Here is a 121,896-nt window from a genome sequence, read left to right on the forward strand (position 1 = left end):
ACACCGCTTGGGAGCTTTGGTGCTGGCATAATTTGTTCACGTACCAGAATCAGACAGTAAATTCAGTGCCTGTTAGCCTGTGGATACTACTGCTGGCTTCCTGCAGACATTGGTGAGACTTGCTCCTGCTGTTTTGTTGGTAGTTAGACAACTGTTAGAGCGTATTAGTGTAGATAATTATTGTATAATTGTATTAATTCATTTCTTATTTCTGCAATTGTCATGATACAACACATATACAAGTTGGTAGATTTTTGTTTATTCAGTATAAAAAATTATACATACAAAGCATCAACGCAGTTGTCACAGTAAGTAAAACACTTCATGATTTCATCATCTTCATGTAGCCAAGGCAACATAACACTCAGACTTCTGGGCACTAAATTTCAGTACGGTCAGTTCAGCTTGAGAAGTCGGTGTTAAAGATGCATTTGTACGTGAACTGAACACCTCTGCTTTCCACAGTTCACTGCATATTGAGCAGAGTATCATGAGGCTGAAGGCTCTGCCTTTGTTTTTGGGTAATATAGATAAGCAGACTCTGTGGTTAGGTGGCTGTAGGTATTCATTTGACAACTGAGACCACGCAGTTTAACTGTGAGTCACTTTGTGCATTTGTGGCACTCATTTTAACATCCTATGTTGACTTTAAACAGCGGCACCTTTAAGGGGGGCGAAAGGGACTCAAAGTGGGTCAGAGTAAAAATATCTTCAACAATTATTCATGGGACCCCGCCTATCTCCACCATACCTCCACCCTGTGAAAAATCTGCATTGCACTGCAGTGAGCAGAGACAAAATGGAGAGGAAGAGATAAGGAATAAGGGAAGACATGGAAGAGAAAGGTTTAGGATGAAAAGGGCGAAGACTGAGTGAAGAGTGGGTACTTTGTTTACTTATTTTGGCTTGGCTTGTGATGAAATGTGGTGGCAATGTGCAATGCACAAAGAACAATGCGCGATGTTTGCCATGCAAACACTTTCCTTTGATGCTCGATGAGAAACTTTTCCAACATTTGCTCCATCATAGTCAGCAAACCTCCCACCAAACACCAAGACTGTACCCACCATTTTAAATGACTGCCAAGACTGGCTGAATTAAACATTTACCACATTGATCTACAGCTACCTCATGTACCTTTCTGTCTAGTCTGAGATGAAGCAAAGAGTTTAGATCCGGGGGGAAAGGCTTTGCAAAGCAGAAGCTTTGTGAAATCTCTCTGATTGGGCAGGTACTGTGTATGGTGTCCTGTGATTTGTGACAGCGGTGGGATTTTGGAGGCTCTGGGTTGGGTGCTTAAGGTTGAATGAGTGTGAGGCTTGGGTTTGTTTTGTTCTTTTGTGAGTGCTTATACCAAACAGCAGCATGATTGGAGCAACGAATAAAATCAAGGACTGTGATTGGTCGTGAGGAAAACTAGATTCCAGTGCAGCAGAAGGGTGTCATGGCTGCCAGGTCCCTGTAGGTCTGCACTGTAAATCCACACATTAATCAGAGTCGGCAGGGAGAGATCAAAGGAGCCTGTTCCATCTTTACTCAGAGCAGCACTTTGATGTGTATGTGTGTGTGTGCGAGAGAAAGAGAGTGTGTGTGTATGTGAGAAAGGGGGAGAGAGTCAGACAGCGAGAATGGGGCTCAAAATTAGGATATGAGAGACAGCCTGGAGAGAGAACTCTCATGTGTGGAGCCTGCTGGGTCTTGATATAAAACATATTAGGAATAATCAAGATCTGGTGTAACTTTGAATATTAACACCCACTAAAACATGTACGCTGTTTCTGCCAAATGTTCTCATTCCACTGCATCCACAGGAGTACACAAACAAGCGAGACGATCACACATAAAGATGACAGCATAAGGTTTATACTGCATGTGTTGCCGTGAGGGTGCTTGTGACCCCATGTCTGAATCCATGCATGTATGTATACACACATTTGTATATGTGCTCACACTCATTGTTCCTGTCAAACATGACAGCGAAACGCCACATTCACACCAATAGAAAATACTTTTCTGCCCCATGGTGGTCCTCTGCTGTCACTGCAATGCAAGCCTGCCTCTCAGCACACACTCACAGCAAAGTGTGTTATGCCACCATTGTATGGCAGCTGAGCCTGCAGTTGCCATGGTGACATGGAGCTGCAGAACAGGCTTTAAAAGCATCATGTATTATTAGTTGGTGTGTGTATTTCTTCCTTTCTGTGTGAATCAGAAGCTTTTAGTGCTCGGTCCTCCTGGAAAAAGGTGACGACTGTGTAGTTCTGTCAGTTGAACACTAGGGGATGTGATCACAATGGACTGAGAAGTAAAATTGTGCAATTTTTGTCTGTACAGGATACTTTTCTTACTCTAGATCAATAGTCAAAAGTTAAAATAGCTTTTTAGTTTGGTTGTTTTACTTAACGTGTGTGATGCTGAAGCTGTTCTATTGTCTGCATCTTAGCTTTTTTAAATTGAGCCATTGTTAGATGGTCGGGAATGAATACCCACTGGATAAAATTAACAACAGTAAATCTCCAAAAATTACACTAGAAAATACTAAATAGTTTTTATTGACTGATGCACAGTGTGTTGTCTATTATGTGTTTGGGGTTTGTCAACTCACAGGCTTTTCTGCCATCTGCTGGCCAAAGTATTACACTCACCACTAGGTCTGAGAGAGAAAATCATTACATGGTCCAGAGAACTGATTTTTATGGGTTGAAACTTTGAAGACGTTGAACTGGTGGTCACACGTAACATACAAAAATGTTTTATCAGAATGGCCCATTAACATTAGTATGTTTGGGATCTTGTAAGATTTTGTCTGATGTTACATTTTGGTGTCAAAGGTCAGAGGCTGCATGTTGTAAAAGGCCAACAGCTTTTTAATCTGCAGAAAATCCTCATGCTTGTTATGTTGTTTTCTATTGTACTGTTTTGTTGGATGCAGTAGGCTTCTTTTTTCTTCTTCTTTTTTTTTTTTTTACAGACTCTTAAGCCCTATTTGTTTTGTTGCATTGTGGTTTTATACCAGGATGGTTTTCGTTGAATTGCATCTTTGTTGTCACACTTTGTTGTTTTTTTCATTCAGCATTTATTGATCACTATTGGATGGATTCATTCATCTTTTTCTTGGAAATCCACATCCACAATTTTATATTGTGGCTTTCTGTTTTTCTGCAGTCTGTTTCACTGCTAGTCTGTATTCAGCACTGGTGAACACATATAAACAGACATAAATTGTTTTAAATCCATTAAAATAAATCAAAATTAATCACCATTGAAAAGACTTGGCAACCATTAGTGCTGAAATCACTAACGCACTTTTCAGGCTAGGATGTCATGTACGGTGTAAAAGGATGATGCAGCGTATAATGTATGCAGTGTATTACATGCAGAGTCAGTTTTGGTAGTGCCTGTGACTGTTGAATAATTATCAATTCATCAATGAATTATGGTTAAACTATTAAGTCAGTCCAAGCTGGGGACCAATTAGCAGCATGTGTCAGTGCTAATAAAGGTCTAGAAATCATCATTTCATTTGTGAGCTTTCAAGGCAATAGGAGGAAACATGTACAGGTGCAAATGTAATGTGAAAGAGAGAAAAGAGTAAAAAAAAAAAAACACCACACACAATAGTAATTACATTAACACAGAAGAGCAGTAGTCACAAATAGACCCTTACTGACACTGACTGGAAGACCCTTATTAAGATGATTATTTAAAGATCCTTACTAGACACATATTAAGACATAAAAATACTCTGCTTTAATTAATAATGTGTGTCTGATATCATTTTCACACAAAAATGTTCAGTTAACAAGTTAAAAAGTCAAGTTTCCAGATTACATTTGTGTAAGTTTTGTTCTGAACCATGATTGGCTTCGGGACTATTGGGATGTCACAGAGTCCTGGTTGTAGGTTCACATTTTAAACTCAGATTTAAGGTGAGGGCATAGAGAAACTTTCCTCCTTCAGTAGAGGAATGTGAAACCACACAACAATCCATACTCAACACTATAAACAGCCTCAAGAATAATCAAAGCCTCTGAAAGTCTCAACAATAACCTCACCACGTTGGTATTTGCTGGATTATAACATCTTTTAACTTCTTCCTCCACAAGGTGGCACCGTCACCTCAACAATTTCCCCAACAATATATGGTACAAGGGGGACTTAGCCTGCAGAAAGTCATATGGAAACTCCAGCTGTAGGTTGTAGTGGTTTATCACTCATGAAGCTTCATTACTGTGTAATGCTCCATGCTGGGCACAGAGTGGCAGCCTTAACCTCACTTTTAAGTTTCATACTTGGCTGGTGGAAGTCAGGACGCTTGTTCCTTAGACTCAGGGAACCTTTTACTTAGAAAGAAGAGGTCTTATCATGTTATCTGTGTGATGTGTCAGCTCGCTGTCATAACTGTGATTGGATATCTTATGCAAACCTTTACATATTCACTATGCATACTATAGGCATTTTTATTCAGTAGTGACTTCTCCATTTAACATTTTATCGTCTGTGGCATCACTATAGTTTTCTTTTCCTGTCTTTTCTTTTCTAAAGTTCATGGTGTTTTGGGACAAAAGCCTATATATAGACATATAATAATAAAATGAAGTGTGTCAATAACATATAGTTTTCATACCCTAGGGGCTATGAAAAGTATAGGTCCATGAAGCACTGAATACACCGACCAAATTGAAGCTATTTCTCTTTCACTAATCACTGTCTGGCCAATGTAAGATGCTACATTACCTGCAGAAGTGACTGAGAGTAACCTGTCTCTGAGCAATTGGTGCCAATGCTGACTCTGCTAGCATGCAAGGTGAGTGGTGGACAGGGCCACTTCCTCTACAGGCTTATTGTTTCTGGGATCTGTCCAGAGCAGGCCACCCAACTGAAACTATAGCCTTACACCCAGGGTATAAAGCATCTTTCTCTGTCATCTTCTCTGTCTAAATTCATAGATTAATTGGGAAAAAAAAATACGTACTGACTGAGAAAGAAGGAAACAGGTCGCATGTTCAAACCTCCTAACATTGTGTCCTGTTAGTATCTTTCTGCAGGTGAATGCTTTTTCCACCTCCCTGCCTGATACTGTTGCATTAATGTTTGCACTGAGCTCGTGTTGTCTATATTTCTTGAGTCCTGTGCATGCTATAGGAAAAAAAAAATAAGTATTAAATACCTCTTCTTTCAAGTTGATTTTTATGTAAACAAGTTTAAATTGGTTGTAACATAACAGTGAACAATGGGCTACAGACACGGCTGGGCTGCGCGTCAGTTTGCGTCGCAATTATCACGTTATGATGGAAATTTGGAGCAGACCTGCGCTCTTCCCGAGTTAATTAAAACGCCCCCCTGATTGGACGGGCAGATAATCCCGGCGGGCCTCGTGCTCCTACTAACTTGCGAGCAGGGCAGAGCGCGAGTCACAATCTGCCCAAGGCGAGGGAGGGCAAGAAAGACGCGCGAGAGGAAACCTACTGTACGAGGGGGGACACGAGCGCTCCGGTCTCACCGAGCACAGTTAGAGAAGTGTTGTTGAACGTGGGCTATGCGCGCAACAAGGGGGAGCGCAGTGTACAGAGGAGGTGAATGCATGTAGAGGCTCAGCTTCAGATTCACAGCCTCCTTCTTGAAGAGTCACTGCGCTGACAGAGGAAAGGAGTGAGGGAAGAGAGAGGAACTCCTAGAGACAGCAACTCTTGGAGAGAACTGCTTGAGTACAGCCTACAGTCCTCAAAACAAAAGATTGGACAGAGGGGAAAAGAAACGGAAGAGTAGACTTTTCCTGGTCAGAATCTGCTCCGGTAGAGAAAATGAATGTCAGCGAAGAGAACCTGCTCAAGTCCATCAGCAACGACGCGCTCCTCGACCTGACGCAGCGCTACGGGCAGTCAGCCTTCGGGTTCGGCGCTGGCCATGGTGCTGGAAGTCCCGGTCGGTACACGCTCGCGCCGGCCACCGACTTCCTCTCCGCGCAGACCGCGAAGTCTAACGAGAGCGGCGGGGAGCACACGAGCGACGACGAGGACGGCTTCGACTCGCTGGAGTCCCGGAAGAGGGGCTCGTCATTTGGGGATGACAAGCCCGGGGGGCCCCTCGCCAAGAAGTCCAAGGAGCAGCGGTCCCTGCGGCTCAGCATCAACGCCCGGGAGAGGAGGAGGATGCATGACCTGAACGACGCACTGGACGGCCTGCGCGCCGTTATCCCCTACGCCCACAGCCCCTCGGTGAGAAAACTCTCCAAAATAGCCACTCTCCTCCTGGCCAAGAACTATATCCTCATGCAGGCTCAGGCTCTGGAGGAGATGAGGCGGCTGGTGGCGTATCTGAACCAGGGACAGACCATAACTTCGCCAATCCCTACCGCCCTGGCTCCCTTTGGACAGGCTGCCGTCTACCCTTTCTCGGGCTCTGCTCTCGCCACCTGCGCCGAAAAGTGCACTACTTATTCCGGGACACCGTCGAGTCTCTTCAAACACTGTAACGACAAGCCTTGATTTGGTCTAATTCTCTTTCTTGAACTTTTACCTATACTGCACCCATGTCGGTCTCTCTCCCACTCTAGTTATTTTTAAATCATTCTGTGGAAAAATAAAACGATTTTAGTCGAATGCATATAATCTTAAGATATGGTTAAGTAATAATAGGCTACTGCAATGTTTCATCCGGATTTAACAAACGCTACATAGGAAACGATCTGTTTAGGCCTTCTTATAGGACGGAGTCAAAAACCCTGTCACTTGCTCTCTCGCTTGTACTTTACAGAGACTACAGGCCATGTCCAAATTATAAGTTTGGGTAAATTTAAGAAATGTTCTGTCATCAGCTCTTATTTGTAATCTATGCAACATTCAATACCAACACTAAGAAAAGTAGAAATGCCAAGAAACGCGCCCTAATCTCGATATTTAGTTTTAATACAACAATCATGAAAGGACTTCCCTCGACTGACTGTACTGATGCTATGTGGAAAAAAAAATCAAATGTGATGTTGGCTGATATATGAGATTTTCTGAAACGATGTGTTAAGAAGTTTTTTTTTCTTTTTCTCTTTTTTAAAATCTTAAGTTACTGCACATCTCACATGATTGTATTGTACAACTGTGGAAAAAAATCACTTGCTCCAAACCCGGCTAATGGTCATATACAGCCTATACACCGAAGAAGCGTTTTGGTTGTGTTGCAACATGGATTTCATATATTGTTTATATGTCTTTATAATTAAAACACATATCTATGCTTGGGCCCGGTTTGCTTCATTTCAAAAACCAGTTCACAGCTTTTAAAAATTCACATCAAGCACAAGTTTAGTAACAGAAATGACAAACGTCAGTAACAATTGCACACGACACACATAATTTCCATTATTTAAAATCATTGTTTCAGAAACATTTCTGCTGGCGTTAAAAAACAGTTGAAAACAAATCTACTTTTCAACGCAGAACGTTAATAAAAGGTTGTAATTTAGAATGGCCAAATTATGAAGATTAACAGTAAAATCTGAAAAATACTGAAAAAAAATAGTATTAAAATATAGTATTAAAAAATCAAACTCGCCTCTCACGCTGCTAAAAATGATTTCCAGTTCTCACCCTCTGAGGGGCCCTCCTAAAATGAGTTGGCAACTTTGTTTTCTTGCATGAGAAGCGTCTGACATGAAGAGATAAGTCTAAACGAGCTCAATGGGGCTGGTGAGGCCCGTTTGGCACGCAGTGGGGTCGGTGGCGCTGAGGGGAAGGACGAAAGAGCCGCCCGGGGCACCAAGGACCTGTCTCTGGGTATTTGGGTGATTGCAGGCTTCCTTGCCGGGCTCTTATACCCTGGACAGCTATTAACACGATTTCAGCCCCTGTCTCCCTGCTCGACTTAATTCAATGAACGTTACAGTGCCCGTTCATCCTTGCAGGTTGAAGAATAGATAAATGTAGAGAAGTATCTGAAAATTAATGTTTGAAGTGGTTATAATACAGTGCTGTTTACCGTCCTGAAAACAAGTAACTCTGTTTTCTTTGTCTGTGATTGTCTTTATTTGATTGACTGCAGTCACATTTACCTGGAAACTGATACTTATACCATGTACTGATACCATATTAAATTGGTCTTGGGTGCAATACTGATGTACATGATATATTTTGGCTCTTTTTGAGTTAATCTCTATTTAGATTTTCTTGAAGTAAATAAAAAATAATGTTGATGATGTTTACTGTAATTGTAGCCTGAAAATTAACACAGGATTTCTTTCTTTCTTTCTTTTTCATCTCAACCACTTCAGAAAGTGATCTTTCATAATTATTTTTTAGTGTGCTAAACTAAAAGAGATCACTTATTTTATTCCCACAGGTGTTCTTCATTTAACAACATGTCTACATTGATGTGTTATCCAGAATACAGAATAGAATACATTTGATCAGACTTTTAGATCAGGTCACTCTATTTATGCAAGTCATAGAGTGACTATGTGATCCACCCCAGTCTCTCTCTTACAATTTAGTTGCATGTCACAACAGCAGGCCACCCATGGCATCTTAAATTGGCCCTCTGATGACACGTCTTTTCTGAGGCCCCACCAAACAGTCAGGGCAGCAGGGATGAAATGTGACAAATGCTGGCGATGATGTGAGGACTCAGGCCCTGCACACCATCACTGTCCGTACGACCTAATTGCCACAAATGAGACGGTTGCCTTTTTGCATGGATGGTTGAGTGGTCACTTTACTTCCCTATAGGCCTCTAGTGTCAAGCTGCTGAGATATATGTTTTATTGTGTCACATTATTATCCTAATGGCTGTCAGTGTGCATGGTGGCAGTGTGTCATTTGGCATGTAGACTGTATCTATACATTAAGACAAGAGATTGAGATTTTACTGGTAATATTTCCTGGCCCCTTTTGCCTACCAGCAGTGGATGGGGCGTACATAAAACCACCAGTCACTTTCAACCTTATATTGTGGATCGTTGTGTAGTTTAGGGATGTGTAAGCTACGCTTCGTTTCTGTATTTTGCCTTTTCTTTGATGAACGTCTCAGGACTATTAAAGCAGTATCATTTTAAAAAAGTGGTAAAGCAAGCTTAGTGCCTTGTGTACACAGTGTATGTTACTGTGTGTTGAGTCATTTTAGTCAAACATATAGACATGCTTTACTTTAAATTTTAATGAATGTACAGTTTATGTCACTTAAAGCATTTGCATTTTACTACAATAGAAGATAGTTATAACTCAGTGTTTTCGATAAAAAAAACAGTTCTTCAGAAAAAAATATGGCTTACAGTAAAATGTGGGCTCAAACAAATACATGTATGGCTTTTACCAAAAACAATTACAACTACACAAACACATTTTGTTTCAATTCTGCATGCAACACAGCAAACATATCAATTTCTGAATATGCCTTAGGCAAGCCCCTGAAGAAAGTCTGCCATGTGTGTCAAGATGTAAAACCCAAAAACACCAAGTGAGTCTTTCTGAAAAAACTTGAGAAGGCTGCGATAATACAAAAAATCTTGAAAGTTGTCATTAAAACTAAAAATGCAGTACAATTTACAGATAAAGACAATTATACTAATTTAAAATATCTAAGAAAACTATTTCACTTGCATGTCGTTAATCTGTTGTAGCATGGCAAAAATGTGTCACAGCACACAGAATATTATAATGAAAACACACTTTAACCTGCATCTCCTCACAAAAACAGATTTTCAACCAGCTGGAGTATTACAGGTGAACATAATTTCATCTGTAATTATAATGTCAGGATATAATCACATTGTTGCAGATATTTATTAGGTTTTTTTTTGTTTTTTTTTTTACGTGTAGTTCTAAGTGTTGTTAGATAATATTAATCTGAGACTCAAATACAAGCTGAATCAGATGGGATAAAATAAATCAAATACAAGTTACTACAGACTGACAAATTACCATCTATTCTTACCTATTGTTGACAGTGTCTTTTTGCAGACAATCACACAGCACTGCAGTCAGTGCGCTACCACTCTCACGACAGCCCAGTGTGGTGCAGGGTACGGACAGACTGTGTGATGTCTGTAAACATTTGTGTTTGCTCTCAGTGGGATAGAAAGGGAGTGATTTCATTAGCATGGCTTGGAGCTTTGAGGTATGTTTGTGTGCTTTTCTCTAACCCGATGGTATAGTACTAAAACCATATGCCCTTAAGTGCGTACCTCTGCCTAATGCATCTGACAGCGCTGTTTTCTCTAATTAAGTTCTTTCTCTGTGCAAGCTCATGTGTCTGATGCACACTGTAGCACTCCATCTCTCACACACACACACAGAACTGTACACAGACTGTATTTACAACAGTGGCCTGGAAGGAAAATGAACATACTTCAGCTCTGATTATTCTTATAGTGGGGTGACCATGAAACATTAGATACATTTTTTTCATTAAAATTTCCTCACAGAAGCATAGTTGTGGCTTTAGTTGCCAAGTGACATAGAAGATTTGGTTGTTTCAGGCAGGTTTGTGAGGAGGGGGGGGGGGGACGAGGAGGTGAGATAAACGATAGAGGTAGACAAGTGGGTGCCTGCATGTGACTGTATGTGTGCATGTTGGCTCATCAGTGTGTGGGGTGGTGGAGGGAGAACACAGGACATGCATTAAGAGGTGCTGGTGCCTCAGTGTTTTTGTGCCGGCGGTGGCACTGTAAGGATGGCCCCCACCCACCCATCACCCATGGACCCCGAAACTTCTTTGCTCCACTATGACATCACACTCTGTCGTCCCTCCCAGCCCCGCCTTGTCGGAAACGATGAGCGGGTGAGTCAGTTGGTTCCGAGGAGCCATGTGATTCGGGGCGACGTTGCTGCAAGTGCAGCGGGATGGGCCGGGGCCCTTCCTTCGTTAATCAGACGTCTAAAGGGGGGTGGAGAGGGGATGTCTGTTTGTATGTGTCTGTGTGTTTGTGCCTTGTGTGTGTGTGCATGTGTGTGTATGTGTGTGCCTGTGTTTTGTGCTCATATGGCCGCAAACCCTCGAAACATGGCAGTCAGGCAAAGCGTTTTGCCTATCGCCACAAGGCACCTGACACCACGCATGGTAGACCCAGACAGTGTGGCAGGGGCCAAATTGGGCCTGGTGGGAGGGAGCAGAGATGGAGGAGGGATAGGCAGCACTGGATGACAACAGTCTGAGCCATTGTTGAATATGATGTCCTATTCAGGGCTGCAGCTATCTCTCGTAGGTGCTCTTTGAGAGTGGCCCATGTCAAAATAGATCCGGTGAAGTCTCCAGTCTCAAGAGCACAGATTTGTTGCTTCCCTTCCACTTTGTTAAAGCCTCTCATTTCTCCTCCTCTTTTCTTTTAGCGACTCCGTGTATCTCCTCCACCCACAGTCCCTCCCCCCTTTTCTATCACTGTGCTCATCACTCTCACTCTTTCTCTTTTAGCTTGTTGTCTTGACAGAGGATCCGAGCTGACAAACGGGGACATCCGTTACTGTAGCACTGCCTAATCTCTGTAATGGTCCCACAGATACAGGACTGGTGGTGAGCAAACACTCACTCACACACACACACACACACACACACACACACACACACACACACACACACACACACACACACACACACACACACACACACACACACACACACACACACACCTAAACTCGCTGGACAAATGAACATGCAAAGCCCTGGGGTCAATAATCATCTCTGTATTCAGCCTTTTGTATACACTATAACCTCCTTCACTCACACAGAATACTACATATCTGTTCCTCTCTTGGTGTTTCTCTCTCTGTCACTCACACACACACACACACACATACACACATACACACACACACATACACACACACACACACACATGGCCGAGCTCCCCTCTTTCTGTTCAGTACCAGCTGAGGAGCACCATGGTTTTGTGGGGAGCAGGGGGAGCTCGTTATCCTCATTAATTAATGACAAAAGCGATGTAATTGGCCATCCATAATCCTCCATGCGGAGACGGTGTGACAGGCAGAGCCGGGACCATCGTCTACAGCGAGGGCAACTCATAAACACACACAGAGAAAATGAAGACACTTTTCATCCTGTGTGTGTGTGTGTGTGTGTGAGTGTGTGGCTAATGATGGACTTGAACAGCAAAACTGACTTGTAATTACAAAGTGATACTAAAAGCTGTAACACTATATATTTCGATTGCTTCCACACAAATGAAGAAAAATTCAAAGTATGAAACTTGATTTTCTAATTCTCATCCTGTTGTGGCATTTGAGGCTCCACTGGGCCCAGGCTGGAGCACCAGGCTGCAACATGCTGTACCCCCCTCTCTGAATGAAAAGACAAGATTAATGGCACTTCCTGTCGCCGACGATCTTGCGCTAGCCTAATTAAAACCATTGGAACATGCGCGTGGCCAAGGATCAGTGGCTTTTAATGAGGAGCTTGTAGGCTGATTTGGGCCTCATTTTCTGCTTAATAAGGCCGGTTTAAAAAGTAATTTTGGAGGGATGTGACTCCTTTAAACCTGCTCATTATCAATGATAGCGCTTCACTTAAGTACTTCAGGAAACGCTGTGTTTAATTAATATTGTGTCGCGCACGTGGATTAGCTGACAGGCTGGAATGGTGGAGTTCGAGCAAGTGAGCAAGGGAGCTAAAATTGATGAAGAACTTTCAAGGGCACTGATTTCATTAAGCAGCTTCATTACAGCCCAAATAACTCTTCATGTCATTTCAATGCTTCAGTCGCTCTCGCCACACACACACACACACACACACACAATTGCACATGCACACAAAATAATCCCACGCTGAATGGGGAAGGTGCACTAAGGATTTTTACATTTTAAGTGAAAACAATACAATGACATTTTTGCTTCAGGCGATCTTGATGACACGTATTCTCTACCTGACAACATTTTGTTGTATTCCCTTCACTTTGTGTAATGCTGTCATTCAGTATTAGCGAGACTGTGTTTTGCCATTTAATATATTGTGTTGTGTTTTTTTCATACATTTTTTTTATTCCCTTCCCATTTCTCAGCTTTTTCTTTGATTGCTCATAAACAAAGCTTTTAAGGTCAGGCAGTCTGAGGGCTTGAGAGCGCTGTAGCAACTTTCACTGTGCACTTCTAACCCTCCCACAACAGTGAGGCTACAAAGGCTCTTATGGACCCTTCATCCCATTGTTATAATCTTCTTAGCCCCCTGACTCCACTGTTCAATATGTATAGAGCAGAAAAGAGCTGGACTAGAGGGGTTTTGAGTGTCCTGCAGCTCAGTTTCTGGGATTTTCCTCTTTCTAGGACCAATTACCTCGCACAAACATTCTGAGCACTTTGCTCTGTGACACCAGGCTCCTTTGTTTTACTGTGATGTGATTTAGTCTGCATTAGTTAATCAATCATTAATCATTAATTTACACTGGTATATACTGAAATAACCAAATAAATGAAACCATTATAGCTCTAAAGTAGTGTTAAAACTTACTTGAGTACTGTGTGACAACGTGTATCTTGCTTAACAGTGTAGTAGGTGACTAATTGAGACTTACTGGGGACAAGGGACTCACTGTGTCATGGAAATTATGGAAATAACATTCTATGGAGAATGTACGTGTACGTGTATGTACCAAAGTCAAGAGATCGCCTAAGTCAATTCCCCAGTAGATACTGGGATATTTCGCTGCAAATGTAAAAGCTTTGTTCTGCTGGTGTGTATCATCTGGAAACCACAAATCTCTGTACAAATTTTCATCACCATATATCAAATAGTTCAGTTTTGATATTTCAGTCTGGAACAAAGCTGTGGACTCACTGACCTAGGACCACCTCACAAGCATGGCTTAAAAAAAAAAAAACAAGCTTGTCTGGGTGATCTGTGGCTGCAGGCCTCAAGTGTATCACTATTTCATGTGTGAAAAGCTGTGAAAATCAAAAATGTACAATTTCATAAGTACAGTTTTCATTTCGTGATATTTACCCCTCTCTCTCTTCAATTACTGTGAATTACTTTTGTTTTATAAGCTTTGCGATGAAATAAAAGAAACAAGTCAATTCCAGATGGTTAATAATTCGCTATGGAAAGAGGAGAAGAGGGGAGGGTGAAATCCAGAGAAAACGAGGCGCTACATTTCAGGGAAGAGATAAATTCGGAGAGAGACATACTCACTTTAATCTCTGCAATGGGGACCTGCTTACATTATTTTCGGCATGTTTTGTCGCTAGTATTCACACTGTACAACATCCTATCAGGTAATATCACAGTCTTTGAAGGATTAGCAGGAATAAGAGGGGTTTTATTCTGTTTTTTGGAAGGGATAATTCTTCTGAAATATTCTAACATTTTCATAGTAATATGGAAATGGATTTTTTTTTTTTTTTTTATCCAGAGGTTTCTTCAGGACACCATGATAGGAGAGTGAGTGGTGTTAGTGATTGAAGGACAGAGACAGAGACAAGTAGACACTGCATTATGGGGAGAGGTGGGGTGTCAACAAAAATATACTGTATCTTTCTCTTGGTCTTGCTCTGTAAGAAAGGGTGACTTTCAAGGTTTTTGATTTTTGTCACCTTCTCTCCATGCAGCATCATGGGCTACATGTAGGAGTTAACTCTTGGCTGCTAATGCTAATGCCACAGTGGTTAATACAGGAGCTCTAGATAAGCCACAGCTCTGCTACCTTGTTATTCCGTTTTTCATTGAATGCAAATAAGAGGATAATAAAGCCTGATATGATCCCTAGAGACAGTTACTGTTCTCCAATTGTTTTTGGTTCCGAGTCAAACAACAGAAAAACACCTCTTGTTTGTTTCCATGCTAACCCCTGCTGTTTTTGTTTTGCTAATATGAATATCTGGAAAGAGATTAAATCATATGTGAGACATACCAAACACCGCAATGGAAACAGCACCTTTTTAAAAGACAATATTGTTCTCAATTAATGAATCAATTAACTTATCTAACTGCCAGGCTTCCGTATATTAATCATTCATTATCAATGCTCTGCTAACCTTCCAGTGTTATCTCAGTGGTCTAATAGTCGTCCCCCAGGTCTCCTGTCTCAAGGTTGATCTGCACAGAGAATGGACAAGAGACAGCTGCCCATCATTCTCCTGCTACAGCAGGCCATTAGAGCATGGCCTGTGTTTGTGTCTATGTGTTTGTCATTTACAGGTTTAATTAGACGCCGCTGTTAATGGAGGAGATGACTTTGGGGCTGTGGATGAATGACACTCCATCATCTCGGGCAGCAGGGTTGCAATATGTTTCACTAAGGGCTGAGGAGGGGAAGGAAAGAGAGTGAAGGGTGAAGGGAGGGTCATATTGATATTATTTATGAATGGATGGCTCTGTGTTTGTGTGAATAAGTGTATAAATGTGTGTGTGTGTGTGTGTGTGTGTGTGTCTGTGTCTGTGTCTGTGTGTCTGTGTGTCTGTGTGTCTGTGTGTGTGTGTGTGTGTGTGTGTCTGTGTGTGTGTGTGTGTGATAGAGAGAGTGTATGTTTGTTAATGGAGCCCCATACTGTATCTCTGTTGGTCCAGGTCACCTGCCGTTCCCTCTGTTGTGTTAAGGATTATCCCAGGAAGTGAATTGGAGCAACAGTAATGTGAAGCTTGCCTCGCACTGTAAACCCGCCCAGGAGTCTCTAACACACACACATACACACACACACACACACATACACCTACACACACGCACGCAGTTTTCTGGAGAGGACAGACCCCCCCCCCCCCCACACACACACATATACAAACTGATATAAACACAACATTTGCATAATTCATGAAAGAACCATGGTGACTGTGCATGTTATGTGGTTTTGCACGTTTTTTTCCATTAACTAACAAATCGTAAGACATTTGCATTTGTGCTGATCAAAATTCAAAAGCTACAAAAGCTGTTGGCAGTCTCGTTGTTTCCAATACTTCAACACAGCCGAAAAATCTATTTGCAAAGACTTGGAACTTTTAAGATTTTTTTTTTTTAAATCACAATTAACATTTGGTCATGTTGATTTATATTTTTTGGCAAAATTATGTTATTGTCTGGGTGGTAGCTAAAATTAAAGGTGACAAAATGTGATGGATTGTCTAATTTAAGCTTCAAGTGTCAACAAGTTAACTTGATACTGTGAAATGCAGCAACGATTATTCAGCTAATTGACTGGTCGATTGTCAGAAAATTTATTGGTGACTTCTTTGAAGTCTAATAATTATTTTAGTCTCTTTTTTGAGGCAAAAAATGCCAAACATTTGTTGGTTACAGCTTCTCAAATGTGAAGATGATAGTCAGCTGAATATGTTTGGGTTTTGGACTGTTGCCCCCCCAAAACACAATGGAGGCGTCACCTTGGGCTGTGGAAAACTGTAGCAGGTATTATTCACTATTTTCTTGATAAACTGATTGAGAAAATAATTGGTTGATTAAACAATCATGAAAGTAGTCCGTATATGAAGTCCTATTAAGAACTATGTTATGATATGGGACATGGTATGCTTAAATGCAAAGTACGCCTGATTTGTATTTAATGTTTTAAAACCATCCTTTGCTGCCTGATTTGTTAATATCTCATAACAACCAGAATCTAAAATCCAGCAAGTCCTCTGGGATGTTGTCTGAGTTATATACGTTCATACAGGTGCTTCTGTGTTGTCATGCCCCACAGTAAAAACATGTTTTCCTCAAAACACACTGCTCATAAACAAATTAATTTATTACTTTTTGAGAATGGGAATACAAAATATGATTAATTCAATCCCATCAATCGTAATCTTTCTTCTATTAATATTTCAAACAATAAAAACAGTGTTTTGTGATCTTAGTAGGGAATTACACAGGGCACATTTATATTATCCCCTTTTTATGTACACACACACACACACACACACACACACACACACACACACACACACACACACACACACACAGATTTCTGATCTTCCTTATAAGGTGAACATGGGATTTCTGGTAATGTCCCAGCTCCATTTTCATTTTAATCATGCAATGGGATCAGACAAGCTGGTGGGGCGGGTTTGGCCTGGCTTGGTTGATTGTTCTGATTGAGTTTTCTTTGTTTGGCAGATATGTAATACAGCCTGCTTAAGAGGATTTGATAAGGGGAAGGAGGTTATTGTGTGATTTAATCATGTTCACTGAGGTGAATCTGCACTTGTCCACTTTCTGACAGGCAGACAGCGAGCTTCATGTCTCAGAGATTCCTAGTATTAAAACCATACTGTTGGTATGCCACAAAGCACTGTCGTGCATAGTTTATGATCTGACACATTTGTGCCATTTTTTTTAACTTCATATATATATATGGACAGAACACTTTAATCTGTGTGATTGGGAGCAGAGGGCTTCATGGGCGGGTTCATTTTTTAGATGCCACTACCATGTTGGGAGCACTCTCTTTTATTTTTTAAATAATAAATAAAGCTAAATAATTTCAACAGGTGGGGACGATGGTATTTAGCTAACATTAATCAAACAGAAGTAAACAGTGTACATGCGGAGAACTATTTTCAGCTGTGGATTTGATGTACAAGTGAGTATTTACAGCAGCAGGATGGCGTATGTGGCATTGACTCAAAATAGACTACACTGCCCATGTTCATCGTAATGAGGGAACATGTCTCCCAGTGCAACGGCGTGACTCATTGATGTGTATACAAGCAGTGCTTGTCAGTGGGATGTGTTCATTGCTGGTTTTGGCTTTTTCGTGGCATTTGTTGACATCAAGAACAAAAAGAAAAGGGGGTGGGGGGGCGGCTTTAATATTTAACATTATGATGTGAGACTGGATGGAGGAACACCCCTAGACAGATAATCGACAGATAATCGACAGATTATGGATAAGCAAGCATCAGAAGAATAAACTGTGTCATGAACAATGCACAAAAGATGAAATCAGCTGAGACAGTTACTGACAGATCATAGGGACATAAAGGTTTTTTGAGGTTAAATGAAAACTGCTTCCATTTTAAAATTGGCATGAAGGCAACCTGAAATTTTACCAGCTATATATAACACACAACATATTATTTAAAAAGCATTGACTTTTTCTGCTTTAGCCATTTGTCATACCCACCATATTCACATAAATGTCACATGTAGACACAAAGGTGAACCCTGTAAAAGCAGCACTCTGAATATGTCCATAAGGGTTTCCTGATATCTAACTGGTCTTGCCGTCTGCCACTGGGAGGATTAAGCCGGCTGAGGTGGTGGGGTGACCCCTTTCCCCTGATGTTCACTCTCCCTCTTACATTCTCACTCTCTGCTCCTCATTAGCATCAGAACCAATAATCATCCAAAGAAATAATCATCACAAAATCACATGATTTAAGTATTGCAGAAATGAAGCAGAGCAAACTTACAATCTAATGTAGCGTGCTACTGTGTGTGTGTGTGTGTGTGTGTGAGAGAGAGAGAGAGAGAGAGAGAGAGAGAGAGAGAGAGAGAGAGAGAGAGAGTTAAGCCCAGAATAAGCTTTGCTCAGTTTGTGGGTTTTCCTCCATCCATATTATTTACACAAGTCCCAGAAGGGTGCCGGCTCCTGGTCCAACACTTAGCTGGTTACTGTATTTTGACATGACAGTTTAATCTAGACTGAGAAAATCAAGACACCAACATGCAAATTCCTTCTTCTGCTATTTAGGAAATGACATCAGTGTATCTTTTTACAGTTTGACATAAACAGTCCTATGATTTTGAGAGCGATCCCACAGTGGGATAGGATTTCCTGGATCTAAGCATTACCATATTAATATACATTTTTTAACAGTGTACCCTTAATGACTTAATCCTCTTATGGCCCAGCCATGGCTCTGAAAAATAAGGTCATGTGTGGTCTTGTGTGAGTGTGTGTGCTCGCAGGTACTGAATTTTGTGAAAATATACTGCATGCATGTGTCTACCACGCTCTAATGCTGGCATGATGCCCCACCCAAACACACTGCAGCTCCATGACCTCAACAAACGTTACCCTTCACCCCCTCCCCTCCCTCCACCTCCCTCAACCTCTGCACAAACCCTCAGCCAGGTCCGTCACATCACAACCACATAAAAATGTATATCTATGCACACGTACAGCATTTAGTATTGCAGCCATAACTACTGCGGCATTTCAAACTTTGACATTGTTTCCTGTTTATTTATTTAAATATTTTCTGTAAAATTGTCAACATCATAGCATTTTTTCTAAATTTTGTTTTTCCTTTATTCGCTGTCATACAACTACATGTCTTACTTGTTTCTATACAAAATACACATATAAATTACTACTGTAGTGTGAATCTACAGCATATCTGCAAAATGATTTCACAAAAAGTCCTCTAAAATGTCTCAAACTTCTCCTGTATCATGGTATTTTGGACCTGCTGGCTGCACAGAGGCTTTGTTGCTGACTTGCTAGCTGGTTGACTGTGACTGGTTGGCTTAGTGTCAGCTGTTGGCCCAGCCAGGCTCAGCTCAGATTGCTCCAGATTAGGAGATGGGGCACTCTGAGAGCAACTATGATCCATATTAAAGCTGCATAAAATGAAAATTGCAAAGATTTAGAGACGGATCATAGGCCACAGAGAATTTAATCACAACCTGGCAGTGTGTGTGTGTGTGTGTGTGTGTGTGTGTGTGTGTGTGTGTGTGTGTGTGTGTGTGTGTGTGTGTGTGTGTGTGAATATGAATATGTGTGTGTGTGAGAGTGCGTGTGTATGTGTGTGTGTGTGTGTGTGAGTGCGTGTGTATGTGTGTGTGTGTGTGTGTGTTTATGTGTGTGTATAAAACTCTGCATAATACATAGCGTACAGTGACATGAGGATTATCCATGTAGGTTGTATTTACTTATCAACACAGTGTTCAGAGATGTATCACAAATGTTTTATCAGTGCTGCAGTTCGTCTCTGTCATGGCTACCCAAGAGCACAATGATGCATGAAAAGTGTGGGGTTTCTGTGTTTTAAACTTTGGAGACACATGTGATGTGTTCACACACACACACAGAAATAATAATAACGGACATGAATTCTGTGTTCTGTGTTGGTGTGTGAGTGGGCGAGAGAGAGTGTGTGTGTGTTTATGTGTGAGCACAGCCGGGGATGATACTGTTCCGGTATCCTCAACACTTGTAATCCCCCTAAAGCTTTAAATACTGTTACTGTTTATTCAAACGGTAGTCTAGTAATAGATAGCTGTACAGAGGTCCTAAATTTTAAGTCACTTTCTAAACTACACTTTCTGTAATGTCATAAAAAAATTGCCTGTCCATTGTTCGATCTTACAGAACTCAACAATCACTCTTTCTTTAATTTCACACCAAAGTGTTTGCAGTTAAACAGTATATGTGTGACTCCGCTTCTTAGATGTTAATGCAGGAATAATCCAGTGTAAAAAAAATACACCATTCTGCATTATGAGCATTTCTACTTTGGCAGTATATTGGCAGTAAATGTTCTTTTAAGTAAGATTTTTAGAGCTGCCACTAACAATATTTTCTTGGTTAACAGATTCATTGCTTCATCAGTAAAACATCAGAAAACTGTGAAAAATTCCCATCACACTATCCTAGAGCACAAGGTGGTGTATCAAATGTCTTATTTTGTCCGGCCAACAGTCCAAAAATAATGCACTTTAATGCACTTTTACTTGTAATGGAGTATTTTTGGAACACTTCTTAGGTTTAACATGTTCTTTAAGAGGTACCTGTGGTGTGATTTATTTTTGTGAAGATTTATTTTGTAGATCACATTACATCAGGATGATTTGCTTAATTTAATTTAATTCAAATGTAATATAATAATGTTCCTTCAAATTAACTATAAGACAAATTACCAGCTTTACAGCAGTTTAGTTGTCAATTTGTTTTACAGTGCTGATAGTAAAATTGTTCTGTTTCTTAATAATGTTGTTTTGTAGTTCAGAATATTTGTGGTGCATGTGTGTTTGCAGCCATAGGCTACATGAGTTACTTGAGTAACCTGACAGAATTCATGACTTGTGCCCTATTTGTGTTCACCTGCATCTGCATCTCTGCTGCATCTAAACAAACATGATGTCGCCTACATAAATATCATTTCTGTCTCTTTTTCTATCGCTCTCATTGTCTCTTTCTCCAGATCTGTGCTGATTTTTGTTGCATGTCTCTCTTCTGTTAGCTGCTTCCTCCTCTCTTTCTTCCTCCCTCCCTTTTCTTCCATTCCATATTTCCAAATCCCTCTCCAAGAGCACATTGTGTATGTGTCTGCATGATTCTCATACACACAAATGTGAGCACACACGCACAGAACGCAGACTTAGATCGAGCAGATGGTGACCGTATTCATTTTTTCCCCAACTAACATTAACCATTCATTATAGACAGCAGACTAAGCCAATCCCACATCCGCCCCCATGCAACACGTACACACACATGCACACTCGCACACACATAATGTCCAATAATTTTGCCATTAGCCCAGGGACGGTCCCAAAATCTTGCGTGCCCCTCAGTCAGTGTTGATACTCTCTCCTTCCAGACGGTCCCAGCTCTGCTCTGACTCAATCTGTTGACATTTCTGATTCCATCCCCATGACTCAAATTTCTCCTCCTTCACTTCAGCAACCCACAACAGGAATGAGGAGCATCTGACGATTTCCTCTGCCTCCCCTTCCATCCAATCCTGCTTTTTTTTTTTCTTTTGTTCCTTCCACTTTCACTGTCTGGCTTCTTCTGGCAAGTTCCCCATAAGTAAGAGAAACAATCACTCTGCTTTCTCCCTTTGTTTCTCTTTCTGTCTCATTCACCTCCTCTCCTCATTTCTCTCTCTGTAACAAATGGAAAAAAAAAATATTAAAACCTGTTAGGCAGTAAATCAGGTTTAATCTCTGGCTTGAAGAAAAGATGAACATTAATCCACATCTGTCCATACAAATGTTTACCGCTCATATTTCAGACCTCATTAGGCCCTGCTGTTAAGCTGCATGCGCATGGTTATGTACGTGAATGCTGCAAGAAAAATAAAGGAAAAGAGAGACAGAGAGACAAATGTGTGTGCGCAAATGTAGTTTTCTGTAAATGTGTGTGTGCTTGCAGACATGCATGCGTGCCCCCCACCCCACCCCCCATAGCGAAAGCCATCTGAGAGAGTTTTGGCCCTCTGCCGCTCTGTGAGCTCTGAAAGGTGCAGAAGCAGAGAACTCTCACACACTTAAAGTAATGAGAGTTTTAGGTGCAGTCAGAGAGCACTGTGAGTTAGTGTTCCTCAGCCACCCACTGGACATCAATCGCCCTGCAAGGGGCCTCAAGGCTTTACTCAGCTCCCTTTGCTAAACTGTACCCATCGCTACCCTTTACTTGCGCCACTTGCACAGACCCACATGCACAGACACAGTCAAAGCATCCTGAGGAGTCTAAACTGACAGACTATAAGAGAAAGGAGGGCATCATTGTTGTATGCTGTAAGCTTTTCTAGAGACAGGACTCTGCCTTTATACCACAATATTGTGAGTTCACTCCATACAAAGAGTGTACACAACAACCTGTAAAAACAATAACAGCTTAAAGCTGACATCTTTTTTAATCCATCTTAAAACAATATTCAGGTACCTACATGAACACTGAAACAGTTCTCGCCATTAAGAGAATCTTCCAGTGAAATAGAAAGGAAGACAAAATCCATAGTCTTTCTTTCCTAAGTTCAGCCACAGCTAATATGAGATTTCAGAAGCAGACGAATCAAGTGAGTATCTTCAAAGGTTTTGGCCTTTTCAAAATTTCCTCTTTGCATTTACCTGTTACCTGGATCACACTTCCTTGAACTGCAGTGTATAGATCTTACCAAGATCTACAACGGGGGACTTTGGTACTAAAGAAGTTAGAAGTTACTAAATTATCATAGAGCTGAACTGACACCTCGCTGGCAGTCTCAACATAAGCTGTACATTTGAAGCTTCACAAAGGTGATATTTATTGTATTGTTCTGTATTATATTCTGTACATATTCATGTTTTTGTATCCACCACACAGACATGATAATATTATTCCATTTGTGATGTAAGAATCAGTTATTTAGTGTTTGCATTTTGAGATTACAATAAGAGTCTGTAAAAATTTCCTTCACTGCACATTCGTTTGATGTCATGCACACAGGCAATGAACCTTTATTTTATGTGTTGTCTGATGACTTAAGTTCCTTTTTAATTAATTAGTTGGAAGGCTCTGATTCTCGGTGACGTAACCTCAGAAAATCACAGGAAGCTTACAGAAAGCCACAAAGGGAAATCAGATTCCATGTGTCTGCCTCTGTGCTGTGTGCTGTATCACAGGTGTCTCAACCTGCATCTCACTCTGTCTGAATCTGCGCATTTTTTCTGGCGTGTCCACATTTTTTTGTACAAGTGCAAACCCTCCCCCAAAATACTGTAAAGACAAAACACCATCCCTCCCCCTTACTTTTGTCTCCTCTCCATCTAACCCCTCTTGTGTCAGTCACCCCAGTGCCCTAAAACTGTCCTAAATGACTTAATCTACAGGGCGACAGTCCTCCAGAGAGGCTGGTGAGTGAGGACGCTCTCTGTGTGCTGTAAGGGGATTGCTGTAATTACTGGGATCTGTGCACCGTATTTATCTTTTCAAGGGACGGGTGATCCTGCCATAAAAAGCCCAACATTTGGCAGTTAACTAATGCACACCATTAGATTGATTGTGCTGGATTTGTGTTTGTGTGTGTGTATGTGTGTGTCCCATATTTCCCTACTGCTGTCATGCTCTGTAATGTGTGTTAAATAATGCTTGGTTGTTCTCTGTAATCCTGATTAAATGGGGGTTAATGTGTGTCCGTTATACTCTTTCACAGACTCCCCCAACTGTGACCTTCCATGACTTAAGTGTTTGCATAAATGAACTGGCTCATCAGGCATGATTAAACAGAGGGAGACGCAGCGAGACAACGCAGAGATACGAGGTTCAGGTAATACCAGTGGGTTTGTCTGTATTGCTGTCTCGATATTTCACTCTGTGGGAACAAGAGACAGAATGAGTGACATTTTGTCCCAAAATAAATAAAAAACGGTGCCTGATATGCTCTTTTTCTTGAACATAAACCTCAGCAGCTTTCAAAATCTGACATTAGGAGTAAAATAAAAGGGAGAAAATAATGAAAGAAAATGAAATTATCACTCTTCTTGGATGTGGCAGAGAAACAAACAGATTGACCACGCTCTTCTTTCCAAAATCCTCCCCCGTGCAGGCAACATGTTCCTCACGTCCATCTTGGCTGTTTTTTCAGATATTTGGTGTCAGTGTGTGTGTCTGTGTCTGTCTGTGTGTGTGTGTGTGTGTGTGTGTGTGTGTACGTGTAAATGTGTGCATGGGTTTTCTGTGTGTGTGCGGGTTGCGAAGACGGAGGCTGCACCAGGCTGTCCAGCCTACACACAAACCGTCCCGTCGTTAAATCACCTTACTGTTCCATCTACCATCCATCCACCATCCACTGCCCTGAGCATGTTTTTCATTTGATGTGTGTTTTGGTGGAAATGAAAGACACACGGGGAAGAGGAGAGCGAAAATAAAAATGCAGGGGTACTGAAAGAGGATGCATTAACACTGGATGTCAAAGTAACTTTAGACTGTATTCTCTTTGCATTAATAAAACTAACTTTTGCCATCTTTGTCACTTCAAACTCTCTCAGGCACACATACACACAACCACACATACTCACTCACTCATTTAATCTCTCTTCTCCGTCCCCTTTCTCCCACTTGTTCCTTATTAATTTTTATGTTTCTGACCTCGGACACGGGCATGAGTACACAGATATATTACAGTAATTATCTAATTTTACAGTGCCATTAAATGTCACAGAAATCCAGAGTTATGGCATTAATACAATAAAGAGGTTTTGGGCCAGAGGGATGATAACGTAATACTGGACCAGTCCGTAACAAACTGTCTGCTATGGGTTTTTGCCAGTTTTATTCTATCAACATTGTCAGTGTCTTTCATAGTTAACTTAACACTGCATACATTATACAACAAATCTATTAATATTAGGTAAAAAATGTCCAGTGTAATGCTCAATGATTTTCATGTTACAGAACACAGCATGGTCAAAGTTTCAAACGCCAAATGTAAAGTTGTTTGTTAAATTGCATGTGTGCCTTTCAAACCTCTTTTATATTTAGCTGACTATTCTGAACACAATCATATTTCCACATGATGGACAAAACATACATTTCACATCTTCATTTCTGTATTCAGACAACTTTGTTTTTTCACCAGGATTCAGATTTACGACATAGTATATTTAGATTCTCCTCATTTTCCCGGATCCTGGCCGGCAACAGTGTTATTTACTGTGGCTCTGACTGAGGCACATTTGGGTGCAGTTCAAATTCAAAGCTGTGCCAATCTACTAGTTCCTTTTTTGTCTTTTTTTTTCACCCCCCCTCCATCTCCCTCTATTTCTCTCACTCACTCTCTACTCATTTCTATGTACCTCTGTCCCAGTAGATGGAGATGTGAAATATTTAAACACACTTTGTTGTTTGGGGACAATGCACTTCAGCAGATGGGCCATCGCTGCACAGACCCCAATGTATGCAAATCTCCATACAAAGCAGCCCAGGATGTTTTCAATATAACACAAGTGCCTCAGGCCCTGTTTTAATCCCTCTTTACCCGCAGCCAATGCACTGTTTCATCCAGTCAAACGCCTTAAGCGCTATGTCAACTTGGACATCTGGCCACATAACTGAACCAAAATGAAAAGTGTGCATGTGTGTTAGGAAGGGAGCATGTTTATGGAGTGCTAGAAGGAGAGATAAAGGTGATGCAGTCCATGCTTTTGGACTGATATATCTAAAGAGAAAATGATTAGTGGCATCATTAGAGGCAGAGTACATCGAAGGACCAGGCATTGCAGTTTCTGAGGTGGATTCTTCACCCTCCACACCAGGGGAAACAGGTGCCAGTGTTGCTTTCTTCATTGTCTCTTAACTTGTTTTGCTGTTTTCTCGCTTGTTTTTCTCACCCCCACCCTCTAGGAATAAACAACCTCAAGCACACATAGAAAGTACACACATGCATATGTGCGCACAGATGCACCAACACACACACATTCACGTGCACAAATGTGGCCCGGTAACACACGCATGCTGCCCGCAGACTTTCTGGTCAGAACACTGATTTCTGTCGTCGTGACATCTGAAGGGTGCTACAGCACAGCCAGACACCTGGATACACATGGCATCCTTCACTACTGTGTGTGTGTGTATGTGTGTGTGTATGAGGGTTTGTGTGCACACAAGGTGTGCATTAGGTGTGGGGGAAGGTGCCATAGAAGGCAGCATCTCCTGAGGGTAACTCATCAGCTTTTCCTGGATGGGCCACAAGTTCAGACGCTTGTGGCAATGTTTCATGTCCTCATTGACCTACATGATACAGAGTTCACATGTTCATGTATGTGCTAGATACCTTCATGCAAACCTACACGTGTAACGGTATATTGCAAGATTCATGGATTCACATGGGAGAACGATGAGGACTGGACAGTTTAATAAATTAATCAGTTACCAATTAAACATTACCTGGACTCTTTATAATGTTTTATTATGTCCTGAACGCAACAAGGTTACAAAAACCAAGGAAAAATACAGTTGGATGTGATGTGTTTATTTGCAGGAGATAAAATGATTAACACATGTAAAAATAAATGTTACATTCTGTGTTTTTTCTCTCAGTGGCCATTGTCTTTGCTGATAAAATAGGTTAGAAACAGACGAGAAGACACTGAGGTGTATTTTACCCCTTCTCACCTTCAGCTATTTTGATTATAATGTAAATGCCTTTTGTTTTCCTGAGTAAGAAACACTGACTTCTAATTTATCTTATAACTGATTTTGAAAGGCATTAAATACTTGCACTTTGTGCATTTGTAGCTTATTAAAACAATGTTGATGAAAATACTGCATAGTCCAGTGCTTAAATTATGTGTTATGGTGGTAGAAATTATTGTTTTAAGCATATTTCTCTTGCTTTTTTTCCAACATCTTTGCTGATTTTCATCAAATTGTAAAAATGTGTTCAGGTTAGGAGTGGCCACAATATATCGGAGCTCTGTAAGCATATTCCTTTTGCACTGTGTTTGTAGCTGGCATGAGAGAGACTGCCTGCAGCTTGTGTGATGGTCTGTGGATATGTGTGGATGTGGGGTGGTGGGGTGCTCGTGTGTGCATGTGTACTTAAACCTCAGGCCATGAGAGTGTTTGTGTCTGTATGTGTGCCTCATTATGTGTATGTGGTTGGTTGCATGTGTATGTATCAGTGTGTGTGTGTGTGTGTGTGTGTGTGTGCGTGCGTGCGTGCGTGCGTGCGTGCGTGCGTGCGTGCGTGCGTGCGTGCAGGGAAAGAAAGAGTGTAGGTGAGTGCAGAAGACAAACCTGTCAGTTTCACAGCTGGTTTCCCTGGCTGCAGGGCTCAGGCCGGAGCAGGGTGACACTCAGCATCACAACACCACAGCACAGGGCCTGGGGTAAACACAACATCATATATTGTAGGCAGACGCACACATACACACATACCTTGGTTCACTGCCCTCACCCGTAAGACCAAGAGACCAGTGAAACACACCACCTGGGCAAGTCATCATATCTTGTCAAAGATTTTTTTTTTCTTTTGCTTTTTGGCTCGATAGAGGTGTGAACAACATCACAGACCAGATTGCCTGGCAATGGACTGACCATCATGTTGTAAGGAAGCGGTGGGGGGAGGTTGAGAGGAACACAGAGTGAGAGAAATAACAAGAGTATAATGTAAGATGAGAGTGGCTTTCTTTTCATTAGCTCTGCTGAAGGACGGAGTCGGCTTGTCTCTCTGCATCATGAGCCACAATTGCTCAATTGCGCCTATCATGGTCTCTCTTGACGCATTATTGATGATAGAAGTTGACGTGGACTATTAGCTGGATGGTCCCTTCCTGCGTTTTGAAGAGATGGTGTCCCCATCCTTTGGTCTCATTTCGAAACTCGCTTCATAGTGTGTTCCCCAGCGGAGTGGACTCTGTGGGGAAAAGAGCCTCAGGCAGACCCCCGCCCCCCCCCAAACAAAGCATCCCCCTACATCCTCCACCATCCCCACACATTTCCAGCTCCACTAAGATGGAAGTGATGGCAATTTCTTCAGGGCATGTATGAGGATGTTGGCCTTTTTCGATGTTCTCATAACAAACAGTTTACAAGCAAAAAGCACATCAAAGTAAGACAAAAAAAAGGTTAGGAGACATCACAGTTTCTTAATCTTAAAGTGGTAATTATAATTCTGTAGAGAGCTAATGAGCAGCAGAACACAGGTATATTCACAAAAATAAACAACCACATTGTGAATTCTGTTGACATTTTGGGAAGAAAGACCCAAAGTGGACTCAATTATAAAAATAAAGTAAACATGTTGACAGGAGAAATGAAACTGTGTTTTGACTGTTGCTGTCAAGGGAGGTTCCCCTCTCTAAAGTTTACACAGTAAATCATTATGCCTCAGTGATTCTGCCCTGGATATGCGTGTGTTAAGTATGTGTGTGTGTCTCTGTGTGTTTGAATGTGTGCACTCAGCGATCAACTTCTGCTAAATACTAATTACTGAATACTTAGTACGGATGCCCTTTCTATTGGGTCCCTTTAGTATAAACATTCATTATGGCTTTTTTTTCCTCCTTTGTAGCTCCATCATCATTATTCCACCGCATCCCCTGAGGAGCGAGACAGAGCCGAGGCCGGGGCCGGGGCCGGACCAGGCTGGGGGAGAAAACACTGTAGAACCAGAGCACCAGGACCTGGGAATGCACACAAGTGATATTTGTGCGCGGAGATCAAAAAGCATTTACCTTTAGATGTTGCCCTGATATGAATATTCAACATCCTTATTGAAATCTAATTTGGGTCCCCTTGTCTCAGGGGTCTTTTCATCAGTGCCTGTTGCCTGAGGCCAGTGCTGATTGACAGCCAAACTTTAGAAAAGAGCAAGCAGGAAAAAAGGGGAGATCTGGTGGTGTTGGAGATGTGAGCGGTGTGAAGCTGGGGAGAGCTGGAACAGATGAGTGGAGGGGTACTGAGAGGGTGGGGGTGGGGGGCCCGACGGGGGTTGAGTGTTTAACCTCCTCGTGTGCATGCACAAACAGAATGCAGCAGATTATTAGGAACTATGAGTGAATATACTATAGTTTAACTATGAACCTTTCTGGTTTTCTTCTGTCTAAAAACCCCTTTAGTTGATTGATGGAAAATTAAGTGGCAAACATTTTTAGAATTGTTTTACAGTTTCTGTCATTTTTTAAAAAGCAAAAACTGCCAGATATTCTTCTCTTTCTCTTTTCTCTGTATTTTTTTTTTTATTGTATTTGGGTTTTGTTTTGTTTTGAAGATGTGGCCTTGGGCTCTAGGACACTTGGTACACATCTTTGACTATTTTCTCATATTTTACAGACTAGGTGATGAATTGATTACGTAGTTGATTAATTATATGTGATTAGAATTAAAATATTTCTAGATCTGTTCACCTGCTAGATATAGCAATGAAATGGATTCATAGCAAGGGATGGACTGTGTGTGTCTGCATGTCATGTGATCTACTAAAAATCTGAGCTGAAACTATTAGTTGATCAATCAGTCAGTCGAAAAAAAATAATCAGCAACTCTTTTGACTGATTTCGATAAATTATTTGTGTCCTTTTTTTCAACCAACATCTTTTTAAGTAGATTGAGCAATTACATTGAACAATTGTTTCCATAATTGCTTTAGAGGAATAGAATAAGTTTTATTGGTGTGTTAGAAACTAAACTAGACTAGACTAAAGACAGTAAAAAGGAGTTCACATTTAACAAAAGTACTTTAAATTTCATGGATGAAATGGAAAGATTTGCCATGTTTACACAGTTGTGAGAGTATTTCATTTATTCTCTTTTTGTCTTAAAACTAAACATCTGACCCTCCCTGCCAAAGGCATAGCACCATATTGTTTTCTAAAATTATATCTCTAAACATTTGTTCAGTTATCTGTCTCAGTTTCTGACTAAGGACCTGTGAACTCCATAACCATTCATTTGGCAAAATAAAAAAAAATCCAAAAAATCTGTACTCTCACTCTGACTGCAGGGGAGAGTTGGTCTGCAGCGATGGAGTACATTTGCTTCTTTGTTTTTCTGTCTTATATAATAACAAATATTAGAGGCTGAAAACAGCCTGAGCTGCCCTTCTCCTGGTGTCGCTCAGAAAACAGCAAACATACAGTGTAAAGAAGGATTCAAACCTAACATACCTATAGGTTCAGCGTTTTTTTTTTGCAGTTTTAGCGTCACTGAAAAACTGCCTGTTCTGTAATAACGTTCAATTGCTGGTGTGGCTGAATTAAGACTAAGAAGAACAAATGGTATGTGTATGTACCCACACATGCAGCACACACAAACCAACACTGTCTTCATCTGGCCAGTGGGTTGAGCATGGTTTAATGTTATTATTGCGCAGGTGTGGGTCTTGTCCCTCAGGGTTCCATTAAAATGATGCCCCTCTCAATGGCGGCTCCATTTGCTCTTTAGATTTAACACAGGCCATATGTCTAGCAGGAGGCAAACAGCTGATGGGGTTTAATTGACAGAAATCAACATATTTGGTTGTGTGTGTGTGTGTGTGTGTGTGTGTGTGTGTGTGTGTGTGTGTGTGTGTGTGTGTGTGTGTGTGTGTGTGTGTGTGTGTGTGTTTTGGTGTGTTCTAATGGTGGATGTGCTTTGGCATCAGGGGATCCCTTTAAAGGGTCAATTATGTATCAGAACAGAGTTTGGAAAGAAAGGAAAAGAAAAAGAAGGAGGACAGCAGCAAAGAGAGGAAACACAGAGACAGAGGCATTGTAGGACGTTACCCTGTACATGAATGTGTGAACATATTTCCTACATTACATTCCAGGAACACCGCTGTGTACAGAGTGTTAACTTCATGTTTCATCTAACTTCACAGAGACCCTGCGTCTGACTGCATTCAAATCATGCAAAATTACCTCTGTCACAGAGCTGATTTGGACTCAGGAGGGGACCCAAAACATATGAGATTGCGTCCATCACTGGGCCTGCAACTCAATCAAACCATACAAGACACTGAAGTAATGAGATTAGACATACCAAAATTTTATGCTCATTTAACAGAAACATTTCTTGGATACATTTGGAAAAAGTAGAATAATGCTTAAAAGTAGTTCTAAATCATAAGGGATAACCCAACGTTAGGCTAACAGCCGCAACGCAATTAGCACATAAAACCTGTCAATGGCCCTCAATATCACAGCCCTCTAAGGAGAGGCAGAATTATAAAGCCTCCTGATCTATTACTACAAAGTGATTAATCCTCCCCACACAATGACCAGTCTTAAACTGGGCCTCTATATTATTAGGTAGCCCTGTATGGCACTTTAGCTTTGCACTAATTAGTATTCAGATCAGGGACTGGAGAGACAGCCCCTCCACCACAGAGGAAGGACACAGGATGAGATGGCGACACAGTGAAATGTCATTAACTTGATGTTAATTACTAATTAATGGGGCTATTTCATTTACATGTATCTCTGGCTCTCTGATGAGGCCTGCCTTTACTGGGTTACTCTTACCAGCCGACAAGTTGGGGGAGGGTTTATCTCCCCTCTCCTCTACACTCCCCTTACAGTGTTTCATCTCTGCTAATTAAATAGTGGGCCACTCATCATGATTATGTCTGCTTTTACAACACCATTTTGTGTCACTGAGAGCACTCCAATAAGTGACTGACCACTTCTTTAACACCATGGCTCTTTTCATATGAACTGTACATTAAAAGCCAAACTCACTGCCAACTCCCTCCTCTCTACTGACTTCTATCTGACTTGTTACTTTCACTCACTTGTGACCCCTCCCTTTCTTTTCATTGCCACGCGGCAGCCACAAGCCACCCATCTCCATGGTAACCTGAGCCACTCGGTCCCATGAGAAGGAGTGGGTTGGGTTGACTAGCGTCTGGCCATTCACACGTGGGCAGTGCCAGCTAGCCAACATGGCACACAGCATCCTGCCATATGGTGCCACCACATACGTCCTGCTGGCCCGGACTCGGGATCTGGGCCTGTAGCGAGCAGATAGTGTGAACAGGACAGACCTGCACTAGAACCTGTTCAGCAGCTGATCCACATGCAGATTTGGCTACTGATGTACAGATAAATGGTTCTCAGTTTCACAGTGGAAACTCCTTTTTTGTTCTTGGTCTGTATGTTGTGCATGCGGGTGAATGCTTGTGCGGTTATGGGGAATACTTGCTGTATGTTGGAAGTCATCTAAATGAAACGCAATGAAAAGATCAAAAGAGAAGACCTCCAATCTACAGACAGAAAATATCTCTAAGTGTTTGGAGGCTTGATGGTACCATGTATTCTCCTCATTACTGATACTGTGCTGCCTCTCTGTGGCACTACAGAGAAAATACATGCAGATTGTGCAGTATACTGAAACCACTCATTGTTGCTGACAAAATATATTTTTATTCAAAGTTAATATATGCTTTTAAATACAACATATCTTAAAAGCATTTGAATACTGCATTTTCTTGCATTTTTTATCATACATATCTTACACATTATTAAAAACTATTTGTCAGAAGGCTTTCAGGAACCTACAGTGAGATATGTTGGTGAACAGGACTCCAGCTATTTATCATCTAAATGTTTACATTCGGCAGGACATCAACACAGCAACTGAAATATGGGACAAGCAATGAAGGCAGTAAATAATGCACATCTGCTAAGGCGAGTTAGAAATCTCAGCAATGTGTGGCTTTGGTGACCAAAAACAAAATGCTAAAAAAAATGAAGGCTGATTATTTCATACAGTAGTCTTATATAAACACGTTTCTATATCTGAAAGGTCTAGACATATGCTTTGTGTACAATCACTATAAAACATAGTGTGTACAGATTCAAAATGACATCATTGTCAGATTTCAGATTAGATATCACTTATGCTATATAGCATAGCTAGCTTCTTATACCTATATTTTTGTAACCACTAACCATGGCTATGTAAGAAATATAACAGACATTTCAGAAATTTGATCTGTAAAGATGAAATGTTCATAAGCCTATGTGCCTTTGTATGTAAATAACAATGACAAGTGACACAAAAGCAACAAAACTCATACAAACGTTCTCTCATTGCTTAAATTAGGCACAAAATAATAGATGCATAGATTTAAGGTACACATGTCAAGTAAGCTTCTGGACTGGGAATGAAATCTCCTACATGTAAAACAGAAATTGTTGTGAACGCCAAAGCTAAATGCTGCAAACAATCACTTCAACATTCAGCCAGAACTATGCAGCTGCTACATACTTTGCAATATTAACATAACATCAAATGTTGACCCCAAGACATCATTTTTAATCCTTTCACTCGTCCTACAACATTCATCATGCCAGCGTGTAACATGGAGACTGCTGTGTTTAAAATTGCCTTAATGAGACAGAGTGTAAAGACACTTCGTCTGAGACCGCCATGACAAATGAATGGGATCCTCACTCTGCTAAGAGTCTCCTCCCCAAATACTGACTTCACTTCACTTCCTGTCTAGAGGAACAATGATGTTATGTACGATAATAAGGGTGGATCTTTAAACACAAAAAGTTGAAGATGATTATGTGAACAAGTCTACTGGGGTTTTCCATACTGCATCACACTTTTGATAATTTACTATGATTTTCCATAATCTTACCCAATATATTTCTTTTTCTGTTATCTAACTGAATATATTTTTTTCTCTCAAAAAATGAAATTGACAATTAAATATCATTAAGCCATATAAATATATAAGTACACAAAATAATTAAGTGAGGTATTTCTATTACATGCAATCACATAGAAAGGAAATTAAAATAATTAATAGCCTTTGGTCTTCTGACTCCAAACATATTCTGCAAGACAACAATCAGGGAGAATGTACTTAGTCAATGCCCTGTTGCCATAAAGCTTTCTGTAACCCCCTCTGAACTGTAACCGAACAGATGAGCTTGTAACCATGGAGATGGGGACCGTAGAAGTAAATTGTACTGGACATTGGAGCGCCTGCCAAGTAATTAGTGGCTGGGTAATGAGGTGTCACTCAGACAGTTCACTTAGAGATGGGTGAATAGGGCATACTAATAAAAGACTTCAGGTATGAGAGGCTGGACTCTCCCCGCATCAAACACACCGCCTCCCCCATGCCCGCAGGGTAAGAACACACCACCTTGGTCTGTCACAGCTGTCAGAGAGCTCCTGAGACTAACACATTCATCACTCTCACAGCTCCTTTGACACACACACACACACACACAGACGCAAACACACCAAAAAAGTGAGCTACTGCTTTCAGATAACAACCTCTGAGACTTTTCTAGTCCTAGGTAACACATTCTGTAACAAGCGTAAACAGTAGCCCAGCGAGTCTGTAACCACCATCCGCTGCACAAGCTGGGACCTGGAGGTAGAGTAGACTTTTTTCTCTGGTTACCTTTCAGGACTGACAGGGCATCCATTAACACACGCTGTGTTTTTCTATGATTCTATGCTCTAGCGCCGTAAGATTTTTCAGTGACATTGTGCAGACTGTTGTGTGCTTTTCAGTAACTGTTGCAGTACTTCCTCAACCAGGCACAGAGCTAAACAAAGTTTCCCAGACGTTGTATGAAGGCTTTGTCCATGTGCCACTTGCTATCCATTGGCTAGTTCTCCAATGTGGATAATGTCCAAGTTGCTGGTTGCCCAAGGTCACCTCTCCCTTGGGGAATAATGGCATTCTGGTCCCTCTGGTGACAAATGATTTAGATGTGGATGTTGTGGTGGCGCACCTTACTAGAGTCAATGTCGACCCGGCGGGCCTCAGCGAAAGCCAGGAAGGTGCAGAGGCCCAGCAGGTTGACTGTGGTGATGAGAGCAAATACAGACGCCCACGATCCTGTGGCCTCGATGAGATACCCCGAGAAATACACCATTAGGACCCCTGTACAGGAACACACAGTCTCCATAAATAGCGTATTATCACAAAGACAGCACACGCTAGCCTCCATGCAGTAGTTCAGTTCAGTTTTCCACTGAGAAAGTGTCATAGTCCACTCTTCGTCCCTCTACGACCACTAACTGTCATCCTCTGTTCCCTTTATTATTCATCTGACACAGACTCACTCAAGCTTTCTTGATGAAATATGCATTGCACACATGAGCCATCATCACTGACAGGAGAAACATCAGCTCAAAGTTTAGGAATTTGGGGATGTCAATGAATTATTTCACTTAATAGATTGTTAAAGGCAAAAACAATTATTTAGCAGCTGCTGGTGAAAGATTAATCACAGATATTTGTTCTCAATATCTCACCTGAGAAAGCACCGCATGTATTCATAACGCCTGGAAAAGAAATGCAGATGCACACATGAAATTTAAAACTTAATTAAAATTTCAACCTGTGGTTTAAAAAATGATTAGTTAGGTCAGTGCTAAATGCTGTGATATGAATGAAAATTAAATATAAAAGTTTTCAGAAATTGGAATGGAAACTCACCAAATAATGCTCCAGCACAAGAGGGAGCAAGATCTTGAACATTTACCGACACCCCGCTGTAAAAGACAAGGCATTAACTTTTTAATCTTATAAGGCGCTAAACTGACTCTATGTGCATCCTGAAAAACCAATAATCACCCTGAGAAATCCCGACCATGAAAAGATTAGAACAACATGAGAAGAGAAAACAAATGTCTGAGGCCAGGAAAATGTATCAGAAACAGTTCATATTCTGTTCCCAGTCTGCTATCATCGATTGCATCTGCATTGTTCCTTGCATAAACTGCACTTATCAAGTAAAAAAGGAGGAAGAAGTAAGCTCATTAAAGTGTTACTGTGGTCCTGGAGGGACCCGACAAATGGGAGATATAATCTATTTTTTATCCCAACCAACAACTGGAGACATATTGGAAATATTGGAGTAATAGTAGTATATCTTTGGGATTTTTTTAACATAAGAATAATGTTTTTCACACCATTTATAGTATTAATCATGTGACGAATAAATATGTATTATATAAAACTATGATACCTAATATATATAACACTAATATATTGTAATTGGTATTGTAAAGCTTTAACACAATTTTTAATTAAGAATGTCACGAGTACTTCAACACAAAATTAAAAATCCACATGGAAAAAAATATGTCCAAAAAAAGAAGAAAAATTCAAATGTAAAATGATAGGGTGTTAACCCACCATTTCTTAGAATGGAATTGTGTACTTATTTTGGCATATACTGAAAGGCATACTCTCTCAATATAAAGGATATCATAAACGTTAATTTGGACTTGTTCACTGGAAGAGGTGGTGCGATCTTTAGCACTTTAAGGTCTTAGAAGCTGCTATGTGGTGCTGTCCACATAGCGACAGAAATGAATGTTATGGTATCAAATGGTATCACCAAGAGAAAGCAAACAAAACAGCAATATGAAAAAATGAAACTGACAAACTGACCCTTGGGGAACGCCACATTTAAATCTAAAAAAGGTGTTTGTTTCAGGGCCAGAGATAGAGTGTGAAGACAATGTGGGTGCCAGTACCTGTGACTGAAGGTGGTGAGGCCCATGGTGGCAGACACAAATGCTACAGCCCAGGGGAAGGTGGTGTTGCCACATAGAAGAAGGGTAAACACACTGGACACACCCATGGAGAAAAACTAACAGAAGGATGTATGCACACAAGAACACATAAATCAAAATCTTACAGAATTCATTATGTACAAGTGTAAAGAGGAAAGAGGACATTCGTACAGTGCATGTGATTGGAAGAATATCCACACAATGGGACGAAACAGGTAACATGTACACAGAACAATAAGGCAACTGTCATACTGTACCTGCATCAACTTCCTCACTGAGGCTGTATCGAAGCCTGAGGAGATCAAGAGATAGAGGCGATTATACAGCTGCTTTATCCATATACAAACCACACTTCAGTATAATTATAATATCAGTTCCTCAGTTGCTCTACCTTGACTGATGAGGTGGTCAGACAGACACCCACTGAAGAGGGATGAGGGTATGGCGACCAACCAGGGAATGACATTGAACACCCAACCCTGGAGGGACAACATATTTTTTCTGGTTGTGAATGAACTTGAACAGAAACAGCAGGGAGCAATGAGTCTTAGGTCATTTCATTAGGTACTTGTGTTAGGTACACTCCCATCAGCCTTGACTATACTTTGCGTGTAGTGCTACCCGTAAATTCCGGACTATTGAGCGCACCTGAATATAAGCTGCACCCACTAAATTTAAAAAGAAAAAAAAATTGTACATATATAGGCCGCAGTTCACTATAAGCCGCAGGTGTCTACGTTGCAACATGAGATATTTACACAGAAAGCTGGTACACCGATTTTTTTTTTTTTAACTTTTAATTAAATAGATGCTTTTTTCCGAACAGTGCCTGTAACACGGCAGTAACACGGCTGGTTAAAAAAAAAAATACCAGAAAAGTCATTGATGCTATCTTCTCCTCTCACTCCTGCGCAGTAAAACCACTATAGTCGTCCTCTTCAGTGTCGGAATTGAACAGCCTCAGAATTATTCATTCTCTTTCATTGGCGCAGCGAGTGCGGCTTTGGGCTTTGAACTGGCCTGAGATCGGAGGATCGAACCCACGACCCTCCGCCTCACTAAGAGGCCCCCTGCCCCAGCGTCTCTAGTGCTTGTGTATGCTTATGTGTGTGTTTCGTTCACTTGGTGTGGGTAAAATCCAGTGAGTAATTTCCCCAGCTTGAGAGATCGATAAAGTAATTAAAATGTTTTCGTTGTTCTCTCTCGTTAACCCGTAAAAATCTATATATTAGCCGCATCTGTTTAAGCCGCAGCGTGTGGAAAAAAAGTGGCGGCTTATAGTCCGGAAATTACGGTAATTAGCAAATGTTAGCATGCTGACATGCTAAGTTAAGATAGTGAATGGGATAAGTGTTATAGCTGCTTAACATTAGCATGTTAGCTGTTAGCGTTAGTTAGCGTTCTGGTGTTAGCACTTAGCTCAGAGCGCTGCTGTGCCTGAATACAGCCTCACAGAGCCACAAGTTTGCTGGAGACTCCTGTAAGTCTTGTTAAAGAATGATCTAGTCTTTATTTTCACCCTCATGACTACTGTAACCTTGAGATCAAATACGTTATGTGATCAAAAGGGGGATGAGAAGGTAGCGTGTTTACCTTTGCATCGGGGAAGGTGTCTTTAAAGAATGTTGGCAGCCACGACAAAAGAGTGAAGAAGGTGCTCGCTGTGCAAAGGTGTGTAACGATGACAGCACTGGTCAGAGAATAATGAGAGATAAACAATCAAAATAAGTGCATTGATCAGATCTGAGTCTGATCTAGATCAGCCCCTCATATTTCCATGGTTGGAGTTTTGATGTTGCTGTAATATAACCACAGGATTCAAGTACGACTTACTGACTCAAGCTCTGTAAAACAGACAAAATGATAGTTGCTCATTCATCTGAATGTTAGAACAATGGATGAAGGAGCTACACAGAGCTCAGAATGCATACACACACAGAGGGGCTTGCACATGTACTCACACCCACACACATGTACTAATCCTTTATTTTTATCTCACCAGACTGCAGGTTGTTTGAAGAGTCGTAACCAGTGTCTCTTGGACAGTTTGGACTGGGGCCCACCACTTCCCAGGGACTCGAGGGTGATGATAGGCCCTGCAAAAACAGATGAACGCAGGCATGTGAGCATACAAGAGGACACTGACTCCAATTATACAAATAAGCAGCTACAAGACAGGAGCATGCAGTGACACCGCAGGTACTGTAGACACAGTTAAAGCCTCCCTTGCCTTCTCCTTTGAGTAGATATTTCCACATGCAGTAAGCCCACAGCACTGAGAGGAGACCAGAGACATAGAAAACGCTCTCCCAGCCATAAAGGTCCAACATGAGGGAGCCAGCTCCTCCAATCACCAGAGTGCTGAAAAACCAGGCCACAACAAGACATGACAAGTCACGCATAACACAGCCTTGTAACAAGATGTTTCAACATAGTCGAGTGATTGATTAGGCACATTCACGGCATGAGGTTTTTTGAGCTTAAAAAAATAACAAGTATCAGTCTAATAAAAGTGTCTATAGACATGGATGCAGATATAAAATTACTATTTTTAAACACTGACAGGTATAAGAAGTGATTGTGTGATCACAGTAGACACAGCTTTCAAATGAACGCCTCCTCTTTGCACTTCACAACAGTGATTTTCTAGTGAAAAACACTCCCTTTCCCACCATTCCCTATTTATTACATAACACTTGACTCACCCCAGGTAGGAGCCACTACCCACAGTGCTCATGAGGAAGCCTCTCTCACTTTCCACCACCTTTTGAGAGCACAGACTTGCAAGAGAAGGGTAATGAACTCCTAAGATCGAGACAGAAAACAGAATGAGCCAGTGTTTAGGAAGATGTCCCAAAAAGAATTAAAAGGGCATTAAAAGTAGGGTTTTTTACCACTTCATCACACAAAACAGACATGTAAATCTGAGGGGAAAGGATAGATTTTTTGTGCAATACAAATAACATGGCAACTTCTTAAGAAATAATCCAGTAATAATAATAATCAAGTAATCCAGAAATAGCAGCACCTGGTTTTTTTTGTAACACGAACTTGCAGCCAAGAGTAACACTCCTAAAGACAATCCTAAATCATCCCCTATAAAGAACTATTACTTTGTGTTCCCAAGCCAGACAAACAAATGACAAAATGAAACAATGGTGAATGGCAGTGATGTTGTAATTCATACTGGTCACCAACAGAGGTCTATGAATGTCATATGATTTCTCAATTGCTGTGGTCATCAGTTTCCTCTTAGCAGTATGACAGTGTTTCCAGTTTTACTTTGTTGTCTGTCCAGTGGGCACTTGCAAATCAAATCAGCTTTAGATCTTAAAGGGTTTTGAGATGAGAGAATGTAGCACAAGGTTACAACTAAGAGACATTTAATGGTTAAAGAAAAGGAAATGCTTTAACGTGTGTCTGTGTGCTTTCATGTTACCTGCCAACATTTAGTTGCAGTTGTGGTCAGAGGGAGTAAGCTAATCTGAACAGATGGGTTTTGAGTTTAGATTTGAAATGTGGGAGTGAGTCAGTGTTACGGAGGTCGGGTGGGAGAGAGTTCCAGAGCTGGGGGGCAGAGCGACTGAATGCTCTGCTCCCCATGGTAACAAGGCGGGCAGGGGGGACAGCGAGATGGATAGAGGAAGAGGATCTGAGGGTGCGGACAGGTCTGACAGCATGGAGGAGGTCAGAGAGATATGGAGGGGCGTGGTTGTGGATGGCTTTAAAAGTGAGGAGAAGTATTTTGTAGTTGATGCGGTGTGTGATGGGAAGCCAGTGGAGTTGTTGTAAAATGGCTGTGATTGTGACTGCATTGTCTATTGTCTATTTTAAACAGTATTGTCTTTTATTGTTATTTTATTGTGTCTATTTTATAATGTAAGGTCACCTTGAGTGTCAAGAAAGGCGCCCATAAATAAAAATTATTATCATTATTATTATTATTATTATTTCATTTCCTGACGGAGATAGTATGCTAGTGTATAGGATACAAAGCTGTGTAGGAAATGACACAGCATCCAGATTATGTCTTGTGAATACATGGTATAACAAGGAGTCCTGGTCCTTGTAACTTTAAGACCATTTTTATGTAATGGGTGACAAGTATGATTTTTGAAATCAAATCTAGCACTCCCCAAGTTGACCCCCCCCCAACTCCCCAAGTTGATAATTATGTCCTTCCAGACCTCAAAAGAAGTATAGACCAATCTTTTTGAGGTCTGGAAAGAGCAATTGTGTCTTCGCTGACCTAATCTCAAGTTGTGATTCACCCAGCACACCACCCAACTCACCTTGCAATAGGCCCATGAGAAAGCGGGCCAGTGTCATGGAGAGGATTGGCTGGGAGCAGAAGTGAGCCAGGATGGGGGTGAAAGCTGTCATTGACCCCCAGGCTGCTGCAGACAGCAGAAGGACCTTCTCACCTCCCACCCTGCAGACACAGAATACAGACAGTTTGTAATAGCTATAGCTTGTGACCACTCAGAGAGCAACATAGATCACCTGAAGGTTTTGAGAGTTGGCTCAAATTTGATATATTGGATGACTTGTGACACTAGTGAAAATGCATAAGCAGCCTGTCTGTTTATAACACTGTGAGCCTATTGATAATACAGAGAAAACATTTATACACTGTATTATCTGTCCAGAGTGAGCAAACACAGCTGGACTGTTTGCGTCACTGAGTCATGTTCTCATGCAAATGACACTTGATGAGATGGAAGCTGAAACAGGTGCTGACTGGAAACCAGTGTCACCGTCAAAATTCATATCATATCAGACATCGGTGCACATAAAAGAGTATTCAGAAGAGTATTCCTTAGAGCACTAGTGTCACAGGACATAACACGTGTCCCACCGGTCGCTGACGTAGCCTCCAAACACTTGGGTGAAGCAGTAGCCCCAGAAAAAGCTGCCCAGCACCATGCCGGACTCCCTCTTGGTCCAGTTGAACTGCTCTGCCATGCTGACGGCGCAGATAGGCATCGCCACACGGGCGCAGTAAAGGAGGCATGTCCCGAGCAGCAGCACCACCGTCCATACCCTCGCCACTGGCCTAGAGGAGAATGAATCAAATTATTTGAGTTTGGTCGAACATCTGGGGACAAACTTTGGACTTCAGAAGTTGATAGGGGGATTGCTTATATAACAGGGGGAGGGAATTACAAATTTGGTTGTCCACTATTCAGCTTTGGCTAAAATTGCTTCCAAAACATACAGTATGTGACAGCTTTATATTTATTGGGAAGTACAAACTTTGGAAATTTAGAGTATAGTGTTACAACTATGTAATAATTGGATACTTTTGTATGATAATTCATTATTTCATTTTCATACAGGAGGAGTGACTTCACTTCCTTCTTTATAACTCATGGGCCCTCTGTGGCACTGCAACTACATCTTAAGAGCACTGAACCATGAAGCGCCACAGATGATACGTGTCATTTCGCTGCAGAGTTTCGACAGTTAGAAAAGGCGCATACGGCTGTGTCTCCCTGGCGCAGGACCTTAAAGGTTAAAAGGGCAAAGAGTTACTAAAAAAGTATCAGTATTGGTTTTTAGATTCTTACTGGGAGCCTCTGGGGAAATTAGTTGGAGTTGCTAAGACGTGGGTAAACACGACAAACTGTCAGCACTGGGGACTGTCCGTCTCTGTTGGGTTTTTTAAAAAGACTCACAAAAACATTACCTCGACCAGTTGGTGTTGTGTTCAGGCCACTTCTTATGACATCCAGGGACTCCGATCTTGTCAGACGGATGGTTTTCCTTGTGACAGACCAAATCTGGACCATAGTTCTTGCCATATTTTTGAATAATTGCCATTCAACGCGAGGTAACGGCAGCCTCCTATAAGTCGCTTCGGCTATTTACTTTCCGTCTCTTTTCGGTCGATCAGTCAGTCAGTGGGGAAAGTAAACGTTTACAAGAAGACGAACCTCCTCACGAAGTATCTGCGCGGTCATACCTTGGATACGTCGGCATTTGAATCCATAACCTGAGAGACTGGCGGGTACACAGGCGACGGTCGCGGAACTGAGCTAGAGGAGGGAGACTGTTTTTCCTGATGCCCTAGGAGGAGTAATCCACGTGTCAGTTTTTCTCTCCTGCCTTCTCCAGCCAGCCACGCAGTTCTTCTTCTGATCGGTAGGGTTCATCAGATCAGGAAGTGATTTAGCTTTTTTTTTTTTTTTTTTTTTTTTTTAATTTCCTCAGCCTGTTTTCAGCTTCCTTAGTCAGCCTTTTCAGCCATTACAGTTACGTTACAGAGAGACGCCTCTCCGGCTGCGGTGCCTTTCCGATCATGACGGTGCAATATGGAAAATGTAACCGTGTCGTCTACGGGAGCATCGTTACAGCACCAGGATGTACTCTCTTACTGACCTGTCCTTGCCGGATGAAGACGTGATGGTGGCCGTGCTGAGATGCTGCCGTGGGGCAGAGATATGCGCAGTGCCTGCAGGGCAGTTTTAATGGTCCGTCTGTCCCTGGCTCTTTTTGAGTTGAGCAGGCAATCGTTATATAACACTCTGCATTCAACACAACTTTTAGCTGCTCTCATACAGTGTGCGTGGTGGTGGGAGACGTACTCATATCCTTCACTCACAGTTAAAACAGCACCACAATGTCAAATAATACATTATTGAAGTAATACATGTAATAATAAGCGCATATCACGTTGTTTGTGGTTGTTCTGTGTCTCTTTGTGGTGGTTTTGTTCCTCTTTGGGATCGTTTTGCCTCTCTTGCTGATTTTGACCAAACGCACCTGATGCTATTTCTTGGAAAGCCTGGATTCAAGAGCGCAAACCATGTAACAGATCTAGACAAAAAATATTTATAATCACTTTAAGCAAAGGCTCTGGCCCAATTGCCCCCCGACTTCTCAGTGGGCCCCTGGGCCTGACCCCGGTAATCCATCTCCGTACAGAAAATGTATGTTTCTATATTAAAGTGGTAGAATATAAGTACATATTTAAGGTACTTTTGCTGAGGACAGCATTTTCTTTTACAACTAAAATGTGATGAACTTCTAAAATGCACTATGCACTATATAAAATAGTTAAAGTTAGCTCCACCTTGATCACCTGCAACAATAAAATGCTACTTACACATTAATGCATCAGAAATAATTCTCTGATAACATTATAGTGTAACAGTATTGTTTTATATTTAACATTGCTATTTTTACTTAAGGAATCTGAGTACTTCTTCCACAATTGCTTCATCTTTCTCCTCCACTGAAATTCACATAAAATATTGTACTTTTAACCCAAGATATTTAACTGACAGAGTCACTGGCTCCTCTCCTAAAGATATTATGTGAAAAATATATGACGGCCTCACAAAATATAATGCCTTGCTACACAACCCAGCAGTATGTGAAGACATAAAAGTAGCTCAACCTCCACAAGCTACTACAGTAAAATACTGCATACACATTAATGCATGAATAATAACAATCCAATAATATTGTATAAGATGATGTAAAACTCACAGCTGGACATTTCTCTGCATTTTGAGTACTTTTATTTTTGATATTCAAATCCATTTTGCTGATAATTCATATGTATATGTGTTTAAGTGAAAGTTTTACCTAAGTACAGAATCTTAATTACTCCACAAACTTCAGAGACCATTCTGAATCCAGTAATATACCTATTATTGGATAATTGGTTCTGACGCATTAACATATAAACAGCATTTTAGACTTGCAACTGGTCAAAGTGGAGCTTTTTATGGATAATTTAATCATTAACAGTCATATAAAGTGATCATGTCTATCATGATCAGTCTTAATCTGTAAAGGGTCTAATATCTGTCAGATAATTGTAGTGGAGATAAAATTAAAATATTTCTCTCTCAAACAACGTGAAGCAGAGGGGTAAATAACTAAAAACAATAATTAAAAACACAGTCCTTTATGAGTTGCCCAGTTTAAAAATTCACTTTTATTGCAATATAATATACCAGCAAAAACAAAACACATCAAATTTTGCAAAAGAACTACTTATTCCATACGTGTAAATAATCCATCTGTAAAAGTGTCTCCACGTCTGTGGACATGGATGCTTCCATTCACATCTTTTAATATCATCTGTGATGTTTTATAACAATATGAAACTGAGGCTGCCTTTAAGCTTGCACAGTCACAGTACGCTGCAAAGTTTAAAGCATTCCAGGAGTCTTGTCTTGTCCTAACGGTTGATTGCTACTGTGATGTATAGTTGAAAGTTGATCTTTTTGTTCCTCTTGTTATAAGCATGTTTTTGACATATTTTAAGCAGTAATGCAATACAAATCTAGAGTTGAATATAACTTTCAAAGTCACAGTAGTTTGAAACATCCCAAGTATCTTGCTTTGGCTATTGCCGTCAAATAGAGTACTAGCTAAGAAACTACTAGCTGAAATGTGTATGTTTTTTGTAACGAAAAAGTATGTTTATTTGAGGCAGTGCACACTGAACCAAACAGTTTTCCCTGACATCAAACCCTTTCTAAGTGGTCACACACAGAAAGTGACAGCCTAATTTAGGCTTAATTCACACCCTCCTATGCCAACTTTCCCTGCCAACAGACAGAAAAACTAGTGTAACTGAAATATACTAATTTTACATAAACAAGTATGTAAATTGTAATAATAAGTGAAACAAGGGTATGCATGTTATTTTAGTGTGAGAAGTCATCTTAAAATGCCATCAATCCAGTTTGCACATTCTAAATTACTAAAGTATCAAAAAGCAACCCTTACAAAAAGAAAAGGTTGTACTCTATATGAGTCAGTTTGTTGGGGTATAAATAGATAAAGGAAATGTGTCCATTTTATAATGCTGTGGGGTATGTTTTCACTGTGGGTCCTTATTTTGGGTCTTCGATTGTTCCCTTGCTGAGGTCTGTCATTTTAGGATACTTCACTTTCTTTTGGTCCAGTTCGTTTTGAGCCCACAGCAGTAGTTTCAGGAGCTTGGCAAGTTTGGGTGTTGACTCTCTGTTTTCATAGTCTAGCACACACTGATTCACTTCACTCCACACCTGAAAGACAAAGGCACATACATGTTATTGCTCAGAATACTTTCATTATTGAACAGTGGATCATAGATAAAAAAGGGGCACAGGCTGAGACATCCTGACCTTTAATCCCCTTTACGGGGTCACAGTGGATCAGTGGGAATTCCCATAATTCAAAAGAAAAATATCTTTCATTTAACCTTCCCAGTTTGGTAAATGCCCAATTTATCAAACCCCAAGTCATTGGGGTCTCAAGCCCAATCTAAGAAACCCCTGTTTTCACACACCATAATTCTTGTGAAAAGTAAACTGATCACAATTGGTCCCGAACACAGCCAGGATGACAAAAGCACAATCAAACTTGTTTAAACTAATATATCCCACACTTTAATAATATACTTTTGTCCTCCTAACCTTTTGTCTTTGCATCATATTGAGTAGATCTCCAAAAGGTGACTCCTCAGGGTTGTCGAATGCCAGCAGGGCCAGTGTCCTCTCCATCTCGGTCAGACATTCTCGGCTCTCCTCCCCCTGCTCCGCTAACTGAGACTGGGCAAATTCAAGGGCAGCTTCGGTCTCCCTCAAACGAATCAGCTCGATCAGATGCTGCTGCTGCCAATGCACACACACAAAATAATGGCTGAAACAGTGAGCGAAAATAACAGAAGTAAAAATTGCATTTCCAAAAGTACTGAGCCGAGATGTCTGCATTGTGCTTTATTTTACCTGTAGGTGAAAGTAGAGGTAACGGTTAGTATCCAGCAGTTCTGGGTGCAGACTGTTGATCAATGCAATGGCATCCTGGATTTGCCCCTTCAGGATCATTTCTCTGATTTTAATTCTTTCATCTAGGGAATCCAAATCCACGCTGGGCTCTATTCCAGACTCCATCCTGAACTTCTCTGCTGCTTCCTTGAAGCCCTCTGTTGAACACAAACCGTGGTGAAATCCTGCACTCTCTTCTCCACTCAAACACCTCATACAACTGATCTTTATAGACACCTGAAAGCAAACTTTGAGAAAAAAAAATTAAAAAGGTCCTTCACCTGTCACCAAGTAGTTCATTATGAGCCTGTTCATATCAGCTCTCTGAATGTGGACATTGTTGAGTTTATCCATCCACTCTTCCCTTGTTATATCCTCCGGTTTCTCTGCATAACTCATTATCCTAAAGGAGTAGAAATTTTTACACTCGTGTCAAAAACAATTAGACAACACTGAAGCTATTTCGGTAATTTGTTCTTCAGTTTGACAGCAACGCGGCACCGGAAATCCTAAGTCACAATATTTGGGGCCTTCGAGGAAAAACACAACATTGAAGCCTGATTTTCGCCAACACGAACGAAAACAAAGAAAACTTCCGTTTCTCTTTGAATTTATATCAAACACACACATCCGAAACAAGTACAGTTCTGTTTCATTGTCTTCTATTGATATGCATTAACAACCCTATGCAAATATAATGTTTACTTAATTCACAATACCTGAAAATTTTGTCGCTACTTCCCAGCAGTAGCTAGCTAGCTAGCGGAGGGGAACCGATTTTGCTTCTTCTTCTTCTTCCTCCGCCTGTTTCCGGCACCGTAAACTACACACTACCTACACACTGCTGCCACCTACAGTTGGTTAAGAGAATTGTGTTACTGATTGAGGTCTGGCTCAACTTTCTCCTATTGTATATTCCCTTTATGTCATTTTGTTATTTCTGCATTCGAATCCTGATTATTTTTTCTTGTCAGCAAGACACTGTCAATGTACTTAGCTTATATGTTATGAATACATTTAAAATATATTAAGAAAATTACTTAACCTCGTTTCCATGAAGTGTGTTTAAAATAAGCTCCCTCATAGATTTATGCTTATCTTACCAGCCAAGCAAAACTGTACACAGCAGAACAATTTAGCAGGTACAACAGTCAGTACATGTGACAAAGAAAACACTTCAGACATAAATTAGAGGAACTAAAGCGACCTCTACTGGCAGAATCATGGAAAATACCCCCTTTTTTCAGAGTCAAATTTGCGTGGAGGTGACTCTCCCACTTTGTGTGTAATGCGTGTAACCACTGTGGTCTAAACATAACATAGTTTATGCTCTCGTTTCGACCTATTTTATGCAATTTGTTTCTACCTAGGTTTCTATTTTTACAAATCAAATAATACATTTGTTCAATCAAGAAAAAAAATAAGCAGATTAATACATAATGAAAATTATCATTTGTTGCAGTCATATGTAAAGAAGTTAAAACTAGCTCCACCTCCAGCAGCTGCAACAGTAAAACGCTGCTTGCATCTATAATAATAATTTAATATAGATAGCCTATAACATGTAATAGTATGGCAGTCATTGTCACTTTTGGTGCATTAAGTAGTTTTTGATACTTTAAATACATTTTCCTGATTATACCCACATACTTTTACTTAGTTGGTTATCCTTACCTTCTGGAATTAGTATGTACTTACTTACCGGTAAATCATCTCAATACTTCTTCCATTACGGAAGCAAACTAATATTTACATCACTATATTACATTTCATTGATATTGTATTTGTATATATTTTTCTATTTATTTCTTGTTTATTTAATTTCTTTTCAGGGTTTTTTTTTGTATTTCAGAAAATAAGCTTGCAGATATTGGTGACAGGTATCAATGTGACGAGCCTTATCTCCTTTGGAAAGAGGCGGGGCTTGGAAACGGTAAACGCCGGGGAAAGTTTACTGGTTTCTATGGTAACGATGTTGCTAACTTCAGTCTCGGGCGTCCATTCAGAAGCTAAACTAAGTAAACTGACTTTCACTATTAATAATTTAATCAAAGCGAGAAAATATTGAGTGTATGAACAGGTAAAACGTTAGCTAGCCTGTTGTTATTCACTGCAAGTAACTTTTGAAATTACTACTGCGACATAAGCGTAGCTTGTAGGGGGTCAAATGTAACGAACTGGAAATTAGCCTGACTGTTGACGTTAACGTACAACAGCTGTGACTTAGCCTACTTACTCGAAACGGTTTTTTCCCTTCTGGTACTTTTCAGCGGCTATTTGTCAGAGATGGCTACCTTTTCCGGAGATTTCAAAACCATAGCGGCGAAGGGCATGTCACAGTTTCCAGTCCTGCCGCCGATTGAAGGCACGCAACAGCGGGGAGAGGTCGAACATGCCGCAGCAGCAAAGGAGGAGATAGCGGCGAGGCTCAGGGGTCACAGGAAGCTGCTGAAGCACAGAAGGAGTAAAGTGCAACAAGATCGACTCCATAGGATATTGTATGCTTTTTTTTTTTTTTGTCAGTACCACACTGATGGTCCTTCTGGCTAATTTAGACAGTTAATCATCATGTTAACTACTGTGTTTCCTGCAGAATAATACTTTGTTGCCTGAATTATTACAGGATGTCTAGAGCAATGGAATCTTACAGACAGAGCAAAGACAGGGGAGCTGTGCACAGCCAGTCACCAGAGCCACAGCTTCCGACCTCTGTATGACAATTATCCACCTCTGCACACATTTTAATTATAAATTTATTTCCAAATATTGCACAATATAATGTGGTATATGTCAACACTTGCTTTGCAGATGCTTAGTGAGGAACGGAAGCGAAGGGTGAGTTTTCTTTTTAATTTTAAATCTTATCTGTCAAGAGACTAAACCTTATTTATACGCATTTCATGCCTCTCTTATTTTAATTTGGCCCCATTTGCAGATGAATTATGTGTTCCTGAAGCAGTGTGTGGAAAGCCGCCCATTCACTCCAATCCAGCAGCAGTGGTTGGACTCCATTATTTCCAGAGTCCCACCAAAACTTAAAGAGATCCCTGAGGCAATTAAACTGCTACAGGAGCTCTCCATGGAAGTCAGCAATGACTTCCGCAATGTTATTGTCAAGCACACAGGTATTGCCAATTATTTGTGTACGTATCTATTTCTATGCTTGTGGAGTACATGTAGGCTAGAAATAAACCATGTTGTATCATGCTATATGCACTCCCTTTAGTGGACACAATACTAAAGGATCCACAGATGGAGGGACCTGTCTCTGAAAAACAGACAGCTATCCAAACAAAGTGAGAATCTAATGTACACAAATGATTAAGACACAATTACCAAAGACTTGATCTACTTTTAATGCCCTTTTGCTAAATACATTTCCAATCTTTTGCAGAATCCTTGATTTCTCTCAGCCTTGGCATGATAGCTTTATCAGAAGCCGCAAGATGATAAAAACAAATTTGCACATTCTTCATCCGGTAATGCAAACTGTCTTAGATATTGGCTACCTGACATTTTCTTCACTGATCCTGGTTGACCTTTCGGGATGCAGGTGAGAAAAGACAACATGAATGCAACAAGGCACTGCTAAAATAACCTCTCTACTAAGATGTTTCATGTGAAGATTTGCTCTTGCTGTTTTCTTGCTGGTTTAATTTTGGCTTCTGTTGGTTCAGAGCTTCAGGACCTGTGGACTGTAAGAGCATACAGAACAAAATGGCCGTGGAGTGTAAGAGGACAGAAGATCGTATCATGAATACCTGGTTTCCCAAGGTCATCCACTTACTAACGAGTCAAGACGCTCTGAAAGGAGTAAAGGAGGAGAAACTGGATTCCTTCTATGACTGTGCATCCACACTCATCTCAAACCAGGTGGGATAAAGCTGATTTTAGACTTGATTTTGACTTCAGAAGAGTCAGATTTAAAATTATTTAAGCTAAGATTATTTCAGCCATATTTGACTGAAACAGTACTTAGACACAGTAATTATGTGATACTGATTGAAGTGAAATTTGTCAAGGGTTGTGTCTTTACTGCTGCCTAATGTAAATTCAATTGGTCAAGGAAGATTTAAGCTGTAATATCATTAATTAGTGCACATGTTGCAAATACATAGCTTGCTGTATTGAGGTCTGATGTCCTTTATAGTTCTTTATACAAACTGGCCCTTATTATGATTATTGTTTGCTTTTGTTTTCACTGAATGTATGTGCACTATAGTGCTCGTTGTATGTATGCTTTTTGATTACACATTTAATCTCACACATTTTTCTTCTGTAAATTCCTAGTTGAAATCCCTGCTTCAGACAAGTGTAGAGGAGTTTGTCGATCTGTTTGATCCAAGCAGTCACCACCACTTGCCCCTCTTCCGTATGGCTTTGACATTTGATGATGAAAAGATGGAAATTTACCCCACTTTACAAGACCTGGAAGCTGCTGTCTTTGAGATTCTTAATTCCATCACAAATACATTGCAGGTGAGGTTATGTGAAATAGCCACTCAAAGGAAAATTCTCACTTTATGGCACATTTTTCATGTGAAGTTGTATTTTGAGCTTGTATTGATATTTATGAAATTGATCCACAGAAAGTACAGACAGTCCAGTCATGGCTGGCACAAGCCACATCTACCTTTGTGGATGCTAAGGTGGCTGATCACATCCTTGCTTGGGCCCAGGCCACTTTAAAGACCGCTGTGTGCAGGAATCTGGAGGAACCTGACAAACATTTCCACACTTATGGTGATGTTACAAAATGCAGTCATTTCCTATCATACCTCTGATCTTAATTCACTTCACTGCTGACGTTTGTGGTTTGTTTTGCAGTGGACAACTATGACTGGCTTGTCAATGGAACTGCAAAGGCTCGAGTGGAGATGTTCATGGAAGAGGAGCACTCTTTTGATGAGTACATTAAGGTAACAAATAGTAGAAATAGTAAAAGTTTAATTCATGCCACATATTTTATCTTGCCTTGTTACCAAGTTCCCAGATCACTGTCAATGAATAATCTCACTGCTTTTTAAAGCAAGTGGAGGAGTTTCGTGCTCTGTCAAAGGAGATTATTAGCCTCCCATCAAAAGTCCACTTCACAATGGTCCATCTGGACTGTGAAGAGCTGAAACAAGGGCTGGCCAACAAAGCCAAAACCTATGCTGAATTACTTCTGAAGAAGCTTATGACCAGCCACCGTGAGCAAAATCTACAGTGAGTTACTTCTTCTGAGTAACATTCATAATCAAAACTGTCCCTGTGTGTTTTTAAACATTCACATTTTTATGTATGTTTAATTTTTGTAATACTTTGTCTGTTCAAAGGATCTGCTCTGAATTTGAAACTGTCAGAGAGAAAGCTCTGAAAGTTCCAGAGAACACAGAGGACATGACTCAGATGGTTGAGTACACAAATTTCACTAAGACAAAGGGTATTGCAGAACTGAATGAAAAAATCAAGGTAAACAATCTCATGAATCATTCTATCAGTTGTATCTCACAAAATATGCATCACAAAAACATATTGATTTTAGTTAGCATATATCAATTCAAACATCACTCACTTGTTACCACACTGTGTTTTGACAGGAAGCCTACTGCAGACTGATCTACCTCTTGGATGTCCAGATCATCGAACCAGAGGATCTGGAGCTTAATTCAACTGTCTTTCTCTGGCCAAAAAAAATCCTCCATGTCTTTGAACTCAGTGATGAGGTAATGCTCCCATGTCGGCCTATAACAATATATCATGTATATTTATTAAGGATGACCTGATACTTGGCAGCTTTGTCATTTTCTAGGTGATGGAGACAGCCAAGCGGAAAGGTGAGCAGGAGCTGCTGGCTAAAAGAGAAAGATTAATGGTACAGCTGGAAAAGTTGGGACGCAGAATAGAGGAGTTCCCACATTGCTGTGAGCTGGATATGATGCAGCAGGTACAGTGTTATTAGTGTCATTTTCTTTGCTATTTTTGGATCAGAACACCTTTTCTGTGATTCATTTATTTTGGGATTATGCTGGAGATATAATTGTCTTATCATTTTTTTTGAGCAGTATGTTTCAGATGTCAGAACAGTTCAGAAGCTTCTCCAGGAGGCTGAGGAGGCAATTGCCTTCATTAACAAAGAAGAGGCATTCTACAAATGGGACCTAACATGTTACCCAGAAGTTGAAGTCATCAAAGCGAATATTGAACCATACCAGAAGCTGTTTGGACTCGTACTGATGTGGCAGCGCACGGAGAACAGGTGTGATTTCAGTTTGATGCATGTTGTGTTTCAGTTTAAAAAAATCCCTAATAACATTTTAACTTCTTTCTGCATAGATGGATGAATGGCTCCTTTCAAGACCTAGATGGCGAGAGCATGGAGGTAAAAGTGGATGAATTCTTTAGGGAGATCTTCAAGATGCTGAAGTTTTTCCAACAGAAACAGAATAAGGCTGAACAAGAGATGGAGAAAATTGCAGGGGCGATAAGGCAACAACCTGGTGTAGATGATCCAAGGAAGCAAGAGAACCCCACAGTACTTTTGTGCACCACTGTAATGGAGCAGATCAAAGAGTTCAAGGTGTTGTATGCAGCTATTATTTCAAAGCTCTTTAATGAAGTCTTACAGTGCGTGAAGTCTTTTGTGCTTATGGTGAAAAATGATGTGGAATGTGCTTGTGTCAACAGGACCATATCCCTGTAGTGTCCATCTTGTGCAATCCAGGCATCAGAGCCCGCCACTGGGACCAGATGTCAAAGATAGTGGGTTATGACCTCACTCCTGACTCTGGTACTACTCTATGCAAGGTTCTCAAACTAAACCTGGCTCCTTACCTGGAGGAGTTTGAGTCTATCAGTGCCGCTGCTAGTAAAGTAAGAACTCATGAAACTTTTGTTTTATAGAATTTGATAAAAACCCTCAGTACTCAATCTGTATGTTGAATGCCATATATACACACTATGTGTCTCTACAGGAGTTTTCCTTGGAGAAGGCAATGCAAACCATGGTGCATATTTGGGACGGTATTTCTTTCAGCCACCAACCTTACAGGGAGACAGGAGTTTCTATCCTGACTGCCTTGGATGAGATTCAGACAATACTAGATGACCAGATTGTAAAGACTCAGACTATGAGGGGCTCACCATTCATCAAACCCTTTGAAAATGAGATCAAGGTTAGCTTCAATTTTTGGGAAATGTACTAAACTAATGAGAATAAATAAACGCACAATTTTCGTCAGAGTTCCAATATACCCAGTCCTACAGAGCTTTAACTGTTCGTTGTTTGGCTTCAGCTGTGGGAGGAGCGTCTGCTTCGTATTCAGGAAACCATAGATGAATGGCTGAAGGTGCAGGCCCAGTGGCTTTACCTGGAGCCCATCTTCTCTTCTCAGGACATCATGCAGCAGATTCCGGAAGAGGGACGACTTTTCCAAACTGTTGACAAAAACTGGAGAGAGGTCATGAGGCACTGTGTTAAGGACCCTAAGGTACTTGTCAAAATAGTTTTTTGTGATCACTCGAAGAAAAAATCGGAAAAATGACATTGTTTGAGCTAACCAGTGATTTGTAATTGTAGATTCTACCAGCAACATCGCTGCCTGGTTTGCTGGAAAAACTGCAAGATTCCAACAATCTTTTGGATAACATCATGAAAGGACTGAATGCCTACCTGGAGAAGAAACGTCTCTTTTTTCCACGGTAAATGTGCAAAGATTTTGCAGTGTTTCTTTTGTTTTTTTTTCCTTTAATATCACAGATTTTGATACTTGTTATCAATGCCTCATCCAGGTTCTTCTTTCTGTCCAATGATGAAATGCTGGAAATTCTTTCTGAGACCAAGGACCCCCTGCGAGTGCAACCTCATCTGAAGAAGTGCTTTGAGGGCATTTCCAAACTAGACTTCCTACCCAATCTGGATATCCAGGCAAGGCAGTCACACATATTGCTTTTGTTACATGACACCATGGTTGACAAACTTTTATTAAATTGCATACTGTTCTTTCCCAGGCCATGTATAGCAGTGAAGGGGAGCGTGTCCAGCTAATCCAGCATATCTCCACATCTGAGGCCAAAGGAGCTGTGGAGAAGTGGTTGGTGCAGGTGGAGGATGTGATGATTCGTAGTGTCAGAGATGTAGTGGCCCGGTCCAGAGTGGTGAGATCACGGTTCTCCATAGCTTAAATAATACACAAAACCCTGATTTGTTTACTCTAATACCATAATCTTGTGTATGAGTTATATGCCGTGTCTGGGCAATCTGAGGTTTGTCTTAATGATTATAAATGTGTGTCAGTGACAGTTGAGTGCTTGTGTGTGTGTTTGTATTGACAGGCCTATGCTGAGACCGCACGGAGCCAGTGGGTCAAAGAGTGGCCTGGGCAAGTGGTGCTTTGCACTTCCCAGATTTTCTGGACCCTGGAGGTGCATGAAGCCATCAGAGCAGGGGCTGATGTAAGTTTTTATAATTCTTTTTTTTTTTTTTTTTTAATACCTACAATTACAGCCTACTTCATGGAAATGACGCATAATGTTCTTTTCTGAATATGAGAGGACTTTGCTGTGAACGTTCCTAATTAAAATCAAAATGTCATTTACCACTCAAAAAAAGAATCAGCAGTGTAACAGTAGTGAAATTCGATAGTGTAGAGGTACAAAACAGTGACGTGTCTTACTCCTGACAGACTGACCTGATTTTTTTCTCTAGATTAGCTTGGCACCTTAACAGTATCAGCTTGGGAAAAATTAAAATAGTAATTGGGCTTTTGTTCTCTGTAGGGTTTAAAGAACTACTATCAGCAACTCCAGAATCAGCTGAATGACATTGTGGAGATGGTGAGAGGGAAATTGCCCAAACAAACTCGGATCACTCTGGGAGCACTGGTCACAATTGATGTCCATGCCAGGGATGTCGTCATGGAGCTTATTGAGAAAGGTACCTCATGGCACAAAATACATAGTTAATAAGTGTAACAGATCTTTGCTTCAGCACCTTGAGAGGGAACCAGAAACAGATAAAATAATAGTGTTCATTTTTAACAGGTGTATCACATGAAACAGACTTCCAGTGGCTATCCCAGCTGCGTTATTACTGGACCAATGATAATGTTCGTGTTCGTATTATCAACTGTGATGTTAAATACGCCTATGAGTATCTGGGCAACTCACCACGTCTGGTCATCACTCCACTCACTGACAGATGCTACCGAACCCTGGTAAAATATCTGAGAAATAGTCGACTTAAACATGAAATCATGTCACTTTCTTTTATTGGAATACTGCTGAGTGATCAGATATTTTAACATTAACACATTTAAAAGGCCTACTTTTTTTTATTTTTTTAAGATTGGAGCATTCTACCTGAATTTGGGTGGTGCTCCTGAAGGTCCAGCTGGAACAGGAAAGACCGAAACCACCAAAGATCTAGCCAAAGCTCTAGCTGTGCAGTGTGTGGTCTTCAACTGTTCTGATGGATTGGATTACCTCGCTATGGGCAAAGTAACACCAGTGGAATTTTGCATTTATGTTTAACTATGGCAATTGTAATGCCATAGTTAGAAGAAAAATTGTTTTAACATGTATTTTGGTGCAATCTCTCATAGTTTTTTAAAGGTCTGGCTTCATCTGGTGCATGGGCATGCTTTGATGAGTTCAACCGTATTGAGCTGGAGGTGCTTTCTGTAGTGGCCCAGCAGGTACTCTGCATCCAGAGGGCCATTGAACAGAAGTTGGAGTACTTTGACTTTGAAGGGACAATGCTCAAACTCAATCCCAACTGCTTTGTGTCCATAACGATGAACCCTGGCTATGCAGGACGCTCAGAACTCCCAGACAACCTCAAGGTCTTTATCCAGTGAAATACTTTATCAGATGTTGTGGGTTTGCCTTATCAGTTATGAATACATTACCTCTTACATACTCTGTATTATTTATATTAGTCAACTTCTCAAATTATTTCACTTGACTTTTCAACACCAAATTAAACACTGTCAATCACTGATGGTGCTTTTGAACACCTTCAATGTAGTGTAACATAATATTCGAAAATGTGCTAGTCATCAACGTTGGCAGTAACAGATTTACCTTAATTTTATGTCTCTTCTCTTTGCAGGTGTTGTTCCGAACAGTAGCCATGATGGTCCCCAACTACGCACTGATAGCAGAGATCTCTCTGTATTCATATGGCTTCCTCAATGCTAAACCACTGTCTGTAAAGATTGTGATGACCTACAGGCTTTGTTCTGAGCAGCTCTCATCTCAGTTCCATTATGATTACGGCATGAGAGCTGTCAAAGCTGTACTTGTGGCTGCAGGAAACCTCAAGCTCAAGTTTCCTGATGAGAATGAGGACATACTGGTATTTGTCTTGAATTAATGGATTTGTTAAACATTTGTCCATAGAGAGTGTCCTAATTGTCAAATGGTTTGCTGTTGCTGACCTTTTCACCTTTTTTTTCCATTTTTTCCAAATGTTGTAACTCTCAGCTCCTTAGGTCCATAAAGGATGTTAATGAACCAAAGTTTCTCTCCCATGATATTCCGCTGTTCAATGGGATCACCAGTGATTTGTTCCCAGGTATCTCCCTTCCTCAGGCTGACTATCAGGTTAGTTATGTTGATGTCATTGCTTATTTTTTGTAATAAATCTAAGAACACTTATGTATTTTTAATATTATGTTGTGGACAATAATCCATGTTTTTTCTTGCCTGTGGTAGCTGTTTCTGGAGGCAGCTGCAGAGTGCTGTAAAAATCACAATGTACAGCCAACAGAAGTTTTCTTAAAGAAGATGATTCAGACTTATGAGATGATGATAGTCAGGCATGGGTACGTTACGTTTTCAGTTTCCCTTTTCCCATATTTTGATGTCCTGCGTGTTTATATATCCTTATACTGTATTTCACATGATTGTGATGCAGTATTGCATGAAGATGTTCTGTTTTGTAATATCAGGTTCATGCTGGTGGGAGAGCCCTTCGCTGGAAAGACCAAAGTGCTACACGTGCTAGCTGACACCCTGACACTCATGAATGAGAGAGGGTATGGTGAAGAGGAGAAGGTTATCTTCAGGACATTGAACCCAAAGTCCATCACCATGGGACAGCTCTTTGGACAGTTTGATCTAGTTTCCCATGAGGTAGGCTTGTGCATCGCATCCTCTTGTATTTGTCCTGTACCACAGATCCTCTAGTTTTCACAGGACTGATGCAGACCTGGGACCACAGGTGTCCCTTTCTTCCTCTTAGTCTTTTCACTTTTTCTTTTTCCTCATTTTTAGTGGACAGATGGGATTGTGGCCAACACATTTCGTGAATTTGCATCGGCTGAAACACCAGACCGTAAATGGGTGGTATTTGATGGTCCCATAGATACACTGTGGATTGAGAGCATGAACACTGTACTGGATGACAACAAAAAGGTAGAGAATACACAGTAAACCCATTTGATATTTTAGTATTTGTAAGTGAGTTCTGAGTGCAATATTTACTTTTCACATTATGAATAAGATTTTTATTGCTTTACTCGTCGTCCACAGCTGTGCTTGATGAGTGGTGAGATCATCCAGATGTCCAATCAGATGAGTCTGATTTTTGAAGCAATGGATCTATCACAGGCTTCTGTAAGTTAGATGTTTTGTGTAAAATATATTATTTTCTGACCAATGAACTGTGAAGACCATTTGAGGTCATTTAGAATAAGTGTCACCATTACATAGTTTGTCCAAGTAACTGTAACAGGTACACAATGTACACAATTTCTAAACATGTTAGGTTGAAAAAAACAATATTGTTTGACTAAAAAGATCTAATAGGATGTTATGAAAAGAAAGGTCATGTTTGGTTATTTTCTCACTGCAGCCTGCCACAGTCAGTCGATGTGGTATGATCTACATGGAACCCTCTCAGTTGGGCTGGGAGCCTTTAGCAATCTCCTGGATGAACTCACTTCCTGAAGCTCTGCAGAGCCCGGACAATCGTTCACTGCTGCTGGAGCTCTTCCACTGGCTCCTGCCCCCTGCCCTCAGGATGCTGCGTAAACACTGCAGAGTAAGTGACCCCAGGCCCCAGAACAATCCAAACACAAATATCTGTGGAAGATTTAGAAGTCTATGTTTGTTTGTATATTAAATATAGAAGTTTTATCATGCCTGGTTATGGTTTTGTTTACAGGAAGTTGTTTCCACAAGCAACAGTAACACTGTGATGTCCTTGTGTCGACTGTTTGAGATGCTGCTCACTGAACCTGTAAACAGAGATCCTGGGGATAAAAATATTCGCACCTGGATCATGGTAAAAGCACTGAATCATTTGAATAATATTAACCTTATTTATTTAAAATTTTTGCTTTGCAACTGCACCTTGGAAACATACACTCTATGCACGCACTTTCTACTTCTGGTAATTATATTTTGTATGACTCTTTCCCTTCTTGTTCTTTATGATCGCAGGCAGCTTTTGCCTTCTCCCTGGTGTGGTCTGTGGGCGGCAGCTGTGATGCAGACAGCAGAGAGAAGTTCAGTGAGTTCTTCAGGGTGACTGTTTCTGGAAAAACAGAACAACACCCCATCCCTGCCACTGTGGGAAAATGGGAGTGTCCCATGGATGAGAAAGGCCTGGTCTATGACTATTTTTATGAGGTATTGTTTAATTACATCACTCAGATGTGTTTCACTTGTGTTTCAGTAAATAAGTAAATCAGTCTGTAATCTCTTACACAGTTTAAAGGAAAAGGCAGCTGGGTTCAATGGAATGACGCCATCAAGAACGTCAACCTGGGGGACAAAAACACCAAAGTGCAAGAGATCATTGTTCCCACCATAGACACTGTTCGCTACACCTACCTCTTGGACCTCTGCATCAGCTATGGAATGTTAGTTTTTCTGGGGTCACAGTGGCAATGAGCAAGACAAATGTCAAAGACAATGTTCTTATTATTGCTGATTTTATTTTAACCTGAATTTATTTACATTTAATCTAACAACATGGATTTTTTGCATTTTTTTTATCACTCTGCTCAGGCCTCTCCTGTTTGTTGGTCCTACTGGCACTGGGAAGTCGGTGTATGTGAAGGAGAAACTGATGAACAATCTGGACAAAGACCGTTATTTACCCTTCTTCATCAATTTTTCAGCCCGCACCAGTGCCAACCAAACCCAGGTGAGCATTTAGGAACCATGGATGGAAGGAATGTTCTTATAAAAGTTTTTGATTACTAGGAAAATATACAGATATATAGAATAATTTGTTTAGACAAACTAGAAAGGACATATATGTATATTTAATTTTATGTCCTTTTTATGTTTATGTACAATATGTCATCCTCCAGAATATCATCATGTCCAGGTTAGATAAGAGAAGGAAGGGAGTGTTTGGGCCCCCAATGGGAAAGAAGTGTGTCATCTTTGTGGATGACATGAACATGCCTGCACTGGAACAGTTTGGAGCACAGCCCCCTGTGGAGCTTCTTCGACAGTTCATAGACCATGGGAACTGGTACGAACCCTACAGTAATACAGACCACTTTCATATTAATGTCATCAAAACACTGTTCATTTAACTAACAGACCTTTTTTGTTATGATCTGTTAGGTATGATCTGAAGGATACCTCCAGGATCAGTCTTGTTGACCTCCAGCTCATCTCAGCTATGGGCCCCCCTGGTGGTGGGAGGAATGCAGTGACGTCTCGCTTCCTGCGGCACTTCAACATTTTTAGCATTAATTCCTTCAGTGATGATACCATGGTTCGCATCTTCTCCAATGTGGTGGCCTTCTATCTCAAAAACAACGAGTTCCCACCTGAATATTTCACTGTTGGCAATCAAATCGTGACAGCTACAATGGAAGTGAGTGCCCTGAAGACACACCTTGGTATCACATGTTAATATGCGATGGATAAATATGTTTATCATGTGTTAAAGGCGCTTACCATTCATATCTGGTCTTCTCCACTGCTTTAGTTCTCTAATCGTGTGTTTTTCAATACCCATAGGTGTATAAGAAAGCCATGAAGAACCTGCTTCCAACACCAGCCAAGTCTCACTACACATTCAACCTGCGGGACTTCTCACGCGTTATCCAAGGCTGCCTGTTGCTGAAGAAGGGGTCTCTGGAGAACAAACGCACTATGATACGCCTATTTGTCCACGAAGTCTCCCGTGTCTTCTATGACCGTCTGGTGGATGACAAAGATCGTGCATGGCTTTATAAGCTGATGCACAGCATCCTCAAAGATCACTTCAAAGAGTCTTTTGATGAGGTGTTTGATCACCTAAAACAAGGCAGTAAAGTAAGTTGCGACTGAGTTATGTAGTGCCATGTGCTTTACTATTACTGTGCTTCACAGTATGCTAGTAAATATAAGAAATGCTTTAATTTATGCCATCAAATGTCTTCCTTTCTCAGCTGGTTGAGGAAGACATGCGTAATCTTCTGTTTGGTGACTACATGAACCCTGACCTGGAGGATGACGAGCGCCTGTATGCTGAGGTGCCCTCAATGGAAAACTTTGCTCAGGTGGTGGAGTCGTGTCTTGATGAATATAACCAGATGCACAAGAATCGCATGAACCTCGTCATCTTCCGGTAAAGAACTCACCTACACGGCCTGCAAAAATATTGGTCTTGAGCTGTTCATCAAGTGAAGCATTATGTGAAACAGCATTTAAAATGGGAGCGTATTTCACCTAATTAGAAGAAAGATTTTTAGAGTGAACATACTACCAAATGACTTCAGCTTTTATGAAGTGAGTTAATGAATCTGTTTTTTTCATATTCAAGTCAGCCTTTGCATGAAAATGACAAAGAAATGTTTGTATTATGTAGCTATGTTCTGGAGCACCTGTCCCGAATCAGCCGTGTGTTGAAGCAGCCAGGAGGCAATGCCCTGCTTGTGGGAGTTGGAGGCAGTGGACGCCAGTCCATCACCCGTCTGGCTACGTCCATGGCCCACATGACCATGTTCCAGCCTGAGATCTCTAAGAGCTATGGCATGACTGACTGGAGAGATGATCTCAAGGTTAGCGTTATGATTTAGGAAAAAACGTATGTATCCTGTTATTCAGATGCCTTGCATGTTTTTTCACACTATTTTTGATCTCCGTTTGTGATTTATTGTCCATTTTCCATAGCACTGAAAGTTTTTAACATAAAATTTCCTTATTCTACAGATGCTACTGAAAAATGCTGGGGTGAAAGGTCAAAAGACGGTGTTCTTGCTAACTGATGCTCAGATCAAAGATGAGGCTTTCCTAGAGGATGTGGACAGTGTCCTGAACACAGGAGAGGTACCCAATCTGTTCGCCATAGATGAGAAGCAAGAGATTATGGAGGTAGGCTGTAATAAGCCCTTATAAAGGAATGTATACCTTGTGTAAAGGCCCTATTCATTTACATTTAAAATAACTCTTACTTCATCTCTCTTTCTCCAGGCAGTACGTCCCATTGCCCAGGCTGGTAATAAGAATTTGGAGCTGAGCCCTCTGACTCTCTTTGCATTCTTTGTGGCACGCTGTAGAGAGAACCTGCATATTGTTGTGGCCTTCAGTCCTATTGGGGATGCTTTTCGAAATCGCCTGCGCCAGTTTCCATCTCTTATCAACTGCTGTACCATTGATTGGTTCCAGGTACTATATAGCCATTACGAGGCATTCGTATTTTATCTACAGTGAAATATACTACATATACAGTTCTAGGCTTTAAAAATACTAAAAACTATGTATCTGTGTCAGTCCGTCAGATAGTTAGTTATCTGTACTCCCTTGGCCAAAGATAACATCAAAAGAAAGAAAAGGGGAGAAAGTATGAGATATAGGTTAAAGACACTAGTGTTAACAATATCAGCAGTCTGTCTTTGTCCCTATCCTCACTATGCATTTCTTCTCTCTGCCCTGACAGCCATGGCCAGAGGAAGCTCTTGAACGAGTGGCCAACTCCTTCCTGCAGTCACTGGAGATGAGTGAGAATGAGAGGCGGGAGGTGATACCCATCTGCAAAACATTCCACACTTCTGCCAAGCAGCTCTCACAGAGGTATGGCATGGGGTTCGTTATAACGTGTATATTTAAAAGTACACTACATTTATATTGCATTGTTGTTTTCATTGCAGATTCCTCTCTGAGCTTGGTCGCCATAATTACGTGACACCGACATCCTACCTAGAGCTGATTGCAGCTTTCCGTCTGCTGCTCACTGAAAAAAGAGACACTGTCATGAAGGCAAAGCAGAGGTATACCAACGGTCTGGATAAACTAGCCTTCGCTGAATCTCAGGTATATGCAACATCATTTTTACCCCAGTCGTTTGTTTTTTTTGTCTATTTTTTATTAAAAATGTTGAGCATACTTTAGCCACAATTTATTTTAAGAATGTCTTTCTGTAGGTGGGTGAGATGAAGAAGGAACTCGTAGACCTACAGCCCAAGCTGGAGCAGGCAAAGATAGACAACACCAAAATGATGAAGGTGAGTAAATCACATCTTTATTCACCCCCTGTCACTGAAAGTATATAGTGAATGTAAATATAAAGTAAATACATATATATATATTGTGATGGTTTCCAGGTGATTGAAGTGGAGTCTGTAGAGGTGGAAGCCAAAAGTAAAGTTGTGCGCGTTGATGAGGAAGCGGCAACTATAAAAGCCAATGAGGCTCAGGCTCTGAAGAATGAGTGTGAGAGCGACTTGGCTGAGGCTATCCCTGCCCTGGAAGCGGCTCTCTCCGCCTTGAACACTTTGAAGGTGAGCACCCTTCAACTGCACTGCTAATTTGTACCAGGTTTCGCCAATCAGACCGTTGTATTTTAGACAGGTGAGTAAGTTGAGCTGCTTGTTTCATTTCAGCCCTCTGATGTCACAATTGTGAAGTCGATGAAAAACCCACCTTCAGGGGTGAAGCTGGTGATGGCAGCTGTGTGTGTGATGAAGGACATAAAGCCAGATAAGATAGCTGACCCAGCTGGGACTGGAAAAAAGGTTGGACTAAGGAAAAACATACCTTGTTTCATCCGCTCATCACAAAGAAAACATTTGAACTTAAATTCCAATTTGTACCAATATTCCGATGAGCAACATATATGTTTTTTTATCATCTAGGTTTTTGACTACTGGGGTCCAAGCAAGAAGCTACTGGGTGATATGAACTTCTTACGAGATCTTAAAGAATATGACAAGGACAACATTCCCGTGAGTTTCAGGAAAACCACATTCCTTTTAATGGAAACAGTTGTATTTTGTTGTGACTAACTCCGCTATCTCTTCATTTCAGGTCCCTGTGATGCAAAAAATCCGTAGCGAGTACATGACTAATCCTGACTTTGACCCCAGTATAGTGGCAAAGGCCTCCTCTGCAGCAGAGGGCCTGTGCAAGTGGATAAAAGCAATGGAAGTGTATGACAGGGTGGCAAAGGTGCAGTTTTCCTGGATTTGCATAGATGTTTTTCTCATGATCTGCACTGATAACATATGCATGCTTGCATTAACACATTCTTTGTTTTCAACCACTCTCTGTGGTTTTAGGTTGTGGCTCCAAAGAAGGCCAATCTTGCAGAGGCCCAGGAGTCCTTGGCTGCTACCATGGCCCTGTTGGACCAGAAGAGAGCTGAGCTAAAAGAGGTTGAGGACCGTTTAGCTGCTCTTCAAAAAACTTTCAAGGAGAAGACAGAGGAGAAAGCTCAGCTGGAGTTCCAAGTGGATTTGTGTGCCAGGAAGTTGGAGAGGGCTGAGAAACTTATTGGTGGTCTGGGTGGAGAGAAGACCAGGTGATGATGCACAAAAGTGTTCAATGGTTAATTATTTTCGGCAATTAAAATAATTACAATATTCCACTGACTGAAATCATGTCTGTGTCTTTAGATGGTCGAAGGCAGCAGACGACCTGCAGAGCACGTATGACAACCTGACTGGAGACGTTCTCATCTCTGCTGGTGTCATCGCCTACCTCGGGGCTTTCACAGTTGGCTTCAGGCAGGACTGCACCAAGTTATGGACCACACTCTGCCAAGTAACAGTCCTTTACAGTTTTTTATTTAGACTTTTTTAATTACTCTCTTTGAATTCAGATACATTTAATTGTTTATTATTTATTTTTTACCCATCTCAAAATCTGTAGTCTAAGAACATTCCATCATCAGATGACTTCTCTCTCAGTAAAACCCTGGGAGATCCCATTAAGATCAGAGCTTGGAACATTGCAGGCCTTCCCAGTGACTCCTTCTCTATCGACAATGGTGTCATTGTCAGTAATTCACGTCGATGGTGAGTCTGTATTACTGAAATGTTTTGGTGAAATCTACTTACTACTGAAACAAATATTCAGTTTTTTGTTAAATATGATTTAAACTGGCAGCAAAGCTTCCCAGTTCAACCTCAGATTCATCTTACCCTTAATGTTTGTGTTATTTTAGGCCCCTGATGATTGACCCTCAGGGCCAGGCCAACAAATGGGTGAAGAATTCAGAGAAAGACAACAACCTGAGTGTGATTAAGCTGACAGATGCAGACTACATGAGAACTTTAGAAAACTGTATTCAATTTGGAACACCGTTGCTGCTGGAAAATGTAGGAGAGGAGCTGGACCCTTCACTGGAACCACTGCTGCTCAAACAAACCTTCAAACAAGGTGCTGGGAATGTGATATTGCTTCCAAAGTGCAGTCTGAGATTTGAGTTTAAAAACTGTGAAAATTGTAAGTTGAGTAATTTTTGTTTCACCTAGGCGGTGTGGATTGCATCAGGTTGGGGGAGAGTGTGATTGAATACTCCTGTGATTTCCGTTTCTACATCACAACTAAGCTGAGGAACCCCCACTACCTACCAGAACTGGCTACCAAGGTGTCCCTGCTCAATTTCATGATCACCCCAGAAGGCTTGGAGGACCAACTGCTGGGAATTGTGGTTGCCAAGGAGAGGTAGTGCTCATAAAATATTTACTTTGGTATTCCACTGAAATAGTACATCAGCTTGGTAGAGCATTGTTTCTGCTTCATCTGCTCTACAGGCCAGAACTGGAGGAGGAGAGAAATGCACTAATCCTGCAGTCAGCTGCCAATAAGAGGCAGCTCAAGGAAATAGAAGATAAAATCCTAGAGACACTGCAGTCTTCTGAAGGAAATATCCTGGAGGATGAGAGTGCCATTCAGATTCTCGACTCCGCAAAGATCATGTCCAATGAGATTACCAAGAAACAGCAGGTGTGGACCACGCACAAAAGACGAGATCTGGATTGAGTGTGACAAGTTTGATATTTGGTAACCAAAGTTCCTACTGTTTACATATTTCCCAGATTGCAGAAAAGACAGAGATCAAGATAGCAGAGTCCAGAGAGGGTTACAGAGCCATTGCCAAGCACTCCTCCATCCTGTTCTTCAGCATTGCTGATTTGACCAACATAGACCCTATGTACCAGTACTCTCTGAGCTGGTTCGTCAACCTCTACATTAACTCCATACAAGACAGGTGAGTGATGCACATCAGGTATATTCTGCAGTATCCCAAAATGCATTCAGACAAATCAGCTGGGACTTTATGACTGTACCAGCAGTAGCATATTGTAAACACAAGCTTAAATATCACAGAGGAAATACACATTTGTAAAGAGAATTATAACAGCAGCTTGTTTCTATTTGGATGTCAGGCTCGGTTCTTGTCTCAGATATTTGTGATATATTTTGGTATTTTAACTTTGACCATTTTCAGCTGCATACAGTAAGCCACACTGAAGACACTAACTAGTGCCCAGTGGAAACTGAGCCCTTTACTCAGCCAACTAAGATTTAGCTAAATTTTGGTCTTCTGAACTTCTGAACAAACTATACACTGACATCTGATGCAAACTTTTAGCATAGGTTTATATAACTTTTAGTTGGTCTGTGTTCATATCGATCTTCCTGTGTTGTGTTTTTTATTCACAAGTAACAAGTCCAAGATTCTGGAGAGGAGGCTCCGATACCTGATCGATCACTTCACCTATAACCTGTACTGCAATGTCTGTCGCTCTCTGTTTGAGAAGGACAAACTCCTCTTCTCCTTCCTTCTCTGCTGCAATCTACTCCTGTAAGTGTTAAACTTAGGCGGGATATTGGTTGGATGAATTGGGTCAGTAGGATTTGGTTTCAAGTTTTAACCCAGTTTTCATAAGAAAATACAATATGTGAGTTTTATATCATGATATCTTCTACTGATATTTGCATTCAGAGCAAAAGAGGAGATTGAATACTCTGACTTCATGTTCTTTCTGACTGGTGGAGTGGGCCTGCAGAACACCATTGCTAACCCCGACCCCAGCTGGCTACAGGACAAGAGCTGGGATGAGATCTGTCGAGCCAGTGAACTACCTGGCTTACAAGGAATAAAGTACAAAAGCATCACTCACTCATCCAAAGATTTTCCTTTTCATTATTTATATCTGTCCTGTTTGTCATTATGAATTACATTTGACTAATGGACTTATTTATTTCACAGAGAGGCTTTCATCAAGAGTCCAGGAGACTTCAAGCCTATTTATGACAGCAAAGAGCCGTGCAACATTCCTCTGCCCGCACCATGGTCTGAACAACTGAATGACCTGCAGAAAATGATCATCGTTCGCTGTCTCAGACCTGATAAGATAGTGCCAGCCGTGACTAAATATGTGACCGGCAAACTGGGGAAGAAATTTGTCCAGCCCCCTCCCTTTGACTTGAGTAAGAGCTACCTGGACTCCAACTCCACCATCCCTCTTGTGTTTGTGCTGTCTCCAGGGGCTGATCCCATGGCTAGTAAGTCCTTATTTAATGAATGATTGACTGTCAGTGTTTCATATAATGCTACCCCCGAACATCATTAGAAATAACAATATCCTTCCACAGGCTTACTGAAGTTTGCCAGTGACAAGGGCATGGGTGGTGCCAGGTTCCAGTCCATCTCTCTGGGTCAGGGCCAGGGGCCCATCGCAGCTAAAATGATATCCACAGCCATGCAGGATGGGACGTGGGTGTGTTTACAGAATTGTCACCTGGCGGTTTCCTGGATGTCCACCCTAGAGAAGACCTGTGAGGACTTCAGTCCAGCAACATGCCACCCCGACTTCCGCCTTTGGCTCACAAGCTACCCTTCGCCCAAGGTAAAGCACAGTGCATTTCATTCTGAACATGCATGTGCATTAAGAACTGTAAGTAGGATTACAGAGATTTCATCTGAGTTTAGTCCTAAAGAAATAACCTCCTTTCTGATATCAGTTTCCAGTGACCATCCTACAGAATGGGGTGAAAATGACAAACGAGCCTCCTACAGGACTCAGACTCAACCTACTTCAGTCTTACTTGTCAGATCCAGTTTCTGACCCTAACTTCTTCAATAACTGCCCCAACAAGGAGCTGGTGAGCTTGGGGGAAGCTGAATTTGCAGAGAATATATATGAATTTCTTTATTTAATAGGCCTATCACACGAAGGGCATTCTCTGACTCTCAGATTTCTCCACTAGATTTGGGAAAAACTCCTGTACGGACTGTGCTTCTTCCATGCTCTTGTTCAGGAGAGAAAGAAGTTTGGTCCACTGGGCTGGAATATTCCCTATGGCTTCAATGAGTCTGACCTACGAATAAGCATCAGACAGCTCCAGGTATTTGTTCAGAGATTCAGTGGCTGACTTTCTACCATCCAAACAATCTAAAATACATTTAATCTTTTTTCCTCTTTAGCTTTTTGTGAACGAATATGATGAAGTGCCCTTCGAGGCCATAACGTATCTGACCGGGGAATGTAACTACGGTGGCCGTGTGACAGACGACTGGGATCGGCGGCTCCTGATGACCATCTTGGCGGATTTCTACAACAAGGATGTCACTGAGAAACCTCGCTACCCTTTCTCACCAAGTGGCGAATACTATGCCCCACCCAAATCGAACTATGAAGACTACATTGAATTTATCAAGGTTAAAGCACTTGAGATAGCACACATCAAGTGATGAATATGTATTTGTTGTGCATTTTGACGTCCAACTGAGTAACAATACTTTTGTTATGTTCTAGGAACTTCCATTCAGCCAGCATCCAGAGGTGTTTGGGATGCATGAAAATGTAGATATATCTAAAGATCTCCAGCAGACGAAGCTGCTGTTTGATTCACTGCTGCTCACCCAGGGTGGTGGTGCTAAAGGAGGGGGCAGCTCTGGGAGTGACAACACACTGTACGATATAGCGAACGACATCCTCACCAAGGTATGAATGTGTAAAGTCTCCTCTTCATTTAGCAATTTTTGCCATGCTAGTGGCAGTGTCTATTGTCCACCACCCTGGTCCAGACCAAAATATCTCAGCAACTATTGGGTGGATTACATGGAATTCTGGGTAGACCTTTGCGATACCTGGGGGATGAATCCTACTGATGTGGGGGATCTCCTCACTTTTGCTTTTGTGTCACCAGCAGGTCAGTTTTCACTTATCCCATGAAATATCTCAATATCTCTCACTTTGGTGAGCCCCTAACTTTTCCTCTAGTGCCACCATGAGGTTGACGTTCATATGTAGCTTCCCGTTAAAGAATTTCAGTTGGTGTTTCTTACACCTTGATTATAATCCGTACGCACTGCACTGAATATTTGTAACTATCAGGCTTGTTTTTTTCCCATAGCTTCCAGCGAATTTTGACACAGAAGCAGCTCTCTTGAAGTTCCCTGTGCTCTACGAGGAGAGTATGAACACTGTGCTCGTCCAAGAGATGGAGCGCTACAACACGTATGGACAAATAGCTCAGTGCAGAACTTTAAGGAGTACAGCACATCACCACTTACTTCATATGACTTAACTGCTGTTTTGCGCTCCCTCAGACTGTGTACTACGATCCGTGTGAGTCTACAGAACCTGCTGAAGGCCATTAAGGGTTTGGTGGTGATGGATGCAGAGCTGGAGGCAGTTGCAGGCAGCCTGATAGTGGGCAGGGTCCCAGAGAAATGGGCCAAGCGCTCTTACCCTAGCCTCAAGCCCTTGGGCAGCTATGTTACTGACTTTCTCTCAAGACTGAAGTTTTTGCAGGTGAGACTGCTTAACAAAGATCATTTTGCTGAAAGGGATGCTGTTACTTTTGACTGGAGACAAGAGCATGCACTGTATGCTTGAATATAATTAAATGGGAGCTTGCTGAGTTTTTTTATCCCCTTATATTTTCACCCTTACTTTGTGTGTCCGTAGGATTGGTACGATACCTGTAAGCCCAACGTGTTCTGGCTGTCTGGCTTCTTCTTCACCCAGGCCTTCCTTACTGGGGCTATGCAGAACTATGCCAGGAAATACCATGTCCCCATTGACCTGCTAGGTTTTGATTTTGAGGTCAAATGACAGGCTTTATAATCTCTTTGTCTCTACCGCAAAGATCTTCTCAAACTCCCAAGAGCACACTGATATATGGTTTTGTTTTCATGATCTCACAGGTTCTTCCTATTGATGAGTCAGGGACATCACCTGAGGATGGTGTTTATATTATTGGATTGTTTCTGGATGGAGCTCGATGGGACAAAGATAGGTATATAGTCATACTACATATATTTTCATATATAGTTTTAGTGTGATACTTCATTCATCATTATAACTATGAAAGGTCTGAGTCTGGATAAACCTTAACTATTGCTCATCTCTCTATCATCAGTGGAGTTCTGGCTGAGCAATATCCCAAAGTCCTATTTGACTTGATGCCCATCATCTGGATAAAACCCAGTAAGTATTTACTTACTTTGTATACTGCTCGTGTATGACAAATGAAATGCATTCCATTCATGTTTTCAGGTGTCTATTTCAAACCCAGTATTGTAAGTAAGTTGTTGCGGTTTTATTCTTTAATAATTGTTTCCTCTTGTGCACTGTGTTTTCTTTATTCCTTTGCTTCCTTCTCTCCCACGCAGATCAAAAGAAGAGCATCGCTCAGCCTCAGAAACTGTATGTTTGCCCTCTCTACAAGACCAGTGAGAGGAAGGGCACCCTCTCTACCACAGGCCACTCCACCAATTTTGTCATTTCCATGATGTTGCCCACCAGCAGGCCCCCTCAACACTGGATCAAGCGTGGTGTGGCCATGCTCTGCCAGCTCGATGACTGAAATTAGACGACACGCTGTTGAAGACTGAAGCCCTTAACCGTGATACATTAAACACTTTTTGGGTTCTCAGTTCCTGAACAATGCAAATTTAAACATAATCTCTGTTTCTGAACAAGTATGTATTGCAAAACTATAGATAGAGCATGGTTATGGATAGCTTCGGAGAGGTAGGTAACTAAACAATTTTCTCCGATAAAAACTAAAACTAAAAGTTGTTTAAATTCACACAGAAGCTGAAAACAAACAAAAAACACTGTACTGATTTTTAACCAACAGAGAGAAATTGTTTGAGTCCCATGTATTTATGTCTCATGTAGGCCCACAGAACATATTAATCAGTCTGGTCTACAGCAGTTATTCAGTTACAATTTAAAAGTGTGAAACTGTCTTTCTACCAGTTTATACAATAAAAGCAGCACTGCACTTCTGCCTTCTGGGTTTTTACAGTAGTTCACAAGAATTCACTCCCAGAATCAAGTCACTGTAATGTGACTGCAGCATTGCTTTTGGGACACATTTACATGTACCATAAATGTAAAAAATGTGGCCACAAGCCAAATGTATAAGAAATTGCTTTCTAAAATTAGTAACATATGGCTTGTAATGAGAACCAGGTCAACTAGTAACAGGAAACCTTGACATTACCAAACTGGTGCTGCAGTAAAATGAACTTGACGATCTTGCTTGTGTAAACTGATACGTGTCTGAGTAAATATTCTGTACATACTGTGCCTTTCTTACCTGTCGGGCTCTGTCTTTGTTTTCTCAATGCCCACATGCATCCATTTGTCACCTGCTTTTCTTTTGGTTTCAAATTGTGAGCTGATACTGTCTACAGACTTGTGAAGACCTCATAAGCCATTGATGTGTAGGTTATGATCTGCTGCACTGTCTTTATTACCGGTATACTAAAACTTTGCAGTTTTCTAGCACAGAAAACAATACAGCAACAATATTGATTTAAAAGACAAATTTCTTATGGATGATTATTGCATAAACAATGTTTCCCAGAGAAACCGAGCTTGATATACACCATATACCACTACAATTTATACGCAAACTTATGCAAATGTAAATAAGGGCAATCTCAGGATTAGTACTTAAAGTAAAAAAAATCAGTCTGAAATTAAATTTAGTACACTATCTTTTGCCTGTTTTGATGATAGAAGTTACAGAAAAAGTGATTCAGCTGTGTTTGTTAGTTGTTTTTTTTTTTTTTGGCAGTGCTTATGTTGAAAGAATGTGCATGTGAGCTGAATGGTGGCAGTTGTTGCTGTGTTCAGTGGGTCAAAGCTTGGTGCTGTCAGCAAAGACCCCGTGATCTGATATTTATAGTAGAAGAGATATAAATAGCTCCAGTTTGTGTGGATACTGAGAAGCCCACTGGCTATACTGTTATAAAAACTACCGAGGGAGCACTGCTGTTTGACTGAAGGTAACCACCAGATAATGAATATGCATTTAGAGAAGAACTAGACTCATTAATGTGGAGCTTGAAGGCCATTGCTGTTGTAGAAGAGATTAACCTATTGAACTTGATCCGTAGCTGGTGAATTTCCATGTCACGTTGTTGAATTTCCAGGTTATTTAATAGCATTTGTAGTACTGTGAAAATCTTGTGTCTCTGTTCTTTATGTCATTTCCTCTGCTACCTTATAGATTCCTGTTTAAGCAGAGCAGTGAAATGATACCATCAGTTGTTTATGGGCTGTGCAGCAGGGACCACCATACTTTTGTTTGGGCTATGCTGAAAGGGAAATACAGCAAATTCTCTGCAGGAACTCATTTTGACATCCAATTTAACAACATGAATATGATTGACTGCAGCTATTCCCTGCTTAGCTGCACTGTGCTACAGTTCACTTTTCTCTGTCAGTATTCAGGGCTGTAAGTGGTGTGTGAGTTCTCAGGTACCCAATTTAATGGTCTTGTTTGCTTTATGGTTGTGTCTCCCTGGAGCTAGTCCTTGTGCATTTCAGATGAGCACAGAGACAGAAGATGACTTTTATCAGTCAGAGGACGACTTGGATGAAGACGAGGCAACGCAATATATAATTGAACAAAGTCTGATTCAATATAGAAAACTCAAAGGACTGAATCCAAGGTAAATCTCTAAGCACCCGGTATTAAATGTCTCTTTCTTAACATTGTGAATCTCTTGTTCATTGTTTGAATTAATATTTTGTGCAATGTCTCTTGATAGTGATCTGAAACCCAGTGAAGATCCTGATGAGATCTTCAAAGCAATTAAGGAGGGTAAGCTGTTGTTTTTTAACCTGACAAAGCTGATTCAGACAGCCATGAATCTTTCTGTTGATGCGATTTCCTGTCTTCATATACAGGTGATGAGGATGCACTGAACAGACTGGCAGTGCAACCAGAGACTCTGTCCAGAGTTGATGAACGAGGATGGATCCCCCTGCATGAGGCTGCAGTGCATCAGAATAAAAGGGTGTTAGAGATTATATTCTCAGGTAGTAAAGCTGTTATAAGTATGACCGTAATATTTCATCATGCAGACTCTTCTCATTAAATTCTGCATGTTGATTAGTTGTTGAATGTTTGGGTTCCAGCATCACCACCTGGTGCAGCCCAGTGTCGCACTCTAAAGGGTGAGACGCCACTGTTTCTAGCCGTGGTCCACGGACTCAGAGACAATGCTACATTCCTGTTACAGAACGGTTGTATCCCGGATCTCCAGAATGACGAGCAGGATTCTCCGCTAGTGGCAGGTATCTGACACAAAAATTCATCTGAATTCAAAATGCACCTTATTTTATACTAAACATACAGTATTTCCTAAGTTCTCTCTCTCTCTCTCTCTCTCTCTCTCTCTCTCTCTCTCTCTCTCTCTCTCTCTCTCTCTCTCTCTCCTACTCTATATTTCTTAGCTATTCTGAATGACCAGTATGACCTTGCCACACTACTGATTCGCTACAGTGCCAAAGTTGACCAAACAGGACCGCTAAACAGGACAGCTCTACATGAGTGCGCTTTTTTAGGCTTGGAGAACTTTGTCTACCTGCTCCTAGAGTCTGGTGCCAACCCAAACGCATGTGACATCAAAAAGAAAACTCCCCTGGCTCTGGCTGCACAAAATGGACATTTAAATGTGGTGGAGGTCCTATTACAGAAAGGTAATAATGAAATTAGGTGATTTAATCTCCGCTATGGAGATAAAATCATTTTATGCGTTTCCATTAGCTCACTTACTGAGTTGCTCTGACAATTTATGGTGCAATAGAAAAAGAATAACAAAAAAATTTTGCATTTTGGCTTTTCAGAAAAGTTGTCAGAAACTCGTACTGTGGCTGTGCAGAGAAATGTCTTAATTCAGTAGTGGATTAATCGTCCATACTCCTTTCAGGTGTGGAAATTAAATGTGTATTACTATTTGTATTCATCTTGTAGGAGCCCATGTGTGGTGTGAATCTGAGTCGGGCACTATTTTGTTTGATGCAGCAGCATCAGGAAACCCTGACATAATCTCCATTCTGCTCGACCATGGAGCAGATCCCAACATACCTCTTTACAGTGGCCACCTGCCAATTCACCGTGTGGCATACCATGGACACAGACTGTGAGGCTTATCTATGTTACACCACAAGCTTTCCCACTTTTTAAATAGACTTTGAATCACTGTCATGTTATTAAATGAGGACTCCTCTGTGACAGGGCACTGGAGCACCTCATCCCAGTGACTAAACTGGAAGCTGTAAAGGAAAGTGGGATGAGTCCTCTCCATTCTGCAGCTGCTGGGGGACATGCCCAGTGTGTGGAGATGCTGCTCAAAGCTGGCTACGATCCAAACTTCATGCTGCACCCAAGGGTGCGTCGCAACTATGATGATGAGCGCAGGTCTGCCCTCTTTTTTGCTGTGTCCAACAATGATCTTCAGTGCACCCGCTTGCTGTTAGAAGCTGGGGCAATGGTGAACCAGGATCCTGTCAGCTGTTTGCAGGTGGCTCTTAGACAGGGCAACTATGAACTGATCAACACACTGCTGAAGTTTGGGGCAAATGTAAACTACTACTCCCGTGTCAACACCACTCACTTCCCCTCAGCTCTGCAGTATGCCTTGAGAGACGAGGTCATGCTGAGAATGATTCTGAACCATGGATATGATGTCAAGCGCTGCTTTGACTGTCCGTATGGTGACAGCTCTCATGACTACCCTCCTTGGACGACCTCAGTCATCAAAGACATGGTGGTGAGACAAAGCTTGTCTTAGAGATTGGAGCTATAAAGAGCAGAATACGGGGGGGTAATGGAGTAATATTTTCTTTCAAGGTTTCTCTTTGACTGCCACATGTGTCTCTGTGTGTTGTAGTTCTGTGAGGTGATAACTGTGTCCTGGCTTAAGCACTTATCAGCTCAGGTGGTACGCATCATGCTGGACTACACCGACCATGTCTCCTTCTGCACCAAACTTAAGGAAACCTTGGAAGAGCTGAAACAGTGGCCAGAGATCTGTCACATCCAAAGTAAGAACTGACATGATCCCTCAATAGTTACTTTCTGACATGTTAACAAACATGTGGTGATGATTTTATGTGTATTCACTGACTTTGCTGGCTTTATTTACACTCAGGGAATGCACGGACCCTGAAACACCTGTGTCGGTTGCGGATAAGGGAGCATCTCAGTCGGCTGCGCTTGAGAGCCCCAGTTTTCATCAACTTCCTTCCTCTTCCTCCCAGGCTGAAAGATTACCTCCGCTACAAGGAGTTTGATGTTTACAGCAGGGGCAGCATGGTTAACCCCATGTGAATGCACATTTACAGTTGTCAGAGATACAGTGACACAGATAGTCACTTGTTTGCCTTGTTCTTGTTTGTTTGTTTTATGTACTTTATGCCTTGTAATATTATTTGTATAAAAAACTATGTACTTTTCAGTTCTCTAAATATCTACAGTGACATGTAAATGCATTGTGTAAAAATTTACTTTGTTTCAGTGACTCCTGTGGTTAAATGGGTCTTTAAGAAAGTGAAAAAAAATAATCAAGAGTCTTAATTATTGTAATTACTCAATTTTGGAATGTGAATACAGAAAATTGCAAAATATGAAAAATAAATAATTTATTGATTAATTTACTTATTTCATGAAAAAAAAATTACATCTAAAACGGCATAATTTTTTTTATCTCTTTCTTGGGAGATAGAAGAAGAGTCTTTGCCTCTTTGTCGTCACCTGGTGGTAGAATGAAGTATTACAACAGTGGAATTTACATCAGCCTACAAGGTTTTACAGTTTAGTGAGTATAGAACTTGTCAGCTATTACCATCTCAGTGTATGGAGTAAAGGTGTGGTAAAATAGGCCTTAAATAGGTGTTAGAGAAATAAAAGTAATACATTGTGGTGTAAAAATAAGAGGTCAAAATGTAGGGTAATTATGTATAATCAGGTCATTCGTAGCAGGACTTCGCATATTTGGCTGCATCCTACATCTTATTCTTGCTGTGAGTTGTTAAATGTGAGCATTGTTTTCTGTTTCACTACCGTGTCCACTCACATCCCATCAGTACATCAGTTCTCGCAGTACCTGTCTCCGCCGCTGGGCGGCGCGGAATCTCTCGTATGTAAACATAGTGACGGCAGCGTTTTGCAGTGGTGGAGAAGAACGTGTACGTCATTTTCACAATGGCGGAGGCTGGGTGAGGAGGAGAGAGTGTGTGTGAAGCGGCGCCGTAATCGTTAGAGCTACACTGCCCGTAATACGTGCACGGTGCCCGAAAATGGCCCTGAACCCCAGCGCGGTGGGGAAAAAGGACTCAGAATGTGCAGAGACGGGCGAACTCCACCGCGACGGCGGCGAACCCCAGAAGAATTCAGCCGCCACCTCGGCCACAGCCAACCAAAATGGCGATCAGGCTGGATGTGGAGACAGTGTAATGCCCGAACAAGAAACCCCTGAGCGGCGGAGGAGCGCAGGAACGGACGCCCGGAGCTTTAACAGTTCTCCCTTGCCTGGCCAGAGACCGAGCGAGGAGCTGCCACGGAGAAATTTCCAAATTCCGAGGAAGATAAGAGAACGGAAAGGTGGTGCCATATCGCTGCTATTTTGAACAGAGCCTGTACTGTCTTTCATAATTCTGCTGCTGCATGTTGCTAGCCTGCTAGCTAGCTGGCTGGTCTCGCTGGTTTAATAGAGTTTAACAAACTGATATTTTAGGTTTGAATCACATCGGCGTCATGCAGTTTAAGCACACGGATTGTCTCGACTGATGTAGCGTGAGTTGTTTTAGCAGACATAGCTGTGGTTGCTGGACTCAGGTATCCAAGTTACCAGTCAGTCAGCAGCAGGCAGCTACGTTGCTGTGAAGGCGCCTGAAAGCGGCACTTTGAGGACTGCCCGTTTGAAAGCCCACCTTGTTTGGTTTCTTCACCTTTTCATGGCACCATAGTCTGGTTGAAAAACGCTGCAGGAGTTATGAGTATGTTGCAGCCATCACCTGACAACATGTGGGTGTCTCATTGACCTCAGTGAAGGGCATGGATTTATCCACCCCACCCGTCTATGTAAAACGTTTTCACTGAACCATGACATTTTGAATGCAGTATAAGTAGGGATGCCCACCCCTTGTCCCAGCTTGAAGTCACTGGCATTACAGAGCACCTCACCCTCATGCCCCACAGAGCATTAGTCTGTGCAGCCTCATGCAATGGCCCCGTCTCCCAAAAAGGTGGAAGCACCCTTAGGAAAGTGTCAGATGGACAGTGGTTGTCACAAACCCTGCTGTAAAACAAGTTATGTGAAAATATATAAATACATGTGCAAAGTTGAGACAAAGCGGGTGAAGTTATCGCTTTGAGCATCTCATAAGCAGTGGTCAGCTGTTCCACCAGCAGGGTGCAAATGTATAAAATAACTTATTGCCCAAGTTGGAAACTTAGCAATTGTGAGACAGACTTGGCTGTGTGTGCATTCCACTGGCCTCTCTCCAGTCTTCATCCTTTTAGCTCACTTGAGGGATGTTTACTATGTGTTGCCCCACAGTTTGAAGCTGCTGATCCTCCCCCCAGGTAGCCTGGTGGTTTCACTTCTTTGCATGTGTTTTGATCGGCATGATAAACCTTATGTAAATAAAGACAGATGCAAGGTTTGCTCACCTGTGCAGGGTTTTGTTGTTGTTAGACATTCCTGTTTTTACCGTTGCTGATCAGTGTTTTTCCGATTCTGGCAACTCTTTCTCTTCCAAAGAACATTTCAGTAACCTGTTGTGATGAGCTGGCTTTCACAGATAGGAATAAGTTTGGCATAGGATGCTGCTGGTTCATTTCGACTCCCCCTGAGCTGTAAACACACAGTGAATTCTTGCCTGCGAGCACCCAGTTCACATCACTCCCACCTGTACCTGATGTATTTTATACAAGAACATGCGACTCAAATATTGAGCTAAGTTTCAAAAATACAGACATGTGTATGTTCTTCCCCTGTAAGATAGAATATTGTAGGCATACAGTCGTCACACCAGATAGCTTTATAAATGAACAGGGTGTTTGATGGTCAGTCTGATGTGGCTGTCCCCGGCAAGTTAACTTCACACATGCACACAGGTCTATGCTGCAGATGCTATATGCTAATCCACTGACTGACCTCTGTGTGTGCAGGCTTGTACCAGTTTCTGCCCCCTGACAGCCGGGAGTTTGAGGACCTTGTGAAGATTGTCTCCTCATTTTACCTAGACTCATCATCACGAGGAACCTTCTCCTACTGCAAGGCCAGGCTCATTCACAATGAACTGCTGGAGAAGGAGGTTGGTAATTGTCTCCTTGTACCCCACAGCTTCAACATGAGCATTTCAGTTGCTCCGTTTTTTATTCATGGAACCCTTTTGTAGGTTGAATCAGAATTTAGCAAGATCATACTTAGCTGTCTTCAATGCTTAAACAACTCAGCAGTGTTTTAATTCCACGAATGCTTTTGTAACTCATGCGAGAGAAAAGACCACATGCTGAGGGCAGGCTGCAATAAAATGTTTTCAGCATGTGATCTTCCAAGTTACACATTCTACCAGAGCCATGTGTATAAGTACTAAGACTTTGTGAGGTTCAGACTTCTGTATCTCATTTACTGTCTGCTCCCTCTGTGTGCCAGTTCATCGAGAAGCGGAGAGAGATGAAGCAAGAGGGGCGGACCGAACAAGAACTGACTGAGTCGTACTGCTTCCTTTATCCAGACAAATCCAAGGTTAGCCTGTCTGCGAATCCTTACTCACTCATATAAAAGATGATGGACAAGTTATAAAGCACAGTGGGTTTTTAAAGCATGATTCTGAGCTTTGTTTGTTCCCTTGTGTGTCTAGCTCCAGTGGATCTGTGAGAAGGGTTTGTCGGTTGGACACTCCAGGATTACTACACTAGGAAATCCATCAGTGGGTAAGTTGGTCTCTTGCATGTTGCTGTTGGTTCAAAAGTAGACTATGAATAGAAGTAGATGGAAGGATGCGTTTTTTTAATTACCACTCTTGTGATAAAACAGTTTGCTTTTCTTGATGGATTTATTTTAAAAATTAACATTTTTTTATTTGTCTGCATTTGAGGATGTTTTATTAGTATCTTTACCTGATGAAATTATAACTGAAACCAGCGCAAACATGGCTTATCAACAGCTGGAAATCTCTGTAACATATGTAACAATACATGAGTTAAGTGTTTTTTTTTTTCTTCCGCAACTGAGTACCCAGTCAGGAACTAAATTGGATGGATTGTTTCTCAAAAGTATCAACAATTATTACTTGGCACTTTTCCTCTAATACTGTTATATTGTCATTGTAGGTGTTTATCTCTCCAAACATTCTGATTTGTTACAAATCAATCCTTTTGAAGTGGGCTCGTCTGGAGACATGATCATTTTTAAAGTTATGAGGGTACGGTCGCCATTCTGTTCTCATTATGAAATTACTGACATTGATTTCTAATTCTTGCGAGACTTCATGTCAGCTCGTATGTTTTGTGTCTCAGGGCCGAATAAAGCACATCTATGAGAACATGCCTAAGAATGCAATGGAGCCCACACCCAAGTTTGACTGCCACTTGTCAAAAAGTGCCAATAGGGTTACGTCTTTGCTGTCTTACAGAGCTTTTGAGCTCACACAGGTAAGCGCTGCTTCTATTTCATTCACCTATTGTATGTATTGTGTGTGTATTTTATTTTATTTTTTAAGTATATTTTTTAGGCTCTTAAATTTCTGTGTTTTAATGCGTCTCACTCATTGTCTTTTAGCAATATTTTTATGAGTTTGCGTTTGATGAGATCAAGGCACGGCCCAGGCACGTGTGCCCCTACGCTGTGGTTTCCTTTAAGTACAAAGGAAAGGAGGCTGCTGCAGCTCCTCTGACTGCACACAGGTATATATTCCTGCAGGAAATGGTGAAACTCAGCAAACGCTGTCAGGTGGTTGAGGAGGCTGGCAAGACATACACAATGTTTCTGCTGCGTTCTGTGTTTGTAAACAGGCTTTTTGTTTCTCTCCTTAACAGGTTTAACACTATTTCCCCTGAAGGAAGTAGAGGTAAACCATTTTTTAATCTTATATATGCCATAAATATGTTTTTTTTTTAAAAAAGATCTTTGTGTGTTGTCTTAAATTAGTGTCATGTTTGAGTAAGCTGGGATATGTAAAAAGACCATTTCACACCAGGAGCGGAAAACACTCTGCAACAGGATAATCAATAACTGCTGTCATTTGAATCAGTATTGTAATGTTACTTCTTTAACTTAAAACCGCGACTAGCATGCTCACAGCTAGTCAGTTAAAGAAGAGTCCATTTCAAGTGTTGCACCCCCAAAATTATCCAAAGAGCATATGTCAGAAGATGTGTCTTCTCAGTGACAAACCTGAAGTTCTGAAAAGTCATGGGCCTTGCATTCTCTGATCTTTGTGCTGCTGATGTTGTTGCAGGGAAGAACTGCTACACTGTGTGGAGTGGTCCTCTAGTGAACAAGGGCCAGGAGTTATTCCCAATCTGTTTACGATCCTCCTCACGCCCCTACCTTCCTTTCAAACTGTGAGTAACCCTATAGCCTGTAGCCTCTCCTATATAATCTGTGTATCTTTAGAAAACATCCTCTGTTAATCATTAAAGACACTTTTTGCCACAAAAGTTTTAATGCCCTGAACTTAAACACTACACATATCTTGTAGGTGAGAAGTGGAAATTTGAATTCAACTGTGCAATATACAGACAATGGTCTTTTCCCTCTGGGATTTGTTATGATTTGCTCTCTGATAAATCTGCATGTGCTCCCCTGCAGGCCTGAGAAGCTGGAGGTGAATCGGGGCATGCAGCTAGAGCAGGTGAAGCGAAAGATTCCCTCTGTGCTCTTTTCTTGGGACACCTACAGAGTATCACGGGAAGGTCAGTCCAGTCCACACGTGTATATCTCATAATAAAATGGTAGAACAGCGTCCTGAGCATGTGGGCGGTAATGCTCTGTATTGTGCGTTATAAAAAATCTCACTAAATCCATTCAAGTAATGAACAAAGTGTTCGCCACATAAAACTGAGCATAGAGAAAATAAACACAGAGGAGTTATGTGCCCACTTTGTATTCCAATTTACTGCTCCCTGTCCACAGTGATGAAGTGTGGGATGTCCTGCAGTCTGTTTGAGGTGGTGGATGGAAAAGGCAAACCGACCAGCGGCAGCCTGGCGGCCCTGGTCAACAAGCTGGAGAGAGACAGGATGGTGAGTCACCATGTAGCTGTTACCTACCAGGTTATCACGCATGCAGCTTCTAAAAAAGATACATAATTGGTGCACTAAATCACAGTTTCTTAACAAAATAAACTCAGTGCTGAATTGAGTTCAGAGACACAGGATGTCCTGTATTCAAACAAGAAACTTTTCTTTGAGTTTGTCTTGCTGCAAAATGTGAGATAGCTCTCAGAAGGACAAGAATGAAAGTTAGATTTGTAACGTATTGTTTCACGTAGTACAAGTGTACACAAGAAGTAAGTGCAAACCTGTCGAGCAGTACACTGATTTTTTGATGGCTCATATGGTCTGATAATGACACGCCCTGACTGAAGTGCCACTTCTTCTTAATCAGGTGCTGGTGAAATCCCTGTATGACAGGGGCTTCCTCTTCCTGCTTTCCTCAGCTCAGATGGTTGAGTCCAAAGGTATGAAAATGCTTTTTGTTCCTTTACTTTCCTCATATAATTCTCTGTTGTGTCAGCTTAACACCTACTTGTTTCCTCCAGTGAGGGTTCAGCTTTAAAAAAGTTGCTGTTTGTTTTCTAGAGCGGCGGGGGCGAGCTGAGAAGAACCTGCAAGCGTTATTCATCTTTCAGGAGTCAAGGATGGTTGTTAAGTATTGTAAGTATTATTCAGTATCTGTCCATCCTTTTTCTGACAGAGCTTCTTTGCCAGCCTCTGCATCAAACTTTCTACTAGAGTATTTTATCAGAAAACAGTTACTGTTTGAATGTGATGTCTTCCTCACTGTCTGTCTACTGAAACCTGTCTGCTTCTCCATTTTTAAGAAAGTCAAAAACAAAGTTGAGAAGCGTCCATGCCATTGCCTTGACTGCTGTTTAGGGCTGTTATTTATCGCCTGACACTGATGTGTTTTTCGTTTCAGCATCCAGACTGTTTGAGCCGGAGCCACTGACGGCGGAGCCCCAGCCCGCTGTCCTGTCCTCCATGGAGCCCTTCATCCCTGCTCTGCACTATGCCCTGTTCAAGCTGCGCCCCAACCCAGGCAAGGACCTGAGCTCTGGGGTGGAGCGTCAGGCCACGGATTACCTAACGCGTATGGACTCAGGCACGGTGCGGCCGTTCATCCTGCCCGACTACAAATATAACGTGGACGATCGGACCAACCCGCTCCCAGTTCCCAGACCCAAATTTAACATGGATGCTGTGCTGCGTTCTTACATCCACACCCCTGCCAACTATATGTTACCTCTAAACAAAGCAAAGGACATCATTGAAAGAATACAGAACCCCGTACCCACGCCTGCACCGGCCCCAGTGGAATACAGCCCCGTTTCTGACTGGGGCGGCTCGGACAGGGGCTCAGACAGGGCAGAGAGACCAGCAGGGAGACCAGTCCAAGAGAAACCTCTGCCAGACAGCAACAGGCGGAGGCAAGGGTTGGCCCATTCAAATGGAGCCCAGTTGCAGCACAAGTCCCACATTGAGTCCCAGCCTCAGCCCCAGAGGTTACGGCTGTCTCAGAACGAGTATGATAAAGACAAGATGAAACAGCTTCTAAAGCTGATTCAGCTCCATAAAAAAGCACTAATAAAGGACCCTGGGAAGGAACGGGGAGAGGATGGGGCCTGGGACGCCAACAATCTGAAGAGGAAGTTTGAGGGAGATGAGAGGGGAGGCATGAACAAACACCAACGCATTGATCCACTGAGCAATGGGGAAACCAGTCGAGGTGAGGAGGGCTGCAGCTGTCTGTGTAGCTTGATTTTAAATAGTGTAATAGTGTAGTTTTTGTTGTTTGGGAATTTCCGCAGAGACTGAAAAGTCAGCTCCTCTGAAAGAATGAATATTACATTACTTTCATAACAGCCTGATTAGTTCTCAGTTATTCAGTTGCAAGTAAGAAAGACATTTGCTGCCCATTGGCACTATATTAAGTTTAGTGTATTGATTTACACAAAAATTAAATTACTATATGATTTTTAAATACTTTCATGTCAGGATGCTTGTATTTTTATTTCTAATCCAGGTAGCTGTTCATATTCCTGTGTGTCGGTGCAGTACCCTGGGACACTGGTGTCTTAGTAAGGTGTTGGGCTATCACATGCTGCCAGACCAGTTTTAGAGTGCCTTAGCATTGGTTCTACAAGTTTCTGAAACTCTGCTCGAGGGATGGACACTAACACATGGACACTGAACACCAAAAGATGTTCCCTTGTTTGGTGTTTTCATGATGGTTGTGGAGAGTGCCGTTTCACATGACGTTCTAAAATCTCCCATAGGTGTTCAGCTGGGTTGAGATGTGTTGACTGCAAAGGTCATAGCCTATGATTCGCATCATTTTCATACTCATCAAAACATTCACTTACCCCTTGTTCCCTATGGACGGGGGCCATTGTCATTCTCTTTCTCCACTCGTTTTCAGGTTTTTCCTTTGTCACCTGTCTGTATGTCTGAATTTAGGGTAGTTTCCGTCTGCACCTTAAACAGTATTTTAACTTGTAGAAGTTGTCAAATTTGCAATAATCCATAACTCTCTTCACAATTCATGTATAATACATAGAATTTTAGCTCTAGCTGTTAAAGAGCTAAAAGCATCAAATTAATTGTGTGTGTGTGTGTGTCTTGCTAGGCACCCAGGCAGGGGAGATGGGAGATGAAGGTGAACACAGCGACAATCTGACAGCAGTAATGGAAAGCATGGGCATCTATGACACTGATCTAAGGGCCCGTGGCAACACCAACACCTCAGCGGTCAGCGAGACCCAGCGCCTCCTCAAGATCCTCCTGGCCACTCTCAACAAAGCCGTGGCTCAGGGTTCGATATCGGTGCAGTCAAACCACGGTGAACCGTCGACGGGTTCAGGCAGGGCTGAGCCTCCCTTCCCTGACCCAGATCTTAGGAAACAAAATGAGCCAGCATTACAAACAAACTACACAGAGGTGAGATCAGCTGATTGTAGCGTTATAATTTTAGAATATTTTCCCATGTCTTAAATGTGTTCATAGACCTAAAAATAACTACCGGTGTTCTCTTTCTTCAGGAGGACATGGACTGTAGCCCTGGTAGTCCATTCAGTGCAGGCTCCCCACCAGAGCAAGCTCACACCTCAGATAACCAGAACTGGGTTATCCCCGTCAATGAAGGTACCTCAAAGCAGTCAGTTCACACAGACCTCTCCCTTGCAGGCATATTTAGATCACAAGGTTCACAAGGCATCGCTGTGACAAGTTTCCTGTCTGCTTTTCTTCAGACAAAGCGCAACCTTTTCCTGAGCCGAAGCCCGAGCCGGAGGCTGTCATAGTGGCAGACAGTCACCCAGACCCGAAGACGCCTGCAGTCGCGGAAGTAAAAAAGGCGTCTGCGCCACCCACGTTACCAGTGGAAGAGGAGGTTCCCTTCAGGCCCTCCATCAGCCTGGACACCATACTCAACCAGGAAATTCATAGCCTCACATCTGACATTAAAAACATCATGCAGACTCACCACATCTGCTATACCTCGCAACTACCACCACGGTTGCCTCCACGCCACTGCTGGCTCCCCAACAGCTGCTTCTCAGACTTTGTTGTACCCTATGTCTCCCCCGTCCCCATTCAGGGGCATGTCAAAGCACTGTGTGAGAAGATGGACAAGTTGATCCCACTCCCACCTGCTCCTTCCAAGGTCACTTCTCCACCTCCCCCGGTGACAACGTCTAATCTTACAACACCACCCCCCTTGCCCATCCAGACTTCCAAAACTAAAGCAGAGCCCTCCGTGTCAAAGAGTACCACCTCCTCTCAGGGTGGTAAAATGGGCTCTGTCAAAGAAAATGCATCCACAAAGGCTAAAACAGACGGTACATCAACAGAGTTGGGGGGAGAGATCTATTCTCCCTCTCATGTCACAGCAGACTCTCCAGACCCCAACTCCCAAAACCCAGGCTCTGCTTCTGGCAGCGGGTCTGGCCTGCTGGCTGGGAGCCTCATTGGTCAGCTGAAGCCTGAGGTTTTCAGCAGTCTGGTGGAAATCTTTAAGGATGTCACCAAGAATACAGTGAAATTCTACATCTACTCTGGAGATGAGGGGGAGGAGAGCACTGTCTGCAAGGAGATAAAGGTACAATGCAAGTTTCCATTGTGGCCTTGAAAGAAGATTATCAGTCTTCGTATTTCTGTTACAATTTATTATTTAGTTTAAAAAATGTCAGATAAAGGGAAAATTGTCCCTTATAAATTCCCTGAAACCTAAATGATGTCTTTATATTGCTTGTTTTATCCAATCAAAAACCAAAACCCAGAAATATTAACATTTATATAAAATGAAAAATCGTCACTTTTGAGAAACTGGAGCATTTTATTCGATGAATGACATAGTGTCATGATTACTTTCCATTTTGCATAGTTGTGCCTCCAATTTCTTTCATATTCTTCATTTTTAGACTTATTCTGGATCATGTTTTCAATTTTTTGGGGTCGGGGGGCAAGGAGCCAGCTTTCAGCTTTCTGTAGTAGTGCTTTGCACAGGCACATACAAGTGAACATACAGAAATGTGAAAGGCTAAACTAGTTCCTCTTTGTCACTATGTGTTCTGTGTCCCAGTGCTCAGCGCTTGCTGCATCTGTCAGTCAGTTAGCACTTGTATGTGTAAGAGTGGAGGACACATTCATCTGTCTGTCTCTAACAATTACGTCTCTCCTGTCTGGCACAAAGGAGTACTTGAAAAGTCTTGGCAACAGTGAGTGCAGCCCGCAGACGTTTCTGGAAAACAGCGGTAGTTTAGATAAGCTCCTCATCATCATTCAGAACGAGGACATCGCTGCACACGTGCACAAGGTAGGGTCACTTCCAGTCACCTTCTTCATCACACCTCTGATCTGTAGTTCAGATGACCCGGCATCAGCTGAGCCAGTCAGTGATCAAACAGAAATAATGGCTTCTTCGTTGAATTGCACGGTGTTGGTTTTTTTTTCCTTCAATCTCCAGAGTTGCTGAGTTTAATTATTTAAAAGGACAGTGTTTTTTGCATGTTGTGTCAGTATATATGTATGTACGTATATATATTACTTGAAAATACAATTTATTTTCCGATATGACTGATGTTTTTAAACAAAAAGCAATTCAAGTGTAAAAATTTCATTTTTCCCCCCCTGCAGATCCCAGCCCTAGTATCTTTGAAGAAGTTGCCTTCAGTGAGTTTCGCTGGAGTGGACACTCTGGACGATGTCAAGAACCACACATACAATGAGCTCTTTGTTTCTGGAGGTTTCATGGTGTCTGACGAGTTTGTCCTAAACCCTGACCTTATCACCCAGGGTAAGTTATTTTTTTTTCTGTGTTGGAGCTGTGTGAGTTCATGGAAATATCAGCTCAGTGATACTTCATAGCTCGTGTTGCTTCGTTTTGTCCAGATCGTTTGCAGGGGCTGCTGAAGTTCTTGGAGGAGCAGAGCACCCCTGAACACCCCTGGCAGTGGAAGGTACACTGCAAGTCCCAGAAGAAGCTTAAAGAGCTGGGGAGGTCAGTATCTCAATATCTATTTCCAAAATAGTAATCACATAAAAATGATAAGCCATATTGGGTGTGTGAAGAAACATCTCGACACTGTATGGACCTACTTTTGCTGTTCTGTTAAAGGTTAAACACCAACGCCATGGGGCTGCTGAACCTTCTGACAGCCTATCAAAAGAAGCACCTTGTGGAATTTCTCCCTTATCACGAGTGTGACACCCAGTCACGTCAGGCTCCAGATCTTGAATGCCTGATCAAACTCCAAGCTCAGCACACGCAGCAGCGGCACCTTATCTTCCTCACAGGTATCTTCATCCTCATCATCATTAACTTCATCTGCCACAAGCAACAAAAGACATATTTACACATCAAAATGTTGAGACGTTCGTGTAAGATGTATTTTCTTCTATGCATTCTGTTGGAATAAATTATAAACATCATTAGACCGATACGAAAGTATTTATTGTTTTGATGTGTTTTTGCAGAGAGGCCATTTGAGATGTTCCTACAGTACTCCAGAAATGGAATAGTGATAGCGAGCATTGATGACATTATGAGCGGTTTCCACAGTCTGATTGGCTCCATTAATCAGAATGAGCTTCCAACGCCGCCCTCTACTGGTGGGTAGCATCAACAGCAGCACTCCAGGATTTCATGTCATTTTGCCGAAATTTCTAAATTGTTTGCTAAAGTGCCTTTTGTTTTGTGCAGTTATATTGCCAGTTAAAGTTATGTTTAAACCATCAGCAGAGTTTTTTCTTTCAAACACATGATGCTTTTTGGGCATCTGTATCATATCTGCTGATGATATCTTACCCTTCTCCCTTTTCACGTCTCTCTCTTTCTCTGCCCTCTCCTGCTCTCCCAGTAGTCAATGATGAGTGTGTGGAAGAGGAGGACATGTCATTAGACTCTGATGATGGTGAGCCACCCGCTATAACAGATCCCTCAGAACGGAACCAGCAAGTCGAGAAGGAGAAGCCTCCACAGCCGCCCCCACCAGATGTGGAGGAGTTTCGTCCTCCGCTCCCAGACCAGCAGGTCACCCCTGAGAGAACTCCAACATTGTCTGACTACAGCGCTCTCAAAACAGCCATCTCTCAGTTCAAAGCCACCAACCAGATAGGCATGGGCTCTTCAGACATTGGCAGCTTGTCACCGGGAGGTTTTCCAGTGAATCCCCACCAGAGCTTCCTGTGTCCTTCTGCATCGTGGTCATCCTACACTGGCTCTTCTAGCTATGCGGCTTCCCCTGCCTATCCAGCATCACCCTGCAGCAGCATCCAGGAACAGGAGTATCGCCCCCCAGTTACGGCCTCTGCCCCAGTCCCAGCCCCCCCAGTCCCAGTCATGGCCACAGCAGGACCTCTTGCCAACCTAGCTTCCCTACCCTTGGAGGTCAAACCTCCCCCTCCACCTCACCTCATGATGCTGGGTCACACATATGGCTCGGACACTGGCGGGGCTGGGGCTACTGGAAACTCTCCGCTCACCACCTCCCTCCCTTACACAGAACATAGTGACACAGTCCAGCCAGGTTACATGGCTGGCATTCCTAAAAATGCAAGCGGGACTCCCACGCAACCCGATAGGACACTCAGTGGACCTGGGGAGGGTGTATGGGGCACTGCAGGGACCAGCACGTCTGAAACTGGCAGTGGCCAGGGTGGGGTCACATCTGGTCTTTTGGAACCCAGTGGGCTCCCTAAGACTGGGGAAACCCGTGGAGGCGGCCCCCCTGGTAGTCAAGGGGGAAGGACTCAGGTGAACTGCGCTGACAACCTTGGACCGTCTGTGGGTATGCCCACAGTGGCCACCAGGGAGGGCTCAGTATTAAGACCTAAGTTACCTCCACATCCATTGTGTGGTGTGGGCTACGGTAGTATAGGTGGGATCCCTGGACAGATGGACCATGGGCCTATGCGGGGAGCTATGGGTCCTGGTTCTTTAGGGAGCTATCGAGGGAGAGGAATCCCACAAGGACTTTGGCCTCGGCTAGGACGAGGACATGATAGGGGGGACGGGACTGGAGGTGGACCCTGCTCTTGGGGTTACCCAGCAGGCAGGGGCGGGACACAGAATTACTACTCGGACTACTCATTTTCTCACAATTATGCCCCTGAATAGACAATCAGCAGGATCAAAGGGGCAACACAAACGCCATACTCCAGAGACAATTAGAGCTGGCTGAATGTATATATTTCCTTGTCATAAACACAATGATTTAAATCAGTAAATAAGGATCCTGGTTTTCTACATTAATAAAAATTGATACAGACGGTGCCGAGTGTCCTACTGTCGTGTAAACTGTATGTACACTCTTTCCATGTGAGCTATTTGAGACCCTGTTCAAACCACTATATTTATATTTGCCAACAAATGTTAATGGCCTTCCAGCTTCTTGGAATTTATCATGTTATTTCTGTTTGTTCCAGTTTTGAAACGGTTTGTGAACAAGGGGAAAGGCTGATATTTTTTTAAGGAAAAAAAAAAAAACTAGTGAATTAAATTTCACTTTTGCTGTTGGTTTTCTTTTTTTATTTTACATATTTGGTTGTCCTAAATTCTATTCAAATAAAACATTTCAAATCTTGTTTGTGTGACAGGTTTGATGACAGTGTCAAGCAAACCATTAAAAATATAAATCACACCTGTCTTACTGTCCTTTCACTCAAAGTCTACATTTTAATCTGTATGTTTACGATTTGTATGTCTGGTAAATAGTAGTAATGTGCGGATAATGTGGAAAACAAAACACGCCTTAAATAACATTATGAAATTTAAACATTCTCATATGAATGAACAGGTCAGATTTCTATGGGAATCTCCAGGTGTCTTGGTACTCATTATAAAAACAATGTGTTAACAAGTATATTAAAAACAAGCTATTACATACTGTGGAAAAAAATTAACTTCTGACAATGACATAAGGCACAGGGCACCACGGTAGAAATCGGTTAAATCTATTTTCTCCAGCAGTGTAAGCTGTGTGTACAGAGCAGTTTGGAGGGGATGCAGCACTTAAAAACCTTTTGAGACTCCATGCTGAGTGCCACTGGCTCTCCAACTGTACCACTATTGAAGGAGTCATTTAGAGGGTTGATGTCCTCTCTGTGTGGGTTTATTGTGTTGTTTCATTAACTCAGTGGAGGTTCTGATGGAGAGAAACACCAGATGGCGCTATTTCCTCTTAATTCGTAAAATAGGTTAACACTTTATCTCCAGAGCCCCATTCCAGTTGTGCAGCAGTCATGCCATGGTGACTTTAGAAACTGTGATAACATGTTTTTTTTGTTTTGGCCAGTAAATCAATTGTAGCTGAGAGCCATCACACAAACCCTTATTTACTTGGGTTTGGCTTACTGAGCAAGAATGTTTTGTTTCAGCAACACCCCACTCAGTTACATTTACTCTCTGAATCTGCCCACCACAAATACTGTCTTGGCAGTTTTGGTTGTGTGCATCGTCTGAGGCATCCTCAGAGGTGTTAATATAATACAAAGGAAAATACAAAAAGTACAGAGTGCACATAAACATCCCAAAGTCCACGTCTGTTGTGTATATTTTTTTGTGTGTAACATAATATTTGGACCTCTCCAATAAAAGCAGTGGTGGGCTTTAAGTAAGTATATTTATTAAGGTGCTGCACTTAGATACTTCGACTCCACATATGTGTGGAGTGTTTTCTTTTCACTCCATACTTCAATTATTTGACAATTTAGTCACTTTACAAATTAAGATTTAACATACAAAACATATGAAACTAAATTACCTAACAAGCACAAGCTGAGCTGTAACAAGCTGAGTCCATTAACAGATTAGTCAGTTAACAGAAAATTAATTGGGAACTACTTTGAAAAGCCATTATTCAAATAATTTACCAAACATTTCATGGTTCCAGAATCTAAAATGTGATTATTTGCTGGTATTCCTCCTAATTATTTCAATAATTCAAATCTATTTTTAATGATTTTGAAGTTTCGACTGCTAGTTGAACAAAAAAAAAAACAAAAAAAACAAAACAAAACAAAAAAAAAAAACAAACAAAAAAAACCAAACAGGGGTCACTTTGGACACTTGGTAATTGTAATGGGCATTTCTCACTATTTTCTGAATTTCTACCAACCAAACAATTGATTTAAAAAAAAACAACTTTCAAGTACATTTTCCTTGTTTTTACTTAAGTAACATTTTCAAGGCTCTTACTGGTAATGGAGTATTTTTACATTGTGCACAAGCAGATGCGTAAATGAACATGCTTGAACCGACGCGTGGGTCATTTGCGGGCAGCGGAAACAAGCTGCAAACACAACATGGACTTTTCACCTGAGGAGTTAATGAGGCTAACGTGTTAGCACAAACTCGTTTACACATCCAGGAGATACGGAGACACCTGATGAATGTAAGTCTAATATTCTCTCCCCCCCCCCCCCCCCCCCCCCTTTTTTTTTTTATCTCTGTGTTGTCCTCCACTTTATCATCAGGAAACTATATCTCGCTTTTTAGGGGCTAAATAGCTCCACTGTGCTCACCGGCTAGCTTAGCTGCAAAGTTTGTCCGTCGCCATTAGCAGGTAAAGCAGGTGTTTCTTGGAGCCTTTACATTTACGTTAAAAAGAAAACAATGCAGTGAAAGGTTAAAATGCTCTGTACATCTGAGGGGATCCAGAGAGTTGGTGGATTTATCACTGTGAGCAGCGGTGGAAAGTACATTTACATAAGCACCGTTTTGAGCATCCAGTCCACGGTTGTAACCTACTTTTCTTGTGTATTTCTATATTTTTTATGCTTATACTCCCCCGCATTTCAGAGGCACATGTTGTATTTTAACTCCACTGCAATAATTTAACAGCTGTATTCACTAGTTAAAAGCAAAATCTGCGAAATATACTTAAATTAGAAGAAGTAGAAGTCCTCATACTGTAGAAGCACTCCGTAAAGTGTTACACTACCAATAATACATTGAATTGTTTGATAACATTACTTACTGTTGTAATTGGTCAGTGTTAAGCTGAATGTAGGTACTTTACACACCTCCTTTGTTTTGCAGTGAAGTACAAGCACCTTGGAATTGTACTTCAATACTTGAAGTTATCTTTACTTGAATAAAGGGGAATCCGAATACTTCTTTCATCTCTGACTACAAGCAACCCCTTTCTACAGACATGCACATTGTCATTTGATTCCATCTGTTAAAATTAAAACAGATTTCACTGGATGAGGACATACAGGGGAAGTAATAACCAGGTCAAGCAAAACATATTCACCCTGTGCACAGTTCCAAAGTTGGTCAAATTGCATCAGCGAGCTTTTTAGAGATTAGGCGTTACTTGAAGAGGCACCTTTGCAGGATGTAGGGCTTCAGGCCAGAATGAAACATAGCTCTGCTCTGGTATGAGTGTATCTGAGTATCACTTCTCTTGTTACATACCCCAATGGCTCAGATTATGGATATCCTCCAATTTCCACCGCCATTTTTCATACTTTTAGTTTGCAGGCTACAAGATAACATTGTCTCTGGATGGGGCTAAGTAATGTGGCTTATGTAAAGCTCCTATGGAGGCAACACTTTGTTGTGGGGTTAGACACACTAAACAATAGAAGTGACTGTATTTGCACAGAAAAATAACATAATCCAGTAATGTTTTATGAGGCAACATCAGCCACCTGTATCTGTATGAGTATTAGAAATACAAGCAGCATAGTGATACTATAACAGTCTACAGCCATGCTGGCGGCTCTGTGAGTCTGTACTGCACAGAAGTGCTCTGAGCTAAATGTTAACATCAGCATACTAATGTGCTCACAATGATAGAGCTAACTTGTTGTCAACTTGTTGATGTGTTAGCATGCTAAAATTTGCTAATTAGAACTAATCACAAAGTACAGCTGAGACTGACGGGGATCAGTTTTGAGGGTAATTGGTCATAAATTAAAATTTTGACCCGATGATGGCACTAGATTCAAAGGTTAGGGGATCACCAAAGTTGTTACAGTTCATCCTGAGGGGAACATGGATGTGTGTCCCTAATTTCATGGCAATCCATCCAACAATCCATTGACAACCTCATGGTGGCGGTAGAGAAAAAGTCAGGGCATCACCAAAGGTAGACGGTTTCATCCTTTGGGGATTATGAATGTCTGTGCAAAATTTCATAGCAATCCATCGAATAGCTGTTGAGATATTTCAGCCTGGAGGAAAGTGGTACCAAACCACAGGCTGACATTGCCATCCCTAGAGCCATGCTGCCAGTATACCTGAAAAATGGTACCATAAAGTACATTATTGAGTATCACTGACGGTATAAGGCATTTTAGGGTGCCGATACTGTCTCTGACAGTAAAGGTCTTTTTTAATGGAAATAATAAAGCCATAATTCATCAAAGTTCATTGTTGTCTTTTTAGTGGACAAGTGTGACAGATAATAACAAGAGAAGCACCGTTACAACATAATACAATAAAGCCGGTGGAAGAAAAGACACAACACTAAGGAAAAATAAAAAGACAAGAGGATGATGTAGCAATGTGCTCACGAGCAACACTATAAAACCTAAAATACTTTGAGTCATTGTGCTTGTCAGATCTTATAATATCCAACTAAATTCTACTTACTGAAGCACAAAACAGCCTCAGAGAGACAGAGAGAAAGCCAGGAGACTGTTCCCTGATCTAATGGCTTGGATCATGGTGTATCACTGCATATGCTCATTTGTTTGTTCGCAGGGAAATGTGATATATCTATACATTTGATTAATGAGACGTTCATGTGCAATGTTCCCCACAGCGATCTGACTGAAGCCAGCATCCTGTATGACATCCAGCTGCTTTGAGAACACAGAACATGGTTTGCATCCGTATTCAGCTGAGAGGTATGATAAACAGTCTGCTGTCTTTTGTGCAGCAGTCCATTTTTATTTATCATTGTTTTTTTGGGAACCAGCAATCTCCTACTTCCTAAAAAAAAAAAAAACAGGACAGTATAGTATAGCCAGTTGGTGGACTGTTATGAAATGAATGCTGTATGCATTTCTCAAGCACATCTTCCGAGTTAAGTGTCCAATTAGAATGAAATAAGGGTTTTAGAGTCAATTCTGTAACATTGGGCCTCTGCTGAGCTTGTGTATGTGGGTGTCACAGTGTCTCAAAGATGTGTATGTATCTGCCACAGCTGGATGCCTCCACTTCTGCCTGATGACTGTTTTGACAGTTCAGTAATAGCCCCTGTTGACACTCGAGGCAGCCCTCCGCGAGTGAAAGCAATTCAGCTTGTGCTATTCAGAGTAAAACTCCCCTTTCACAGTAATTAGATTCTTGAATAAGATGATTTCGATTCCCTGGGAGCCCAGCCGAACTAGGGGAAACAATTAATCTGGAAAGGGAAGTGCATGCTTTAATTGAAGCCTGATGGAGTGTTTTGCTTCGGAGAAGGGCATCTTTTCAAGCATCAAGGGGTCCTTGCTTTACATCTGGGTATTTTGTTTGGATAATTTGCAGGAAACAGAATGAGTGAGCCATACAGGTTACACCTATCTGTGTAGACTGGAAATTCTGATGCTATTTTAAAGTGCAGTTAGTGGGATTATCTGATAATTTGTGAATGTGTCATGTAACTAGTATGTAAATTGATCTAATTCAAATGCAACCCATAAAGCATATTGCCACATATCTAAATAGCGTATTGCTACCTGCCATGCATGCTTTGGTGTCGTGATTATTGGATTAGTACGGCTTTGCTCTCTAGTGCCCTTAGGTCAATAGGGCATGCAATGAGTCAAGATTATAGACGGTAAATTTTGAATTCGAACAAGTCATTACAATTTAGACATCCTATTTCACGCAACATTTTTTTCAAACCTGCAGACAAAAACTTTGAATTTTGAATATAAAGTGACAGCCCTGACTTGTACATACGAAATAGGGAATATTGTAATGCTCCTGATTTCAGCAAGCTAAATCTGTCTGTCAGCTACCTCCTCTTGTTTCAGATGAGCAGGAATATTTGTAACAATTTGATGGAGCAGAATAATCATTTGTAGTGTGCTTTTTATACCTCTGCTTTATTTTATCTATTTATTTCAAAATGCACTGCTGAGGCCTCCCATTGTCTGTAAAGTACTTGCTGTCACAAGGTTAAAATAAAATGCTGGATACCAAATGGCATCAGGATACTTCACTCACCCTAACTGACATGCTGCCTACGCTGAGGTTGATTCCTAAATCAGCAGTGTGCTTACATAAGCAGGGTCACCTGTGGACCTCCTGTGAAACAGAAAACCCTTCATGAAATGCTCACATCATGTTCTCTGTGTTTTAACCCATCTGCTAACCATATCAGAAATAATAAATCCCAGCCCAGCTGTGTGCGCTGTGTCAGGGAGCAGAACCAGATTAGAGGGATTTGAAAACACTGAAATTGACAAAGTACCTGGTTTTTATCCTTGTGGTAATCTCCTAAAACGTAACCCCAACTCATCATACCATGTAATGTGTGTAGTACACTACCCCTGAAACACAAGATCTTACATCACATGGACACATAACTGCATGTTACATAATCTTTGTTCACAAATTTAGATGCTGTTTACCGTAGCGAAAACATTTTTAATTTTCCTAAATATGAAAAAGTCAGCAGTAGTGTGATTAAACAGAGTGGCGCATTACAATACAGTGCTCTCGTAGTCTAACGGATTTTGCTTAATCCCTGAGAGTTTAATAGTGATGAAAGTCAGTGCTGTCAAAGAGCTCGTCTGTCACAGTTTCATGCATGGTTGCCCATTTGATTTTAGGTTTCCACCTTTTTTGCTTGTGAATTTTACATTCAAGTTGCACAACAATATTTTTTTTTCTCCTCAGGGTTGAAAAGAGTCATGTTTTAATTAAGGATTTAGAAATAATCAAAGGCCCCTCCTCTAATGGCATGCTTTCCTTTGAGAGATGTGCGGCTACTGACAACTTCTCTTTGACATTATATGAAGGATTACATCTAATCCTATTCAATCTCAGTGCAATCCTTAGTCCCACTCAATGTGTGCATTGAGATTAAACCACAATCTCAAAACATTATGGATGCTTGGACTTTGAGAAATTGATTTGTTTCTTTTGAGGCTACTGTTTGTCTCATCAGCTTTTGAATATCCCTTCATCCCCGACCACCCATATGCTCTCTTTGGGCCTTCATGTCATCGACTTAATGTTCTCATCCCACACACTTATGTTCTTTCATGGCAGTTCATGCAAGTCCTTCTTCAGCATCTTTCATCTCTGTTGTCGTTGTTGTTGTAGTGTGTAATTCTGTCATTTGAAGCATGTTACACTCAATTTAAAAAAAAAAAAAAAAAGAAAAGCTATACAAAGTATTGTCCCCCTGGGTTTGCGTCACAGCTGCGTGAAGTATTTGTCACTTCAGTTCAAATTTTGTGGTTGTGCTTTTTTCCTCAGTGTTCAAAGTGCTGTGCTGTGTTTGATCAAAGAGATGCTGTCTTTGAAGAGCAGTCCAATTGCTGTTTGTTTTTGGTTTGTTGACACTCCTGATTTCTGTACTTCACTATTTGCCAGATAAGCAGAGCGCGGATAGAGAGTCATTGTTTTGTGCTGCCAGATTAATGTAACAGGTTTGTATGAGATATGTATATGTATGATGGATCACTGGAGGATGCACCTCTGTTTTCTGCTAGATAAGATTTGTAAATGTTTGCTGAATGCTATACCTGCTGCACAGAAACATTCTTTTTATTCTTTCTCTATTTTAATTTCTCTTTTTTTATATGATAGTAATGGATTTGCTAAAATAATTGGCTTCAGAGCCAAAACTACATTACAAGAGCAGGCAATCGATCTAAAGGGACTGAATCCTATTTTAGGAAAACAGGGAACAGAAGATTTCTGGAGTTGGCTGGAGTTTTCGGTTCTTCATGTTGAAGCTGCATATTATAAGAGAGATGGTCTGTATGTTCAAAGTTATCCTCAGCTGATGCAGTGCTATTGCCATACTAATCACGAAGCACCTGAACTGAACTAAGATAAATAGGCTGAACTTACTTCCTCTAGTCCATTATAGTGAAAAAAAAAATTCTGGGGCTTTTAATCCTTGTGAAACACTTTCTGCGAAAAGTGAGCCAGATTTCATTCTGTGATCCCGTGAGAAATATTCCCCCCTATTGCTGTACCTGAGCACACAGAGAAGTTATTAGCTGATTTTTAGGGCTGATAATGGCTCTACTCTGATTTAGCAGTGTCAGTACAGTGAGGGTAATAAACCAGAGTTGAAACTTTAATTTCAACTACTGGTCCAGATGACAGAGAAGAGCAGAACTGGAGCAGGAGAAATTGGTTTTTCCTTTTTTTTTTTTTTTTTTGGATCAGGATGCCTTTTAACTGCAGATGGCAGCCAGGAAAGAGACACAATGTTCTCTTTTCCTTTACTCCGTTAACGCTCACTTCTAATAGCATCTCAACGCTAATTCCTGAGTAAGGAGTTTTGATTTGTCCCTAGGTCTTCTCTTTAATAAGGTTCAGCATCAGCTTTCAGGTGTCCATTCTGTCCCATCTTCACTTATCATCGGTTCCATGAATGCTACATGCTTGTTAGTTTGGATTTTGGGCTGGTCTCTCATGGAGGGGGAGAATACAGAAGTTAGGGTGCTGGGGTCGTAGGTCGCAATGGGGATAACTGGAGGTTTGGGCTGTTTGCAGCAGCTGCAACGACATGGAGTCAGGTAGAGGTACATGAGGATTAAGACCATGGTCACCACACAGCCCAGTAATGTTGTGTATCCGGTGTTGAACGACTCTCCTGTCGGCAGCAGCACCGTCACATTCACCTCGCGGGTTGCATTCAGGGCCTGTTTAATATCCACAGCTGTGCACACGTACAGACCTGAGTCATTGACCTTGGTGGCTTGGATCTCCAAGGTGCCATTAGGAAACAGGCTAATTAGCGTGTCATTTATGCTAGCCTGGGTGATGTACCCCTTGCTGGGGGAGAGCCATGTAAATGAGAGGTCTGTGCTACTCAGGGATGTTTGGCAGTCCAGGCGCACTCTGTCTCCCTCTGAAACCAATACGTTGGAGAGGAGCACTGTCACAGGCTGCGAGACGGCTTTTTCCACAGTGCAGTTTTGGAAGAAGCGGGTGTGTCGCAGGAACCGGATGGATGCTCGTGGGTCCCCATAGATGGAGCAGGTGTGCTCATCTGTGAAGTCCTTCAGTGAGTCATACCCCCTCAGATCCCAGTGCCAGAACACACTATACATTGAACAGTCACAGATCAGAGAGTTGTTATGGAGATAAAGTCCCCGCTGCACCAACCCGGGCAAAGCTTTGACGTCTTCCCAGGGCAGGCGACTCATTCGGTTGGACGAGAGGTCCAGCATGGTCAGGAAAGGATGGCTATGGTCTTGGATGGAGAAGAATGGGAAATGTGTGATCTGGTTTAAGCTGAAGTAGGCCTTTTTTAGGCTGCTCAAACCACTCAGTGTGCTGGCCTCCACCTGAGTGATCCTATTATTGAAGAGAAGCAGCTCCTCCAGCCTCCACAGCCCCTGGAAGTAGTGCTGCTCCACCACATGCAGCTTGTTGGAGGATAGGTCGAGGTGCCTGAGGCCAGAGGCGTTGTTAAACACCCCATGGCCCAGGGCACTGAGCTGGTTGTGGGCCATCCGGAGGTTCTCCAGTCTGGGCATCTTGTTGAAGCTGCCCGGACCCAGCCAGGACAGATGGTTGTGACTGAGGTCGACTGTGACGGAGATGGAGGGCAGGGACCGAGGTAGCTTGGCCAGCCCACTGGAGCTACAGCTCACTGTGTCAGATATACAAAGGCACATGGATGGGCAGGTCTCCTCAGAGACGTGGAGGAGACAGAGCAGCACCAGGAGAGGGCCTGGATTCAGTCCAGAGGTCATGTTTCTGGAAGTCGGAGCCTTCAAGGTTTCCAATCCGTGCAGCACTCCCTGGTTAGATAACAATCAAATGAGAAACAGCATGATATATTAAAAATGTACTCTTTTTTTCAATCCACCTACTGCTTTGACCTGAACAGGAGACATATAAAGTGACTACAAGGTTAATGCCTTACAGGAGGCTTCAGTGTCTGTGGCAGAAGATGAAAAATAGTTCAGTGTTGTAGTCAGATAAATCCTATGATTCAGCTTTTGAATCACAAATACTCACCTCAGATTTTTTAGGGATGTTTGTGTATAAACAGAAACACTACACACATTTTTTTTTTGGTGCAGCAGTCATTGTAGGGTGGCAGCATTTACTTTCACTGTTTATTAATCTGTTGATCATTTGTCTCAGTTAATCAATAAATGATTTGGTGTAAATAATGTCAGAAAATAGTGAAAAATGTTTTTAACATTTCTCCCAAAGCCTTGATGTTGTTTTATCTGACAAACCCTAAGATTTTCAGTTCATTACCATCAACAAAAAAACAGAAAATATTAACGTGGGAAGCTGGAACCAGGGACATTTTTTGGTTTTTAATGATTCACGTAAATTCCCAACAATCAGCTAATGGATTAATTAACGCTGTTACAGAGATCATTAGATCATTGTGCCCCTAATAGTAAGCTTTTTAAACACATTATGAGAGCTTCGTGTTTAAAGGTCATACACAGAGAGGAAAATACTTCACCTCAAAAAGATGTTTCTTCTCAGTTGATATCAGGTGACTTGAAGTTAAGCATCATTAGAGATCAGCCCAAACTGATTTTCCGCTACTGGCTTGTAAAGTCTTTATGAATTTGAAAGCAGAAAAGAGAGTTCATACCACTTCCATACAAGTGAGCAGTTTGGCTGACTTAGATAATCCCATTCTCGCCTCTAAAAAAAAAAAAAAAAAAAAAAAAACGGGGGGGGGGGGACTCTTCCAAACCACAAATCCAAAGTAAACTGCTTAGCAACAACATGAGTCTCCAACTTTTCTGTGCTGCTCCTCTTTGGAAGTTGTGTTCCGTATGCGTATGAATGAGTACTCAAAACATTGCCTTTCTAATCCTTATCTGCTTCTCAGATCCTCCTCCCGGGGTGCTCAAACAACAATGCACTGCTCTCGCCTTTCTCCTCAGCCAAGTTTAAGGTCCCCCTACCGGCTTTCTCCTCGTCCCAAATGAGAGTGCCGCTCAACAAACATCCTGCAGTGCTTTGCAGTGTATAACAAACAGCACAGAGCTCACTTAATCTCCCACAATCCCCTCCTCCTTCTCTGTGTCATTTAGAGACCAGCTTTGTGTCTCCCTCTCTCATCATTAAGTAATGATGCTGGTGGCTGCCCTTCTCTCTCTCTCTCGCTTTCTCCCTCCCTCTACAATATCAGTTTTCCCACAATATTCTATTAATATTCTAATATCCATTAAACTTTTAGTATTTTGCTTACTAACAGATTAGTCAATCCTTGGAGCTTGCCTCATGAATATTACATGTTATCCAGTAACCTTTCACCAATAATCCTGGAGGGCTGAAATTTAGTTACGTCTACTGTACTTTTTTTTCTTGCTGTGTGTGTGTGTGTGTGTCTGTGCGACTCAGTCTGGATGTCGGTTTACTTATCATTGTAAATACACCTATTTTTGAGAGTTCTCAAATTCGGCAAATCCTGTCCATCCCTCTTCATCTCTCTGTGTTGTTTGAAGGCTTCTGTGCTGAAAGTCTTTCTCACTCTGAAGGTCTCTTCTTACCCATGTGCCTCCTTACATTGTCGTTTCTATTTTAGAGGCTTTGAGTGGATAGATGTTGCCTGCCTCCTGCCCCACACACACACACACACACATTCACACACACTCTTTTTCTCTAAGTGCCTTATGCAGCACATCTCCTCCTTTCTTTCTGAGCCCCCGACATCCTTCCTTCCCTTCGGCTGTGGGTTTGACTGGATATATGCTGTCCATGCTGCTTGGTCATGGTGGTCCTGACAGCTCTGATTTCTGTCACAGTGAATTAGCTTTGCCTCCCAGCAGCCACCTCCTCACTGCTACCCCCAACCCTCCACCCCCCTTCCCTATAAGTGCTTGGGGCTTTGACTGACTCCCACTCACTCACTCACTCACTCTGCAGAGGCACATAGCTGATTCCCCACAGATTCGGGCTCGCCGAATGGGGTTCACTTCTCAAAAGGTGGACTGATGGGAGCAGATGTGTTGTCTACAGGAAGGTGGATGCAAAGGACTGAAGCTGAGGATTAGGTGCAAGGCTTCGGTCTAAAATCAGTTCAGAATATTCTTCCTCAGTGTTTAAGAATAGAACTAAGGGTAAGAAAGCACCTTTTGGATGTATCTGTGTTGAAATGAAGGAGCTATCACCATCTTTGGCGTTGTGGCATTACACACAATCTTGTCCCAAGGCTAGTCATCAGCTTGGCTGGAACATGTAAGAAATATATACGCCCACACATGTACATTTGAGATATGTTAGAAAAGGATTCTAAACAGGCCCTTCTTGTAGGTGTTATGTTTATGTGGGCTTATATCATGGCTCAAATGGCCTCTAAGTAATTTGTCTATTTTCCTGTGAATTGAACTTTGTCCTACTTTAAAGAAGATCGCTATCCAGATAGCTTTTTAAATATTTATGTTTCATTGATTGTTTTAAGGTATTATGTAACACCTCTTTTTGTTGAAAGGGCTCCTCCAATCATGTATGTAGTGTTTTTCTAAGTCCTTAATTGTGAACGGATCACATAAGCCTTATAAACCAGTATGTTCATCTGCATAAGCTGGTAATGAGTCATGCTTTGGTGCACTCAGAAGAATATGAGCATATGAGGCATCTAAATAAGGGGTATCATCGTGCCAGCGTGATGTCAGTGGCTGCATTTGTTTTTAGCTGCAGTATAATTGTGTGGGGAACATGTTCCTTTTCTCTAGCAGCCCTTGTTTTGCTGCTGTTGACATAACTTGAACATTTCAGTGGCTCATTATTTTCAGTATTGACATCCATTCTGTAAAGGATCCCTCATTTTAGAGTGCAATCAATTGTAATTGTCCTCGGAGATCAGTTCAATCAAAGCACCAACAGGTAAACAAGACGAAGAGATAGTCGAGTTTCTGTGCAGACTTATTCACTTAAATTGTAGGACAATTATTTTTGCCTTTTTCTGCTGATTGCCTGTCATCATACAGTAATAGCCTATGTAGTTTCAACAGAATGAGGTCCTCTGGAAATGTCAGCATTAACACCTTCATCTCCTCCACCCTTCTTCAACTTAGTGTGGTCAAAAAAAAAAATCTTTCTGTGAGTCTGTTTGTTTGTGCATGTTCCTCTATGTGCCTGCTGTCAGACTGGCCGGTGTGGTTCCAGCTTGCTGTTCCGTAAAATCCCTAATATAATCAGTATCTTTCTGTCAAGCTGCTTTGCAAATCCTGGCTTCTTCTTTTTTTCCCATGTATTTGATTAGACTCAAAGTATGCAAAGTAGTCCTGTCAAATCAGCCAGGTTCAGAGTGGACCTCAAAGCTTAAACCCTGACCCTGATGCATCCTGCCCCCAGCAGAAAGTGATTTTCTCTTTACCATCTGCTGCAGAGAAGAAGAGAAAGAAGAGAAAAACGAAGCACACAGCAGCACAGGGAAATGTCTGCTCTTATCTTGCCCTTGAGAAGCAGTGAAGCTTACTAAGAGTCGATAATATAGAGCTTTATATTTTCAGATGCAAGATTGCAATATGCAGTATTTTAGTTCCACATTAAAGCACTGAAATGCAGGCATTCTGACACTTAGAATGGAAGACATTTTCTGTTATCATTCTTTCTCTACGCTATAAAATAATGCTGGGCTCATAAAAAAGCAAGTGTTAAAATTATGTTAACAATATCCATAATAGCTTAATACAAAGTAGCTGCATTATTCCCCCAACAGCATGCTGTAATGTGATTTGAGAGATTACAATTTTGAGCTGAAGACAGGGAAATAAACAATGTCAAGCTGTATGTTTGTTACTGAATAAATATTTGACAAAGTGAGAGGGCAGGACACAAGACACAAGAGCGGGCCTGTCTGCCACATTAATGCACTCTGTAAACCCTGCAGCTGAAGGGTCTCCATAGCCTCTGTCTGCCAGTTTGAACCCGAACATACGCACACTTGTTCAGTATTTATTCTGCCTTTCAACAGCTTTTTGTTAGCATGGCTGGCAGCCAGACTCTCAAATATGAGTGAGTCAGTGCCTGGATAAAGATTCGGAAGATTGAGTTTTATTTCTTTTCTCTCCGTGGGTGAATTTGCAGTCTGGATGAGCTCTTTGTTGAGTGAGGAGTTTCAGACAGTGCAAGATGGTATGCTTGTCACGATGAGCTGCTCAGTTGTTCCATATGCTCTGTATTCATAGTGACTTCAGCGTATTATTTGAAAATGTCTTACTCAAACCGCTCCCCCAAAACCTGGTGAGATAGTGGTTTTATATGTTGCGTAATGTGTGTCGCGCACACTGTATGCTCAAAGACAATATGACTCTATCTTCTCCAGTTAGAGCCTTTCTCCACTCGACCCATCTAGTGGATGTAGTGTCCTGTAAGTGAGAAGAGACAAGCACACCATCTAGTGGTTTAAGACTCAACTGGAAGGATGAAGCATCCGATGCACTCTTCCTTTTCCCTATCACTGTTACTGGTGCTACATAAAGGAATAAGAATAAACAGGATACAAATAAAAAATAAATAAATAAATGCTGTACCATATGCAGTAGATAGGTAGAATTAAAATTAATGGGTAATTTTTATTGCCGTAGCTCTAGTCCAGTGATAACAAATCCACCTACCAGCACCTATAAAGCTCATCTCACTAATTTGATGTTGCATCTCAGTTGTTAAATCAGCACAAACACCAAAGTGCAAAAATGACAAATTGTGGTTTTATTTGGAGGATATGTACGTGTGTGTATTTCTTTGCCAGGCACAGTCACTTCACGACAACTTGTAAATTTTACACTAAAGTTTTTGTAGGAATTAATTAAATGTGATTTAACTTGTTAAATAAAACACTTCAAAGGTGCTGATAGGAGGATTTTTTAAAAATTTAATTAATTTATTTATTTTAGAGCCGTGATTAAAAGTATTGCTCCAAAAATGTTGTGCTATTCCTTTAAGATTCATTTCAAATTATTTTGTTAATATTCATTCATGATAACATTGACAGTCTTGGATATTTTTCCATTTCAGAGCCACCTAATTTACACTGTGTAAGTGTAGAAACCAGAACTGATTTTCATTTAAAAAAAAAAAAAAAAAGAAAGAAAAGAAAATTCTCTGACTGAGGTAATATCTCACCCATATGTTCTCATGTGCAGATGTTTGGCTGCTGAGTTTATACGAGGTATGAGCACAGGAATCAAGCATAACTCTTGATTATAATGCAAACCCACGTTTTCAGGCGTGTCAATAAAGCGGGAGCAGCGTGCAGGAAAGAGGGCTCGGGGTATGAACAGCCCCACGTCTCCTCTGCCTCTATCATATGTGCTGATTGTTAACGGATTTCAATTAGGACTCACAGGAGTTAATATGATTGCTTGCTGTTTACCCTTTCTTGCTTCCTTCCATGGAAGCCAATTATGCATGAGTAGCAGTAGATGAGTACTGGACGCTGCTAATGGCTCTGCTTCTCCCTTTGTGTTCACATTACTGAAGGATATGGGTTGTGAAATGAGATCACTACTGACTACTGTGCTATCAGTGATTGTGCTATAAAACATTATGAGCCAGAACATAGTAAATTGTGTGACGTGACTGTGGGGTGGCAGGCTGTCTGCTCTTCCCCTGCTCTTTTATCTGTTATCCTCTTATCTCCTTCCTCTTCTTTTCCCTTTTTTGTCATCTCTTGTTTCTTTTTTCCGCTCTCATATCTTCACTTCTCTCCCTCCTCCTCGCTCATCCACTAAACCTTTTTCCAGCGCTCTCCCTTTGCTTTTTGCCCCCTCTCCTCTCGCCCTTTACTCCTCTCCTTTAGTTTATCCTCTCAACTCTTATCTCCCCACATCACTTCTTTACACCTCTCCTCTCCGCCTTTCATCTCCCGCCTTGTGGTTATCAACCTAGACAGACAGGACATGAGCCAAGCCTCTAGCCTCTTCCCCTTCCATATCACTTACGGTAGATTGACAGATCTTAGAAAATTCATCATATCCTGATCAATAAGGATTAACGTACATAATATAGAGATTTCATATAAATCACAGCCATAAAAGTAATCATTATCTTATTACCCAGGGAATCTGTTGCCCATATATCATCTGAAATTCCTGATTGCATGTGTGCACATCCTCATGAATGCAGGCGGTTGGCTTTGCCTATTCTGTGCGGTAGCGTAAAGAATGAATGAAGTTGAGAGAAGCAGCAAATGTACCAGGAAATAGCCTGTGTCAGTTTATGATCTATACATGTATTGAAAAAAGCAGTGGCAGGTAGAGAAACACAATGTCGTTTCACAGAGGTGAAAGATGGAAACAGCAATATCTTATGCGGAGCAGGTTTATCTGACTGCACTCCACAGTTGAGATATTGTGATGGATCCTGCAGCCAGCTGTCTGTGCCACCTGAGCCACATCGCTGTTGCTGTGTCGCTGAGCTCTGCTCAGACAGACACTGGGGGACATGAGGGGTGATGAGCAGTTAGCAGTTCCATCAAGGATCTCCGGGGCCATCCGTGGAAAATGAAACCATCTCTGAACAGGTAACTCAATTTAACTCGTGGCCGCCTTCTCTGGAGCTACAAGCACAAATACTTTCCCAGCTGATGAGATGAGGTAACAGAGCATGGCCAGAGTCACTGAGTGCAACAGGAGAGGCCCGCTCCACCCAGATTGCCTGGACATGGTCAAGGGAGGCTTTTCCACCGCTTTTACAGATGGAGAAGCGGAGACTGAAAAGTAGAAAGGTTCTGGGTTTTCTCTCCTTCCTTTTCAATCAATAAAATAGACTGGCTTTAATCATGGAGCTATTGAGTGCTGAAGCTAGCAAAATGGAGAGTTGGTCTTCTGGAACCATTCCCGACTTTGCCGCCCACCTCAAAGGCATTTGCCTGCACAGTAGGGAAATACTGTATTTGGACTGAAATTGTAGCAAATCCGATGAGGTGCCAAAACTTTCAAAATATATTTTTCAGTTCCACTTTGTGCTCCACACGTGGAAATGAATAGTTTCTTTTCTGCGAGGATGTCTGAAAAGGAGCACATTATGCGGGTCTGTCGGTTTAATGTTTAGCCCCAGTGGTGGAAAAAGCATTCACGTCATTACGTCAGTGTAGCGATGCAGCAATGTAAAAATACTCCATTACAAATAAAAGTCCTGCATTTTAAATCCCACCAAAGTAGTAATATACCTACAAAAGCAACAGTAAATGAACTCAGTATGCAAAGAAAAGGCATCTATCACCAATGTGTAATAATATATTACATGTACAGTTCATTTACACCAATGCAAGTAGCTTTTCACTGTTGTAGCCAGTCAAGCTGTAGCTAGTTTTTAGTAAATTTATGTACTGTTCAGTAGTTTGATCCTTTCGTTCCCTCTAAAGGGTCAAAAGATAAATCTGGGGAGGTTGTGATATGATTGAAGGGGTACAGAGGAGAAAAGGAAAAACAAGGCTCTGTTTCACAAACTTGAAATTAAATTCATTTTTTTGATCTTCTCTTTTTTTTGTGAGATACTGAATAATTTTACCTGGTTCAGCCTCAAACAGTTACTAAAATGAAACCATCTGAGAAGTTTAGAGGAAAAATGGTTTGGTGGAACTTCTAACAATTCATAGACATCTGAAACAGCTCCGACTGTGCACAGCCTGAAAGGTTCACACGCCGAAAAGTAAATTATAAGTACCTTAAAATTGTATATATGTACAGAAGCAGCATTGTGTTTGGAAAGCAGAAGCGGGTTAGGTTACATTTGAGTTAAAGCTGAAATGGATCTTCACATTTTGACAATTAGATAGATTAGCTCCGCAGAGAAGGAGGTGTCACTCTCACACTGCTCATTAGAAATCACTCTTATTAAAGCATTTCATAATTGTTCTCCAACTAAATTATATAATGATCACATTGACCTTTTCACAGTTCCGCTTAGCAGTCTGAGTTGGTGCATTCTGGAAAGTCAATTTAATGAGCTCAATTTAATGTGTGGCTCAATAATGCTATCTCCTACTCCATTATTAATCACAATAAAAAAGTTAGCTCTGTTAATTATTGCAAATGTGTTACAATGAAAATGCCAATGTGGTTTGAAAGCCTCTAGGTATTTCAGAGGAAGTGATGTATTGTTCGCGCCTCTGGAAGAATTCCTAATAAAATGTCTCCCGTTAAAGTCTGCCACAACAGCAGATAGATATATCTTTAGATGTAGTGCTGTCTTTCAGTAAAGTCTGTACGACTCCATTAGAACGCATTAGATAAAACTTTAATGTTCCCTGTGGGCAAATTGGGTCATTATATCTTCATGTTAGAGGGAAGCTCTGAACATACAGCACGTATTGGCATCCTACTTTTACTATAAAGTAGCAGGGGGTGTAATGAGGAAGAAGACTCTCCTTTAATGACGAAGTGTAGGTTCAAGCCTCTGTCACATTAGCATCTTTCCTATTGAAGTGTCCTTGAGCAGGACACTGGGCCTGCTGTTTGGCTGCTGAATCTGAGGATAACAGAGTCGTAGAATAAATGCAACAAGCAGACAGGCCCGTGCTGATCACCTGCATGATTCTCATTGATTATTCACTAACTGAGACACTAATTCTACTTGAAAACAAAATGCAAAGGAAAAATGATGTGGTACGGGGGGTTTTAGAACTGAGAGAAGCAGCCGTATGTCATGCGTCTCTGTCAGCCGCACGCTGTGAAACTGACGCAGAAGATTAAAAAGAGAAAGGGGGGGGGGGGGGGGGAGGAAGAGGGGGGGGGGGGGGGGGGGGAGAGGGGCGGTGGGTACGAAAACAGGATTGAGTGAGACTGATTGTAGCCTGCAGAGGGCAACCATTAAGCTCACCAAATATCATTATCAGATTTTCAATAAGGTTGCAGCCATCAGATAGTGAATCCAGACACCAGAGTGTTGCTGCCTCTCGTTCTTGCTGCACCAGGTGCAAAACATGGTTTTTGCAATTCAATCTGGGTCTAAGGCCACGAGGAGGCTTTACTTATTGCTTAGATCCCAGAACCAATCCAACAAATATCAGGGGCTGGGCAGCAGTGGGAGTGGCTAGAGGCTCAGGGGGCTTAGATGTGCACCGTTGTTTGAGTGATTACACAATGATTACGCCCTGCTGTGTGCTGTTGTACTGTGTGTACACTCCAATACACGGGCACTTGGGGAATTTACAGTATTCTTCATTATCAAAATGTAAATAGCTTTGCTGATAAAGTCGATCCAAAATAAAACCATATTTCAATAGATTATTTCCCCCCTTGCAAGCCCCCAACACTCATCACAGGCCAAAGCTAATGAGAGATAAGAAAGTGGAGATAAGGGAGTCTGGGCTTGAGGGGTGCTCTTTTGCTTTATTGTGTACTAAGCACTAAAGTAGCAGTTGGGTTATAAAAGACTAAATTGTTTCCATAAGCCAGCACGTATGAACAGAGGCAGCAATGGTTAGTTTGGATAAAATAAGAGAAGAGGGGTACCTAAGAATAAAAGTGGGAGCCCATCTGTCAGTGCAGTCTGGCTGAAGTTGGCCCTCTCCTCTCAGTTCTGATTATTTCCTTATCTCTCTCTTTCTGCCTGGCGGTGACTAACAGTGACCTGCTGGATTGCTTCCTAGACCATATTTCCCGGGCTGACTCCGCCATCGCAAGTCATTCCAAATGTCAATGGATGTATTCTGAGGCTTGAAATCACACAAAGCCCCAAAAAGAATGACTTGCGAATAGAGCAAACTCGATCAAATAAACTGCCATGTTGAACATGTAGATAACATGCAGTGAGAGGGCTGAATATGAACAGGTATAGTGCTTAATTGGTGGCATAACTTCAGGTGTCCTGTAATTAGACCTTGCATTTGGCTAGATCTCATTAACAGTCAAGCTTCAGATAGACATTTAAATTCATTTGTTGCATACAGCTATTTAGTTTTTGACTGTCTTCACTAACAATTGACAAAGCCGTCACTGCTGAACATTTCAAAGGGGTTTTTATGGTCTCTACACACTCTTTCCCCTCTCATTACTCGCTCCACAGCCATGTTATAGCAAACCACAAATTATGAGGCATGTTTTCATTGCATGCCAAATAGTGAAAAATGCCCATTATCATTTTGCAAGTTCATGGTGAGAAATTTAAATTGCTTGTTCAACAGTCCAAAACCCAAAAGATATGCTGTTTGCTATTGTCTATGACAATGAAAAGCAAGAAGCAGTTCTCACATTTGAGAGACTGGAACCAGGGAACATTTGGCAGTTTTGCTTGAAATATTACTGAAACACTTAATTGCTTATCAAAATTGTTGCTGACTAACCGATTAATTGACATGTTACGGTGATGATGATTTGGCTGAAAGTGAAAAAGTGAAACTTTATAACTCACTTTGTCTTTTCAACAAGCCGTTTGTTTGGATATCTGTTCAGAATACTGCGAATGCACAGCCCGCATGACTTTCAAAGATTGTACGGGCGACTCTCAAATGCATTTCACTCGCACAACACATTCACCCTTTGCCAAACAATCCCTCTTTCCCTTGTTAGCCTGGTGCTGTGATTTTTCTTTCCCCGGATTGTGTCCTGTCCAAGTAAACAGTGTCTTTGAAGTATTCCCCCAATGTTGATAGCCATGGCACCTTTAATGATGAGGCAACAGACAAGGCCTGGGAGAAATATTAGCTCAGCAAGGTCAAAGCAAGCAAGGTCCCATCTGTCTTTGTGCAGCCTCGGTGGATCCCAGGCCCCTTACATTACTGTGGCCCCGGGGCAGGGAAAATGGATCATCAATCTGATTTAGAGAGATTCTGGTCAGTGCTGTCATTTCCAAACTGAATAACACTAGCCTCTTCTCCCGTCACCTTTTGCAGGTAAATTCATAATGAGTAGTGATGTTAAACTGTCTCATGCATGGCGTCGCTGAGCCCAGACCTTCAGAGAGCTTCACATCACATTACATCACACCAGCATGCCTCACCGCGGCTCTGCAGCCAGCATGCTTATCTAGGTTTAGTACAACACTGCAGTCAGAGCAGTAAAAAGAAAAATAGAGCAGAAAAAGAAAGTAGTCTTGGCCATTCATTTTTATACACTGGTGAATATACTGCTGCTATGTATTGAATCGTAATTCCCTGCCACGGTCATGAAGTTTAAGTCTGTTGGTAAACTCAGTGGCCAATCACTTTGCTCCAACTTCAGAAATGAGACACCGTGTAAAACCGGATCCGCCATGCCCTTAGTGCAGCCACTTTTCTCTTTTACACTCACAAACACACACATACCTCAACACTCTCCTGCCATGGAATTTGGTGCTGTGGCTGACACAGTAGAAATGTGGTGTAAACGACAGGTCTCTATGGCCACACAGCACTGTTGATAATGAGTCTGTAATCCATTTGATAGCCTATAAACAGGGTGAGATTCTCATGAGCCTCAGCCAGGAAAGACAGCCAAACGGCACCCAGGGGTAGACATTACCATAAAAAAAAAATAAGCATGTAGAAGAGCACTAGTCTAGTGCAGGTGGGTCACCACTGCTTAAAAGCTCACCCTGTTGGTGGATCTTTTCATAAGGGCTGTTTGAAAATGAAAGGGTGGGAGACATCCCACTCTTGCTGATTTCTGTCATCTTCTTTTCACGCTGGTTTTCCAGGCCCTCCAATCCCAGCTGTCGTCTTATCTGCCTTGCCCACCTATGATGCCTCCTCTTAAGCAGCTCCTGCGCTGGGAAAATGTCACGTTTGTCTGCCAGTGTAAATTTGCTTATCTTATACAGAAAGGAGCCTGTGAGAGGGAGGAGGTTGTCTCCACAATACAGGGTCTTAAGGGATCTTTTGAAACCCAGTTCTTTTCTGCTCAGCGTCCCTCTAATGTGACACAAATCCCTCCAACAGAGGAATGGCTTCTCCATTCTCAGGTTTGCTTCAGGTACATTAGTTGTATTTTTGTGCCCTGCATGGTATGTGCTGCATTCAAGTGCAGCAGAGAAACAGCAGGAGAACCCCGGCTGTTACCCCTGACTGGGTGTTTAAAAACCTTGGCTGCAGCCCAAGAAGCAAGCAGGTGGCTCGGCCAAGCTTGCTGAGCTCCCTCAGACTTTGAACCTGATTCCTGCAAATCCACACATTGTTATTCACCTGGAACTTGGTGTTTGGTTGACTTCCAGTCCCAAACAGCAGTCCAGCAGGTCTGCTTTACACTCTCCCCAACATTCAGCTCTGTCTAGCCCAGGTCTTTATTTTCTGCATCACATCACACTTTTATACCGAGTCCAAACATCCCTGTAGAATTCCCTCCCTTTGCACACAGTGTGATAGCGTGCTTTGTTCTGTCTGGCAAGGTGAATATCGTCAAGGGATCATTTAATAAGAGAAGGATTGCTTGGAAAGGACAAGAAAGGGCCTCAGGTGGAGAACCTCCCTCTGATGAGGATTAGTTTTATCCTGCATATGCAAATGACATTGATTAAGCCGTAGACAGTACTTCCCCGGCTTCAGTGTGGCATTCCTCTCCTGCAGGTAATCTCTTGAGAAAGTACTGCAATACAGCCTTGGGAGACAATGCTAATAGCCAAAGATGAACTGCCGTCATCATGATCATCATTTGTGGCTCAGAGACAGAGGGGTGGTGGCAAATTACAAAGACATGTCATTGAACAACTGGTGTTTGTTTTTCCTGATCTGCATGCTGATTAGCATGATAAGTAACATACTTCTCTATTGCTAAAATGCACGGGATGCTTCTCGCAGTCCATGACTATGCAGCCTTATCGTCTTCCCATGCTGGGACTTTTAACGTCTTAATCCCTCAGCATATTGCAGAAGATTATCTTTCTAAAATTAACTAGCCCCTTGAGACTGCAGAGATAGCAGCTGCTTTTTTGCCACTTGGCGAGTTTTCGACAAACAAAGTGGCTTATTGCATACGGGAAAGCGTGCTCACATTAGCTTTTTAAAAGCTGTAAGATTATAGGACTATTATGCTGTTTCCACTGCCGCTCTGTGCCTTCAAATAGAAGAAATGTTTGAATGCAGGTTGGAGGGTTCTTAGGATTTTTTGTTATTGTTGCAGAGGCTACTTGGCAGCATATGTGCTCCCCATGTTGTCACCGTTCTGGGAAATAAAAAATGGAGGAATTCTAAAGGGCTGCCAGATCTACTGCAATCCCGGTGTGTCTGGCATTTATGAGAGGTAGTCAATCTGAATTACTCAGAGGTAAACTCTAGATGACATATTCTGTGGAAAAAACACAATGTGTGTATGTTTCTTCGAGACAAAATATAGATTAATCATCTTTATGGCTGTAAGTAAACAAGATTTAATTAAGTCACATTGATTATAATTCTATTTCGTATTTTGCCAAAGAGCACCAGCTAATCCTCCATATAACTGGGTTTCCAAGAAAAAGACACATGACTGAATTCTCAGCAGTTTGTTTTTTAAAGTGGCAATGGACAATTTTTTTTTGCTTTAACTTATCATTATGAAGTAAATGTTGATTGCACAATGTAATGGCTATAGAATAATGACACCGTCTGGGTTTAGATTGGTTCCTTGTAAGCCTCGCTTTCACTGTGCAATTCTGTCTGGCACCGGGTACGAAATCTCCCTGGAAAGTGAAGGCTCAATTTACGTCACAAATAAAGTGCGTCTGCCATTGCTCAGCAGAACGGGAAGAGGATAGGGCTTTCGTTTTCCTCTGTATCAGTAGCTATCAGTCGCTTTGATGGTTGCTTGGAAAGGGAGTAAGTCATTAATGCTGTTCATGGTCATGACTTTCTCACTTTATAAGTCATCAGATGTCTGCAGCCAAATGTCCGTATTATAATATATCAAGTCCGGAGTTGTAAATCTTAATAATTTGGTCATAAATTAATTTTGGACTATGCAGTTCCTTTTCCCCAATGGTAAGTGGTCAAATGGTCCATTGGATGGGTCTTGCCAGTTAATTTAAAAGGGAGCTAAAATGATAAAGCAAGTAGATTTGCTCCAGCCAAAGGGACTTTTTACGGCCTAGTAACATAGAAAGCGCGACTTTATTATTGATCTTGGCTCATTAATGATTTGTAAAGTGCTAAGTAATATGTGATTAATAAAGTTAAAAATATATAGACCCCCTTAAAGTATGCCTTATTATAAAGTGCCATTGTTTATTACTACTTGTAGTTTAGCTGATCCAAAGTCTTTTAAAGAAACAGAATCATTTTGATGATATTTAGCTCTTGTTTCTTTTGTGTTTGAACACAACTATCTCCCAAATGAATGTTGACTAATTTAATGTAATATAAAGGCTCAAAGACTTCGTTCTTATCGTACTGATCTTGGCTAGGTAGTAATTTGTTATAATAGGGATGCCGGTTTTTATTATGCTGCTGCATTAATGGGAAACTGAATGCACAAAATTCATTCATTGTCTTCAGTGTCTCATTCTTATTCAGGAGCCTGAGGAGTCTTTCACAGCATACATTGGGATAAAGGCAGGAAAACAACCTGGACAGCCACCTAGTTTATCACAGAGCAATCACTGATTCACATAATAAGTCACACTTGCACCTATGGGTAATTTAGAGTCATTAATCCCCCTGATTTGCATGTGTTTAGACTGTGGTAGAAAAGCTTCATGAACACGCACGGAACAAATGTATAATTAAAACTGATGTATCAGTTATCAACACCGACGGTTGACAACCTCCTTTAAGGCCATGGATAGACATTTGTCAAAGCACTTTTTTGGATATTATAAACTATTTATGCGACATTACCTTCTGTTTCTTAGCTTATTTTGCTAATTATGCTTCTTTTATTTTGAAATGCATTTATTTGACAGCTTTAGTTACTAGTTACCAGATTTTATATACAAAACATATGGTAAGTTTATACGATATTATGCACTGATAAAGATTAAACTGCCCAACAGTATATGCAGTTGTTAAAATTATCTCCACACTGATCAACTACAGCAGTAAAATACTACTCATGCTGGAATGCATTAATAATAATCCACACATTTAATATACAGTAGAATAGAGGCAGTTTTTATGTATTGTGACTACTTTTGCTTTTGATGCATTAAGTACTTTTTGCTAAAAATTGTAAATTACTTTTCCTTTCTCTAAGTGACATTTTCAGTGCCATAGAGTATTTCTGTATTGTAGAATTGTTATTTTTACTTATGTAAAGGATCTGAACACATCCTCCTCCACTGCTGAAATGCCATGTCAGCCACTTGCCTCACAAAAAAAAATGTAGTGTCTAGGTGAATATGGCTTTCTGTAGAATCGTTTCAGGCTCAGTATTAATATTTCCCTCATCTTTAGTCTCTCGTCCATTCTCTGCAGAACTGACTCCCTCCCCCTTCTTTAGTGCACACCAAAGAAACCTCACCTTAACTGACTGACAGACAGGCCTGTGGTGACTGCTGGTGGTCTGGAGGGGCCACTTGGAAGACAAACAGTTGAAACCTACATAAAAGGACATGAATGGGCCATCCATTCAAAGAGTAATGAGGACTTGTATGGCTTTTTACCTGTATCACTGCTTGTGTGTGCTTTTATAAAATTATGCTCATTATTCACTATTTGGTGCTGAACTCTGTTCCCCTTCAACTCACTCTCTGGTAATATAAGCCATTTTATAGAGTGCATCTATTATGTGTAATCTGATAAAGATTTCGCAGCAGTGTATGGTTGCTTTGCTCCAGCCTCCTTTGTGTGCAGTAAAGCTGAGACTCAGACAAGTGAGTCATGTTGGAAGTGACAGCAGATATTTATCACTGCCACTGTTTATGGCGTAGCCTGCATGAACGCTTTTTCTTTTTTTTCCTGTCAATCTGGAGGCCTAAGCAGGAGAGTTAAGCACTAATAAGACAGCTTCAGTGTTCATCTCGCACACTCCCCTCCTCTCCTCTGTCAGATGAAGGCAGAGATCTGAGCGCATCCTGGAGAGCATCCCCAGTGATCACTGAGTGGAAATAAATCCGATTGCTAAAATAAGTAAGAACAACAAGACTGGCTAGATGTGTTGTAGCGGTATATTTTGCCCCAAGCAATGTTTTAATGTGTGAAAATCAAAAACAGTTACAGGTTTTGCATCATGTACACAGAGTGGAGGCAGTTGGGATGTTGCCTTATGTTGGCAAGCACCCGCTTTTCGAAATTAGGACTTGCTCCCGTAACAGCATGCCTTTTTTTTTTCCCACGAAAAACATGATGAATAATTGAATAATAAATAGTGAAAGCGAGGAAAATGTCATCAGAGCCTCAACTTGATTTAGACATTTTTTCCTGAAGTGAAAAAGGGGAAAAATATGTTCCAGTATCTGTATTTGCGCAGTTTGTTCTTTACAAAGCATAAACATCCTTCACAAACCTGTTTCTTTTTTTGTACATTTCCTTTGTTTGTCATTGATTTTTTTTTCTTTTAAGTGAAATCGATAAGACATAATGATGTTTACCTAAATTTTCCTAACAAACAGCCATCATGCTAAGATTGTCTTTAAGATGTTTTGCTTTCGGTGTACTCTGCATACTGTGCGAGCGGCATGAACACGTTAATAAAACACTGAAAAACATTTACTGCAAAATGAACTGTGCAGGAAATTACTGACCCTGAAGGGACTGAATTTCTATTTGCTTTTGGTCTCAGCCTGTGATCATGATATACCAACATCCCTGCAGCTACATTGTGATTGCTGAGGTTGTCTCCTAATGGTTTACTGTTTGCTTTCAGTGCACTTTCAAATCACTTGTATCACCTTGTGATCTTCTACACTTGTGTTTCCTAAAAGCATCCTTAGAGCGAATGGGGGGGGCGTTACTGCTTTGCTGGACTGTCTCAGACGCCTTCGTCAATTATGTCCTCAAGGTTCAATCTACGAGCATATTTCCACTCTCAAATGAATGGAATTCTCTATTATTTAGCTGCTAATATGGCTCCTGATGGCCCCTAAAGTCTGACAGGATGGACTTGTGTTTGATGCTTTCCTGCACTCTAGGCCAGCTCCAATGTGAAAAGGGGCCAACTCTGGCCACACTGGTCATTTTATCTGTTCTCCTCGTTTCCTGCTAGTTACATTAGCTTTCCCACGGGGGTTTCTTTTGGCACATTAAAACAGATTTGGGTTAATAATTGATGCTGCGATTTATGGACTCTAGTGCCTGAGGTTCAATTGTAAGCCTCCACTTAAAAGGAAAGCATGCCTCTCATTCCTGCCTTTGCCTCAGAGTGCCATAATTTATAACCTCAGTTTGATGGCGTGCAATTTATAGTATAGGAGTTTTCTGAAGGAAAGAACCAGACGTATCATTTTTCATACACCAGTCATTTTGATGTGATTATGTTTGAGTTTCGGATTTCTCGTTCACACGTCAACTCAAAACAACGAAGAAAAAAAGATTGATCTGTGCACCACGAGCAGTGGATCTATTTATATTTGTGCAGTGCTGAGCTCCTGGCCTCTCTTTGATTAAGGGATGTTGTCTGAAATTAATGTTCAATATCAGCACCAGTTTTGACATGATGTGAAACGATCTATAGGATGTCAATCAATAGTGCTCCTGAGGTGATCATGGAGGGTGTGATGTACTGAATGTGTAGGCATTAGGCTTAGATTTAATTAAAATTCTGCAAAGAGGCTGTGAAGAATTACATGACTCATAATGTTTGCCTGTGATAGTCTCTCCTTCTCTACACAGATGTAGGAGTGAGAGTCGTGTATTTCATCTGAATTTGTCCTTGTCAGCTTTCAACTAAATATCTCGGTGTATTCTGTTAAATGCCTTTTTGAGAGGAAAAACATAGGTATTTTTCTTTAATTTGCCTACAAAGTCTCATAGGATCCAATTAGGAGTATAAATTCTTGGTTAGGAGGTTGGTTAAAGACACTTGGACTTTTTTTTATTATTTTCTTTGATTGGGTTTAATATTTCCTGATCATTAATGTGCTTAAAGGAATGCTACTTTTTTTTTTTTTAGCCACACCAGCAGCAGCTGTAGGGTTGGCAGTGTCTGTTAGCTGGTCCATACTGAAATATATCAGCATCTTGTGGATGGATGGCAATGAACTTTTGTAGAGATGCACATGATCCCCAGAGGATTTGTCCTGCTGACATTGGCGATCCTCTGACCTTACCTCTAGCACTTTCATGAAGTTGACTTTTGTGGTGAGATTTTTGGACATCCATGGTCCATACATTCATCTTCCCCTTAGGATGAACTGTAATCAAAATTTCAGTTCATACTTAATTACAAAACTAATGGCATTCCCATCAACCTCAGCTGTATTTTGTGTTTAAGTCTAATTAGGTATTGCCTTACACTAAGATGGTTGACAGAAACTAAACATCAGTACATTAGCATTATCATTGTGGGCCTGTTAGCAGGTTGACACGAGCATTTAGTTCAAAACAACGCTGCATCTGAGTCCAGGCTCAGAGTCTCTAACATGGCTGCAGACTCTTCATCGTCACAGGCCTGGGCAATTAGTGGTGAAATCACTCATTCATGAATGTGGTCAGTGCTTGTCGAGTGTGAACAAATTTGTTTTCTCAGTGGTGGCTGCACCTTGTCTAATCATATGCTTTTATGCAAATTAAGTTCACTCTGAAGGTCAGCCAACAACTTTGCTCAGCAGCCATATTTCTGTAAAACACAAAGCCAGGTGAGCAGACACAGATGCAGGCTGTGTTCAGCCTGATGAAAGACTCAGCCCATATAGGATACAGTTTAAGAGCGCCTTGGCGCTGGAAGGTTTTGTTTTTTTGTTTTTGTTTTTTTTGCACATTAAGCATGACGGCCTCAATTTTTTTTTTGCTGACTCAGAATACAAAAAAAAAAATCTCAAACAGTTTAACAAAAAGAATCTGTTATGAAATTTTGGCATTTCTCAAATCCTGTAATTCTTCTCCTTTTTCAAGGAAATTAATAAGGGAGAGAAGGATCCATTCCCGACAGAACAGAATATAAAGCAGGAGGAAGCTTTAAGAAATGCACCTGGTTTCAATCCCCTGAAAAGAAGGATTGCTACCATTTCCAGCTCCATTTTAATTTCCTGTTTATTTCGCTCTCTGAAGCTTTGGGAACTCTGAAAGGATTTAAATGTCCTTCAGTCCCCGTGTCTTTCTTCCATTGCCTTTGATTTATAGATTTGATTTTCAGCTTGAAAGCAAAAAGGGAGAAATTCCAAAAGGAGAAAAAAAAAAGCACCATCATGACACGGAGGAGCTTAAAGCGAGCTGAAAGGTGGAGGAAATAGGAAGGATATAAAACGCCCATTGCCAGCTCCACGGATGAAATATGAGGAATTGTCTGGAACCATGTAACAAAACGTGATATGTAGCAAATGAACTGGGCTTTATTCAATCCCCGAGCAACCATAAGAAGTCCCATTCTGCTCTGTCTGTATTGTGCTGTGCCCTGTGTCGACAGGACTCACTTTCACTCGACACTGTCGGGCACCCATTAAATGCTACAATACACAATCATTCCTCCCTGCAAACTCTGTAAACACAGTGTGCTCCCCGTTACTCTGTTTCACTTTGATCCATGATTCCTCAGCGGGGGATGCCACTTGGGTATTGGCACCGTGACTTGACCGCAGCTACTTTCGTCTCCAAAGTGCCTTCGAAACACGCCATCATTAATGTAACCCAGAAGGCAGCTTTGCATTAACATACACATTTCTTCTCCTTGACTCTGTATTTGAGAGATCAGCTGGGATGACTCCAAAAAGGCACCCAGTGTGCTGACAGTGGAGCGGCCTTGGGGAAAAGGCAGCTTTAGTGACCCTCAGTTGCAGCCACAGTGTTCCTCTGGGACCACTGGGCCATGGGGAGTCTAAAGGGAGACAGACCGAAACTGAGAGACAGGATGGATTCTGGGGGACTGTGGAAGCGCTGAGCTCAGTGAACAGATAAACCCAGGGGATTATTGTCAGACTGCACGCTCCTCAGGCTTGCACATGGTCAAAATGGGGAGCAGTTTAACTTGAACCTCTTTTAATTGCATATGGCCTCCAGCTAAAGGAGATGATGAACGGTGCAGGAGGCAGCAACCATAAGTGTAGATTCAAGTGGATGGCTTTTATACATGAAGGTAGTGATTTATTGTTCCACCTTATGTGATAGCTATGTGCAGTAATTTGTAACAGAGTTAATTTCCATCTAATGAGTGAGAGAGATTAATTCATGTGCATGATGAATTGCGTGGCGGCAAGCAGTCAGGCTAAGCAAATTCTTGTTCAAAATGTGTGTGCATGTGTGTGCACCCTTTGTGTATGCTTTTCAAACTCTGGTAAAGACTGCAGGGGCCCTTATCTGAAATAAGTAGGCCTGCCCTCCACCGCAGTCCTTGCTAGCAGCTCCATATGGTAATGAGCTGTGTAAGATGAAGAAAATATGTTATTTGCAACACAAACAGCACTGCAGTTAATTCAAGAAGCATAGGGCAAAATCCACTCGCACAGTTTCAACGACAACAGCATTTTTCCAAGTGTAAAGTTAATCTGAAGACTGGAAAAAAATGAGCTCATTTGTGTTGCAATAATACAATGAGTATTTTAGGGGAAAAAAATGAGTATAGTATAGTTTGAAGTGAGGCTTGTGCAATGCAAATACATCAGCCGCTAACTCACTTTGGTTGGTGGTGTGTGACCAGCTGCCAAAACATAAATGGAAATGAATAACAAACTAGGGGGCTCGCCTTCCAAAGTGATCGGGATGATGAGGTTATGATGTCCATCTGCACTACAATATGTGCAGTGTCTCACTGTTAGCGTCTTCATTAACAGTAAGATTGTTTTAATCTGCCCAAATTGGTCCATTTAAACACGTTGACATTTGGCACTCGTACCTCTTTTCCAGTTTCAGAAAAGTCCCAGCTGATACAAGAGGAGAGAGACGGCTTATAGGTGTTGAGATTGGAAGTGCAGTTCTCTTCACTGTGTCACATCACAAGTACAGAGCTATATTATATTTGGAACCACGGTCTGTAGTTTCCAGAATGTCTTTATTGCTGGACAATCTTTACCATGGGGGAAGAAATCAATTCAAGAACAAGCCTTTGTTGAATAAAAATGGTAATCATAGATCTAAACGGTTCAGCCGCACATGTTGTACTGAGAAAATGTCCTGATGTTTATCGCAGTGCAGGTTTTATCTTTTTCCAGGATTCTGTCTCTGGTTTGCTATAATAGAAGAAACTATGAATTCCCAGTAAAAAATATGATATTTTACTTTAAAAGGACGCAGAAATGGCAAGTAATGATAAGGTAATCATCACGTCAAGATACATGCAACTGCTCAGTGTGATTCATCACTATATTTAAGGGGGCACAAAAAGAGTAACCCTTAGAATTAGAATTAGAATCATGAGTAATTTTTAGTTCACACAGCAGCTGATCCGGGGTTACTCAGGAGCTATTCATTAAGAAAGCTGTCAGTATGTTGGTGTACAGATATTGAGGAAATAATCACTACCTCTAATTTCATTAAAGGACTAGTTCAGGATTTGGGGAAGTGCAGTTATTTGCTTTCTTACCAAGAGTTAGACGAGGAGATCAATATTAAACGTCAATCCTTTACGTTGAAAAACTAAATTAAAGCGTTTTTATGTCCCTTTCAATAGTGATGCTACAGAGACCGCAGAGTTGACAGAGGTCTGAGACTAGAGATTTTTTTCACTTTTAAAGGCATAGTTTGACATTTTGGGAAGTTTGCTCACTTGCTTTCCTGACAAGAGTTCAATGAGAAGATTGACACGGCTCTCAACAAGCAAAGCATACTGGGAGGCACTGCTCTTTCCCTTGCAGCCTAATGGCGGTGAGAATACTACGCCCAGTCACATAACCCCCCATAAAACCACAACGAGTCATTTTTTTTTTGTCTAATCTGAACAGAGATTACATGTTAATTAATGAGCTTTTTGGGGGAGCCTGTAGTCTGATTTTTTTTTTTTTTTTTTAAATCCAGACTGGCTGTTTCCCCATTTCTACTTTTTTTCTAACCTATGCTAAACGGCTTAGACACACTTCCGAAAATGCCAAACCGTATCTCTAACATAGAATCTTAAAGTTTGCCCAGAAGTAGTTTATCATAATCATTATTTTATGTGAAGCTGTGGAATTATTCAGGGGCTGCTTGTTATTGATTTTTAAATCATCATTTAGTTCCAGATTTGTTCCTCACTTGTTCCTCTGTAACTATTATTGTGTGTAAAGTGTTACCAATAAAACAATTATTTGCAGAGGAAATATAATTTATTTATTAGAGCAAACACTCTTTCTTTTGACAGATAAATAGTTATGCAAGATAGTCTGGTCATATGAACCTGTCTCTTCACCCTCACACAGGCATGTCACATCGCCCTCACCCACACACACACAAACACACACAGATAGATACACACACACACACACACACACACGGAAAGGGACTGTTATGAGTCATTCGCAAAGACTGTGGATAAAATCTCGTCCATCACAATGTACTTGTGATAAAATAATTCACAGAGGTCCAGAGCTGCTCAGAAGGTCAGCTAATTAACAGACACACGGCGAGAGGCATTTGCTATTACAATCAAATTTGTGGCTAAAGTCCTCCTGGCTAACTAACACAGCTGCACCCACTTATCACGTAAATCCAGTGGACCATGTGGTCAGCGATCAAAACAAAGGCCCAGTCACCCACTAATAGGGCCTCTGGAAGATTCCAGGTCTGTGTGGGTGGGAGGTCAGTGCCTTTGTGTCTGTTACTGCCACATATAATCCCTCTGATCATTATCGCTACCAGGCCGGCTCCCAATCAGGAGCAGGTACTTGTCACATCTGTAAGAAAGAAACAGCAGCATTCGTGGGTTAATGTTCCCGTGGCCATCCTTTTTCTCACTTTAACTTTTTGCTTGTCTCAGAGGCCCACGTCTCAGTATAACCATCTAAAGCAGACTGGCTGTCACATAACCCACGAGTTTCAAAGATAGCCTGGGGAGAAAAACCTCTTGTTACCAAGCTACCCACTGTAGTTATGTATTCCAGAGGTCACTTGTGCATTATCTGTCTATCTTTCACATTTCAGAGTGTGAATGGGCATTGAGCTCACAGCAGCAGCTTTACAGAGACATAATTAGAAGGGAGCAGGTATGACAGATGGATTACAGTCATAATTGAGAGCGTGGAGAGTCTATCGTCCTAGCTGCACTGCACCTGCTTTGTCTTTGGC

General features: G+C 41.4%; 7 protein-coding genes across 10 annotated transcripts; 4 read left to right on the forward strand and 3 right to left on the reverse strand.

Moving 5' to 3' along the window:
- Window positions 1-5,804: 5,804 nt before the first annotated feature.
- bhlhe23 (basic helix-loop-helix family, member e23) lies at window positions 5,805-6,488 on the forward strand. The gene has a single exon (XM_041060132.1). The coding sequence runs from the start codon at window positions 5,805-5,807 to the stop codon at window positions 6,486-6,488; it is 684 nt and encodes a 227-aa protein (XP_040916066.1).
- A 25,979-nt stretch (window positions 6,489-32,467) lies between these two features.
- Window positions 32,468-42,778, reverse strand: slc17a9b (solute carrier family 17 member 9b). Its single transcript, XM_041060121.1, has 13 exons — window positions 42,304-42,778; window positions 41,473-41,670; window positions 40,907-41,046; window positions 39,320-39,419; window positions 38,845-38,975; window positions 38,614-38,710; window positions 38,208-38,304; window positions 37,006-37,093; window positions 36,872-36,906; window positions 36,576-36,691; window positions 35,530-35,585; window positions 35,346-35,375; window positions 32,468-34,971 (listed from the first exon to the last, which is right to left on the reverse strand). The coding sequence occupies exons 1-13, from the start codon at window positions 42,435-42,437 to the stop codon at window positions 34,793-34,795; spliced, it is 1,401 nt and encodes a 466-aa protein (XP_040916055.1). The 5' UTR covers window positions 42,438-42,778; the 3' UTR covers window positions 32,468-34,792.
- Window positions 42,779-44,543: 1,765 nt separating this feature from the next.
- On the reverse strand, window positions 44,544-47,195 carry LOC121191893 (glucose-induced degradation protein 8-B homolog). The gene is made up of 5 exons (XM_041053349.1): window positions 47,104-47,195; window positions 46,666-46,787; window positions 46,346-46,542; window positions 46,034-46,231; window positions 44,544-45,643 (listed from the first exon to the last, which is right to left on the reverse strand). The coding sequence occupies exons 2-5, from the start codon at window positions 46,781-46,783 to the stop codon at window positions 45,470-45,472; spliced, it is 687 nt and encodes a 228-aa protein (XP_040909283.1). The 5' UTR covers window positions 46,784-46,787; window positions 47,104-47,195; the 3' UTR covers window positions 44,544-45,469.
- A 1,520-nt stretch (window positions 47,196-48,715) lies between these two features.
- Window positions 48,716-70,426, forward strand: dnah12 (dynein, axonemal, heavy chain 12). The gene is made up of 73 exons (XM_041053316.1): window positions 48,716-48,882; window positions 49,008-49,095; window positions 49,193-49,219; window positions 49,320-49,509; window positions 49,611-49,680; window positions 49,779-49,937; window positions 50,062-50,257; window positions 50,675-50,863; window positions 50,974-51,127; window positions 51,212-51,303; window positions 51,414-51,592; window positions 51,703-51,838; window positions 51,967-52,092; window positions 52,179-52,313; window positions 52,432-52,625; window positions 52,703-52,946; window positions 53,054-53,239; window positions 53,341-53,541; window positions 53,662-53,856; window positions 53,946-54,067; window positions 54,158-54,293; window positions 54,377-54,523; window positions 54,701-54,820; window positions 55,145-55,301; window positions 55,409-55,581; window positions 55,712-55,864; window positions 55,969-56,208; window positions 56,478-56,723; window positions 56,852-56,971; window positions 57,083-57,192; window positions 57,319-57,502; window positions 57,644-57,784; window positions 57,902-57,985; window positions 58,224-58,412; window positions 58,536-58,655; window positions 58,814-59,002; window positions 59,084-59,235; window positions 59,384-59,522; window positions 59,692-59,858; window positions 59,954-60,209; window positions 60,356-60,652; window positions 60,769-60,947; window positions 61,188-61,380; window positions 61,532-61,693; window positions 61,793-61,987; window positions 62,259-62,392; window positions 62,470-62,632; window positions 62,743-62,823; window positions 62,923-63,099; window positions 63,202-63,333; window positions 63,454-63,543; window positions 63,626-63,766; window positions 63,877-64,118; window positions 64,213-64,360; window positions 64,469-64,614; window positions 64,764-64,978; window positions 65,074-65,266; window positions 65,356-65,548; window positions 65,641-65,813; window positions 66,270-66,410; window positions 66,552-66,710; window positions 66,819-67,114; window positions 67,205-67,458; window positions 67,574-67,714; window positions 67,820-67,957; window positions 68,037-68,270; window positions 68,368-68,556; window positions 68,969-69,072; window positions 69,165-69,369; window positions 69,526-69,663; window positions 69,765-69,856; window positions 69,980-70,047; window positions 70,233-70,426. Exons 1-73 carry the CDS (start codon window positions 48,716-48,718, stop codon window positions 70,424-70,426), a joined length of 11,880 nt encoding a protein of 3,959 aa, XP_040909250.1.
- A 1,382-nt stretch (window positions 70,427-71,808) lies between these two features.
- Window positions 71,809-75,472, forward strand: asb14b (ankyrin repeat and SOCS box containing 14b). 2 transcript variants are annotated; one of them, XM_041053337.1, is made up of 10 exons: window positions 71,809-71,861; window positions 72,386-72,530; window positions 72,630-72,682; window positions 72,769-72,900; window positions 73,000-73,158; window positions 73,318-73,563; window positions 73,838-74,006; window positions 74,102-74,636; window positions 74,757-74,910; window positions 75,018-75,472. In XM_041053337.1, the coding sequence occupies exons 2-10, from the start codon at window positions 72,406-72,408 to the stop codon at window positions 75,194-75,196; spliced, it is 1,752 nt and encodes a 583-aa protein (XP_040909271.1). In that variant the 5' UTR covers window positions 71,809-71,861; window positions 72,386-72,405; the 3' UTR covers window positions 75,197-75,472. The 2 variants fall into 2 exon arrangements, with proteins under 2 accessions (XP_040909271.1, XP_040909262.1); XM_041053328.1 differs by lacking the exon at window positions 71,809-71,861 and having other exon boundaries at window positions 72,374-72,530.
- A 607-nt stretch (window positions 75,473-76,079) lies between these two features.
- Window positions 76,080-89,236, forward strand: tasorb (transcription activation suppressor b). Of its 3 annotated transcripts, none has more exons than XM_041058189.1 (23): window positions 76,080-76,468; window positions 78,041-78,186; window positions 78,528-78,620; window positions 78,736-78,808; window positions 79,208-79,299; window positions 79,394-79,528; window positions 79,656-79,780; window positions 79,913-79,944; window positions 80,335-80,440; window positions 80,688-80,791; window positions 81,012-81,121; window positions 81,486-81,558; window positions 81,680-81,754; window positions 82,020-82,826; window positions 83,727-84,037; window positions 84,139-84,241; window positions 84,349-85,196; window positions 85,791-85,913; window positions 86,234-86,393; window positions 86,489-86,597; window positions 86,715-86,893; window positions 87,074-87,208; window positions 87,457-89,236. In XM_041058189.1, exons 1-23 carry the CDS (start codon window positions 76,165-76,167, stop codon window positions 88,713-88,715), a joined length of 5,502 nt encoding a protein of 1,833 aa, XP_040914123.1. In that variant the 5' UTR covers window positions 76,080-76,164; the 3' UTR covers window positions 88,716-89,236. The 3 variants fall into 3 exon arrangements, with proteins under 3 accessions (XP_040914123.1, XP_040914131.1, XP_040914139.1); XM_041058197.1 differs by having other exon boundaries at window positions 87,460-89,236; XM_041058205.1 differs by having other exon boundaries at window positions 84,142-84,241.
- A 7,869-nt stretch (window positions 89,237-97,105) lies between these two features.
- Window positions 97,106-107,913, reverse strand: LOC121190917 (amphoterin-induced protein 3). Its single transcript, XM_041051934.1, has 3 exons — window positions 107,877-107,913; window positions 101,099-101,139; window positions 97,106-98,488 (listed from the first exon to the last, which is right to left on the reverse strand). Exon 3 carries the CDS (start codon window positions 98,486-98,488, stop codon window positions 97,106-97,108), a length of 1,383 nt encoding a protein of 460 aa, XP_040907868.1. The 5' UTR covers window positions 101,099-101,139; window positions 107,877-107,913.
- Window positions 107,914-121,896: the final 13,983 nt, after the last annotated feature.

This window comes from Toxotes jaculatrix, chromosome 2, assembly GCF_017976425.1.
Source record: "Toxotes jaculatrix isolate fToxJac2 chromosome 2, fToxJac2.pri, whole genome shotgun sequence".
Classification (NCBI taxonomy): domain Eukaryota; kingdom Metazoa; phylum Chordata; class Actinopteri; family Toxotidae; genus Toxotes; species Toxotes jaculatrix.

What these genes read in the sequence shown, in the direction of transcription:
- bhlhe23 (XM_041060132.1), top strand. Translation starts at nt 5,805, where the DNA reads ATGAATGTCAGCGAAGAGAACCTGCTCAAGTCCATCAGCAACGACGCG.
- slc17a9b (XM_041060121.1), bottom strand. Translation starts at nt 42,437, where the DNA reads ATGGCAATTATTCAAAAATATGGCAAGAACTATGGTCCAGATTTGGTC. An exon ending in TGACCACCTCATCAGTCAAG is followed by an intron (nt 36,907 to 37,005) that starts GTAGAGCAACTG and finishes TGATCTCCTCAG; the next exon opens with GCTTCGATACAGCCTCAGTG. An exon ending in TTGTGCTGGAGCATTATTTG is followed by an intron (nt 35,376 to 35,529) that starts GTGAGTTTCCAT and finishes TTTCTTTTCCAG; the next exon opens with GCGTTATGAATACATGCGGT.
- LOC121191893 (XM_041053349.1), bottom strand. Translation starts at nt 46,783, where the DNA reads ATGAGTTATGCAGAGAAACCGGAGGATATAACAAGGGAAGAGTGGATG. An exon ending in ACCTCTACTTTCACCTACAG is followed by an intron (nt 46,232 to 46,345) that starts GTAAAATAAAGC and finishes GTGCATTGGCAG; the next exon opens with CAGCAGCATCTGATCGAGCT. An exon ending in ATATGATGCAAAGACAAAAG is followed by an intron (nt 45,644 to 46,033) that starts GTTAGGAGGACA and finishes TTTGTCTTTCAG; the next exon opens with GTGTGGAGTGAAGTGAATCA.
- dnah12 (XM_041053316.1), top strand. Translation starts at nt 48,716, where the DNA reads ATGTCACAGTTTCCAGTCCTGCCGCCGATTGAAGGCACGCAACAGCGG. An exon ending in CATGGAGCTTATTGAGAAAG is followed by an intron (nt 55,302 to 55,408) that starts GTACCTCATGGC and finishes CATTTTTAACAG; the next exon opens with GTGTATCACATGAAACAGAC. An exon ending in TATGGACCACACTCTGCCAA is followed by an intron (nt 64,361 to 64,468) that starts GTAACAGTCCTT and finishes CAAAATCTGTAG; the next exon opens with TCTAAGAACATTCCATCATC.
- asb14b (XM_041053337.1), top strand. Translation starts at nt 72,406, where the DNA reads ATGAGCACAGAGACAGAAGATGACTTTTATCAGTCAGAGGACGACTTG. An exon ending in CTCAAAGGACTGAATCCAAG is followed by an intron (nt 72,531 to 72,629) that starts GTAAATCTCTAA and finishes GTCTCTTGATAG; the next exon opens with TGATCTGAAACCCAGTGAAG. An exon ending in GCATACCATGGACACAGACT is followed by an intron (nt 74,007 to 74,101) that starts GTGAGGCTTATC and finishes CCTCTGTGACAG; the next exon opens with GGCACTGGAGCACCTCATCC.
- tasorb (XM_041058189.1), top strand. Translation starts at nt 76,165, where the DNA reads ATGGCCCTGAACCCCAGCGCGGTGGGGAAAAAGGACTCAGAATGTGCA. An exon ending in TTTATCCAGACAAATCCAAG is followed by an intron (nt 78,621 to 78,735) that starts GTTAGCCTGTCT and finishes TTGTGTGTCTAG; the next exon opens with CTCCAGTGGATCTGTGAGAA. An exon ending in TACAAACAAACTACACAGAG is followed by an intron (nt 84,038 to 84,138) that starts GTGAGATCAGCT and finishes CTCTTTCTTCAG; the next exon opens with GAGGACATGGACTGTAGCCC.
- LOC121190917 (XM_041051934.1), bottom strand. Translation starts at nt 98,488, where the DNA reads ATGACCTCTGGACTGAATCCAGGCCCTCTCCTGGTGCTGCTCTGTCTC.